At 39.4% G+C, this 121896-nt stretch overlaps 9 protein-coding genes across 9 annotated transcripts; 4 read left to right on the top strand and 5 right to left on the bottom strand.

Moving 5' to 3' along the window:
• The first annotated feature begins 7173 nt into the window (after positions 1-7173).
• LOC108135360 lies at positions 7174-7515 on the top strand. The gene is given in 4 exon segments (XM_017256051.1): positions 7174-7207; positions 7265-7342; positions 7405-7439; positions 7441-7515. Coding segments are annotated over 4 exon segments (222 nt in total).
• A 5505-nt stretch (positions 7516-13020) lies between these two features.
• On the bottom strand, positions 13021-13688 carry LOC108135371 (cuticle protein 16.5). The gene is made up of 2 exons (XM_017256060.2): positions 13598-13688; positions 13021-13393 (listed from the first exon to the last, which is right to left on the bottom strand). Exons 1-2 carry the CDS (start codon positions 13601-13603, stop codon positions 13106-13108), a joined length of 294 nt encoding a protein of 97 aa, XP_017111549.1. The 5' UTR covers positions 13604-13688; the 3' UTR covers positions 13021-13105.
• A 952-nt stretch (positions 13689-14640) lies between these two features.
• Positions 14641-18642, top strand: LOC108135361 (RNA polymerase-associated protein CTR9 homolog). Its single transcript, XM_017256052.2, has 5 exons — positions 14641-14771; positions 14820-16375; positions 16945-17161; positions 17225-17682; positions 17747-18642. Exons 1-5 carry the CDS (start codon positions 14658-14660, stop codon positions 18465-18467), a joined length of 3066 nt encoding a protein of 1021 aa, XP_017111541.1. The 5' UTR covers positions 14641-14657; the 3' UTR covers positions 18468-18642.
• A 1064-nt stretch (positions 18643-19706) lies between these two features.
• On the bottom strand, positions 19707-67357 carry LOC108135379. The gene is given in 15 exon segments (XM_041709828.1): positions 19707-21579; positions 21582-21729; positions 23264-23667; positions 24299-24598; positions 26299-27045; positions 27344-27497; positions 27627-27757; positions 27821-28028; positions 28093-28244; positions 29032-29104; positions 31483-31727; positions 31855-32063; positions 35725-35860; positions 53183-53661; positions 66896-67357. Coding segments are annotated over 14 exon segments (3552 nt in total). The 5' UTR covers positions 53298-53661; positions 66896-67357; the 3' UTR covers positions 19707-21049.
• Positions 45666-46781, top strand: LOC108135378. Its single transcript, XM_017256069.2, has one exon. The coding sequence runs from the start codon at positions 45793-45795 to the stop codon at positions 46582-46584; it is 792 nt and encodes a 263-aa protein (XP_017111558.1). The 5' UTR covers positions 45666-45792; the 3' UTR covers positions 46585-46781.
• An 8426-nt stretch (positions 67358-75783) lies between the features above and the next one.
• On the bottom strand, positions 75784-77244 carry LOC108135367 (splicing factor U2AF 50 kDa subunit). Its single transcript, XM_017256058.2, has one exon. It carries the CDS (start codon positions 77169-77171, stop codon positions 75858-75860), a length of 1314 nt encoding a protein of 437 aa, XP_017111547.1. The 5' UTR covers positions 77172-77244; the 3' UTR covers positions 75784-75857.
• Positions 77245-102613: 25369 nt separating this feature from the next.
• Positions 102614-103931, top strand: LOC108135368. The gene has a single exon (XM_017256059.2). It carries the CDS (start codon positions 102747-102749, stop codon positions 103779-103781), a length of 1035 nt encoding a protein of 344 aa, XP_017111548.2. The 5' UTR covers positions 102614-102746; the 3' UTR covers positions 103782-103931.
• Positions 103932-116931: 13000 nt separating this feature from the next.
• LOC108135373 (proteasome subunit beta type-7-A) lies at positions 116932-118873 on the bottom strand. The gene is made up of 4 exons (XM_017256063.2): positions 118781-118873; positions 118236-118310; positions 118067-118171; positions 116932-117461 (listed from the first exon to the last, which is right to left on the bottom strand). Exons 2-4 carry the CDS (start codon positions 118253-118255, stop codon positions 117035-117037), a joined length of 552 nt encoding a protein of 183 aa, XP_017111552.1. The 5' UTR covers positions 118256-118310; positions 118781-118873; the 3' UTR covers positions 116932-117034.
• A 1538-nt stretch (positions 118874-120411) lies between these two features.
• Positions 120412-121633, bottom strand: LOC108135365 (60S ribosomal protein L22). The gene is made up of 2 exons (XM_017256056.2): positions 121573-121633; positions 120412-121515 (listed from the first exon to the last, which is right to left on the bottom strand). The coding sequence occupies exon 2, from the start codon at positions 121511-121513 to the stop codon at positions 120629-120631; it is 885 nt and encodes a 294-aa protein (XP_017111545.1). The 5' UTR covers positions 121514-121515; positions 121573-121633; the 3' UTR covers positions 120412-120628.
• Between the last annotated feature and the right edge of the window lie 263 nt (positions 121634-121896).

Raw genomic sequence — 121896 nt, 5'->3', positions numbered from 1 at the left:
TTTTATACTTTTTCATTGATATGTATCAGCTTCTGGAGACAAATGTATCAATAAATAACTATTTTTTATTTTAGAAAATAAACCACTGGAAAGTTAAATCATGCTAAAGAAAATTTATGGAAGATTTTATTTGCTAATAACAATATCAATGAGTTTACACAAAGTTGGTTTTTGCAGGATAATTCATTTGATTAAAAGTGATGCTTTTTAGCAAAACTAAAATACTTTGCACCTCAGGAAACTGTAACAGAAAGGTAAACATTAATGCTGACACTTATATACACACAAACCCTAAGCACAAAAGACCTTGTTAAAACAATAATTAACCAAACTACTAAGAGCAACACCTGGAATCAAAATACGAACACCAACAACACACATCGCACTGCTCGAGCATCACACAACAACAAACAGCCCCCACGATTAAATAAAATTCACCTGATTGGACAAAAACACTATCTACACTTTTTTTGAGTTATAAAAATTTCCAATTTGGCTAGCACACACACACACCATTCACCATCGAACTCATCCAAACTTGAGTCCCGTCATAATTAAAAAAAAATCAGAGGTTCCAAACTTAAGCAACCCCCTTATACAAAAGACTGTAATAATAACCGATGAAAACACTTACTCCAAAAAAGATTGTCCTTTAATTAAGTAACATATCCATAATATACTCACAGTATTAATATCTAGATGAGCGATGGCCCTGATAGTTAGTACTTAATGATCATAGTAAATTCAAGATATTTAGTGTTTTTAAAGATAGAGTCATGCTTCTTAAGACATTGTTTTTAATAGATTAAAAACATTGTAAGAGTCATAGAGTGAAGGGATTTTAAAATGCAAACCAATTACATGGTCCAGTCGTCCCTTAACAATCGCTACGAATGCAACTGGCAATTCGTGTGGTGGGTCAACTAATATTTTTCGCATGCCACCTTCAGGCTAACCCTTTTGCCCCACCCCCTTTTTTTCTCACCCCCCGCGGCCTTTTAGCCATGTCTGATGTCTAATGTCTGGCCTGCCTGCCAGCGACATGTTGACCTTAAAAACTTGACGTGTTCAAATGTTGCAAAACAACTCGAGGGCTTTCGACTTGAGCACTTTTTCAGTTCTGTTCACTGTTCGGTGTTCACTATTTGGTTCGCTTTTGATGGTGGTGCAATGTGTGTGGACGTGTGAGTGTGTGTGTGTGTGTTGCTTTCTCCCTCTGGCTCGCACGGGTTTGTGCCATCTCGCTCCGACATTCTGTTTGACGCACATGAAGTGGCGCACTTGAAATATGCTTTTTTGCCTCTGGCCGAAAGGAAAAGCGGGGTAGGTGTGGAAAATGTGTTTTGACAAGTGACACTTATGCGTAGCTACTATGAAATATGCAAGCTCCCATACGCCATACCCCTCCCCCTTTCCCTCGCGCTGTAATTGCAATTGAGTCAAATGCAAAAGGGGGGCGGGCTAACGGGGCGGATGAGCTATATAGATGTCTGTGTGATCAATGCACTTATCGAGTGCTGACACACACCGACGCGGAAAGATGGTTGTGGGGGGGGAGAGACATGGAAAAAGGATGTAATTAATTTGCACCGAAGGGCTTTGGCAATGGCAATTTGAATGAACTATAAAATAAACACAGGAAAGTGGAATGGAATAGCATGGTTAGTACATATATGTTAGTTTCGAGGGCTTATGTAGCCAAAAGGAATGTTTCGCTTGTCATTTCTCCAAACAAAAACTTAAATGGCATTCCATGGATATCCCTTAAAGAGATTGGCATTTTCAGTCCGCCCCTTTTTGTTATTAATGATACTAACACTGATACTAAGAAACTAATGAAACTTTTAAAGATATCTTTAGTCACATACATTGGCTTAGACATTTTAAGAAATTGTTATTTTTCTTGCTAAATATTCCTCAAAATGCCCCCAACTTCGTTATAATAATTATCCTGAGAAACGAACGATAAGCGGTGGCTTAAAACCTTAGAGCATTAAAACCATATCTAATGGAGCTCAAGCTAAGATTACTGTGTAAGCACAGTGGTTACTTTATCGAGGAGGGCAAACACCTAATCTGCCCCCGCCACCTTTTATTAAATCCATCCGCAGCCAATTGAAATCGCTCCCCTGTTCTGTTCACTTTGGTTCGGTTTGGTTTCTCCCACGCAGCCCGGCACTCCACAAATTACCCAACCAAACCGAATCCCCCAATGGAACCAACAAGTTTAGAGCCATACAGCCATACAGTTCCCCAAAGGCAGACGGACAGATAACTCGCTGCTCAGACCGTGGCATTTAATATGCGAACCTTTTTCGTGCTTAAATTTCACAAATAGAGAGAGCGCGCACAAAAGCCATTTCGTCCTCCAGGGACTTTGCTATAAATATTAAAGCAAAGCAGTAGCAGCGCCGATTCCAGTGTAAGAGAATATTTAATATATATATTTTGATATGAATTTAAGACCGAAAATTCCCGGGGCAGGTCGGCACAGATCGCGGTCACTGGCGGCGTATACGTAATGCGCTTATTAACATTTGGGCCACGTTAAAGAGTTTGCTGGAAACTTTAAGGAAATGCGCCAAAGAGTTGTTCAGTTCAGACCGCCTTGCCGCAGCCCAGACGGGTAGTCATTTGTCAATGGGTTAAAGTTTTTCCCCAAACTGGAGCATTGCTCCGTTAATTAGCATTTTACCGCAATCAAACGGGGTCCGCTCGTCTTTCCCTCTCCTTTTAGCCACCGCTGGCAAATGGCAATTGGAATGTAAACTGCGATAAATGGTAGAGGTTTTGCCATTCTGTATCTTGGCCATCTCCAGAGGAATTAACTCGACTATGGTAATGTGAAATTCAATTGCCTTTAATCATGAAATATTCCTGACTCTCCTAAGGGATTGTGCTTATTATTTCTGTTTTCGAATGGAAAGAAATTAAGTGAAAATAAATGAGTGTTGTCGGAAATTGAGGGGGCTCTCAACTTTGTTATGGATATTTAAGCTTTATTTAAGAAATAAATGATTGGTTTATTTTGTGTTTGTAAAGCACCTGTCTAAATACATTAATTAGTAATTCTCGAGTTCCTCAGAAAAACTATATATGATAGCATTTGAAACAATCTCTCATCAAATTAAAAAATATTTAGAAGTGAAATTAATTTCATTTACTACAGAACAACTGAAAAAAATATATATAAAACTAATACTTTGTGTTCTAAGAATCAGCATGAACAAAATGTAATCGTGTAATGTGTTTTCTTACATTGTACTTACTTGTTTAACAAAGAAATTTATAGTATTCAAAATACATTTCTTATCTGCGTTTCCTTGCAATTAGCCCATTGTATGTTGCTATTTAAGAAGTAAATATATATCAAGACAATTTCTAATTTGCCATTTCCAACTGGTTCCGACAATTGCAGCAAGTGCTAAATATAATTCTTCCCTTTCAGGAATTAGCATAGCAAACACTTTGTAGTGTCCCCATCAAACCAATTTTCTGGCCCGCAATTTTCCTGCATAGTTTTTCACACCTATTTTCGCATTCAGACGGCTTTCCTTGTGCACAACGACATTCGGGTCAAATGCGTATAAATTTTAAGCCAAGCCAAAAACACAAAGGCACATTCCAGGATATGTGTGCAAAATGGCGAGAGGGGTGCTAACTGGTGAGTTTTTCCTTTTGGGGCAGCAAAATCAAAGGCAAACGCTGGAAATTGAGATCGAGAATGGCAAACGCTTAGGAGCAATTACAAATTCCGGCTCTGTCATCCTCGGCTCTGTCGAAGCGGAAGTCATTATCGTGGCAAACAAAACCCAATAGGAATGGGGGTGCCCTGCCCCTCAACCCAATGCGTACCCCTTAACCCTCCAGTGCCCCCTGGCTAACCGCAGGAACAACAACTGTAACACGCCATTACATACATTTGCGACAACTTGGGTGGGGTTTGGGTTTTCTGGGCTTGACTGTACGTGTGGCTACGGGTTTTGTCCTCATTATCGAGTTAATTATGTGTGTGTGACCGTCTTTATCAGTGTGCCAGTGTGCTAGTGTGCTTGTGTGCCTGTGTGTGTGTATGTGTGCGAAGGTAATTACAACGGGGCTTCATTGTTGGCCAAAATCTCACGGAACTTTGACTTTGGATTTTGGGGTTTCTTGGCTCTCAGCTTGTCCTCCATTGATACTCGTTGTGTGCCTTCCCACCCACCCATTTTCCCACCCAGCTGTGCCCCTGAGTTTTCCACCTTTCAATTCGATTGTAATTAATTTGCAAGGCGACTGCACTAATGATGTGGTTCGTGGTCTATTTAAAGTGATGAATGTCTTCGAGTAGCAACTAAATCTTGCTACCCCTTGTGTGTTTAGCGATATCAGGAAAATGGCGCAAATATGTTAACCCATCATTTACACCAAATAATCTGGCTTTTCGCATCTGTTGTCCTTTTTCTCTTTTAGTTGACAGACCCATCTCAGTGTTCGCGGTCCCAAAGGTTAATTACATTTATCCAAAACGCAACTGAACCCGCAGGACATTGACTTAATTTCCCTGGCGTTTGTTTTTCTCCTTTTAACGTTTTCACTGTATTTTGCCTTTTTCTGACTTTTCTTTCATTGCTTTTAATTTTTTTTAAACGCTTGGCAAGGGAAAAATGCTGAAAAAGTCGAGACCAAAGTGCTGCCAGCAATTTCCCCTATCTATTTATTTTTTTTGCCTGTCTGTAATGCTCGTTGAAGCGCCTAAATGGTAATTAAAAATTGTTGCATTGCCGCTCGAATGCGTTTGCTATTTATGTAGTATGGGGCATTACGTAATTTATCGCAGAGTTTCACAGAATTTAAGGTTCAGAGGAGTAGCATATTATAATAGCTCAGTTTTCTATTATTAATTCCTGTGAAGTTCATTGGTAAAATTATCATAGTGACTTGAAGGTTTTGCATGCCAATAGACTAAGTCAGATAATTATGTAATTCTTCAAGTTCTAAGTATAAACCTATTCTTAAACTTGCTAAATCACTTCATCTAAACTTCCCAAAACATTTGTAGCTCCACTAAAACACTCTTTACTTCGCAAACAAAAAAGTTTTTCCAGTTTCGACTTTTAGACGTGTTTGCGCCACCTCACACCAGAACACCTTGCAATGGTCTGCTGAAAAATGCCGAATCGAATGCATTGCCAAAATAAATTCTGATTTGACAGCCAATAATCGACAGTGGAAGTTGGCAACTTTTCCGAGGTGTCAGCACGTTCCGAAAGCCTTCGAAACAGGGAGAAAAAGCCAGTGTCTGGGGAAAAGTTGATTATGATGACGTTGGCAGCGTTTTGTAATGCCGCAGTAGTTGGCTTAATCCGCCGGTGGCAGCTGCAAATGTTGCAGTTGCACTTTTTATTGTCTGAAGTGGTGCGCATCCCTAATCCAAATCCTAATCCAAAGCCACGCAATTCAAAGGGACCAAAACCACAGCATGTTGTGAAACATAAGGCACAAAGTTATGGGTGCGCTTTGTGTGTCCTTTTTCCAGTACTTTTCCGCTTTTCCTCTCATTTTCCCCTAGCCCATTCAAGCATTGCGAGCTTAAATATTTAATTTCATTACGACTTCCACACACTCAAAGAAAATGTAAGAACGGAGACTGAGAGATATCAAGCATTCATCATTCATTGAAAAGAGAAAAAAAAATCGAGGGAGGGGAAAATGGTGAAGCTGGAAGAACTGTAGAAAGGAAACATTTATGTGGCTTTCTTTATACGGAACGGAAACCCACTTCTGCCCTCCTTTTACTTGCCTTTTGCATCGTGATTTGCTCCATTTCATTCTCCCCAGAGAGCTTGTTGGGAAACTGAAGAGGACGTATTCCCGAGGGAAAGATTCCTGAATACAATTACGAAATTGCTAATAATAAGTGAAATGATTCTTTGACATCATTCCCTTGATGTCCTCGACATGCCCATTGAAAGGAGTGTCACAAATTGGGGCTAATGTGTAACAACATAAGTAAGCATTTGTCTGAGCTTTTCAATGGTTGTTGTCCTTTGTTGAACTGGTCCAGTGCTCACCATTTTTGAAACATTTTAATATCATATGTGATAGGTATATTTTATTCACCAAAACACAAAGAAATCAAGTAGTCAAAGCTAATGCAACTTTTTTGAATTTTTATTCCAACATGCATTTATTATAAGTTTTCTTCTTGGTTCTATTTGTTTGGTTTCTTTTTCAAAATCTAGTTTTTGCCGCAACCGGAAACCAAAACTCGCATCCGCCGGATATTCCGGGCTTGTCAAGGGCGGAAATCCTAAAAAACATAGAGGTGTACTGCACAATAATGCGGATTTCATACGCCAAAGTGGCAGATATTGGCCAAAACCGATGGCGGCGGGATTCAAGGCAAGGATTGCACTTGATTTGCCATCAGACTGCCACCGTTTTACCCTAGAAAAACGTCACGAAGTGAACAACAAAAACGAACATTTTATATTCTTTGCATTTTGTTTTGGGCGCCGGCAATAATTTCGTCAATAATATTTGTTTGTTTTGGCCATAAATGCAAGTTTGGCTTTTATTAGTGGTTCTGCCAGTTTCCTTTGTTTCGGCGTGTCAAAGGCAGCGAAAGTTTTCTGAAAAGAGGGGTGGAATTGGGAAAAGGTGCTTCCCTGATATTGATATACTAGCTCAAGTCATGCAATGCGGCAAATGATAAAGAGCAACGCCTTCAATAACAGTTACAATTGTTGATGGCAGGGGCGGGTGTGAAGGGGAAGGGGAGGGGGAGGGAATTACGAGGTTAGGTGGTTGAATGAGGTAAGAGCCACTATAAATAGATGTATCAATGAAATTGTATCGATACATGCAATTGAAAGTGAAATGGAGACAAAGTTTGGCAAACAAAAAAAATATATGATAGCTTATCAAATTTTACTTAATCCAAAACCTTATCAGTATTCTAAGCCCTCATAAATGCCTATGAATCAATATGAAATAAAAATCATATGACTTCTAAATCGCCAAGTGGTTTTGTACTTTTCTCTGACCAATTCACATAAGTGATAAACGCTTAGCCAAAGATAGAAAAACAGCTTCTCCAGAGAACCCAGTTGAGCTGGCACAGTAAAGTAAAGTGAATGAGAGTCAGTACTAGACGAACTATACAGCGAAACAGTAAAGTTTTTATAGACAATGACCAGCTGTGAGAACTTTACAGCTCCGGGAGGTACGGACATTAACTCTTCAGCTCCATCTATATAAGTGATAAGTGATTCTCGTTTAGTGGCCCCGGAAGAACAAGCCCATAACAATCTGATGATGGTGATAGCCACCTTAACGTGGCTGATGCTCAGCTGTTTGAGTGAGCTATTCAATAAAAACGGGATGCATTTGACTAACAAAATACGTATTTTTACTGGCCAGCTCTCATCATTTACTGCTGCAATTACTGGCAAATTTTTGTGACCGCACTCGCACACAACCCGAGATGACGTCGAGCAGCAGCAAGGCAGTCTGCTATCAGTGTATGATTAGCCGGAAAATGCAGGAAAACTCCATCACAAAGGAGATGGCCAAAAGGAGAATGAAGGGGCGAACAGCTGTCGGCGAACATCCTTGAGCCTTGACACTGGCCATATGCCCCTGTGCAGCAGCTTTCATTTCCATTTTCCATTTCCGCTTCCGCTAAGTTAATTCCACACGACAACAGAAAAACAAAAATGAAACCCAACAAAAACGGAAAATTCCATGTGTTGCTATTTCCCTTTTTTTCGCGTGTCTCCCTCGTGCGCTTCTTGCCGTTTAGTTTACATTTTCTCCTGCTTTTTCCTTTGCCAAAAAAATATTTTATTTCCCTTGGCTGCCAGGCAACCAACACAACAAAAGCGAAGGCAACCGTCCTGAGATATTTGCAGGCTGAGCTCTCATTTCTTTGGCTGGCAAAGTGAAAAGCATCTTTTATGCAAATTTAGCAGGTGGGCAGAAAAGAGCGGGGGCGTTCTGTCAGACGGGCGTGGCAGGCCGGAGCTAACATGACTTCCGCTCCTTAACTGGCTTAATGTTGCTCGGGCAAAGAGAAAAAGAGTTTTACAAGGAGAAAGATCTGAAAGGAATCTCAAAAAATGCGAAATAATTATTAGATTAAAGCGGAGAAAGGTTAAAGGTGAAAAAGAACCTTTGAACTCAACTGAATCCTTAATCATGTTAATAATAAGCGTTTTTTTCAGTAAACAGGAGTCTATGTATAATTTTCAAGCTACCTGCTAGCATTCATTTATACATATTTCTATTACATTGAAAAAATTTAAAGGCATTACATTTTTCTTTTCCATTTATAAATAAACTACCATAAATTTGTAAACTTTAAACACCCTTATAGAGAACGAATTATAATAGTCCCCATTCGACCCATTTTCCCCAAGCAAACTGAAAACGTAAGCCGCAACAATTATCCGTAACCCATTTACGGTGGCACACATCATTAACATTCGCCACCGAAATCTCCCTCTTTCTCAATTCTCAACCTTTAAAATTTCGCCAGACCGAAATCGATTTGCCGAAGGCCTCGACAAAGCCCTTATCACATAACTCAGGCCAGAGCCAAACTAGAGTTGACTTCACAATCAGCTGTCGCAAGGGGAAATGCGGAAAAGTGTGGAAAATTGGGGAAAACCGGGGAATAACCGGGGCTGGGACAGAGGTAAACTCTTGAGAAAAGTTTTCGACGGCACCAAATCAAATGCCGATTATCGCCCAGTTAGTTGCACTCACAAAGGAACCCGGGAAATTCGTTCAATTGAGACTCGTAGACACAGTCGAAATGGTAGCTCCACTTCGTGGCCTGGCACCAAATGTGATACTCCTTCCTCGTCCTGGTTTTCAGATTCAGACCCTTTGCTTTCGGGGAAACCTACGACTGTTCACTCATTATCGGCGTGTTTGTTTTATGAAGGTCGTTTCCAACAGCCCGCACAAAAGGATTCGGGCACGCACGCACAGACATCGTCAGTGTCGTCACCCCATTCCCCAGCCCTCTTCTATATAGGGCTGTAGCCTCCCCCAATCTCCAGCACCTATAGAAATCTCTGAACAATTCTGTCAAAGCTCACTGGGAAAAAGGATTACACAATATGTTCCTGAAACTGAGAGAAAAATTCCTGAAACAAGCTGAATCTTCGATTTCAAATAACAATTAAATTGTAAACATGTCATTTGGCGTCTTTGTGAGCTTTGAATATAAAAACCTTTCTTTTTCATCTAACTCTTTAAGATTGTATTTTTAAAACCCATCAAAAGTGTAACTGCCTAATTTTTTAAGATTTCATTTGCTAATATTAAACTGGTTTAATTATTTTTTTAATTTGGCTTTTTATCTCGTTTCATTCGATTGAAATAAAATTACCCAATAAAAAATAACTGCCTGGACATTTTGAGGAGTAGCCAGATAAAAATTTAATCCAAATGAATTAATTAATGAATTGTTTTCTTATTTAACTTCATTATATTCAAAGCACTTTTAACGCTTAAGTTGGCACACTATTTTTTGCGGCAAAGTCTCAACCATTCAAAAAATATTACCATGTAAGTCATATAATATTTTGTATGTGGCGAAAAACTTATAGTTTTGGCGGTTTTCCTGACCCAATATTAAGATTGGTAGTACGCAATTCCGGAACAGTTTTCTCCCCAGTGTTGCTGTTGCCATTTTGGCCGTTGTTATCTGCCCGCTTTGCTTAAGCATCTTCATCTGCTTTTCCTCCGTCACTTTTCCCCGGTTTTCCGCCTCCTTTTCCGGCTTTGTTGTCTTCCCCTTGCCGCTTCTGTTGACACTTTGCGTTATTGTTGACTGGTCCATCTCGGTGATATCTTTGATAAATCTCGGCTTTCGCTTGTCCAAGTAACCAAAAATTTGTCCTGACTTCAGCAAGTGCTAATAGCAAACAGAGGGAGCAGAATGATGAGGAAAATGTGGGAAAATCGAGGGGAAAAAGAGGGAAAATCCAACTCAAGTTCATCATAATTGCTTATGACGATGAGTCGGGGGAAATCTGTTCCCCAGTTTTCCCTCCATCTGGTTGACTTGGATGCTGCGCATTAAATTATTTCCCATTATTGACAGTTTATCAAATTGATTTAACAAACCGCCCACCAAAACTTCTGCTCCTGTCTCGTCTTTCCCCGGTTTTCCTGCCTCTTCCCCTTTCAGCCAACTTAAGTGTTCGTGATAAATGTTATGGTTGTTTGCTAGCTTCTTTTCCTGGCCCCCTCCCCCCTTTTCTTCCTGCTATCTAAGCGTTAATGTGCTTTTGTTGCCTTTGCTTGTAGTGCGTTTGGTGCGTGTTGGTTAGTGGGTGACTGGTGGTGTGTGGAATTTATGTAATGCCCAAAGTTGAAGCGTACTTTTGGGCTGTTTGCTTAATGTTTCTGCCGCTGCTGCAGCCACTCTCAACATTTTTAGTTAATTTTAGTTTGTTTGCACAGCAAAGTGTACTTGTACTCAAACTGGCTAAATGTTTTATTAATTTAAACACAAAGCTGTCCGGAAAAGCAAAAGTTTTCATTTTATGGATTTTACCATGAAATAGTTATTCGGTTCCATTTGAGCATAAAGTCTGTGGGACTGAAGTCAGAGCAATATATATATTATGCATTGCATATTTAAGGTCTTTAGAACTAGGCAAAAAGTGTGCAAGCATGAAGTTTGTAGGCCAGATGAATAGGAATGATTTTTGACCCTTAACTTCGAGGTCTAAAGCAGCTGTATTTAATATGTATTGCATCGGTGATTAGGATTTTCATTTTCAGCTAATTAAACAATCTAGTTAACCTGAATTCATCATATTGTTATTTGATTTTAAACTAACATCTGATTGGAAAACTCAAAGGATAAAGGATAATTTCACCGCTGCCATGGCATTGGGTGTAATGTCCTAGCACAAAAGCGCCAAGAAATATGAAATAATAATGCAGCGGCGATGCATCCATCTACATTTCCGTCTCATTCCCTTGATTTCTGCTGGATTTTAAAGGATGCTTCAATTCAAATCGAAACGAACAATACGGGAAAAGCTGCTTTTACCAAGTAGACATAATCCGATATTCATTCCGTTCTTCCATCTGCAGGGTACCGTTTGCTATAAATTTTGTGTGCACACAATATTGTTGTATTGTTGTCCTTCCCATTGTAATTAAGCCCATGCCAGGATGGAGTGCATATCAAACACGTCCTGGGGCATTTGGCTGCGTCTCAAGTGGCAGGAAAATGGGGAATCTGGTGGGGAGAAACGCTCCTGGTTTCCTTTTGTCTTGCTTTGAAAATGCCATTGACAATGGTGACTTGTGCCAGTATTGTCACGTCCGTGTCTAAAATAAAAAATTTGAAAAAACACAGAAACAACAAGAGCCTGACGTCTGAAGTGCCGATGCACAATAGGACCGATATAAAATCTGTCTACTTTTACATCCGACTTATTCTAGCCAATTTGTTTGTTTGTTTTCCATAACAGTAACATAAATAATCTCTCGCTTTACTCGTTTGCACTGGTCAACTAATTGCCCAACAATACATCCCATCCATAATTTATGCAAAATTTCCTTCCTCTGCCACTCAACACCAAAAACAAATCTAAATCTCTAATTTGCCTGTTGACTTTTAAATAATTTATTTGTCAAGTCAATGACTGAGAGATAGTATTTAAGAGGTGACTGCTAAATTTGTATATTTTCCAGAATGTCATTGGCCAATGTTTAATTAAATATTTACCAGGACAAGCTCTAGTAATTTGTTGATTAATTATTTAGGGTTTTTAGCTGGGAGCCAGAGAACTCGTTGCTGAAATAGTATCTAGATTTCACAACTTTTGACTACTGCTTGTTGCTGTTTTGCCAAACTTTCTAAAGTTTTCCCACCCACACAGGCTTCTGATTTTTCGACATGCCAACACTTGTTTTTCCTCTGAGGTCTAAGTGATTTAGGCTAAACTTTTCCCCGGAAATGTAGCGGGGAAAACTTTTGTTGTTCTGCATAATCGTCTGTCGGAAGTGTATCGAAAAAGGGAGCACTTTTTCCCGGCATAAAAGGATTTAGCCGGGCTAAGTGCATTACGAAACAATCAATAAATTTACTTGGGCGCTCGGAACAGTGCTCAACTCCAGGAGTCTCAAAGCCCAAAGTCCTGCTTGTGGTCCATGTTTATGGGCCGCCCATATTGGGGATTATATGTTCCTGGCTGCGAGTGTGTGAGTGTATGAGTGTGTGCCAACCACGTGCCTGGGCACGACACAGTCCTAGCCCAGTCGAGTCGTAATTCATTTGCATAACATTAACGGGCGGGCGGATGCCATAACATGAGCCACATGCCAGGGTCTAAACTGAGCCAGCAACCAGGTTTAAATAAAATATGTGTGCCAGCGAATTAACCTTAAACACCTTGCAGGCTGTCAGGTGTGCGAGTGTTGAGCAGGACCAACGAATTCACAAGGTTCTGTCAACTTCATTGGCTCAGAATGGAATAAAAACAGGCTGTGCTGGCTTAACCCCTGGATGCTATCATATAAGAAATATAACACAATTTTGTAATTGAATGCATTATTATATGAGTTCTATTGAGCCAAAATGTTTTTAATTTTAATAAATTTCAAATATAAAAACACTTTATTCATCGCTGTTATTTAGTTACCTGATTGCTTGACCAAGAAGATTTTAAAATTTTTTATTTTTGTTTATTAGTTTTTATGAAAAATCAAAAAAACTCTTGAAGTAAAGAAGAGAGTTTCCCTGTCATGACATAAATGCATAACTTAAGTCCAAAACATGTCAGATACTGGTGTTCTATAAACAATTTATTGCTTTTGACTATTTTTTTCTCCTTAATAAATCTATTTATTTGCACCTAAGTGAAGTCTTTCATACTTAATTAACTAATTCTTGTCGCTTAAGTCCGTAATTTCATTGGAGTAGTGATGTCTATGAATGACAAGCTTATTAAAAAATTTTAATTTACCAATTGTAAAAGGTTTTAATCAATGAAATCCATTTAGTTTTTGAAAATTCACAGCTTTATTTCATGGAAAATCGTTTACAAAACTAGGGACGTACGGGAATTATGTGATCGATCGGCACACTTTACTTCTTGAGCAGAGTGGAGACGACGGCGGGGGCGGCGTAGGCGGAGTACACGGAGGGCGAGGCCACGTAGGAGGAGTAGACGGAGGGGGCGGAGTAGACGGAGGGGGCGGCGTAAACGGATGGAGCGGCGTAGGCGGAGTAGGCGCGGGGGATGGCGGCGGAATAGGTGGCCACAGGAGCGGCTGCGGCGTAAGTCAGGGCCGGAGCAGCGGCATAGGTGGCGACAGCGGGGGCCACAACATGAGCCTGGGCGGCGGCGATGAAGAGAGCCAAGCAGATGAGGAACTACAGGGAAAAAATAAAGATAATGGTAAAAAATATATTAAAAAAACAAAAAATTTTGTAACTTGAACATTTTTGTAATTAAATTTGGAAACACCATTTTTGAGTATAAGTTTTCTGTTCAATTGATAATTAGATTAGTTAATTAGATTAGATTATTTTGACTTTTAAGAGGCAAAAGGATATTTTTATACAAGCTTCACTTACTTTCATATTGATTGTTTTTTTTTTGCTTGTGTTCGACGAACGTTCTCAAGAATTGGAAGTGCGTTGACTGATGCTGTTCTCAAGTCGAAGCCAAGTATTTATACCCCCAGAGACCGGAGACCAAAAGAACAAGTTCCCTACTACACGCGGATGTGAAATTGGTAGCTAATCCGGGCAACCCATATCGAATGGATTAGTATTGTTCAACCGAATGTTTGTTTATTTTTACACTCCGCCAACAAAGCGACAATTGGCCCAAGGGGCAGGTGGGGCACATCGAGTGACGGACTGACAGCAATGGCAGCTTGATTGTTTGCGCCTTTGCACCTTTTGGGTCAAGTTTGGTGACAAGCAAAAAACGCCAGCAAAATGCTTTTATAATCGGGCTAAACGAAAATCGAGTCAAAGCGGAATCATGAAATAATTACGCTCAAACTGAAAGCGTAAGTGGGGATAGCAATCATTGTAACTTGCGTCATCAAAGTGATTTTCAATTGTAGCCCTGGCATTGACATTGAGCGGGCTATTGATCGAATTCTTGAGGGTAATAAAAGATTATTCTCAAAGTTTATTAGTTTATTTTTAAAATCTGTTTTAAGCATTGCATTTTTAACAAACATTAAATAAAACGAAGTTTTTAACAATAGTATAGGAAAATATAGGCTTGGCTATAAAGAAAATAGCGGTTATAATTACAAAATGGAGGACAATTAAGATAGTTTACCAACAGTGTTGGCAATTGTGCTATTTTTGGGACCTAGATAAGGTACATAGTATTAGAGAAAATAAAGGTAAGGTACAAAAAAGGTAGTTCATTTTCGTATATGTTGAAAAATCCAGTTTAAGTGCAATTCTGCTGTCTTTCAAAAGATAACTAAAAAATAAAAAAGTGTGAAAAAAGTGTTGTTAAATGTTATGCTACCCTTGAAACTTTCAGGCAAACCTTTTTTTAGTTTGAACAAATATCGTGTCATTTTAATATACCGATGTATGTATAGAGTTTGGTAACCCTAGGATTTGTCAGTGAAAACTAATTGTTCCTTCAAATCGTTTTTAGAAGATGGCTTTTAAAAAAACGGAAGTGCTGCAAGTGCCAATGGACAGTAATTCACCAGAAGTTTTAAATGCTTCTTCCATGGATGAAATGTTGCTGGGCACTTGCATTGATAAAGCTGTGAGTTCTTAAGCAACTTGTCAATTATATATCTAACATTTGTCCTAGCTCGCTAGCTACTCCAAACACCAGTGGGACAGTTTTGTGGGGATTCTAGAGACTGGCATCAAAAAATGCCAAACGCTGTACGCGGGCTATAAAGACGACCTGACCAGGGCTTATATTCTGCTCGCAGCCCACTTCACCAGGCAGGCCAACAAGGAGTTGGGCAACCGGCGAACGGTCTTGCAGGCCAAGGTAACGAATATTCTCAGCATGCTAGATGGGATGCAGCGACCTAACGATCGCAGCCTCCAAGTGGTTAAGGGATTCGCCCTGATGTTATCCGCTGGCAGAGCCCAAGACGCCGATGCGCAGTTTGTTTCCGTAATCAGAGAAAAATCGGACAACATTATGGCCCTGGCTGGACGCGCTTGTTTGGCCTTCAACCGTCAGGACTACATTCCGTCGCTGGGTTTCTTTAAAAGTATCTTAATGGCCCAGCCCCGAGGACCAGCGGACGTCCGCGTCGGTATAGGGCACTGTTTCCGCAACATGGGTGAACTGGATAAAGCCCGTCGATCGTTCGAACTGGCTCTGGTACACAATAGCCGATGTCAGAGTGCTCTGGTCGGCATGGCCCTACTAAAACTCAACCAGCTCGAGAAGGAGTCCACTCAAGAGGGCATAAATCTGTTGTGTGCGACCTTCGAAATGAACAACCGCCAAGCGGTGGTTATGAGTATCCTCGCCACGCATTTCTATTATGTCAGGGACTACGAAAAGGTCTTGGTTCTGGCCGGAAATGCCTACAAGCGCACCGACATTCCGCAGTTGCAGTCGCAGAACTGCTTCCAGATTGCCAGGACTTTCCATGCCACCAAGCAGTTCGATCAGGCCATGGAGTTCTACCAACTGTCCGTGAGACTAGCACCTGAGGGATATGTGCTGCCCCGCATGGGTCTGGCCCAAATGCTTTTAAGGGACGGGAAAATCGATAAGGCCAAGATCAACTTGGAAATATTCGTCGAATTCCAGCCCAATGAGAACAGGGCAATGCTGCTGCTGGCCAAAATCTATCTGCAGGAAACAACTCCAGGACAAATCGATAAAGCCCTTAATATGCTGTTCAAGGTGGTGAAGTCGGGCTCCGCTCGCCATGATATAGACAGCAGACTGACTCTGGCATTTGCATGTGAGCAAATGCAGCTCTGGGAGCAGGCCAGCACTGCCTACAGTCAGGCTATACAGATTAGCACCGAGTTGGGACAAGCAATCCAGATCGAGTGGCTCAATAACCTGGCAGCCACTCAGATGCAGGCCAAAATGCCACAGGTTGCTCTCAACACCCTCGACAAGGCCATTTTCCAGTGTGGCATCAAGGGTGGGGATCACATGGTCACCAATTTGCTCACCATGCGATTCAACCGTGCCCGGATTCTGGAAGAACTACACAAGTATGACCTGGCCGAGACTGCCTACAAGAACATAATCAATGACTATCCAAGCTATTACGACTGCTATTTGAGACTAGGTGTGATGGCGATGCAGCAGAATAAACTGACCGTAGCTAGCGAATACTTTAAGGATGTCCTTAACGCGGACAACGATAGTCTTGCAGCCAGGTGGGTCAAAAACTATTGATTTAAAAAAAAAAATAATCATCGTACAGAACAAACACTATTAATTTTAAAAAATGCCCTAACTATGTTCCTATTACTCGTAGAGTAAACACTAACATGAAGCGTTTTTGACTCTATAAAGTACATATATTCTTGCTCGGGAACAACAGGCGAGACGATCTAGCCATGTCCGTCAGTCCGTTCAGTCATGTCAGTTTAAGATCAATAAAATTACTCGTTAATTTTCCGGCAGTGGCCTTCTTATTTTAAAACTATGTTTTCGAGACCAAAAACAATATATGTAGTAATCTTTTATTTTGGAATTACGGTTAAAATTCGATCAAAATCGGACGATTTTATAATACAGCTCCCATGGAAACAATCGGAACATTACAAAAATAAGGGGGAAAAATTATAACTTCTCTAATATTTTATTATTTATTATTTTTCTGTTTTATTTATTTAAGAAAAGTTTTTTATTCATTGACTATGATTATTTTCACAGAACACAATATATTTTAAATTGTTTAAGTAAACTCATTAACAAATTATTTGAGTTCCAATTATTGTAGGATTTTTATGGCAGACTGCTATATGAAGTTGAATCTTAGCAAACATGCTATAGTAAATTACAATTCGATTTTGCGCAACTGCACGCAAGTCAAGGATACCTACGCCATGGTGGCTCTGGGAAATTTTTGTCTTAAAATGATTCACAGTGCCTTGACTAGAGGAGATTTGTCCTCAGCCAAGAGACAGCAGAAAAGAGCCTTAAGTTATTACGGGAAGGTAGGATTAGCTAACGAAAAACTGTTTTCATATGGTAATTACCAGCGAAATTTTAATTTCCAGGTTCTTAATCGCAGTCCGCGGAACTTGTGGGCAGCCAATGGCATTGGGGCCGCCCTAAGTAGTTGCAATAACCTGTCCGAAGGTGGGGCTATCTTCAGGCATATCATCGAGGCTGGGAATGAGTGTCCCCCCGCTATCCTAAACTCAGCTCACATTGCTTTGGAACTTGGTCAATTCAAGCTAGCCAGTCAGACTTACAAGCAATGCCTGCAGGACTGTCTGCCGGAAAACTGTGTGGAGGTAATGCACTATCTAGCCAGAGCCCTATATGGCGAGGGAAAAGCCCGCGAGGCTAAGATGTGGTTACTCAAAGCCCGACACTTGGCCCCACACGATCCTTCTTTAATGTTTAATCTGGCACTGATCATCAAAAAGGATGCAGACCAAGTCTTTATCCTTCCCCGACCCGGATCGAATGATCTCAAGAGGGCGGAACTCGAGCTCAAAGTAGCCCATAAGTAAGTACAAAGAACATTTTACATTGCAAATATATACAAATATCATAACAAATATATTTTTCAGGTATTTTTACCATCTATACCAAAACGCAACGGCCATTTCGGTGAGCGCTTGTGCCAAAGGGTGGCAAGATTGCGAGGATCTTTTAGCTGATTTACCCGAAGAGCTCCAGCGTGTGGGTAACTTAGAGTTGTCCAATGTGGACCGCATTCGTCTGCAGGAGCAGCGTTTCCTGGCCCACCAGCAGCAACTAGAGGAGCAGCGTATTCAGCGGCAGGAGGAGGAGCGCGTTCTCCGAGAGAATCAGATAGCCAAGCGCAAAGAAATCCTAGAACGAACCAAACAAATTATGAAAGCCCCTCTACAGTCTGAACTGGCCAAAAAGGAGTCGACGATGGGCAAAGGACGTGGCCAGAAAAATCGGAAGAATGTGGATGCAGACGGGGAGCAAAACTCTGACGATCAGTTCAAAAAGAAAACTGCCCAGAAATCCCGAAAGAGAACTACGATCAAAGAAAATAAGTCGGCCAAGAAGTGCAAGACAAAGGAGTTTATAGACACAGACGATGACGACAGTGAAGTGGAAGCTGGCCAAATTGTGAATTTGGAAAGCGGTAGAACTCTGGAGCAGAATCTTCAATCAGATTCTGAGATGGAATTAAATGATGATGGGGAACCCGAGGAGATCGAAAATATACAAGACCGCCTAAGGGAACACAGCGAAATGGAAAATTTCACAAACGCCCAAGAAAATGGTAGTCCCACTTACAGCGAATTTGAATGAATGGAGAATTTGGAGAAGAAAGTTCAGGCCAGTGCCAAATAAATCTAGACAAAGGAATTAAATATCAACAGAGTGTGGCTATCTTTAAGAACATTTTTAAGGGAATCCATATTCTATCCATATTTTATCACATATAATACAAAGCACATTAAAACAATAAAACACTCATCACGCACATCATAGTTTTCAATTCGACGGTGCTTTATTCTTACCCTTTTAAGTTGATTATCACCCAAAATGTTGCTAATGAATTTACACATTTACTTCGTGGATGTCTGACCGAGTTTTCCTGTGGCAAACACAAATGATTCATTCGATGTGTCAGTTTTCCTCGGGGAAGTGGAGCAAAAAATTTGCTTCCCACCCAAAAGAGCACACATGTTCATTTGAATGCCAACTCATGTCGGAGGAGCCGCAGGCCATTGGTGTCCTGCTCGAATTACCCATCTACTTGACTGCCACTTTGTAACTGTCAGGGAATCTAACGAACCGAGCCAAAACGAAGGCAGTCGAACTGTGCTGAAGCGAAAGTTAAATATTCGTTAGGCAAACGCGAAAAATGATCGGGAGACGGGGCGGCGGCGGCGGCTCATTAATATCAATTTATGAGCTGAGACACGAAATTAGTCTGTGACAAGTTTCGCCGCAGGATGTGGACAAACAACAAGCACCCAAATTCATCCATTCATCCATCCATCCATCCATCCATCCAGCCAGCCTTCCTGCGCCACTCCACAGCCACTCACACATGTCGTTGCTTTGTTTTCTTTTTGGTGTTCGGTCGATGGTTTGAGTGTGGGCTCTGGGTGGTTGAGTGGTTTTCGGGCTGCTTCTGGGGTTGCGTTAATTAATTCCAAAAGTGTATTGCGTGTCCTGCCAAAAGGACAAATATGCGTACACGACTCATGTCCTGTGGTGAAATGGGATTTTTACGGGTGGGTGTCTGTATACTTTGGCCACCCCCCCACTGCCACAAGTTATGAAAAATATTTCCAAATAAATCAGGGAAAACAAGCTGTCCGAGCTCACATGCTCGAAAACCTCACTGCCGAGGAAGCCAGAACGTTTTTTGGTCAAGGATTTTTAATTTTTGAGCAAGCACTTTCCGTTTTTCAGCTCACAGAATATTCAGTTTTGATTTTGCTGCAAATTTTTACCCACTCTTTGTTGTAATAATCACAAAAACTGTAGAGTTTTATACACATTTTCATTCTTTATTTTTTGTTCACTTATTTTCACTTGTTTTTGCTCATTTGCAATATTAAGTTTTCATTTGCTTTACAATAAAGATAACTAAACGAAAAGTAATAATGTTCGCATGGAAAATAAATATTCAATTCGCTTACAAACCAAAGATTAATTAAGAAAATATATATATATATATACCTATGTTTATATTTGTAGAGTCGAAAGTCCTTAGCTGCTAAGTCTAAACCAAAATTAAATTTCAATCTTAAGTTTTTCATTTTTCGTTTTTTTTTTTTTTCAATTTATAATTCGAGTCACAATTCAATTTGATTTTGTCATTAAAGAAGCACTTTGCATGTTGGGTTCTTTTTATGGTGGGCGGGGTGTGATCGTGATCGGAGAAAGAATCTTTAAACGGGAAAACTTTTAGTTCGGCCTTAGAGCAACTACGTTGAATTGGAAATGGAGCTTTTCCTTGGGCAGGTGGTGGCGGAGACACATTGAACTTTTGTTTTTATTTTGTTTTTTGCGCGCGATATAATCATGGATACATACAGATCTTTTAGATATTCGTATTATATAGATAAAGTTCTCGACAACAGATGCGTATAAAATTTCATTACACATTTAACAAAAAATATGATTCGATTCACATATACAAGTATAACTCATTTCATTCCACACCATATCGTATTGTATCGTATTGTGTCGTATCGTACGTATCATTTATAATATATATAGTTTGCGTCTATTTCAGATTCCTTTGTTGGTTGCTGCTGCTTTTTCGTGCTATATGTATTGTGTCGATATAGAGATATGCCATTAAATTCTGTAATTTTATCATAAATATGATCAGGGGGATAGTCTTTTCGTAGATTCGCAATGTGACTAACTAAGTTCAATTTAGTTTAGGCTACATTAAGTGGCTAAGTCGTTAAACTAGATTAAGTATTAGCTGACCTGATCCTAAATTAAGTTACATATATACACATCTATGGCTTAACTAGTTGCGATTCAGTAAATCTCTTAGTTTGAAGTTTAAACTAGTTTTTCGTTAATTTCACAAGCATAGCTCCTTTGTTCACTGAAGTATTCCACTCCCTATTCGTTTTTTTTTGCGCCCAAAGACAGATTCGTGTGGTACAGTAGTAAGCTAAATAAATGCTTTCCTTTGTGGTTTCAGTTTACACTTTAGTCGGGTTCAAAAACAATGCTAATCCAGTACACATAGGCTATATCTATACATCTGATTTTTAACTTAGTTTTCCATCTGCTCCTGCTGCTCTTTGTGTGTGGAAGTCTTGTCGCGTTTTTGATGCAGCTTAACTACTATAATACAGATTTTGGGATTCAGTTACCTCGTCGACTAATCTTCAGTCCATCGTCATAGTTCTTTAGACGATGGTGGTGCGTTCGGCGCCCAGAGATGTGGTGGTGCACGTACTGCTCCCACCAATGCACACGATCTGACACTTGATGTCCTCTTTGGCTAACTCTCAGGAGCTCACCGTCTCGTAGTTCCCGCCACCGCTCATCAGGAGCGGGGCCTGTACCCCGCCCACCCCCAGGGTGGTGCTGTAGGTGGCCGTCTGGGAGCGCGGCGAGGTCAGCAGCGACTGGGCCGCCCCGATGGTGATGTTGCCGCTGGTCACCGAGCTGGTCAGGGCCGCCGAAATGCCGCCCACGTGCAGACTTCCCGGATGGGGCAGGGTGTTGCACGCCCCTACGCCCCCCAGGGCCCCGCCCCCCAGCCCGCTGGCGTTGGTCTGCAGCGATCCGTTGGACTGGCCGCCCAGCAGGGGCATCGTGCAGGTGGTGGTGGATCCGTACGGGGAGGTGGGCGAGGTCCTGGTCTCGTACGCCGGCAGGTGATAGCCGCCGGTCCCGGCCGCCGCGACCGTTACTGCGCCCCCACCACCCCCCTACCCGGAATGCGGGTGTAGATGTTGGGGGGCGTCCTTGTGGACAGAAGGGGCGGCGGGGCGGTGTAAACGGGTCGCTGAACGGCAGGTGCCCGCTGGGGCGTGTTGTACAGGCTGAAGGCAGGGTTCGTGGTTAGCGAGAGTTCACCGTACTGCAGAAAAAGAGCACAACGAATATAGGTGATCAAATATTTAATAGTTTAATAAACTACCAATACAAAATGTATAAACGTGTTGAGAAATTAATCCTAAAACTGGTGTATTTTCAATAATTTAAATGTACTGATTATAATTATTATAACTTTCATAGGCAATAGTTATTTTCAGAATTTATTTTTAAAATTAATTAGTAGTAATACATAGTAGTAACTTGCAGTTAAAACATTGATTAAATAATACGAATTAACTTTAATATAAATGTCTACTCATTTGCAGTAGTTCACTGATTTCAATTTATTCAATCCACAAACTTAATAGTTAAAAACCACGTTAATAGTAATTTCAGCCTTAAACTTCCATACATTTAGCTTGCATAAGTACTGAAATTAAATAGCAGTAAAAAATATTTAAAAAAAATTTAATCACTTTTTCCCAACTTGATTTTCCTTGTAATTAGCTCTTTTTTTGTGATATGTAATATTTACTCTAAAACTTTGATGAAAATTTCCCTCAACATTTTTGATGCTACATTTATGACGAAAGCTGACAAAAACAATTTCTAATTTCTAATCGAAAAGTTCATAAACTGACCCACACAAACACCAAGAACTTCTAATGAGCTTGTTAGAAACTCTCGACTCAGAGTGACAGACCAACCGAAAATTACAAAAAGCCAAGCTGAACAAAAAGCCAAACATTTTTGAACTTTTGCTGACGACGACTGGCAGGCAAAGCATTTTCCTCATCAAAATTTGATGCCGCTCTCGTCCATCAGACCTCGAACAGCAAAAAAGAAAGCCAAACAATGATAAAAATTTAAGCAAAAGTGCACTGAATATGGACACTAAGGAAAAGTTTTCGGTGGGCCAACAACTTGTTGTTGGTGCGGAAAACAACGAAACTAATTTGTGTAATTTATTTACGGTTTCTGGCTAATTGGCGGCAAAGATAAAACAATGTTTTAGGTAACCTTGCCATACCCTCGTCGAAGAAATTATACAACATTTGTTTTTGTTTGCTTGTACATGCATAAATCGTAGGAATTTTCTGTACAAATTAAATGAGATATTGATATTACAATTAACAAATTTCAATTTGTCATGTATTTTTTTACATAACTAGTCCAAGGACTAATGTGTAAGCAAAATCATAACTAAACAGATTACTAACTAGTTACTGTTTTCGATAAAAACTCAATTTTCTGATGTGTAGCTCAAATGATCCTGCTAAAGACGTGTTTATATGTTCTCTCAAAGCATTTTAAGCATATGTTTAATAATAATTTTTGGTGACAAGTATTTTTTGTACCTTCCTTACAAATCACATTATGCGAATTAGCTAACAAATGTATATTTTCTTTCTAAAATTCCCATCTCATTTTGAGCCCCTAAAAGATGTCTATTATTTTGATAATCTTATAAAACAATAGCCAAAAAGTAGACACCACTTTTAAATAGCTTCTCAGAATAATAAACATTTAATCGGGGGAATCAGACGTCGTAACATCGAACAGACAATGATATTCACCTGTTTGCCAAATGTGGGCGACAGCGAGGGCGGTGGCGGGGAGGCGGTGTTAATCCGCGTCGGCGGGGTGTACAAAATCCGCTGCGATTCCATATTCAATCGGTCGAAGGCCTTCTCCTCCTGATGGAACTCGTCCTCGCTGTTGGCCTCCTGGGGCACCACATCCGGGTTTTTGTCCTCGAGGCTGGAGTGGCTGCCCATGTTGCGGGACAGGGGCTCCGCGCTGCCCTTGTCCGCCTCCGTGGTGGTCGCATCGGCCCCGTTCCCGTGGCGCCTGCCGCCCCGCTTGCTGCGGAATTTGATAACGATCACCACGCAAATGGCCACCAGTATGAGTGTGGCAATCACGCCCACCAGGGCGCCCAGCAGGGGCGTAAGTTGCACCAGCACCGCCGTTGACGAGGCTGTGGAAATTGCGAAAATGCGGGGAAAATGTGAAAATTTAAATGACAAACCGTGCACAACCGTAGAACAATGAAAATTGGCGAAAGTGTTGCGCTCGGTCGACAAGACCAATTAAATTGGTGGTTAAAAAAGTGGTTGATAAAATTTATATGCACATTTATGGAAAAATTACTAATATAGGGAGTGAAATATATTTATAATAATAATTGAGGTAAATCAAATATTCAAACTGTAACCTTCGATTACTCTAGTTAACAGAAAAACAAAAGATCCGTTTAAACAATTGTTTTGATTTATAATTTGGCGTCGCTTTGGAAGTTGACTAAATTTAGATTTTCGTTAATTTAATAAAATAAAAATAGGAATTTTTTTTTAATACTTGTAAATTATGATTTTCTTCCATATTAACCAATTATTTCAAAAACATAAGAAAAAAAGAAACCCAAGATTTCACGTATTCTTGATCTTATGATTTCTAAGGACATGTACCTAATTTAGTTTTAAGTTTATAATTGGATATAATTGGATTTACTTGGATTTAATTGGATTTAACAAACAATTCCCCACAAAAATGGCACTGAACTTCAAAAAATGGCTGAAATTACAACTCTTTCTGCCGTGTGCACTCACCTGTCCTCAACAACGGTGCCGAAAGTGTACGTCCTCGCAGGCGATATGCCACCTTGCTCGGCCCCTGCGCATTCACCGCCGTTATCCGGATGACGAACACGGAGTCGCTGGGCAGCCGCTTCACCGTGAACTCCGGGTACTTGTACGACGCATTATATAGGATCTGGCGGTTCAGTTCATCGTAAATCTGGGCGTGAAAGTGCTGCGGGATGCCACCGTCGTAGCCAGGGATGCACTGAATCTGCAGTGAGTTGGCCGTGGCATTGAAGGCCGTGCAGTTCTTCACCGGTTCGGGAAGGTCTAAAGTATGGTAAAATTGTGGATATTGGTTTTGTCACATTTTGTTTATATTCTGGTTAGAAAAAATAAGTCTTATGTGTTTTATCGGTCTATAAATTGAAGTTAGTGCACCTATTTAATTGACGCTACATTTCAATTCATTTTCAAAAATACTTATTTTTTAAATTTAATTTCCGTCATCGACCTTGTTAAGTGTTATAAAAGGTCTGGCAATTAAAAAAAAGTTTTAAACGCTTTAACGCTTTATTAGTCAAAAAATTTAAAAGTTCTCTATATATACTTCAATAAAACGGTGTTCGTTCAAAACAATTAGTTCAACCATTGTCCTAGATCCAGCAACACTCTAACTGAAGGCCTTTGAAGCTGTTGTACAGTGTCCACGCACCAAAATTGCCGCATGTTTTCGGGCCATGGCCAGCGGAGGCTTTATAAATAAATGATGTACCCTGGCAATTTATTGCATTTGATTATCAGATTATCGGGCCGCACACAGATTGCAGTAGTTGCAACAGTAGCGGCCACGGCGGCAGCATCAGGAAGGCAAACATGCAGATGGCGTTGGTAAACATGGCTTTTATTGCTGTCAGGGACGAAACCGGACGATTGCCGGACGGACAGGACAAGTGTATGCTGTAGCTGTCTTTGGGCCCCCCGTAAGCCCCTCCCCCCTTTTTACCCCTTGACAACCGTCGGACAGGCGGGGGGCAATGCGTGAAATTGCCGCCTGGCAGGCAACTTCACTCAGCTACCGGCCAAATGTAAATAACGTGCAGAGATTCACTCGCCGGTATCCGTGCGTACGTGCTGCGTGCCACAATTATCTACTGACCAGGCCAGCACCGAATCGAGTCAACATGTTTGCCGTTTATCGTTTGCCGTTCGCTGTTGCCCGCCGCCTCGATGTGAAATTAATTGAATTTTTTCCCATACCCTTTTGAAAGGAGGGAAGTCGAGGTCCGGCGAGACGCTTTACAACTTGTTGTTAGGGAAATGGTTTAATACAATTATCCATTACAACAACTTTGCATTTTTTATCACTTAAACGGATTTAATATAGCATCAATAGTGCGCTACTGATTTTTTAGAAAGCAATTTTTAATTTGTAATAACTTGATCAAAATTTTAGAAACAATTAATAAGCCAAACTTCCTCAGTTATGCTATCAACAGAATTGTACAAGGTGGTCGGACTAATATATATTTTTAGTTAAATAAGTAATAGGTTTGAGTGCGATTACTTTATTTAACTAAGAACAATGATATTATATGAATTAAAATCTTAATTTTTTAACGCTTTTGTTCTTTTAGATATCACATGAAGAGTTTTGTTTTATAATTTAACAAACGATTGTGTTATTCAGACTTTGAGTTTAATAAGTTATCGACTATAACAATACTATAATATGAGTAAAACTCTTAAAAACTCCTCACAATAAATTAATTTTTTTAAAGTTGTTTTAAGCAAATGTTATTTTATAATTTTATTAAATTGTTTTTCTTAGCTGTGTCCTTAAAACATGAAATACATAATTGTAGATTTTTTATTTATTTACTTTGATATTTTAGTTAGTTCATTGGCAAGTACGTAACCCCCAGATGAAGAAAGGGTATCGCCAGTTCCGCCCTTCTATCAGATTGCCCGCCTCCTTTCCCGATTTCTTTATCTCCCGACTGGGCTTGGCCCGTCGGGGAAGCACTCACCTGCCGGCTGGATGTGATACCAGCAGGGCGGACTGTGGCCCATCGGACTGCTGGCCACGCAGGAAATGGCGCCGAAGCTCTCGTAGCTCTCCACATGGTAACTGTACACGTTGTTCAGCGGCGGGGGCGAGGTGGTGGTCGGGGGCGTGACCACGCCTCCTCGGTGATGCTGCTTGTGCAGGGCGGCCAGGCGCTTGCGCTCCGCCAGCTGGAGGACTCCGCTGGAGGAGGATGAGGAGGAGGAGCTGTAGTGGCCGTCGCTGGGGGAGCCGCCGGATGACATTTGCTGCTGCTGCTGGGGCAGCTGCTTCCGTTGCGGCTGCTTGCTGTTCTCCACGTGGTTCTTGTGCACCATGTTGGAGTAGACCATCTGGGTGAAGGGTTGTCCCTGTCCCTGACCCTGTCCCTCCTCGCCGTACTCCTCGAACTCACCGTACTCGTCCTCGTCCTCGAAGCGCACGGCAGCCATGCGGCCATGTCTTCCGTGGAGCAGCCTCTGCTGCACTCCGTGCGAGTGCTTCCGCTTGCTCCGCTGATAATATCCGTTCAAATCCGACCCGGAGGCCAGCATCAGCGGAGCACCGCCTCCCAGTTGGGGCAGCTCGATGAGGCTCTCCAGCGAGTTGTTGAAGTGCCACTTGTAATTTAGATTATCGAGTGGATTCGCGTCCACCTCGCAGGTGATGTTGATTGTCTGCTTCAGTGCGGCACGTATAATCGTCGACTCCGACTTGCAAACGGGCGGATCTGAAGGGGGAGGGATGCACAGGAAGAAATTTTATAAATTTGATAATTACAAAATAGAAATAAATTATAATTTTAAAAGATAAGTTGTCAGGTCCTAAATTCTTTTAACAGTAAGATTAATATATTCTTGTCGTTATAGGTAAGTTTAAACCAACATATTTATAGGAAACGTGTTATTGCAAACGTGATATTTTGTTAAATTATGCTATAAGTATGAAATTATTTTGTACTCTGTGCCGAGTTTAAGTGGTGAAGTTAAGTGCGTGGGTTGGCTGTGTGGCTAAGAGGCGGCACTTACACTTCACATCCAAGTAGACCTCGTTGCTGGACACACTGCCCTGAAGGTTGGTGGCCCTGCAAAAGTACTGGCCGTGCGAGGACTTCGAAATGCCCTGCAGGACGAGGGTCTGGTTCGAGATGATGATGCCGCGGGAGGAGTGCAATTGCTTGTCCTGCAAAGAGAAGAAGGGAGAACAAATATTATTCAATTAGTGGTTATTGAGGTGCGTTGAGGTTTTGTGTTCCCAAGTGCAATTAAGAGAAATTCCAGGGGCTAAACATTTTTGCTAAAATATACTCACACTGTGATACCACTCCACACGTGTAATCGAGGGATTCGCCTTAACATCGCACTCTAAGTAGACATCGGTACCCTTGAGTAGGTTATTGGGATCGAGAGGAGCTCCCAGATTCAGGTTGACAATGGGTGCATCTGCCGAAGAAGGTCCGTTTAACTTAACCGTTCAAAGCTGTTGTTTTTTTGAGGCCCACTTACGTGTTACATTTAGCACCCTGGAATCTTTGAGGTACAGTCCAGTGTGTCCATTTCCCAGACTGGTCATTACGGTTGTGTGACCCTCGTGCAGTTGCTGGGAAGTAATCCCCGCATTTAGCGAAATGGAGCAGACCACCTGCCGTTCATTGTCCTCGGGAACGGGTATCAGCATCAGCTCCGATATGGTTGTATTTCCATCGGAGGAGGTCTACAGACATAATAACTCATTGCTCATTGTTATCGAATATTTCCCCTGGTTAGTTAGAACTTACCGATGCCGTGGCTCCTCTCACAATCTGACCCGCCTTGGACCAAATTATTTCCGGAGGAGGACGAGCTCCAATTGCCGTGCAAGTTACATGGGTGCGGGTTCCAGCTATTACGGCGTGATTAAGGCCTTGTAATAGCAAACTAAGCGGCGGAACTAGGAACGGGAAAAATAACAACAATTCAAGCTAGATTTATATCAACGGTAATAGTTTTCTATTTTTGTAATTTGTTAATAAACGATTTAGCCATACAACTTTTTCTGTCCCCATTAATCACTGATCTTATCTGCGCTCCTAACAAAATAATTAATAGATTGCTGACACGCAAATTGTTACTCGATTAAGTTTTAAATATTGAAAACAATAGTAAATCACAAATTAAAATATCAAGAGATCGACCACTTGATTAATTTTAAATATTATATACATTATATTCTGTCTAATTAAATATGTTCAGCTGAAACTTTTATTGTCCTTTACGGCCGGCTGATTAACATTATGAAATTCATTTATTACCACACAAGGACACCGCGCAAATTTCGCTTCCAAGGATGCCGCTCGGATATTACTGCTCATCTATAACCAACCTTTATGGAAATGTTCATTATTTATGACACATTTTATTATGCCCATCACTGGATGCCCGTCCCACTTGAGGGACCCACAATGCGATTAGCATAGCGAGCTGAACCACCCGCATAACCATAAATGCATGAATGTGGATGAATATGCGAGTGGTCGTGTGTCCTTGCGGCAAAATGACAAAACTTTAATTACATTAATTTCCATGAAAATGTCACGCCCACCAACTAAAACAAAAACAATAAGCCACAACCATCCGCAGAACTCTAAAGGCTGACCTTCAACTGTGTTGGCTGGCCGCAAAACATTAAACAAAATAGTTGAGCCTTTTATTAAAAACCATTTTAAAGAGGTACTTACGATTCATGTCGAGGATTACTTTCTTGGTCAACGCCGGAACCACATGGCCATTGGTCGCCTGGCAAGTGTACATCTGGAATTAAGGTATAAATAGACGGTAAAATATTAAAACCTGATGATTTATGCTCATTACACTAATTGCCTTTTACTAATAAGAACGAATTCCAGTAAAATACGCCCCTTTGGACAGGGCAAATATCGATGATAAATCAACCTGCTCAACATTTAATTTTAATTAAGGGCACTGTATATCGAGCACGCACCAATAACGAGAAAAACCGCCCATAAAGACTAATCAATTATGCTTTCAGTTGGAGACAGAAACTGAGACCAGCCGCAAAGAGTTCAAAAGGTTGGCGAATGCAAGTATCAATATCATAAATTCCCCTGCCTGGTAATGCGATACTTCTCGAGACCATACCATATACATTTCCGACATTTTATTGGGCCAAACGAAAACTGTAACGATGTCTGGCAATAAAAATATTTGCATAACTTTTGGGTTTGCCGCACCGCAAGTCTCGTTTCGATTGGAAAATTAGGTCATAAATTTCTATTCGGTTACACAAGAACATCTAGCGGAATATGTTGGGATACTTGGGTCTGTTTTTGGGGCAGGTAGGGGGTCTTCATGGAGTTTCCTCCTGAGCTTGGAAGTGTCATTGAGGTAGCGAGGTGTTTATTATGGCATCGAACGGTTTCCGAACTATTGAATTTAAATCGATTGCCAGAAGCGCCAACAATAGCCACAATTCACAGCCACATAAGCTTTAACTTGTTTTCCGATATTTAATCCGGCAGTTATCCTACTGCAATGTTTTTTCAGCTTTAAAAACTGTTAAGATAGATTAAAACGACTTTATTTGTCGATAGCATGTATATGCTTAACCGTTTGTTGTTTCGCTTTTCAAAAACAAGAAATGCTGCTTTTTGATGAGAAATATTCCCGCTCCATTAAATATTTAATTATTTTTATTTCTCTTGCGCTAAATGGGTTCAGTTTTTCATTATTGTTAATGGGTAAACAACCTGCTTGAAAGAGAAAAACCATATATTAATATCCAAATTCTTTCCTGATAATAAAATACAATATGTATAACCGAATTTTATTTTTACAATTTATACTTGTAGAAGTTCGAGTACAACAGTCATGTGTTGAGCACTCAAAATTTTTGTTTCGATATATTCCTAATTTGTCAAACTATCAAATCTAATGATAATTCAATAATTTATTAGCTCTATTTGACTGTAGAAAACCTTTTAGTCTAAGCTAATAATGTTCGGTATTACATGGGCCACACTCAAGTGATTCCACTCAAGCCATTCATTCATAACACAAAAGACCCAACCGGCGGCTCACAATTTGCTGGTGGACAGGGAGCTGGTTGAACGGAAACCGAGGCCTGAATGGCGGGATTAGCGCTGCCTAACAATAATGTTCATTACATGGACCAAAGAAAAATCCGGCTTAGAATCAACAGAACAGGGCTGCTCTGTTCTCGGATGAGAAGGGCCTCAAAAAGCGGATTCCCTGGGGGAGGAGGTGTTCTCAAAGGGGAGTGGATGCTCCATTGGGAAGAGGGTAAGCCGCACAAACCACCCAGGGAACAATTCCCAATGCAGTCGGTTGCATTTGATTTCTATTAGCCATTGTATGGCCACCGCTTGCCACACGGAGCGCTGTCATTAACGGAGGTCCATAGACCAAGCCGTCCATTGTGCCCAGCCGAAAATAAATGGCCAACTGGTAATCGAGGAGTGAGCAGCAGCAGTGCTGAGAACATGGCTATTTTATAGACAAATCGTTGGGGGTTTTACCTTATTCTGATTAAAGTTATTTTGCTTCAATTTCTTTACCTAGGTCTAGTATAATAAAAAGAATCACGTTCTGAAGTAGTTTTTTTAAATAAATAAATACAAATGTGTTTACATTTTTAGAAGTTTTCTTATTTTTTTTAACAGGAAAAAACCTTTAAAACTTCTTTTATCCTACCTTCCTAGTAGACAAGTATAAAAATATTAAGAGATTCTTATAAAAACACGAAAAAGAAACTTTAATTTTTTCAAGCATATCTCGACATCGCTTTTTAATCGTTGACTTTAAAATCTTAAAAATTTAAAATAGAGCAGTAAAGGAAGGACATAAGTAGAAGAAGAATTTATGCAGCCTTTAAATAGAAGATAAGGTAAATTATCCAACCCTTCAAAAATGTATGATTACATTTGGTTATTAAAAACTTGTTACCTTAAATGATTTATGGCTACTTTAACAATCAAAATGCTCTATAGAATTGTTTTTTAGCTGTTTAAAATTTAAGTGTCAACACTGATGAGCAGAAAACTGGGGACAGAGCATTGTACTCGAAGGTGCTTTGTGCGAAAGTCGTAAATAAGGCTTACGATATTTGGAGCAAGTACTCCAACCCCGCTCCCTTGAGGTTAATGGCTTACCGTTAGGAGATCCTTTCGCTGGATGTTCTTCAGACGCAGGACGTTGCGGACGGAGCCATCGGGAAGCACCTGGAAGGAGTCGTCGATCAGGGCGTGTTCACGCCACCAGGACACGCGCGGAGGAGGAACTCCACCGCTCGAAAGGCAAGTCAAGTCGATGTTGTCGCCCTCTAAGTAAGGTCCTGCTGATTGGTCGCGTAATTCGGCTCCATGATGGTCCAGAATGGTAAGCTGAGTGGGTGGAACTACAAGGTAAATATAATGAGAGATTAGAAGTTGGTAAATAAATTTGAAGAAGTTTTATATTGTTCTGCATTTAGTAATATATAACGTGTTGTATGTAAGTATATAAAATAAATGCACTAAACCCACCCAGCACAGTCACATTAATGCGCCAATTGCGCGTTGGGGACTTGTGAAAATCCACTCGGCACTTGTACAGTCCGGCATCTGAAGTTTGGATATTCTTAATCCGCAAGGCGGGAGGATTGGTATCATAGTGAAAGTGTGCTTTCTTATTGAAGACACTTTCATCTGCCCAAGGAATAGCCTGGTGTAAAGGACGTCCTCGTGCGTCAAAACTGTAATGACAGGAAAATATGTAAAAATAAGATAGGTAAAACAAAATATATTTGTGGTTATGACAATAACTATTACTATAAAAAGCCAAAAAGTATTGACAAAATATTTACTTACAAAAATATATTAATCATGAATGTTGCTAGGGTAAATTTGCCTAAATAGAATTAACGATCTTTAATAGAACTAATTGATGTCTCTTTAATACTTGTTACCATCCATAAAAATAGCTTAAAAGCCGAGCCATAAAAACCCTTACCTGGTAATAAATGAAACATAAAATTGGGTTCCTGATGAAAAGCCCCTTTGACTTGATTCACCAATACCCAACACCTTCAATTACCAGACCTAGATAATCTAAATTGAGTTAACCTGGTTCATTGATTTTATTGTCCGAGCAATTGAGACAACATCGGTCAGTAAAATGTGTGTCAAATCCAGAAAATCCACTAAAAGCTGAATACCTAATTAGCTTTCCGTTGGGTCAAACTATTTCCAGCCTTTCAATCCACGGATAGGGACGAAAATAGACATTGAGGGAGGGTGCAGTGCATGAATGGCCGAAAAAGAACTTCGTTTTTAGTGTTATTGCCAAACGTTTTTGTTTTATGGCTTTGTCCAATGCATTTTGACAAAGTGCCGCATTAAATGTCAACACAGCCCAAAGGCTTTGCTCTGCTCCCCACTCCGAAATCAACTCGCCCAGCCATCGTAAAATGCATTTACAGAACTTTTGATTTCCATTTGCTTTCGTTTTTTATCTCCACATTTTTTAGCATTTTTAAATGGTCACATTTAAATTGGTTTCAGTCTTTTAATTTGATTTTTCATTTCGTTTCTTTTTTCAGCATTTCGTTTGACCTTTTAAGTGGCATTTTGGGAGGGGAAACTGAATGGGGAACTGCAAAAAAGACAGAAACACATTTTTGCCATTTATGTTAATACGCTCAAACGCCCTCAAAGTGGCACGCCCCCTTGGCCCACAAAACCGTGTTTTCCCATTTTCATTTTTTTCCCATTTTCATTTTATAGTTCACTTCAATTAATTAATTGATCAATTTAGCGCTTGTTGTCCTTCCCTTTTGGCTTAAGCGGATTGCCAATTTATTTTTGTATTTTCCTAATTCCTTGAATTTTTATATCACTTTGTTTTCCAAAAGAATTAAATTATTTTGAGGTCTTTTACTTTTGGGTTTTTTTTTTTTTTTGTGGCACTTTTTAAGTATCTTTAAAGAGCCCACAAAGCATTTAAATTCACTGTGGAGAATTTTTTTTGCTTATGGGAGCACATGGAAACATTTTACGTTTTCCTTTTTTTGGCTGTGAGTTATGTAGGAAAATCTGTGTTGGTAGAGCTATCAATTTCAAAAGGGGAACCTCGTCTAAATTTAGATTAAGGATTCTGCTGATGGTGTCTTCGGTATATGCTCTTGTTGTTGAAAATAGGGCGTGTAATTTATTAAAGAAAATAGGTATGTAGCTTTAGTAAAAGGAAACCTCATCTTATAGTAAAGAATTTCCTTTTATAAATTAATATAATTTTTCATAATCAAATTTCTGACTTAATGAATCAAATACACATTGTTTAAATCAATTAAGCAAAACCTGAGGAAACTTAGAAAGCTTCTCTTAGCCGCAATTATCGACTTTCCCCCCCGGATTATCCCACATTTCAAATAGATCACAGAGCCCATTGTACACTTTAGATGATTTATTATTTAGGCAAGCTTCATACATACATTCAATTGATAAATGCACTCGGCATGAAGAAAACCCAACCCAGAAGAACAGGAGTAAGTGGCACAAGATGGATGGGATATTTGTTAATGGATTTTAAACATAATTAAATTATGTAGAGAAGTGAGTGGAGCTGGACACAGAAGTGGAGGAGTGATGGAGATGGGGAGGCACGAGGTTATCCATGGGTAATCCATGGCTATTGGAAAACAAATTTCTCATGCAATTAATCTCTCGACCTTTGCCAGCCTTTTGGCCGTATTGAAATTTCCAGCACACCAGAACGTTTGGGCAACAAAAACATGAAGGAAAATTTATGAAGTGTGGGAAACGCAAATTAAAATTGATGGAAAACAATAAAGAAATGCGGGCGAGAACGAAATGCTGAGGTGCTGGGGAAGAGATATCTGCATAAACCTCAACTTTATGCGCTCGTAAAAAGTGCTCCCCCACCCGCCGTCGTTCGGAAAATGGATATTGCAATCGAGGGCACACTGTACCGGAGACCGCAGGAGTGCACATTCTCCGACAGCGAACTTTGACACTTTGATTTGACTTCATCGATTTGTGTGCACCGAGAACAGAGAACGAATTTAATGGAAAATGAAATAAAATTCAATTTCTGGTCTATTGCGCATCTGTCTACTTGAGACTCCACTCGACTTCACCTGGCCGGGTTTCCCTTGTCCCCAGTATTTTCCATCTTGGATTTTCCTGGAAAATGGCAAGTAAAAGTAAAAAGTGAGTTGCCAACGAGAGACCATTGAGCCGAATTGCTGCTGCCAATCAGCCAGCTATACGTTTATATATGTGTATATATATATATGTTACTGTATGTATATATATATATATATATCTGACAAAAGCATCCCCTGCCATTACTTGCGACATTTCCTGGTACACCGCTTCGCAAAATGTGCTTTTTTTCCAACATAGCCCTTATGGGCTTGTAAAAAATTGCTAACGTGCCAGAGTTAGACACTCAGAAAAATATCTATTACTGAAATTAATAGTTATATAGTTTATATATACATATATTGTTATAGTTTTTTTTACAACATTTAAAGCTGATTAGCAGGAAGATGATTGTACAAAATATTTTAATGAAACGCAAATTACTTCTTTTTATGCGTATCTTTTTCCGAGTGCTTATATCGCGGGTAGATGGGGTGGGACTTTTTACCTTAACCCCAACCACAATCATTTTTCCCCACCCCCAAACGTAGGTTGTTCTGTGTAAGTAATGTTTATATCGTCAAATTCAACATAAATGCCTCGCGTTAATAGAATTTATAATGAGCTGGCGCCTACTTTGGGTGCCTCCGAATGGGAGTGTGTGTGTTACGCCCCCCGCCCATTAAACACTGGTAGCTTCTTAATAATTGGGTGCCTTCACCCACGGAATCTATACGAAACTCGTTTGGGGGCCTAGGGTAATTCCAGATGAAATATCAGCTCAACTCTGAGTAACCCCCTGCTAAAATCCCTAAGTGAAATTCATTTAGATGACACTTTAGCGGGGCGTTGACTGTGAAACAATCCCAGGAGATTGAGAAATGGAGATGGTTTTAATATACACGGGAAATGTGAGCCTTAAAATGGATGAGCCTGTAAAACTGGGTGATGAGATGAAGAAGGCTTTGAGGAGATTTATAAATGATTTATTAAGAAAATGGAATACGTTAAGAAGTCGAAAAAGATGAAGAATGAGGTTTAAATTGGTATAAAATATTGATAAAATTAGCTCTAGCATAGTACTTATATATTATGTTATGGGAAATAATTGTGTGGTTGATGACCATACTGTTGAATTAAACTTCTAAAGTTCTGCAAAGCATTTTGACTTATAATACAATATATTTAAGCTAAAAAGTGCTCATTACTTGTGTTTTTAATTTCTTCCTTATCTAGAATTTTTCAACTTACGTGTAAATAGGCTTGACATTTCCCTGGCGGTACCAGATGACCAGTTGCACCTTATCGGCGATCATTGTGCCCGGCAGAAGATCGCAGGGCAGCGCCACCTCGGAGCCAACCGCAGTTAAAACCTCTGAAAGGGGTCCTGAAAAAAGCAAACAAATTACATAATTAGTGGGTAAGGCTTGGATAGATTTATTTAGAGCTCTAGTATTCAGATAGTGTTCGATTCGGAAGTACGGCTACCAGTTGGTTTTATCGAAGCCACATTTGTGGTTTTCGTTAATTGAAATACGTGAACTCTGACCTGGCCCTATCGCCACATCGCGCCCAGTCCTTTGTGTGTGTGCGGCACAGCTATAAATTGACTGACAGCTTGATTTCCCTTTGATGATAAAGCCCGCTCGCTGAAAGGGTTCGGATTGAAGCGCCAAGCGGGCATATCCATTGTGCGGATTCCGACATGGAGACATCATCGGCGCAGCGAGTGGCGCCTCCGCAGCCACGTTTCACCACAGTTCCGAATAGTCCAGGTCGTTTGGGTGGGGTTCGAGCCATGGCGACACAAATATACATATAAACACGGTTTGCGTGCCGCCGCCCAGAGGGGGGTAACTTGGGGGGCGGGGCGGTCTTCAATTAGTTGTCGCCCTTTGGAGATGGCTGCGTGACACGGACAAGGCCGTTTAATTATACTGCCAAACTATTTATTTACAAATTATGATTTTCCAAATAAATTATTCAGAGCTGTCAAAGGTCTAGTTTTTTTTAAATGAAAAAAAAAATAATGCTGATAAATTAAATATGAAAATTATAAATAATATGAAAATTAATATGAAAATATTATTTCATCAAATATTTAACAATTTTGTGTATCAAGCTTAAAACTTAGCTATAGCATCGATAGAACCGTACTTTGACTCATCCCCAATTTAGGGTGTTGGCTTGGGGCCCCCCGCGAACAACTTTGACTTCATTTGTGCCTTCGCTGTTGGTGCTGTTGATTGGTATTTATATTTGGTATTATCAAAAGGCATTGTAATTATACAAATTATATTTTCCATATTTTGTGTTGCAACACCAACAAAAACAACGGCAGTGGTATTAAAGGGCGTGCCGTACGTGCCTATATGTGCCACCATATCCCATCACACAACTAGGTTAGCCCCCAAAGAGGAACCGATGAACGTTGAATGCCTTTCCAAATATTAATCAATACTTATCTAGATTAGCTATGTACCTCCCACTGCCGATTCGGCTGGCTCTTCCTGTTTATCTGAATTGAAATTCAATTATTTTAATGCGTTTGTACTCGATTAATGGCCATTTTATAACGATTGGAACACAGGCATATGAGAACGGGAATATTATATTATTGGCATATGCGGATTGGGAAATGGGGGTAACTAAGCGCAACACAATTATGAAATTTAAAAGGGTTTGAAATGGAGTGTAATTATAAAATTGGTAAACAATACGATAAATTCAAGAATTTACAAGATCAATGTTTATTGTGTAAACTATACTATTCATAGTTTACACAATGAACTATTCTAGAAAATATATAAATTCCTCTAATGAGGTCTTGCTGGCCTGCGTTCGAGGAATTTCCGAATACAGAATATCCGAAAAATTATTTCCCATTTCATTGCTTGATTTCATAGGCATTTCCGGATTTCCGAGCGCCATAAGTAACATTTGCCATTAGGCAATCGAACCGAAATCCTCTCCCGATATGCATAAACACACTCAAATAAATTAGGGACCACATGGGCTGGGGAGGGGGTGTAATATCGCGGAGTCAAGAGGGCGAGGCGCCACGAAAATAAAATAAAATTGAAGCAATTGGTAATCGGATGAATGATATAATTCATTGGGGCCAAATGCAATTTGTTATGGCTCCGAAATGGGATATGTATTTGGGTCAGCAGATCAAAGTGATTAGGCGAGGGCCGAAATGAGTAACAGAAGAGTTCAATTGCTAATTGCAGTCCGTGCAACAAATGTTCACACACTCGCAACTCGCAACTCGCAACGCTCTGAACTTTTGCAATCCCCGTCGATCTTTGTCCGACTTTGCCGCTCAACGGAAATTAGTTGTTGTGGGGCCTCTGAAAAGATTTATTGTCACTCGGCCTGCCTGATATTGATTGAACGATCGCCCAGTGCGACAGAAGTGTATTTCGGTGTTTCGTCTCTCCGATTTTCTATTTTTATTGGCGCGGCAATATTTTGACAAATTCAGTCGGATCTGTTGGCTGACTGTCGGACATTTGGCCGCTAATGGTGCGTGCAACAAATTTCCCGCATCATGTATTCTATAATTAAGCGGATCGCTACGAATTGAGGCGAGAGACCGCCCCAAGATGTTATGCGTTCCGCGTCCGATGTTGTCGCCTCATAATTGTGCCACTTTAAGTGGGCGTCAACATGATAGGGCCAAGTTGTTGCCTCTTCCCCATCGAAAACATTTCCGACTGATGGAGACCGTTGCGACGAAGAACTAATTCTGGTTTCCACAGCACTCAATTTGTGAAGTGGACTGGGAAGAAATTCATTCAGGTTCGTGGAATATGGAATTATGTGTCATATTCAATGTTTCTGTGTTTGGTGTCTGGTGTTCTTGGAAACGGATAATAAAATATTCAAACTGCGATGTAGCTGAGGGAATTACCCTCTTTCCATACATCGCATCAGTTCACAGTTCAAGTCGAAGAATAAAATTTATAGTTGTGTAGAAAACTCGAAGGAATAAAATCATTTTTGAAAAATAGAAGGGAGGTTTTGGAGCTACAGTTTATCTATAGTAATAAAGTAAATATTAAAACAAGGTTAAAATAAAATATATCTGCGCATGTTTGCGTTCAAAAAATAAGCATCAACCAATTTATTCCAACTCTCATTTAAGTCAATGTTCCTTGTTTTTTTAAGCCTTTAAAGAAAATTTTATATTTCTGAAAACAAGTTTAAATTATATGTTATTCATGAATTTTAGTTATTTTTTTTACAAAAAAGTGTCGGACTGAGCTGGGAAAAAAACTGAATAAAACAGGCAAAATTTTTTAAATCCATGGTGAGAGAGATGCATGAAAAATTGAAAGCATATAAATCATACAGGAAAAAAGCGTGCTAAATAGAAGCAAAGCATTTCTATTTGCAATGCATTTATTCTCTGCCCTCTGCCCATTTTCCCCACTCCATTGCATCCCCGCGGCGGAAAGCCATTAATGCAGCACCATTCGCTAAGCTCATTTAAAACTTTTATGAAAACAAACAAAAGGCCAACGAAAGTGGCCGGGCCATTACCCAGTCAATCAGTCATCCATTTAAATCGCAGCCATCGCATCCATCTCGTGTTCAGTTATCTATTTATTTATTTGTTCTGCCTGCAACTGTGAAAATATTTTGACAATCGCCTCAAGTGATCCCGATCTCTGGCTCCCTGTCGATGAGGTAATTATTCAGATCATTTGTATTGCCCAACGCTGCGGGGGCTCTCGGAAAGTTATAGGCGAAAGCCCTCGGAAAACTCAGCGTGAGATCTTTGAAGCTTTTGCTTGGCGCCAACGAGAAGCATAACAAATAGAAGCACCATACTGCAGGAAATAAATCAAATTAGATATGTTTACGTTGCTTTCTTTCGAGAGAAGGGTTCAAACAGCGGAGAATATCTATAAATGGAACTGTTGTGTGTAAGTCAATACCCCAAAATGGTCCTACCCAAAATGGAAAAGGAGAATCCAACACCTGGACGACAACCCAACAAACAATTGCTGACGACAAATTGCCAATGACTCAAACGACGCCATCAACAACAGCAGCAATTTGTACAGCAGCAACATACACAGCAGCAACATCAACGGCAACAACAGCAATTGTCGTAAAATGTTTCTTTGATTTTTTTTCCATTCTTTTTTGTTGCTTCTGTCTTGGCTCCCTTTATTTCTATATTTTCAAATAACAACGGCTACAAAGTGGGGTTCCCTTTCCCTTTCCCTTGTCCTCTCCCACTTCCCTTTTGCCTGCACGTGACCAATGACAATTTGCGATCCACTGTCCATTTATGACCCCCAAGTTTAGTATTTGTCGTCGATTTGAGCTTTAATATTTCCTGCAGGCGGCATTTGTCGAGTTTTAGGCGCCTCCATCAAAATGTCGTAGGCGGAAGTTGAAATTGCTTAGGGGGCGGGGCCGACTGGTCGGTCATAAAGCCAATAATGCGATTGCCAATTGCTTATGGCCCAAAGTGGAGATTTGGCCAGGGGAACGAGTGACAGAATCACCTAAATTAAGTCCGAAATTAGCAGGGCTTGCCAAGTTTAATTCTGAGCTCGCTCCTATGGGTTTCCCCCGTAATAAAGTTCCCTTGTTATTTCTTCTTCATGGGAAGTTATAAAATATGGAAAATACTCGTTAGACCTTCGTTTCCCTCCCGAAAGCTCTGAGTTATTTTATTTGATTTTCATTAGATTGACTTTGGGCTTTGGGCTTTGGCCCTTAGCAAATTATGGTTATGCATGGGGCAACAAAGAAGATACTATTGCCCACTCTCTCAGGGGTATTTTTCAATTGAAAAGGGGCAGGAGGGGTTTCTTTGAGAAATTGAGGTTCGATAAATGTTGTAAATGGGATTGGGGTAAGTGAGGTCAAGTTGGTCTTTTGAATTTCTGTGGGTCAAGGTTTATATTCTTGGAGAAATTTAAAGCTACTTGTTAAGCATCATATTTTTTTTTTATCAGTTAAAGTCGTAAGCACAAACATAATAAACCTTTTAAATGTATTCCTGATGAAATTATTGAAAAACTGATTAAAGCATTTATCTTATAATTTATGTAAAGCTTAAAACTAATTTTAAAACGCCAAAAATAGCAAAAGTCCTATAACCCTGCGCATTTTTAACTATGACACATTGTTTTAGTTCTGATATATTTTATTTTAAGAATTTGGCCGTAAAACCACAAGCTTGCGTTACTATCAGATTTCTGGTGGTGCTGCCATCAAATAGCGTGTCTGACCCACATCACCCGTCCAATTCATTCACATTCCCCATTCAACCGGCTGTCCACCGCCTCAGTTGGCATTGCCTACCCAGCGCATAACCCTGCAGGTAATTCCCCAAATTAATATTTGCTTAACCCACCGCCTACTTCTAGGTATACATTAGTATTATTTTGATATCACAAATGCAGCACTCTGCCTTTTTCACCGCTTGGCTTAACTATATCGTAATCTTGGTTGAAAAATCTAACGCTCGTAGCATTTGGGGCAGCAAAACTAATTTTATGATGGATTACTTTTCAGCTGAGAAGGGGGATCCTATATTACAGCCTTAAACCGCCCACCACCAACAACTTACACTGCGATAAACGCATTTCTGCAGTGAATCTAATTTTTATGGTCAAGAAAATGTTCGATTTACTTGTGATACATATGGAACATGATTCTAGTTTTAGGTAACATGATGATTATGATTTTGAAAATATTTATTTTAGTGTTGGCTGGAAAAGCGCTAGCGGTGTCGCCAGTGGAGAAGGTTCCACTTATCGTCTTTTCTGGCTGTTCATCAAATTCAACGCTCCTCTGCGCTTATCAACCCTCACCTGACCACTAATAGAACCTCGAAGTGCATTCGCCTTTGTTGACATTTGTAAAATGCAAACAGAACACGCAATGGCGATAGAAAGTCCGTCTGGAAACGGACGTATACAGATACAGATACCGGAGCGGCAAAAGATACGGATACCAGTAGACGAGGACCTAGACGGAGTCTCAAAGCACCAAGCCATCACTCAAAGTGATTAGATCGTCGAGCAGGGTAATCGAGTGTAGCGCTCAAGATACAGATACACAGACACATGGCCGGATGGATAGATAGACAGATAGATAGATAGATGAATGGATGGATACAGATTATGTGGGAGCTTCAATTGGGTTTTCGGTTTTATTGCCCTAATGGGGGAAGTTGGGAATGCCAAATAGAAATGGACATGAGGTCGGAGTTCTTTTCGAGTCGGAGAGTTGCCTGTATTTACGATATTGACACTAGAAATCGTGACTTTTCCATAATGAACGGGATTTACACGTGTTTATGGCAGGTCATAAATGGTTCGACACCTTAAGGAATTCCCTTTACAAAGTTTTCCCCACTTGGCCCTTTCTCCTGTCGGTAATTTCCTTTTGTAGTACCACACGGAGCAAAAGTCAATGCTTAAAATGAAAATATTACTTAAGTTTTTCCACCTCTTAGTGCACTATGAAAAAAGATTCAAAAGGTATTTGTCAGGTTCAGGTTTAAAATGATAAAGTTAAAGCGTTAGTATTTATGTTTTTACTTTAACCTCTAATGATTTTATTTATGTAACGCTTTGATTTTATTTATTACGATTTTCCATACACAACTATTTACTCAAAGGTAATTTTGATTAATTTTGTTTCGATTTTTATTACCAAACATTTCAATCACAGACTGAAAAGTATCTTTTGTTAATTACCTATGTTTAAGTTGCTTACTAGTTTTTTTGGACTGTTTTTAAACCAAGTTATTTACGTTAAAAGCGAATTTTAAATCAAACTTTTGGAGCTGCGTTCTCTGAAAGTTTCTTCTTATCAAATTATTATTTTTTGCTGAGTGCACTTCCTTTGCTGTTTTTCCTGTGTCTACAAAAAAGAGAAGCTTTCAGACTGCATTAAGCTGAATAACTGAGAAGTTCTTTTGGGTTTTTCACAACCCCTTTTCGTCCCGTCTAAAAAACACCTGCTATTTCACCTTTGACAAAGCTCAGACAATCAAAGTGCTTAAGTGCTGCTCCCCAAACAAATGAGACATCATTCCAAGCTTTGCCAAAAGTTTGCTTAAAGTTGCTCTGAAGGAATAATGCATCCACTTCAAAAAAAAAGGTAGATGGTGGAGGGCGGAAAACCCTAATCGTTGTGGGACATGAAATTCATGCCGCATCAAATTACCTATCCTAGAGACTCCGAGCCGGAGAAGAAGATATTATGCAAAATAATATATAATTTTGATAGCACCCAATTTGAGCCTGTCATAACAAGAACAGGCTCACCCCCGTCGACCTCATCCAACCAAAAATCGATATATGTAAAAAATGTTTGCATGACTTTAGGAAATTTAGCAAACTTTTTTCCTTTTCCTTTGTTTTCCTTTTTTGGTGGTTTAGCGTGCGGGTGTGGGTGTGTGTGCTCGTGTTTGTGTGTTTGAGTGCCCCAATATGAAACCTTCATTGATATAAGAAATATCTTTTAAATGCAATAAACCAACGAGAAAACGATAGCTATTGGGGTGGGGAAAAGGGGACAAGGAGTGTGCTCCAAAGGCGGTTTAGGAAAAACAAGACTCATAAAATTAATATGATATAATAAAGAAAAATTTGCAAGCTGCCAAAAGCATAACGATTGATTCTGAATTATAGCCCAAGGGGCAGAAAGAAAAAACCCAGGAAAAGCACCTTACAGCTGTGGTCGAAAAACTATAACCCAAAAGATTAGAAGTTATAAAGATTATTAATATGGTTGAACAACTAATTTTAAAAATAATCATTGTGCTAAAAGCTATATTCGCATTAATAAATTTCAGAAAAGGATTCTAAATAAATACTACTAGAAACATATTGTACATTGTTGTATGAAAATCTTTAATAAAGTTTATTGGGATCTTACTTTTTAAGGCGGCTTAGAATCTATAAAAGTTGGTAAAACAATTTTCTGAATGCAAATTTGTGGTACTTTAAAAATTTTGCACAAAATGTATAGAAAGCTTAAAAGTGAAATAAAAATATATAGATATACGCAAACACACTGTGATCTACCTCGTTGTTTAATACTTTTTCAGATATACGGAATTTGTTTAGTTTTATTAAAATCAGACGACAATATTATTAAGCTGAGACAGAAAATAAATACGAAATTATTTATAAAAAATCGACGTAGCTTCGCTGTTGCTTTAAATGAGTTTAAAGGTAAAACAATTTCATCTCTCATAAAACTGGTGCTATTGACTTGTCCGGAACTGCACTTTGAGGATTGAAGGGAACCTTTGGTTTTGCAATATGTTTGCAGAGGAGGAGATGGATGAACCGAAATCAAATCGAATAAATAACACGCAGAACAGAACCCCAAGAAAAAAGAAACAGCAGCAGCAACCCAAATATGTTCGGCAATCAATGGCAGCCGAAAAAGAAAAACTTTCGATGCCGCAAGGAATTTTCCGAGGGATTAGGGGAGCCATGCGAGGCAGGGGCTGCGGGGTAGGGGGTATGGGGGCGGTGCGGTTGGCCACTTGCTCCACATGCAGCGAAATTAATCATGGCATTGTTCGGCGCTTTTCAAAATAATAAATACTTCAGCGCGACTATAAAATAAATTACTCAAAATCATTTCAATTCACTAACGCAACAAGAGAACCCAGAGGGGAATGGGCCCGAAATGGGGAACGCCAACGCCAACGCCATGTGACTCTAAGCACTGGATCATGACAAAAAAAAAAAATAATTCAGGAGCGGAGCAGTGCGTTCCGCCAGACACGGTGGTGGATCGCGGAACAGTTTCAACTTTTCGGTTTCGGTTTCGGTTCGGAATTCCCCGCGCACGTGTCAACTTCAAAACGAACGAAATGTCAGGGGAATTTGTTGATCATTAATAACGTGGCACAAAAACATTTCGGCCACTTAGGAGCCATGAATGGGCGCAACGGAAATAAGAACAACGGTTCCCAGACAGTTGTCAGCGTCAAAGAAATAATAAAAGTGCCCCTGGCAAAAATTAATCACAGCTCCAAAATGCGAGACAGAAATTTACCGAAATTCTTTTGCTTTAAAAACTCTTTAAGGGATAAGTTTGGCTAACAATTTTTAGCAAATCACGTCATATTGTAGGTAATAAAATGTTAAACTAATAACGAGGATCTATTTAGAGGCAATCTGTTACCAATAAATTCCAAAAAACATTTTTGAATTATTAATTTAACTGACTTCTCTCTCTATTTAGAGTTTATTAAGCTCAGTTAAGTTATGTCAACTAGCGAATGAATTTATATTTTATGGTCACTAGGCAGTTTATAGCGATAAAATGAGTTTAAAAAGATTTGTCTTTACCTTTGCTATTTTGCTACCACATAGTTTATTTTTCTCCTAAAACTCTGTTCCTTCATTTAAAGCTTTTGCGGTTTATATGAAATTGAAACTAAATTCATGTGCATATTTTTGAGGATTTTCTTTCACTTTTTCATTTCTCTTCCTAAAAAAAAAGTGGAACAGCAATATTCGTTTTCCCATTTTTGGCTGATTTTATTATTTTTATTTTCATTGCATTTTTTCGTTTTCATTTTGTTTGTTTTTCGGCGTCGCAGCCACTTCCGCCCAAAACTTTTTGCTTTTGTTTCGTATTTTTCTACTTTTGTTTTTGGAATGGGCAATGGGAATATTTATACGTCAGCGCCTCCCTTTCCACGCTCTCCTCCTCCTTAAATATCACCCTCGTCTTTTGTGTGTGCTTTTTTTTTTAATTTGGAGCAAAATGTCAAAAAGCTACAGAAAATTAAGTAAACAAACTATAAAAGCAGATTATAAAGCTCCATAAACATAAACAACAAGAGCGGTGCCTCTCGAGATATGCAAATGAATTGGAAACTAAGGAAAAACTAACTTGAACCGTTGATAACTTCATTAACAAATTGGATCCGAGATGGGGAGAATTAAAAACAGGGGAGTGCAGCTAGCTTGTAAGTTATTCGTGAATATTCATGGATAGTTTTTCGGTCCGAAAACACTTTAAAAGGCGTCTCATAAATTTGTTCTCCATCCGACTGTTTTATTTAATATGTACCTTTTTTTGAGATTATTTATTCTCTGTTGGCTTGAATTTAGATATTGCGCAAGGGAAGTGAAGTCTGTTTTTTATTGGGAGGCAAATTTAAGAATTATAAATGCATTAAGTCCACTAGTGGCAACAAGGTAATTTAATAATATAACCAGAAAAGTGGCCTTTTGCTTTGTAAGCTTTGTGTCTTGAATGAATTAAAAATTATATGTAAAACACACCAAGATTCAAATCGTTAATAAAATGGCCGAGACTGATTCACAAAAATACGGTGGAGAGGAAGTATATCCGGACTTATTCTTCTCTTTACTATCGCGACATGTGCACAGATATCCCGATGATGGAACGCATATAACGTGGGTGCTCCCTCGACTCATGATTCTATTCGCCAGTGGGAATATGGATTTGGTTACAGACTTCATTACCAATGATATGGTGCACCCAATTGGAAGCGGACTGGTGGCAAGCGTTTTCGTTGAGGAATCAATAAGAGACGAAATGATAAAGAAAATTCGCGTCAACTTAAAACCGATGGATGTGCGCATTCAGCGCCATCCAAACTACCTACAATCGGTTAAGCTAATTGATCGCATGAACTGCTCAACAATCCACATCGAGGAATTCGAGGAATCGGACACGAAAAAGCGGTATGGTCACAGAATGAAAGGATCCCCCATAATAGTTTTGGATTTCCCGCAATACTACTTCGGTAACAAGCCATCGGCTGTGATAACTTTGAGTACTTTTCGAAGCCTCAATGAAGTGGTAAAACTGTATACACGAGAAGGCTTAAACTTCGATTCAGTTTCAGTGTGGACATCCAAATTAGCACAGTGCTTCGATTTGGTAACTAGAATTCCCCAAGCTGCGCAATGGACTTTCAACTGCACCAATGAATCCATTAAGGTCCCAGTATTGCCTGTTCCACCCATTTCTGGAGTTTCAGTCACAGCACACGTTCACTTTGAAGTGCACGTGATTGGTGACAAGGTCAAAACCATAGCGTTTCCAACCAAACAAGCTATTTCAAGCTAATAACTAATACCTTCTTTAAGAAAATGTATAAATTAAATTAAAAGAAGTCCCACAAGAATATCTCACTTGTCCCATCTTTCGCAAGTCCTCGTATTTATATTCCTCACAAAAGAAACCATAAGCCATATTGTAACACATAACTTATAAAAGATAAAACCATAATTTTTCAGAAAATTTACTGTAAAACATAAATCTGTCTGTGTACATAATTTAAAAAGTTATTTGTTTGTTTGTTGTAGCTGGGAAACAATAAATACTGTGGTCTGCAAATTCTTTAGAAGCCGTTAGATGTCCTTTTATAATTCACTTCTTCTGCGATGACTTGAATTTATTTATTATTTGAAAAAAATCTATCCCCTCTTCACCTGCTGACTTTTCTTGAGAAAATCCAGCCATCAATCGGCGGGGAAATATTTATGGGCCGAATGACTCTAATTTGTAAATCTCAAACCCATCGAACACACACACGCGGCAGATAATTTGTCAGATAATGGCTCATCTATCAGTTTTTGACAAGATTGATGGCTAGATAATGCGATTGATAAATCTCCATTATTTTTCAGCATCCTTTCTCTCCATTTTCCTCGAGTTAATTTGAAGCAGGAGAAATTTTCCTGCTCCGCTGAGACAATGATTTGATTTTGGCCATGTCACTTGCCATGTCATCATCACCCTGGAGAGGTGATTTTTCTCCTGATTTCCACACGCCCACCATTTGTCATGGGGAAAAAAGTACACAACAAAAAATGTTGTATTAAGTATTTGGGGCTGCCTAGTATTTGTCATATAGTGGGCATTTAATGTCAGAGACATATTTTAAATCCAAAGGCACTACTTAATAAAAAGCTTATCAAAGTAAATACAGTTAATGGTAATTTAAGCTATCTGGCTATTTCTTTCAGTGCACGGAACTACCATCAACTAAGTAAGTGACTCTCAAGCAATCAAGGCTTATACGGCAGGGGCTAAGAAAAATGTTGCCAGCAATAAAAGTGCCCATTGATTGGCATCATCCGTCGGATGGATTTCTAACCCAATCACACACACTAGCCCATTAATTCAAAGTCATTCACAGCTCACATTGTGATGGAGATGAGGTGACAGTTACTACCCATTCAAGGTGTGATCGTTAAATTGGCCACAAGCCAGGAAAAAAGGGTTCAACACGTCAGCTTTTAGCTTTAACCAATTGATTTCGGATCAAATTTTTGGAAACGTTTAGAATTTAACGAGCGGCACTAAAGGTATTGAATTTCGATAAATAGAAAAAGAAAATAGATATGGTTAGTTTTAAAGATAGTTAGATAGCTTAAGAAAGCATATATTATATGTATGTTAGATATGTCAAGAAGGCATATATTAGATGTTTGTTATAAATGTCAAGAAGGCATAGATGAAATTGTAATTAATAATTTAGGGAGACAAATAATGACACTTCTGATTGCAGGTTGTCAAGTACTTCCCTTTCTCATTTGAAGCGTCCACCCTAATTGCATTAAAAATTGATTTCAATGATCGGGGAGACCACACAAATACAACCAAATTAATTTCCCCACTTCCAAACCGGTTTTCCATGTCATATAATTTTGTCAAATTACTAATTCACTTTGGAACACCGAATCGATAAAGTGGATTACTATCGATTTCTGTGCGAGTGAGTAAAGTAAACACCGGCTATCGTGCATTTTGCTCTCTATTTTTGAGCAACTCCTGCTGTTATAAAAATAGTTGAAAGCATTTCCCGAAAAAGGAAGTCACAAACATAACAAAACACAACAATAACCAAAACAACATCAAAGCAAGGACCACACACACACACACACACTCGCAGCGGAAAATCGCTTATGCAGGAAGCACTTTTCTTGGTGGCTCCTTTGTGCTCAGATTTTCCAGATGCAGCAGAGGAAAGCGCGGAGCGGAGAAAAACTCTTCTCCTAACCCGCTCTCGTCGTTCCATTATTTTTTTGTGTGGGAACGTGATTTCAGCATAATTCCGTATATCAGGGCACAAATGGAGCATGCCACACGTTCGTCGACTGAAGGGGGAAGGGCTTTCGAAGCGAATCCACAGTCACGGCCACAGGCTCAAGGAAAGGACACCCCGCAAAAACACACACACCGAGATATAGAAACCAGACTGCACATTTTCCAGTTTATTGTGCCGCGATAGTCGAAGTCTGCCTTCGTCCTGCTTCCCCCACCAAAAGATCTGGTCAGGTCAAGTACATTATAAGCGACTGCCAGGAATTCTGCACAAAACCTCCACACAAATATAAGAGCAGTCGGCTCAAAACGTCAAGAGTGTTGAAAAAATAAAGTCGATGAACAGGCCGAAAAAACACTTTGACTGATTTGTTTGTGGAGCATATGTAGCATGTAGATGCTAGGGGGTAAAACGAGGAGTGCTAGAAGTTTAAGAACTGAAAAAGTTATCAGTAAATTTACTTTTTGATTCACTCAAGTCGAATATAGTTTATAAGCCAGATAACCAAATTAATTTAAATTCCTGATTAAATTCAATAATCAATATGGTTTATAAGCCAAAAAACCAATTAAATTTAAATTACTGGTTAAATTCAATAAATTTGAATTAGACACCCCAAATAATAATTAAATCTTTAATTTCAAATAGTAACCATGACTTATTTCACTTTTAACATTTAGTGAAAGCCGTCTTTATACCAAACTATGTGCTAAAAGTTACAGAATCAAAGCTAAACTATTTTAAAGACTGAAGAATTAAGTACTATTTTTATTTTCAAGTAACTTTAAATCTTTCTTGCATTTTTTACAACTCTTTAGGCGCCCCTCGTTGACCACTGCGGCCAGAACTAAAAATGAGGCAAAATCCATTGATTCATTGAGTGCCAATTTACAAATCGAAAAGGCAGCCGCCAATGCACAAACAGCAATCTCAAGCGGAATCAGAATCGGAATCGAAATCGGAGCACACACACGGAAATCGAGCAGGGAAGAAAAAAAGGATGGAAAGGCGGTATCGAGGGCTCTCCGCATACATGGAAAACATGAAAATCGAGTGTTTTAATATTTTGAGCCCATTGATTTTTGAGCCACCCGCTGGCCATCGAATATGGCCGTAACCGTACCCAACTACCATATCACCCGTACCCTCTGGCTTCCACATGCATGTGTGTGTTTGCACAAAATTTTTCCCTGGGATTTTCCACAAAATTTTCATTCATTCATTCCGTCTGCCGGCATTGGCTGGGATTTGGGATCTGCGTCGCCGTTGCGGGTGAGTAATTTTTCAAGTATTTTCCATGTTCCCGGCCATGTCTGTGTGCTTAGCTCCTGTTGTGGGTCGAGGGTCGACGGTTGTCCTGTCCTCCGCCAATATTCCCGAAAATCAAAGATTAAAATGAGCAACGAGCCCGATGGTCCCGGTGATAGGGGAAAAGGACCTCCGCCGCGTATTTACAGGAGCGCTTAGCACGGGCAGGGATCGGTTTTGATTTCGTCACCAGATGCTGCTCTTTAGCACCACCCCCACCCCCACCAGCATTTTTCCACAAATTATTGTACAAATATTTGACTTCCCAAGAGCGCAGCACGCGGATGGTGCCAACAAAAAAGCGTAAAAGACAAAAACTTGCTCTACACATTTATTGAATTAATGGATTATTTCTGCGTCAAAACAGCTGCGACCGCTTGCCGATTTGATTTTTTTTTACCTCCCCGGATTATTCAAAGCATTCCCGACCTTTTTTTTTTTATTTATATACTTTGAAACCAGAAACCCTCTTGATGAGAAGGTCTTTAAATGGAAATCAAAGCCAATGCATTTAATTAGATTGAAAATTAACATTTTAATCCATGAAATTGTATAGACATTGAATCGAATTTTCATTTGAGTAATCAGACACAGCAAATAACAATTGGACAGAAGCAACAGAAAAAATGTGGAAAATCGATTTCATTTTATTAAAAGGGAATGCCAGTTAACGTGATGAACTTTGATTGATCGCCCTTTTGACAGACAATCCGAATAAAATTGCTGGACCAAACTGAAAATTGTATGACGGTCTCTGTATTTTTTAATTGAGTAAGGAAAGTCTTAATTCTAATATGTTTAGTTCATGAACACGGCCATTGTGATATTCATTTTATTTTTAAATTTAAAATTTAAACCTAAATATTTGTTTTTTGGACATGCAGGTCAATTAAGCTTTTTCGGGAATTAAAAAAATTTGTTACTCACATTTCCTTCTTTAGCACACTGTAAACGACGCCCCTGACATTTTACTGCAGTTAAGCATACGGTTTGCATGTTCAAATTACATTAAAATCGGGGTAGCAGTGGAAATGGAAATGGAAAAAAGGGCCACAATCACAAAGCACAAAAACCATTTAACAATTTTCTGTTCCAATTGGCCAAAACACACACTTACTAACCCACACACAAAGTGAGAGTTTTGGCCATTTGTAGGCTCGTGTTTAGTCGGTTTTTTTATGGCCCACATGAATTTCAGTTGTGGCCACTCAAAACACAAAAACACACAGGGAAATACAAAACACACACACATGTGCCACAATTTGGCCAAAAAGCTGAACATTAAAATGCACTTGTTAACAAGTAATTTGTTGGGAATGGCAGATATTTGCTTATCGCAGCCATGAAATCAGTTTAGCCGACTAAAAAAAGGTTGAATATTTGATTAGATATAGCCTCGTTAGGGGCATGAACCCTTCGTTCAGAGTGGCAAAAAGGACATAAATGTGTGTGTTTGTGTGTGGGATAGTTGTGACCCTCTGCTCAACTAGGGGGTGAAAAACTATACTCTGTACATGTGAGCAAGTGCATCACTTACAATTAAGATCGTAATCACTTCGAATGGTGTTATAAATAAGTCGAAACCTATGGCCGAGGGGAGTATTACCGGATTACCATAACGAGGCAGCATCTGAAAGCACTTAGAGACCTCCCTCCTCCTCGTCTGTATCTCAATGAGCGGCCATTCGGCATGAATTTAATCTTTATTGGAGGAGTCAGGCAAAGTCAAGTGGGAGAGGAGAGTACTTGAAAATAATGTTTTATAAGGTCTGGTTCTGGAGTCTGTGGTCTGGAGTCTGGCATTCCGTTCCGAAAAATCCCCGCAGGCGAGACAAAATCAATTTCAATCAAACAAATGCAGCGAGTCGAATGAAGAGAAGGAAAGGGGAGTCTCCAGACCAAATCCACTCAAGTGAACCAATAAAAACATCAAGCACAAAAAAATAATTCGAGGCAGTAACAATTTTCAGGCTGCCAGAGTTAAGAGGGGTGGACTTTTTTTTTGACAGGGGGCTGAGTCGCTGGAAATGAAATGCATGTAACGAAATAATTGAGAATAATCGAATTTAAATCACATTTTTCGTTGACACTGATGACGATGACACAATGACGATCCCGATCACGAGGGGTTGGGAAAAAACCGAGGGTGACGAAGCGCCCAGGGGTGACAAGGGTGAAGAAACGTTCACTTGTGACATCCCACATGTCACAATTCAAGCGGAAAGACTGTCAAAAACAATTCAGTAAGTTACATTTTCTTAAGCATATTTCAGATACTTTAAGATAACCACTCAACAGTTTGCCATTTATATTCGCATTAGTTATTAAACCTTTTTTTTATATTTTTGTCTGTATGAATACCCAGAAAATACCAACCTTTAATTTGGTATTTTCACATATAAAAATGTTTAGCTTGATTAGTCTCCTTTAAAAATTAAAACAAAATCTTGACAATCACTATTTTATTTTGAATGTCACAGTTTTGTAATTACTGAAATTTACTGTCACAGCTGCAGTGAAAATTCAGTTATTCCCGCTGGGCTTTGGCATTGAAGCACGACATTTACTTTTCGGGCAGCGATCCCCGAGATCCGGAAAGTCAAAAATTAATTTTTCCTGTTTCCCGTTTCCCCGTGCAATTAACCCTCAACACCCTACTGTGTGTGTTTATTTCGGTTTTGCCTGCCAGATGTTTGGTCTGCTGGGTTACGCCTCCGTCTCTGTAATGGGAAAACTAAACGCAATCGTAGTCCGAGGTTTTGTGTTCGGGATATGCCCCATTTATATAAACAAACTCATTGACATGTTCTCTAATTTCATTTGAATGTCCGTGAAATGTCATTATGGAGGAACATAAGCGGATAGGGGGAAAAACGATTTCAAATGTTAAATTTTTTATGGAGTTTGTTCCGTGTTTGGCTTGAACACAAGAAAAACTCCATTTTAAAATTAAAAAAAACAATGTTCTATCTAAAACCGAAATGAATACAGTTTTTACTTCCAGCTTTAATTGAAATTTATAGCACTGCCCTCCGTAAAAAGTGTTAATGTCTAAATTGCTTTTGTTTTGTTTGGCTTTGTTGTTAGTGGTGTTTCGTTATTGCCACTGTTGTTGTGGAAACCCTACATTAAATTCAAAATAGTTTTAACTGGTTTTCTGCGGTTACGCTGTTTATATATCAATTGAGGTTTTCACGCAATTCAAATTGTGTTTGTTTGTCGTTTTTATGGTGCCTTTTATTTATTTATGCCGTGCCACTTCCTTGAATTTTGTATATCCGAAATTAGTATGGAAAAGGTACCTACCTTCATCGGCGGTTGCGGGGTGCTGTTCACCTCTGACCAGGAAAAAAGCCGTGGCCAGGACCAGAAGAAAAGCCACCAGCTGTCGGGGGAAAACCGCAGTGAAAAGTGTATCCATTTTTGTTGGGTAATTTTATGGGAATCCCCTTTCCTTTGGCGGAATTTTTTAAGTCTCGACTTTTTCTCAAGAGCTTTTATTATTTTTGCGTATTTTCCTGGGTTCTTGGCCCCGAATCCTCAGTAATTGTTGCTTTGCCTCTTCCCGACGATGTTTTTCTCTTTTGCTTGGTTCTTGCTTGGACTGTAGTGTTTTTCATAAGTTTCCCATTTGGTCTAGCCGCGGTTTCGTGTTTTTCTCGTTTTTTCCTGGAGCTGCTTGCATTTTCACTCGCATCTTTTCTATTCAATTTATTGCGCTCTCTGATTTGAGGTTCAATTTGATTTTTCCATCATCAGTCGCTCGCTGCTGCTGACACTCGCCACTAAAAATAGAAAATGCCAAACATTAAAACAATGGAAAAACATTTTCACGAATTAGTTTTCATTTATGCACAGTTTGGATTGGGGAACAGGAACAACAACAGAAAAAGAAAAGAGCAACAAATATTGAATTGCAAATTGAATCAGAGAAATGCATGCAGAGGTTGTAGCTCCGCCCCTCAGTTTTCTCCTCATCCAGTGATTTTATTTTTCGGTGAAAAGTGCATAATATGGAGCACTTTTGGGGGAATTCCAAGTTCAATCTGCATACCGCAGCGTGTTCGATCAAGCTTTCTTAATTAAAAAGTGGAACTTGGCCAGAATTGGAATTGTATGTGAATGCAAATCTCAAACCCCTTGTGATAGTTAAACTTTTCTATTTGATTTTTCCTTTTCCTAGTATAAACAAAGTATAACAAACAAAATTTTATGTAGGGTTTGGTTTTTGGTTTTTTTTTCTTCTAGTCAAATTTTTCGAAAATGCTTAAAGTCCAGTAATTAGACACCAAGTGGCCACCAACTTCCCAACTTGTAATTTAATTTTCCACCCGAGATCTGTCCAATTTTCACCTCCACCAATTGGATCAATACGTCGCCGCCTCTTCATTCGAATTCATGGGGAACAAACTTTACAGAAACGCCCACAGAACGCATAACATAAAAGGTACGAACCAGAACCACACAGCTATCCCTCGAGTTTTCCTCCCCACTCATTTCGAATGCAATTGCCCAGCCCGAAACCCAATGAGTTTAATGATGTTGCTCCCTTTTGGGGCATGAAAATGGCTTAAATATTTAAAATGCCGGCACAGACGGACTGGCAGACAGTCAGAATGGGCCAGAAAGCCTGGGAGCAATACCTCTGATAGATTACAGAGGAGCCTCGACGAGCGGACGAGCAGCAGACTGACCCACAACCTTGGCAGTTGTGACGAGGGCAGTGTAAATAATAAATAAATAAATATTGTTATATTTAACAACAATGTCGTGGTGGTGGCAGGAAAACATTCCACCCTGGACAAATAAACCGTTGGAATATGGAATATGAAAGTACATTTTTGTCAACCTTTTAGCATGCTAAAACAAATTGACCTCAATTTTTTATTACCCACTATCCAGCCAGATGGAAATGCACAGGAAAAGTGAATTTTTTCTGGGGTTGGGAGAAAAAGCAACGAAGTCTGTCAGTCACAGGTCCCCAATTCAGTTCTCGGCCAGGTGAAATATAACATGATGCGGGCCAAATGCTAAGATTTAAGTATCTGGCTCCTCTACCCCAATTTCCCAGGCACTTTCCCTTCGGCTTTTCCGGAGCCTTTCCCTCTCAGTCGTTGACGTGTGTGTTACTTATGTGCTCTACTTTATTTGCCTCTATTCTTCGCTTTCTTGAAGCAATTTAGCAGCATTTTGTTTAACCAAAAGGGGCTTACAACGATTTTTCTAATATAAACACTAACACAAGCACGCACGCAAGGACGAAAACACACACACCCATTGGGGGCTTACATTGACACTTTTACGGGTAACGAAAAAATCAGGAGCGGAATGAAACAATTAAAGGGTAGTAAAAAAAAAAATTATTTCAAATTTAAATAATATGCAAATATATTAAAAAACCAAAACATTTTAATAGAGTAGTTGAAAAATTTTTATATTTTTTTGTGTGTGTCAATAGGCATTTTAATAGGGTAATTAAGTTTGCATTTGTATTTCATAATTTGTTTATAATAATAATAATAACAAAATGTTTGTTCTATATAATTGTGGCCAACATTTCTTTTATTTAAAGTCTTTTGAAAGAATTCTTTGAATCCGCTCCTGTTTCTATCATATACAGTGAATTTCTCAGGTGAGAGTACGACCACAATTTTCCACGGAGCAGCAGCAATAGAAACTGAAACAGATGCTGAGACCAAGGAAAACTGGATACAATGCATGAGTTGCCATTCATAATATTAGCGTGACGGGGCGAGTCGAACAAAGGAGCCACTGCCACCCTTTTTGCACTCCCAAAACACGTGGAGAAGGAGCCACTGGAATTGCTGAATAAGGACAGAGGATCTGGCTGAGAAAGAGAAACTACACGTGTAGGCAAAGCAATCAACAAGCAGGATACGAGTCGAATGAGTAACATAAATAATAAAAAACCAGAGGGGGAGGGCGGATCAAGGGGAAGCTGAAGGCGCAGGAACAGCTCAGACATTTGTATGAATGATGTCTGAGACCTGGACGACGCATGAATGGCAAATGGCAAAATGGGTGAGTGACGAGTGGCAAGCTTCTGCCGTGCCACCACCCCACCTGCTCGGAAAAGCCTCCTTATTTATGCTGTGCCTATTGCTGCCACTCGAGACCCCAGAAGCCCCCAGTACATATATGGCATGCCATGCACCCCCTTTTTGAGCCAGCGAATGGAATATGACGGCAAATAGAAAATATTTATGTATTATGCAAAGCGAAAGCCCTCCTTCGAAAGCCTCCCTTCGGGGGCACCAATAATGGAAACCTGTTGTCCGGGAAATCTAATTTTCGACATTCCCACACAGAGAGGACCGAGGCCATAATTCACCCGGAGCAGCAGCACATGGTTATTTAATTTGGCCATTCTGCAGCCCCAACGGAATAATGGCCAGGTGAGAGGGCAGGATCAAGATATGGCTACCAGGTGGCAAGTGGGCCAGGAAACTCCCCGGCAGATAAGATATGATTTGATATCTGGAAAGGGTGTTAAATATGCCAGAGATTAACAGAGCAATTTTTGTGTTATTATCGGACGTTTATCTTTCTTGAGCAGCGGTTGTAAAATCCTTAAGATGACTTGTGTTTATCAAACTCTTACGAAATGTTTATACAACTCTTTAAATATATTTAAAGAAATTCAAATAAATGCAAGAGCTTTGCTTGCTCTTTTTAAATGCGTGTCTTTATAACCCATTTTTTGGATTCCTTCCTCAACATTTTCTCTTGGATTTTTGTTAAAATTTTATTTCACACAACTGAGTGAACAATGCGAGAAATTCTTAGCCAATTTGCATAAGTGATTTTCTCTTCCTTTTTATTCCCCACCACTCACTGAGCTTTATCGGGTGCCGCTTCCTGTGGCGCCCCAAAGGCCTTCAACCGTCCTTTGTCCGTCTGTCTATTTGGGGCACAGGTGAAAAACGAAGGCAGCATAAGAAGTGTGTGTGTGTGAAAGATGTGTGAGAGTGTCAGCAACGTGACGCTTATAAATTTATGAAGAAAACTTCTTGGGTGGGAAAAAATGGAAGGCAGACTGGACCATGTCGCATTGACAGCTTGAAGGCTTACACAATGGAAAATATGTTTCCGGTTTGTATAAGTCATTAATCGTTCTATTTTTAGGTTAAGGTTTGCTATTTTAATCTTTGCGTAGTTCTTAAAAAAACTTTGACTATTTATGGTAATCTATCGTTAATATTGATTAAATGTATACTTTGTTAAAAGTTTCTAGCACGTTAAATAACTCCAATTTATTAATTAGAAATACTGTTTTATTTCTTTCTCTGTGCTTCCGAAAAGGAACCGGATCCTGTGAGGGCAAGCAGACCGTAGGACTGAGGGACTGCAGTAAGTGAAATTAATTAAAAAGGACGAATAGCGTTAGTCAAGGATTGTTGCCCGATGGGGGAGTTTCGACCGGCAAAGAGATGGATGGACCGGAGACACACAATGAATGGGCAAAAAGATGTCAACACTTTGTTGGCGATGACGACGTCGTCACGTTGTTGTCCTTTCTGTGAGTCTGTCCCTCAGTCCTCCAGTCCTCCAGTCCTGCAGTCCTACAGTCCTGCAGCCCATCATCCTTTTGTTGCTTCCATTGTTTCATATTGCTCTTCTCATTCTTTGCTCTTGGCAGTCTACTGCTGTTTATGAAGTGGCAGGAACGAACGAGTGGCGTTGTTAATAATAGAATGTTACTTCTATTTTAGCCCGCTTCGCGTTACAATCTCCGTTCAGCCAAGAAGAAAATCTCGTTTCTCGGTTCCAGTTGCACGTTCCTAGGAGCTTTTTGTTTGTTGTTTTCCTTGCACTCGACAAAGAGTTTTCACTCCTACAAACTTTGCTAGCGTCCCTTGAAAAGATGCGCTGATGGGAGGTGGAAGGGACTTTTTCCCCGGCTGGTCATTTAAATAATAGAGTTTAATATTTTATTTGACTGACTTTTTAGCATCTGTGCAATTATTGCATTTCTTTCTTCTGCTTTTAATGAAATGTTTTGGGCAAGACAACAATCACTTAAATTTCTACCACTTGTAATCTGAGCTTTTATTTGTTTTCGACACTAATTGCACTTTCTGCAGCTTTCAACTTTTAACACCACTAATTGCACTGGGTGCAGTTTTAAACTTTTAATAAAACGCCTGTCGAAAGGCAAACAAAAATATTTATATTGGAAAAGAATATCTCGGTTGGATCTTACCATTGAGATAAGATTAAAAGACAAGTCAACATTGAAATGTTTTTATGTTGTCCGGAGTACTTAGACGAAATCAAATCAATTGCCATAAGTAAACATTTCAGGATTTTATGCATTTGCATGCCTAGTTGGTTCTACAAAAATTTTATTTTCATTTGCACACATATACCTACATATATTTTTAATTAAAGGTAAGAAGTCAACGCGTGTATACCGATTCCCCTGGGCAGGGACAATAGCATAGCAAAGCTCGTAAAATTTCAATGTCAACAATTTTCAACAAATACACGGTGGCTCTTAAAATATCCTGGATGTGCACCCGTATGTGCTTGCGTGTCTGGTTCTATACTTATGACAAAAAAAAAAAATGGTTTATTTTATGCAGGCAAAATCCTCAAGCCCCGCCCCTCCACTTTCAGCCTGTTTACATTTTACTCTTTTCAATGTACTAAAAATGGGGTTTTATAACAAACTAAAGGAAACAAGGAGAAAAGGAAGCGGTAAGAAATCTCTAGACTTATTTATACCTATTAAAGTGTTTTTAAAAATGAGGTGCGGCTTGTACTCTCGAACTTTACACATTGAACAACCATTTGCAACCAAGTTTGAGTTTGGAGACTTTGAAATTTATTTATATACTAAATACGACCAATGACTTATTAAAAGTATTAACAATTAATTCATTTAAATTAAAAAGCATATAAACCACATTTATTAAAAGTTTGCTGGGTCATTTCACTTTAAATGACTTTGGTAAACTATGAAACAAAGGGTTTGGCTGGCTCGAAGTCTGGCCCAAGGCAAATAATTTAATAAAAACAAAAACTGTATCTTTCCTTTACTTTATTCTAGCAATATATGGAATTGCCTGATAGACCCTTTGTTGTGGAAATGTATATAGGGTGCAATCAGTACAGGAGCCGATAAACTCGTGGGATTTTTCTGTGGAGCATAGAGCCGCGTAACGAGTCAAAAGGCACACACATGGATGCAATACAAACACACTAGGACCAACAAGCACAGACTCAAAGGAGGTCGTCGCGCATCCTTGGCACATTTCATATGGATAACAAATGCTTGGAAAATTATTTTCAAATGTGCCGCCGAAGCGAAAAAGGGGAAAGTGCGATGGCAGTATTTTTTTCTTTTTGCAGCACTTTTATTCATATATGGTTCATTTTATTATTTTTTATTAAAAAGCGTTTTCGTATTGGCTGCTTGGTTTTGTTAAAGTTTTTTTTTTTTTAATTAACTGTTCTCTTGATTGTTTTACACATTTTTATATATTTATTCTTATTTTCATTCACCTATAAATTGCGTAAAAATGGAAAATCCTTGACTTTTGAAAAGCTTCCCAATCGTTTGCATTGTGCGGTTTCCCTGCCTACGCACGTGCCTCTTCTTCTCCCCGATTTCAATCTCGCATCCGCTTTTCCTGCGAGTGTGTTAATTGGCAACCTAGGTGTGCGAGTGTATTTGCTCAGGTGAAAGGAGCAACAGGATTTATCCGCCTTCTTCCGCTTTTCCCCGATCCTTTGGCCTGTCAACTTAATTGGCTTCGGTGTGAAATTAATTGGATTTCTTTGCCTTCATATCTTTGCATTTTATGTTTTTTATCTTTGTTTTTATTATTTTTTAATTACCACACAAAGTGGCCGGGCAGTATTGGCCTGCAATCACAAGTTGCATAATTGGCAGAGATTTGATTTGACTTTTAATGTGATTTTCATGTAGGGGCTATATTTAACAGACAGGTGGGTTTTAAAAAGTTTTTTTTATCTAATACTAATACTAATAATGGTTAAATATAAATACCAAATGGCTTACCACCTTAAATTCAAATCAAGTAATGCTTTTACCCACTCCCAATGAAAATTACATGCCTCAGACATTGATTGCTCGGTAGTCGCAATAGCACTAGCATTAACAAATATAATATTTTTGTGATATATGAACTGTTATCTCCGACAGTCCGGTGAATTTTAATTTCTCCCCACTAATGCAAAGTTAGTTAAGCGGACAAAGCTCAGCACGCGATGTTAATTATGTAGGAGGGCAACACTCTCAAGGAGTGAGAATCGCATTGCGTAAGCCCCACTAACTGGAAAAAGGAAGTCGCAAAGGAAAGAGGCAGACGACGCCACCAGACGCAGACCACTTGGATCTTGGGTTTGGGCCGTGGCAGGCACTTTATGGCCATAACCGAAAGTGCCATTGACTGTAGCCCCCTTCCCTCGCTCAACGCTCCACGCTACACATCCCACTTACCCCTCGCTGCGATTACCTGCGGGCGACAACCCTAAAGCTGACGCCAGCCCCTGGCCACACCCACTCTCCTAATGGGGATTAACTTTAGCCCCGACGAACAAAACCGGTAAAAAAGGATAAAAGTGTGTGCTTCATGTTTTTTTTTGCCTTTGTAAAGGTTATTTTAATTTTGAATAATAATACGAAAGGGTAGAGAACTTAAGAGTATTTTAGTTTCGGCTCAGGGCTGCCACCCTTATTAATGTGTTATCTTTAAAGGTACAAACTGAATCTAAGAGACAATCTTTATGGATTTTTAACAGATAATCTGTACTTTTCTGCATTTATTATTTGCATAGTTAAGTTCCAGGTAACCTAAAGGTAATATTTTAATTTTAATTATCATATTGTAAATACTGCTATAAAACCTAATTTAATACAGCAGATATTGATGTTACCAAATATGCAGTAAAAATGTATCAGCTGCTGAAAGGGTATTTCATAATTCGGTTCTTAGAGCTAATCTGTAATTTTTGTGTGGTTTATTTTTTTTTTGCTGGTCCTAAGTGCGACTCTGACATATGCACAAAGGGCCACGCATGCAAAGAGGTGAGGAAGGGGTCAGGGTGGGGTGGAAAAGCGTGGGGAGGGCTGTGGAAAAGCGGAAAATGAGAGGCGAACGGGGGAAAACTCAGCAGGCGCCGCGACACGCACCAAGCAAACATTTTTCATCGTTAGCAGCCATAAAGAAGACAAGACCAGGCACCCCTTTTCCAGCGCATTTTCCTCTTTATCCTTTGTTCCCCGTCCCCGTCCCCTCCCCCCTTCTTATCCCCTCCCCGCATTTTCCACCAAGTGGCCAGCCGGAGACAGACCACAACTAATGTAAAAACAAACAAAACACCAGCGACCAAACCAAATTTGCACAATGCACAAGTGTGAGTGTGAGATAAATGGCAGGAAAGTAATGTGGGTGGGTGGGGAAATGGAAATGGAAAGAGGATACAACTAACACATGATAACAGTTTTCATCTCTTTTTTACTAGCAAGTGACACTTTTTTTAGTAGCTTCAATTTAACTTTTTTAAATGTGGAAAGTTTCCCAAAACTAAGAGCGAACTATCAACAGTGAGTAGAAGTTGTATTCCTTGGGAGATCTTATTTTAACCAGAAATATAAAAAAATGTATGGAAACTAATTAAATGAAAGAGTTCAAGAAGTTGTCTTTTTTCCAATGTTATATTTTTATTGTAATTGTGATTTTCTAAAAACATCCCATTTATCAAAGTCTTTGCAACCACAGTGCAGTCTGGTTCTGGGATCATATGTATATAGACAGTAACTCGACCTGTTCTCCCTTCGCATATTGGTTGTGCACACACATGTTTTGTTCTTTTTTTTACGAGAGCGTATTTGGCGCCAGCAGAACACCCACACGATTGCCCCTTCCCCACCCACTTATTTTCATCCTCAGCCTTTTTTCAAGGCGGCTAACGACAGGGCAATTCAACGGGGGAAATGGATGGGGGAAAAGCGGCGACTAGGCGTGAATTATGACCTATTGAAACCTCAAACAAGACCCAAGCTTACCAACAACAGCTCACTGACTCACTTTTCTACCTCCCTACCTCCCGCCCCCTCCCCGCATACACTCCTTTATTTTCCTGGGTCTCAGGACGCTCCTTTCCCGCCCATTTCCCCCCTCATGTCTGCCATTTTTACTTTATGACTTTATTCTGTCCTCGTTTTATGCATTTTTTATGCCGCTCCGTTGCGGTTTTCTCACTTTGTTGGCCGACAAATCCACTAACAGAGCCACCCCTTTGGCCCGGAACGGGTTAATATACCACAACGCCGCTCCCCTGATCCTGTTTCTGTTTGAGTTTGAGTTTGTTATCCCTGCTGCATTATTTATGCATTATTTAGTTGAAGCGACAATTATTGGCTGTCGGACAGCTTAATGGGTGTAGGTTAATGTGTTCCACATGTGAAAAATGGGGGTATTATGAAACGTTGGCACCCGTAGGGAAAGAGCATATAAAGTTTTACGCTGGCGAACTTATAAGTTTAAGGACCCAGGCTAATCTTTCTTTCTTTTATACATTTTAAAAGCTTCACTATCCCAGGAACTTTTTTTATTATTTTAAAACTGAAAAAATTAAAATTTACAGCCAAAAATGCAAATGTTCTATAAACGTACAAAAATTATGAACAGTGGCATGAACGTATTAAAATACCCCACCGTTTGAATTCAACACATAAAAGTTAGTACCAGATGGTATTTTAAGATATTTAAACCATTTACGAACCCCTTTGTTCCCGTTTTTTAATACACACTATAATTATTCATTTAACTATGTCCACCATTAAAAGACACCAGCAAAGCTATAATTAAAATGCATCTAAAAAAAATATACACGTATATGGTAAACTATCCACGTGTCGACATTTAGGTCCAATAAAAAATATGAAACGAAACCGCCTCGTGTCCCGATAAAATCTATAGTTAGAAACTGAAGCTACCAAATGTAAAAAGTAAACAAGTCGAGAATTTGCTGCCACCCAAAAATGATGAAACAGACACAGAAAATTGGAAGGGCAGTTTCATTGCCCCTAATGCAATTATATATCTCGAAAAAAGCGGAATGAGTGGGGGCTTGAAACGTCAGAGAAAGTGGGAAAAAGTTTAAGTGAGGAAATTGCGTGCAAAAGGGAAGAAAATTTATTGGAAAAACAGGACGAAAAACGAAATTAAACACGCGCAGTGAAGCCACTTCTCCGCCTCTTTCATTTTCGCCCCCTGCATAAAAGTCTGAATTATGTTCCATAATAAAAAGTTATGACTGTAAAATTTTTTAATTGCACATTCGGGAGTTTATTTTGTTTATTTAATTTGAAATTCGTTTTTGGCTCAGACACCGCAAGGAATTTTATTGGCCAACTCCATGTTGCCGTAGCTCTGCTCCATACAAATGTGTCAATAACTCGGCAAAACGACCAAGACAAAGTTTTGCCGTTGCGGTTAAGACCAAGTTAAGTTACTTTAAGCAACAGCCCCAGCAAAAAACAGCTGGAAAAATAAGTATCATTGTGTACTTGTACTGCCTATAATTTTATTCAGCCTTTGTTCTGACTTGAGAGGAGCAATTAAATGGCCGTCGGGCGAATGTGTTGCTCACTGAATTTTCCACAGAAGTGTTTTTCTCGAGTGTCTCGACATCGGCGGCAGGAAATTGAATTGTTATTGTGGGCAAACTTCGAGACTGCTCGACGAAAGATGAAGCCCGGAGTTCTTCTGAGGGTTTGGGGGCCGCCTTCCCGATATGTAAGCCGAGATTGACAGGGAAATTTGATAGACGCACAGTAACATAAAAGTAAATACAAATATAAATTTGAGACACTGTTTGTCTAGGGAACCCAGAGGCAGCCGTTCAGCTTGCTTCTGTTGATTCAACCACAGAGTGTAGTTGATTTGTTTCAGGCAAATTTAGTTTTCTACAAATTGAAAATTTTATTTGCATCACGCAAACAGACTATTTCATTAAATTAATTAAAATCTTAGGAATTGGTTTACCATTTTAAAAATTTCAACAGATCAATAATTGATTCTAAAATTTTTAAAACTCTCTTCCATGTTTTCCGAATTTATTTTACCAGAATTTATTAGTTTTCTATCTATATTCTAGCTAAACAAACTGTAATAGAGAACTTTATACAATGTGAATATTGGTTTGGGACAATTTAAATCGTTCCTTTGCCTAAAAGTTATCGTTGTTAGAAATTTAATTTATCATTTTCAGATTGACTTGCATTTGTGTCATATTATGCAATAACTTTTCTTTTACAGCTCTTTTTGGTCGTACCAAAAACAATTTTAGAATTTAAAGCCCTCTGAGATTAAACTTAACAACTAATCCTGTCCAATTCCAAAGTACTTAAATTCCAAACTCCTGGTCAGAAAACTTTTCACAAGGAATTTTGTTTATTTTTGTTGTTCTCCATGTCCCACTTTGGATTCTCCCTCCTCACCGCAGAATTTTCCCCCCACTTTTTCCCAAATGTCATCTGTCGTCCATCTGCATTGTTGTTGTCTCTGTCGCTGTCTCTGGCTAATTTGCTTCTCTTTTGCTTTAATCTGGTCGAGTAAATTTACAAATTAATTAAAACAACAAACAAACGAGCCAAAAAAAAAGTGGCAAAATGTTGGAGGGAGAGAGATCAAGTCAAGCAACAGTCGCGGGGCCAAAAGTCAAAAATATTTAAAAACAGGAGAGCATGGTCGAAAAAAAGCCTCAAAAGCACACAGACAAACAGACAAACAGCGAAATTAAGGCACTAAAATCAGAAGCAAACAACAACAACGAGTAGTTGAAAAGGCCAAAATAAGAGGGGGGGCTGAATTGGCAGCAGGTTTTGGGCCCTCCATGTTTGCCAGTGAATTCAAGGGACACCACAGTAACAACACGAAAAGGAAAACACAGCAAAGGCAACAATAACAGGAACAACAACGAGGGCAAAAAACAACATTCAGGCCCGACGGCGAATGTAAAAAAGTCAAAAGTGGCAAAAACGTTGGTAGATGGTAGATGGCGCAAAGGACCTTTTTGCTGTGGTTGGGCAGGGAAAAGCGCGTGGAAACGCACAGAAATAATAATAATAAAAGCGGGAGCTTTCGAGGAGAGGAGGAGGAGGTAGAAGGGGGAGGGGCTGGTAAGGGGGGAGGGGGTTTAGGGGGTGCTAGGCGATTTCAGTGAGCCGAGAGTAAATTATAAATTAACGCTGCAGGCGACACGAGGTCAACTTGGTAGCGTCCTTTGCTTTTTCACCTCCACTTTCTCCTCATCCTCCTTTTTTGCTTTCTGCTGTTTTTTGCCGCTGCTCCTTGACTCACACACATACGCATGGTCCGCGGATCCATGTCCCTTAAAAAAAAAAATACACTACATATCCACGACTACGAGATACCGGGTAATTGTTGGCTTTTGTATTTTTAAATATTTTTTAATTTATTTTTTTTAATATTATGGAGAATATTTGGTATATTCAGCTCAAGATAGCTAAACTCAAATTTGAAGTAAGCTGCAACACATTGAAGACCGCAGTATCGTTCATCTTAAATATTTCCTGTCTAACTTTTATAGGTCCCGAGATTCATGTCCTTCTTCAAGTTAAAAAAAAAAACTAGCTATAATAGGACATACCCCAAACTCCAACTACACTGGGTATACAACAAAAAAAGATGAAAACACGAAAAACACACATACAATGGAAACTCGGCACGCGGCCTCAACTGACCGCAAAAAACATGAAGAGAGGAAGGGAAAAGGGAAATAGGGTGGAAAAAGCGGGGTGGGGGTAAGGAAAAGCGGGAGGGGATGGGGTAAGTGGAGGTCAGAAAGCGTGGACAAGTGCTTCAATTGGCGTTGGTGGCGATAGTAAATTTTCTTCTGGTGCCTTTTTTTTGGCGAAGGGGATTTTCCGAATTACCAAACGTGGAGTTCAAGTGCAGCTGGTGGTAGGAAAGGGGATGAAAATCTGAAGGGAGAGTGGCTTGCTGCCAGATGACATGATAATTGAAAATAAGTTGAGATTTGGGCGAGAGCTTAAGGGCGGAACAAGCTAAAATCCCACTTGCTGGTTAATAAAGTTAACAAAGCAAAATAGCAGAAAAATGAGAAGGAGGATGAGTTTTATATAAAAAGATTTTTAAATTCGTAGGACCTTAAGTTTTCAGATTTCTAAACAAAAGAAGATATCTGGATTACATTATCAGTTCGAAATTAAAACGTTTAATGAACCAAATAACAGATTTCAGTTTGTTTCACTACCTAAATTTAATAAATCTTTTTTTATCAAACCCAATGTTCAATTCGGTTTAAAGGTTAATATTTTATTTATTACTTAGCAGAAAGCAAGAGAAATACTTTGTTCATAGTTTTCTATTAAATTCCTAATTAGCCCCTAAAGACATTCTTTCCATAAAATTATTTACAGGGAGCTTCCCCAATTTAGCTGAGAATTTGTTTAAATGTTGTGTATGCCAAAGTTTTTAATTTCTTTTACTCTCTGGGTCCACCCATAACTTTATTAAAAGTTTCGCTTTTTCCTTTTTCGCCCAAACAATTTCATATCCCAGCATACAGCTTAGTCTTGGTGAGTGGCAGAAGTTCTCCAAGTCTGTATGGCTTGGTGGTTGCACTTTTGTTCCTCCACCTGTGGGGATTCCCCTCCCTGTCAGGCATTCGTCCAAGCGATGACCATGACAAATATGCGGAAAACATGAACATAAGCCCAAGGAGGCGGGGCCACTGGGCACGAAACCCCCAATGAACAGGTGTAGGGATAGGGATGGGGGGAGGGGGGTTTCCAGGGGGGTGGTCGGTACACGCGTGCACAATTAAAATGCTCATTGACTCGCAACATGGACATGAACGGACATCCGCTGGCGCAGGATCCTTGGGGAGCAGGGGCTATTACTGTAATACTCGAGCATAAATTCGTGCCTAGTTCGCTGTCATGATTTTAATTTATTTTCCAGATATGCAAATTACTTTGTTATTTAATCCTTCTGTGTAATCCGCTTGGCATCATCCTGAAGTTAAGTTTCAGCGGCTTAAATTTCTCTATCACTGACACTGGGCCACACGAATCTGCGGCTGTTGCAGCAGCAACATCTCACGAGCTCGGCAGCAACACCAATTTTGGCATATATTATATTCGAACAATCAGGCTAGTATTATTATTGAATTTGGCTGTCTTGTGTTTCTCTCACGAAGTGGCCACAACTCGCGACGAACTGGCAACAACCGACTGGCGACACCGAACGAGCAACTCGAAGGATCAGTGAATTCGGCTGGGCATTGGTCACTTTTTGGCTTGGCTTCAGCCGATTTCTTAACTCGATATTAGCACTGCTTGCCACACCAACGACTATGATTTTTTGGTCAAACACAATCGAACGGAACGAACGCACAATGCCGCCCTCGCAGTTTCGAGTACCACAACGCTTGAATCTCTCGGCAACACTGAACGTGAACGCAATTTATGAATCGAGTCGGTGACTGCATCGCGAGTGGACCGCATTGGTCGCCTGTGGATGCTATGTTAAGAGTGCGCAGAGAGTGCGGAGTGCGCAGGCGCCGCCCCCATCACAGAAATATTGGGAGAGTAGCACGTTCCACTAAGTGTGGAAGCCATGTTATTATTTAATTCAATTGCCAAAGGCAGAAGTTCCTGATCTTGTTTACTACAAATACGACTTCTGTTTTAGCTAGTTATTAATGACTAAATACGTAAAATATATAATAAGTAATCAGAAATATGGAGAACAATTCGATTATAAGAAACTTCCTCTTTTAAATTAGGCATTATTTCTACATATATTGTGTCCTGACATTTTCAGTTGCTTTTTGTCCACAAAGGCCTAGTTTGAGTGCAGTGCCATATTTTTATCTATATTTTTTGGTATATTAGTTCTACGTAGAATATTAAAATAAATACGTTTTAATTAAAAATAATTAGTGGGTTTCTGATAAGAGATTAACATTTTCTGGTTACTGTAACATTGACCACAAAATGAGACACATCTTTAATGATTTCCACAAACAATTTCAGAGGCAAACAAAAACTCTCACAAAGTCCACATGAAATTTCGGAGAGAATAATATAAGGTCCGTTAAATACCTCATCATGGAAACAATTTAACTGTTAACAATTAACAGAAGAGTTTAAATATAATTCTTCCAAAAAATTAAATTGAAACTTATTAAATTATAACATTTTTAAATATTTGCATTGTCGCTTAAATAATCTTTTACTTAATAAAGAAATCTATTTAATAATAAACTCAGTCTGTTGGCTGTTAACATAAGGGGGAACATAATTTTTCGGAGTACTGCAATCCACAAGAAAACATATATAGTCTGTTAAAGGGGAAGTGGGATCTGTTCAAGAGTTTAGGAGTGCTGTTACTGTTAACCTCACATATCCAATTGGAACTGACCTACGTAAAATATTTTTGAACTTTTACTTTACCTAGGTAACAAAATATAGTATTTTTCCAAAACTAAAGGGCTTTAAAAAGCTATAAAGGACTTTCCAACTTTGAATAAATTTGTTCAGTTATCTTTTTCCGGCAATTTCCCTTACATCGCAGTTTAAACTTTAATAAAATTTTATTTGCAGCTTATTTATTTTTACATTTCGCTGCTAGGCAAAAAATGGCTTAATATGTTTTCAAATAAAGTGCAGTGGACTTAATTACGTGTAAGTGGCCACATTTAAATTTAATCCTGCAGAGAATACCCGTTTTTCCCGCAACTCACCAGCAAAAATTGCTCGTGGCATTAAGCCCGAGCGCCAAACAAAAGATTAAATTCAGGTAACAAAAATTAAATGATAAAAACAACACAAAAATACGGAAAAATTATACTGAATGCTGGGGGTTATATCGGACAGTTGGATCTAAAGGACGAGCCTTAATCGGAAGCACAACAGAAGCCTGTTTGTATTTCGAATTTAATCGCGTCCATCGGCGAGCGATGCAATCTGAAAATGCGCTTTGCCCAAAGTGGTCCAAATTTTCTCGGCTTACGACAGCCGATCTCCCTGTTTGCTTTAATGAAATTTGAATAAAAGGGAAGCCAGAAGACACCGCACCATTCTAGCCATTAAGCCAAACGAAACACAATGGTGGAAAAACAAAAAATAACGTCAATTTTAATACCAATTAGGATACTTTTTTCCTGCCCTCGCCTTTTTGTTCGAATGGAATGAATGAAGACTGCAGGGAAAAAGGAGGAGAGTGCGTTGAAGCCTGCAGAGCGCGACAAACAAAAGAAGGGAAACCTGTTCACCTGGACGGCAGGTACATATCACCGGCAAATCGGACAGAGAAAAAACGGCAGAGATGATTCTAAACTAAATACAGCGAGGCAACGAGAAAAGCAGGGCGCAGTTGAAAGATTAAAATCTGAATCAACGCAAGCAGCAGCAAAAGAAAATAATGCAAATTCAGATGAGTATCAAAAGTTGAAGTTGAATTGTGTGGATGCTGACAGGCGGAAAGGGGCGGCATGGCGGCCGGGGGGAGTGGCACTGCAGCAGCATCCAAACAAACGCCAGGACAAATGCTTGCCAGCAGAATGAAGATGACTCCCAGGGCAGCGGGCATTCATCAGTGGGCGGACCTCGAAGTTCACAGCGTTACACGGCAAAAAAAAAAAAATAGAAAATAAATAAACACAAAAAAAAAGTTAAAGGAACCCCTGAAAAGAAACGGCCAAAGGTCACTGAACCATTGCGTTAAGGCAGCCAACTGACAGGCACAGGTACATAGTATGTAGGTATGTAATCTGCACTCACATTCATAAATACACTCGAATATCAACGCATTTCAGAATTTGCAGGTCATCAAGGAAATGACAGGTCTATAAGAAAAGGAATGGGATACTTGACGAGAAAAATATACGTTTATATATTCGATACGTATAAGGTTTATTGGAAGGGAGTGTTGTGATAGGTCGATCAAAGGTAAGGTTAAAAAAAAAACCGAAGATATCAAACAACTCCTTTAAACGTGATTCTTACAAAACTGTTTAATTACTAGGACATAAAGTAAAAAAAATGTTTCTTTGTTTTAAAATTATATATTATAATTTATCACATTAGAAGTTAAATTGCAAAAAAAAAAAATTTTTTAATTTTTTTGACCTAATCTTCAGCCTACAGAAAATATTTGTCGCAGTGCCGACAGAAGCGGGCCAAAAACAGGACAGTTGAACAACAAAATTAAGTCGGACATTTAGTTTGGATTATGCCATGCCGAGTGAAGTGGCGGCCAGTCGAAAAAGTCGAGCATTTCGAGCATTTCGAGCATTTTGAGCAGCTTAAATTGTGTTTTCCCATTGTTTCGCTGGCTCCGCTCCCATTGTTGTTTCGCATCTGGTTCTTTTTTGTTTGGATTATGTGCTTCGGCTTTACTTGAGGTCAAAGTTGACACGCATTTGCATAGGAGAACGGTAAGAAAGAAATTCCGATTCAAAAAGGTTTGCGGCAAAATATCAAAGCAAATACTCGAAAAAAAATGTGTAAATGGTAGGAAATGGATTCATCCTCAAATCGTCAGCTTTGAGCCACTTAGAGATGTCCTTTTGGGCCACGGCTACCTATTCGCCCTTCGCCACATAATCTGCATTATAATTTCATTGCTGTCTCACCTGTTACACCTTCTCAGGTTGCTTCAGTTTCGGTTTATCTGTATGTCGGGTCCCTTTTTTCCCTCTCTGTGTGTCTGGACGTTGAGGCCTGGCGCTTGATTTTATGACCCTCATTAAATGCGCTCGGCTCGCAGGTTATTTCGCGTTGGTCCCTCCCTCGCAGCGCTGCTGAAAATGCTGGAAAACCTGGAAAACCCATTCGGATGCGCACCGCTTTTCCTTTTGTTTTTCTCTTTGGCGCCGTAGGGTGTCCACAAATGGGTTCTTCGAACTCGGAGTACGGATTCCGGGTTCGGGATTCGGTTCGAATTGTGTAAGAGTTTGGAAAGACAAATGGTGCTTAAGCCGCGTAATAGATCAGCGGAATAATCGTGTAACAATGTGCTCAAACGAGTTGAATAGCCAGCTAATGGGATAGTTTAATGGTGCTGGGGGAACTAGTTCAATATAACTTTTGGGAAGAGGCTGCAAGATTTATTTTCCTGCAGCCAAGGTAATATTATGCGGAATATTAAAAAAGCAATATGCTTTCTTTTAGAACAGGCTAAAAAAAATATAAGAAAAGGACATACATATTCAGGGTTATTGTATGTAGTTTGCGAGGCTATGATTTTATAAAAACACTTTTTTGCTATTCGATACTTAGAATAGAAACATTGGTCAATAAAAAACCCGAAATGTCTATTTCAAAAATTGTATTAATTTTTTTTTAGTCAGTAACCCGATTATAACTCCTAAGTAATGCCTAAAAATTAGCTTAACCAAGGAAACCTTTTAAATTTAGATGCCTGAAATGTTGCCCTTCCATGCTTCCGGTTCTATTGTAGCTCATTCAACAGTTTACGCAAATAAAACCCAAACAATTTTCGCCACCACAAAAAAAAAACTTCTGAAGCATTTAAAGAACACTTTTTTTTGGCATTTGCGTTCCTATTCCGCATTTATTATCTCCGGGTAAACAGTTCAAAGCGAAACAAAGCTCTCGAATGATGTCGTTTAATGAATTTTTATCTCCGAAAGAGACGGGTATACTGCGGCGGAGAAAGAGACGGGTAGAGCGGTGTGAAGCGGGCTCTTCGAGGTCATAAAAAGGGTTCACAGACGATTTGCTCGAATTAATTGCGCTGCCATTAACGAAGCGACGTGGAACCCTGGAACGGGAACGGGAATGGAAATGACAGCCCGAATGGGTGGGGAATACCGCCCAAATACCCCTCTTCCCCCTCCCCACGCCTCCCCCTCCCTTCCAGATACTACCCCAAGTGGAAATTTCGGTGAAATTATTCTCGCTGGTAATTTGTTTTTAGCCTTTGTTGTTGACTATGAAGGGGAAATTACGAATTCGCTTGAACTGCACAACAATATTTGTTTATTTGATTTTATTTCGCATGTTTTGTTCTGCTCTTCATGCCCTTAATTTCATTTTTTTCTTGGGCTCCGGAAATGTGAATTGAATTGTGGGTAAACAAAACAAAGCAACAGGTTCTGGTTAATTGAATTCGGGCTCCTGTTCTGAGGGTACAACTTCTCTCCCCTTTGAGAACCAAGAAAAAGTTTTCAGCATTGATTGCTTGATTTTTGAATATTTCCGAGATTAAATTCTGACCTTTCTGGGTTTTGCAGCCAAAGTCTAGTTCATTAAACCCGCTTTTGTCTCCAAAAATGGCCATGTATCTTAATTAAATCTGTACAAATTGAACACATGGGAGATGTCTATCGCGATCATTAGATGAACAAATTTTTATGGAACCTTTTATCTCTGGATCTTTGGCAAATTTATACGATGCTCGGCCAACTAAACTATCATTAGTGAAACAGAACAACGTCCTGCAGATCCAACTAATTAAGTTGGATAACTCGGGGAGATACACAAATCAAGTGATGGATACGATAAATTAGAGAACAAGCTTCTGATACCTTTCCCTGCCACCAAATGGAACAATCAAGGCATTTAACAATCGTTTTAAGCGGAAGGCGTTGCTCTGGCAGGAGCCCAATAATTATCTACTACATCATATTCAAATGAAATGATGAGAATGCAATTAAAAATGCATAGAAGCCATCGGTATGGGCGATTGAGGGTTCACTCAACTGTGGCTTTGATTGCTTAATTTCGATTACCTAACATCCCAAAACCCGATCCCGATTCCGACCCTAACCTCGGTCACAACCGAAGGGGAGAAGTTGCTTGACAAGATTAGAAGTCAATCCAGTTAATCCCCAAAGCGCAGCTGCCAGATCATAAAAATCAACGATGGAAAAACTACAAAATCAAAGAAACCCTTTTGACTTTGACTCCCTTTCTCCGCCTCCAATTCGTCTGGAATTTTTATTGTATCCGCATCTTTATGGGCGTTTATTAATTACCCATCGAGGCATTGATTTTCATGGGACAGCGGCAGCGGCTCCGAAAGAAGTTTTGTCTGTTTTTTTTTTTTTTTTGAAGCCCAGGGAATGAAAGGTTTGCCTTCAGATCGACTCCTCCGGTGAATGACAAAACTCCAAGGCGTTGAATTAATTTGTGTCAAGTTCTCCGTCTTTTCCTCTCCTGCCAGGCACAATCTCCACCTTTTCGATAAAGCGTTTAGTTGTGGTCGTCGTTGCCACTGATAAATCGTTCAGTCTGGAGTTGGGCTTTCAACGCACTTAAGGCAGCACTGGGAAAATAAATTGGCATGTTCCATTTAATATTATTTAACCAATTTTCAATTCAGTTGCCACACAAACTAGCTTAGCTTTTGAAAATGATGGAAATTGTTTAAAGAATCTACTGAGGAATACTATTATATATTTGGCATATTATTATGATGTTTAACGCAACCAACATAGTATTCTAATTTTTTTACGATATCCCCTTTTTTAAACGGTGAGGTAAACATTTTTTTTATGCCTTTGTTGTTTTCTTATAATCTAATCAACCTAAGGCAGATTAATAACATACTATTACTAAATTATCAATTAAGGCTGTTTACAGGGATGGTAACATATTTAAAATATGGGATGTGGCTGACAAAAATTAAAAGTCAGCCAAACTCTAATTACAAAATGTGCCAAGCTGGAAGCAGAGATCAACTAACTCTGTTTTCCAGTTCAATGTGATAATCTTTTTTTTGTAAAGCAAAAACTTATTAAAAGAAATTAAATTTAAATAAAAAATAATAATTTCTTTCCGTGTCTTAGCCATTTCATTACGCGTACGAGTATTGATGATCGGCTGTCGACCAAATGACCAAAGTTTGAGATAAGAACAGACCCCAAGGCGGATGCTCCGAGAGGCCGAAATGTGAGACCTGAGAAAATGCAACCGTTCGGGGAGATAAGCAGCCCAAGAAGCTTCTCCGTTGAAAGGGCATTAAAAAATTACCTGAGCTCCGGTAATATGCAGAAGGTAGGTGTGAATATGCCCGAGAAATGCCGACGATAAGGCGTAAAGTTTAAAATTTTAATTAAGCAAGGGCTTTGCCGGCAGGGGCATGTGGAAAATAACCACAACAAGGTCTGCAGAAGGAAGTGTCAGCTCTTGAGCAGCTTTAAGGATTGCAGCTTGAGTCGGTCTGCCTAATTGAATCCGAGGCATCCGCCCCCTTGGGGGGCGAGAGGCGTGTCCTGGCATCCCAGCCCCAGATATCTGAAAGCGATTTCTCTGGCATTAAGCAGATGATATCATCACAACAACGGAAAACAATAACGAGACGATGCCGTTTTTTTCGCAGAGGATTAAGTTCTTTATCGCAGTCTGGCCTTGGGCACATCAGTTAACCAATACAACAGCTGACAAGATGAAATGACTAGCCTCGATGTTCGAAGTCGCAGCTTAATTGTGTCAACAAGTTCATTTTATATTTGTACACGTAGTTTTTTAGATTAAATAGTAATAAGTATTAACTTTCAGTTGAGAATCGAATTAAGACCTTCCTTACCCTGTTGCATGACCATTTGGGGCAAAACCCAACCACTAATGGTGCAAAAGGTTGTTAAAAAATTAATTAAAAAAAAATTAATTAAAAAAAAAAAATAATTAAAAACAAGAAAGAAAGCAAACTTCGGCAAGCCGAAGTTCATATACCCTTGCAGCTATTGCAAGAATTAAACATTTTTGAAAACATTAAAATTATAATTTACTTGCGTATAAGTTTAAAAACATTGAAGCTATGATGATTTGCAGCTCAATTATTTGATAGTTATTTTATATATTTTTATTGTTCCTATGGGAGCTATATGATATAGTCGTCCGACTTTGATGAAATTTAAACCGTAAATCGAAAATATTTAACCATTACTAAATGTCGAAGAACTAAACAAAAAATTAAAAAACAGAAAAGTTATAATTTTTTTTCATTTATTTTTCCGATTGTTCCTATGGGAGCTATATGCTATAGTCGTCCGATTTTGATGAAATTTTTACCATAATTCTGAAATATTTAATCATTGCTTTATGTTGAAGAACAAAACAAAAAATTAAAAAACAGCAAAGTTATAATTTTTTTTCATTTATTTTTCCGATTGTTCCTATGGGAGCTATATGCTATAGTCGTCCGATCCGGCTCGTTCCGACTTATATACTACCTGCAATAGAAAGACAACTTTTGGGAAAGTTTCATGCAGATAGCTTTAAAACTGAGAGACTAGTTTGCATATAAACGGACGGACAGACGGACAGACGGACATGGCTAGATCGACTCGCCTAGTGATGCTGATCAAGAATATATATACTTTATAGGGTCGGAGATGTCTCCTTCACTGCGTTGCAAACTTCTGACTGAAATTATAATACCCTCTGCAAGGGTATAATTAATTATTGCTCTATGATACTTATTTATTTTATGTAGTCTAGTTTCAAATTATTTATTTTTAATCTATGAATCAACTGGTTGCAAGGGACTTAACCTTTACTTTATTTTTTCAACAAAAAAACACTAAAGCTTACTTAATTAGCATGAAGTTCAAAATCATACGTTTAACTTTAAAAGAAGTGCAATTGGCGGCTATACTATAAGGGTATTTATATATTATTTTTAAGAGCTTTGAAATTATGTTACTGGCAGTTCTGTCCACACTTTCCTTTAATTGATAATTATAAGTTCTATCGTTATAAATAAATTTGTATATAAATTAATAATTCCAGTTATCAACTCTCTTTAACGATCTAGTACAACAAAAGTTGCTTCTATACTAAATCGATGATAATAATCCCTTACAGTAAAACAAAACAATCCATCAAGTTTTTAGTACAAATAAGAACTAATTTTAGAATTTGGAAATACTGGTTTATGAAATCGCATGTATATTGAATAGATTATTGTAGATTACCAGCCAGGTACTTTTCGGGGTCGTAGAACGAGGTCATCACGATGCGCCCGCTGAACTTGCGGCCACTGAGCGCCGCCAAGGCCCTTTGGCAATCCTCGACGGACTCGAACTGGACGAAGACCTTGCCACAACCCCGTTGTGGAAACTGGCCGATGGGTCGAGGGATCTGGATGCTGCGGACGTCGCCGTATTTGGTGCACTCCTGCTTGATGTCCGAGCGGATGTCCTCGTACTCCTCGTCGTCCAGCAGCTCCTCCGGCAAAACCATGTTGAAGAGACACAGCACCTCGGTGGCTTCGCCAGCGGCCAGAATGGAAGATAGCCCCGGCACCTGCACGGCGGCCAGTGGTCCAGTGGTCGCGTTCTTTCCCCCGGCAATGGAGCGTTGAACCACCAGCTTGCGATCCCCCAGCTGCATGCCATTCAAGCCGGCAATCGCCTGATCCGTCAACGTGGGATCCAGGTACTCGAAGAAGGCGAAGCCCTTGCTCAGGCGCGTCGTGCTGTCCTTCACCAGGTTGAAGCCCCTCAGCTTGCCGAAGGACAGCAGGAGCTCCTTGATCTGGCCTTCGTCCAGGCACGTGGGCAGACCACCAACGAAGATCTTGTGCGGAGAATCGGGCACCAGGGAGGAGATCACATGGGGTCCAGTTGCGGCAGCGATCGGCGGCATCGTGAAGGTGGCTTGCGGCATCCTGAAATTGGCCGTGAAAATGTCCGACTCCGAGGTGCCAACGTTGGCCACCGGCTGGTAGTCGTGCGGTCTTCGGATCTTCAAGGTCTGGCCGCGAAAGGTAATCCCATCGAATTGTAGCGCCTGGGTGGCCTCGTCCATGGACCGGAACTCCAGGAAGGCGAAGTTCTTTTCCAGGTTGGTTTGGCACGACAGCACTGCCCTGCCGTCCGACTGCTGCGATCCAATGCCGCCCACGGACTGGATCTGCTGATTGAAGAAGTCCATCATGTCCTCCTCCGTGATGCCGAACGGAATGTTGCCCACATACAGACGGCGAGCCTGGCGCGTGACCATGGCAATGGAAGCGGATTCCCCCGTGGGCGGGGCATCCGGCACAATCCGCGAGGCTATTTGACCGCTAGCCTGCATGGCTTTGTACTGGACCGGGGTCAGGTGTTCATATCCCAGCGGCGGAACGTCCCAGGACGAGGGACCTCGGCCCGGACGTCGTTCCAATCGATATTTCTCTACATAAATCGTATCAGAGCGGGTAGGTCGGGAACGAGAATTGGAACGCGAACGCGAACGCCAAGGCTTGTCATTCTCAGTGCGACGACGACCCATGGTTTTGAAAAATATCCACTAAATAGAGATTCTTCCAACAAAAGGTATAAATGCTGTGAATGTTCTCAATCAACATTTGACAACTCAGAAAAGGTTGTCAAAAAGTAGAGTGGATAGCACGCAATGTGACCGTACTTAAGCAGACAATAGAAAGTACACATAGTACAAGATTAGTTTATTAGCTGCTTATATATTTCCTTCATATCTTTTAAGAGAATTATTAAGCGTGTAGTTCTCAAAAATATATTCATAAATAAAACTATTTCCAAAATGTTTTCTTTTTAGGCGGCTTTTCATGGTATTTTCATTGTCAAATAAATAGTTAAATCACTTAATTTCTCCGCGGAGCTTGATTTTAGATTCACTATACCAGTAGAGTGAAAGTTCGCAATGTGACCGTACTTAAGCAGAGAATAGAAAGTACAAATAGTAAAACTATAGTTTTTAAGCTGCTTACATGTTTCCTTCAAATCCTTTCATATCTTAATTAATGGATTTCACAAAAATATAATAATAATTAAAAGTTTTTCCAGAATGTTTTCTTTTAAGGCGGCATTTCATTTATTTTCATAGCCAAATAAATAGTTAAATCTTTAAAATCGTTTAGTTTCTCCGTACCAGTTTATTTCGAATATATAATAATTCTTCATTTAATTTGAAAATTATTTTTGGTTTCGTCTTCACTTATTTATAGTTTTGTAAACCTTAAACGCCATTTAAACCGGTTGAAGTATTGTCCCCGATCCAACAAATTTATCAACAAATTTAATAATTTAAATACCAACGGCTTGCTGAAAGGCACAATTAAGTCGTTTATCATGAAACCGAATAGTTTTCAGCTCTTATTGTGATTTGTATATGTGTTTCGACAGAAAAACGTATCTACGTATCTGCGGGTGCATTTCCACCGAATTATCGTAATCATCATAATTTTCGTTAATATCGCCAATCAATTATAATTAATTGGCAACGGCTCGCCCGCAGGCAGAATAAATAGAGAAGAAGCAATTTGTTAGGGAATGCTTTTTGGGTTCGTCAACAGAGCTGCGTGTGTCTCCATCGCAATGTGTGGTCTTTCCAGTTCATCTTCCCTCAGGGGTTCTCTCCAGGGATAGGAAGAGGTCGCAGGGAACTCATTCCCTGGAACGTCATTCCTTGGAAACGCGACAACGACTTCATTTGGAACCGAGGGGCGGCTCAATTAATTCAAAAAAGGCGACACAATAAAACTGTCAACCCAAATCGGACAAAAGAGGGACATCAAACTTAGGGTTAGGGTTCTAGTTCACGGAAAAAATTCTTATTTGAATAATTAAATATATATATTGCTCTAAAACTTTTAATTATTAATTTAAGTTATACATGTGCTTCATTATTTTTTAAACACTTACTTAGAATATTTTAAGATAAATTTAAATGCCCTTATTGCGACTGATCAGGATTAAATTATTTTACAATTGCACTTATTGTAATGCACATTTGTATTTAATAAAAATATTTTCTGCCTTGCGCATAAGTTTTTCCCTCAGTATAGCTCCGATTTCCCCACCTCCTTTCGAGTATATCCCCTATAAACAACTTTGTCAGACCCAAACGCAAGTGATAATTTATATCCTCGATCCTCGATCACCGACTGAGCCACACGATCTCCTGCGGTCTGTGATCCGCGATCCTTTGTGGAGATGCAGGCATTTTTATCCCATCAACCAGGATAATGGTCTACTGTTTAATGGCTATTTGATGGCCATACGATCGCGCACAGATAAAAAGATACAGTCCCAGTCATGATTCAATGCCAATTTGACACTTGAAAGGAGAGGAATGGGGGGCATAGTAAAATGCAATCTCTGTCAGGCATTAAGCCTAAATTAAATATATTTCATCCAGTGTCCAAAAACCAATTAATTCTTTGTTCGGGCGTTTGGGTTCGTTGTTGCTGTTGCTGGTGCTCCAATGGCCAGAACCTGTCCACAGGTCTGACAAACGCAATTAATTTGTCCATTTAAATTCTGGCAACGTGTCCCCGCCCGTTGCCTTCGGCTCCGACTTTCTGACACAGTGTTCAGATGATGACGAGCCCCTCCGTTTTTTCGATCCCAAATTTCGATTTTGGCCTTTTATTTGAACAGTATCGAAAATGCGATAAATTAATTTTTTCTTTAAAATACAAGCCACTCAATAAAAATTCATAACAGATTGTACCACGTTTGAGTTTTGGCCACATGCACGAAATTGTAATCAGTTAAGAGGCAAAAGCCGTGCACACAACAATATTAAATTTTGTTCTGATTGAAGTTGAAATTCTTTGGTTGTGTGGGAAAAAAATATCGGTAGCTACAGTGTTGAAGGGATACATACATATAATCGTTAACAAACCTATTTGTTTTTTGTTTTACAAGTGCAAAACAAAATTGATCATTTTTAGATCCCATTAGATATTTTTATTTTGAATAAAATAAACTACATCTCAATACACCTAAAACAGGAAAATGGTTCAATTAATTCTACTTTTATTTTATATGAAAAATGTTAGTTTCTGTGATAAATAAATGTATTACCCAGGAGCTACCTAATTGCATTGGTCGTGCGCGATATAAATAACATTTTCTAATAATTTCAATAGGTTTCAGTTTATTGTTTATTGGTACACATAATTTTAGCACAAATTTTGTATTTCCTATTTAGTTCTTTCACAATAGTTATTTTATTTACACATGTATTGTTACATAAACATGTTTCGCATTCGAACATATTTTTGTATTGTTAATTACGCTCTCTTCAAATTTTCTATAATTTTATTGTGGTGAGCCACTAGACTATTTGTTTAAATTGTAATATTTATTTTAAAACGTACAAAAACAATTTGCAATAGTTTGTTTTCAATGCTGTTTTGCTTTTATTTTGTTGGCTTTGTTTCTGTGACTTTTAAAAACAACACTGGCATATTATCGAGAAAAAAATGGGTACCGCACAAGTTGAAAGAATTTGTATTTGGTAGAGTTCGTGGGATAGATTGAGATTGATATTTATACGTTTTGAGTGACCCCGAGGCTAGAGGCAAATTCATGTGGGCGGAGGGAAGTCCTCTGTTGCGGTCAAAACTCTTTCCACGAATTTGGGACCCCAAATAAAAAGGAGGACAAATAATTTTATAATGAACTTTGGGTTAGGGCCGATTTCATTGATGGGTTCGTTTTCGGTGGCTCCAATTGATTTGTGGCCTTAAGCGTGTGAACGTGATTTTATTATCAAATATTGTCCATGTCGTGTTAGTTTTAGTAAATTAAATAAATCATCCAATGGCAAACAGCAAAAAGTTTTCTGTCCGAGTTCGGTTTTGTCAACAACAGCATTTCAATTTATTTTCTGATGAATCAACAGAAAAAAAAAAAGCCATCACGAAATATAAAACGGAATAATGAAAGCAGAAATAAAACAATTTTAGCATACAGCTTTTGCCCTTTGCCCAGATGTGGCTGTCTCTTTTTTATTACTCCTCCTCTCCCTCGCTCCATAAATATATATCTCGAGTGCATCCGCAACTACTTCAGATTACAGATTTCAGCATAACAATTTGTTTTTTCTCTCGTGTTATTTTGCTTTGCTTTTTTTGTAAAGTTTTATGCAATTTCTCGACAATTTGTCGGAGGCTGCTTCTCGTGCCATCGCTTCATTCTTCAGTTTGGATGAGGAATTTGCATCATAAATTGTCAGAAATGTCATACAAAATAAATATATTTGTACATACTGCTGTATATACAATCCTTTCTTTCTTTGTTTTTGGCATCGCAAAAGGAGGCGAAGCACACTTGTTTGAGGGTAGAGATTTTTTGGGAGGACATTGACATTCAGCTGGTTCTTCGTAATTTTATTTCACTTCACATCAGAGCGTTCTCTTTCCATTTTTTTCGGGGGTCACTCACAGTGTGATGCAACTGAATTAATTAAGCCCGAAGACACCGCTCCCTAACTCTGGTTTTGAGCGAGAAAAGGGAATTCCTAATGATATTGTGGCCCCAATTATCTGCTTAGAGTTGCCAAAAGGGATGTGTAATGCATTTGACTGAAATGCAATCACACCAGATCAGAAAAGGCGTGCCAGCTTTAATCAATTAGATTCTCGGGTTCAAAGTTTTTGGGTAAAAAGCTGTAAACGAATCATAACACATTTTCAAACAAGAATGAACGTTATAGTTAAGCTTTAGTTAAGCTTATAGTTAAGACCATGAAATATTAAACTCAATTCGCCACAAAAGTTTTGCCTGCACGTAGGCGTATATTGCATTGCCAGAATATAAGTAATTTTTTTTTTTTAATTTAATTTAAATTAGATTCAGATTACCAGACCAAAAATAAATATTTGGCTTGTAGACCCACACTTAGTACTTCGCAAAATTTACAAAGTGTCTTGAGAAAAACCCTGAAGTCTTCAATTGTTGTTCATGTTATATATCATGGGTACATTACATCATATCCCTTTCCATCTAATCTAAAAAGAAATAAATAAGTGGTTATCGCTTGAACGCAATCTAAAAACTTTCAATGATTTACTTATTCAGTTAGTGCTTCAACCCCCTTAAACAATGGCTGCTTAACAATTGATGTGGAAATTTTCATAACTATTCTACTTCGAACGAAGAGTGCTTAAGTTGATGGTTTCCATTTTCATTTTCCCTTCGATTCTGAAAGAAACTATGGCAAAGTCGTTGTGTTGTATCAACCCCAGCGACAAGCCACAAATGCCATTAAATGGAATGCCCCACCAGTTTGGCCATGCATCCCCGATTTGTGGGGTCTTCTCTGCCCCACGTCAGATCCCCTTGCTGCATTTACAAAATTTATATCCTCCCCTTTGGAATTTAACCCTTGAACGCTTCGCCTCTGAAATTGATTTCTATGCAATTGTTGTTTCGCTCAAAGACTTTGAAGGAATTTATGTTTATGTTTTTCCCTCGACCATTCTGCCCGACATCGTTATAATTCAATAACCGGATTCCTTCCCTTCTTGGGGGAGACCCTGCTCCAGTCGCTTCCCTTTGTCTCGGACAATGCGTTAAAATCAATTCAGAATTTATGCACTTTGGCTGGGTAATTTATTTTATGAATGTTTAATAATCTGTGCACTGAGTAAATTTATGACAATCGCATGTTAATTGCCTGCTTGGCGCCGATATGTCAGTCAACAAGAAGTACCAGGAAGGGGTTGCCTTGCCCGTGTTCGATTGCTGGGGTTATTGTCACCCGACAACTGAGCTTAGTCGAGTCGAGTGTAGTCGCTCATTTTGTTTACATTCAATTTCATAAGTGGCAGTCCAGGGGGAGATCCGTGGGTTGGGTTGGCTTGGTAAGTGCTCTATTGACCAGTGTTGACTCTGGCAGCCCCAACCACCCCCTGGAATCTTTGGGATGGGACACATAAGCACTTGGCTGACATGCTGAACACCTCATTAGAACGCCCTGCTGACGAATATCGATTGAAATTTCCATCAGTCATTTAGTGAGGGGGGAAATATGGGGATGGACGAGCCAAAATTTCTCAGTTAAATATATGGTCTAGAAATCAACAGAAATTTGTGGCTTACTTAAACAGAAAGTCCACATCGTTTAGTTTAAGCTTTCAATAAATAATGGCAACAAATTTAGATAGCAATTAATAAGCAAATGTCTGGTGCTCTTAAAACCAAATGGTGTGCATTATGGGATAAATAAATTTAGAAACTATCGAAAACATTGATATCAACAAATAGCTGACGCTAAAATTGTATACTTGCATCTATTTAAATTTGAAAAACAGAATACATTATTACTCGTAAGAAATACTGAGTAATTGAAAATGTTTAAATTGAACTCTTGCCACACTTAATATAATCAAATGCCTGCAAGTTCTATAATTTATTCAGATGATATAATTATAATAAGAGTAATGTATAATCATATTTGTCGATTAAAAAATATATATTATATAAGTATTTCTTAATTTAATATGATAAAAACTTACAGGTAAATTTAACAAATTATTAAGATATACAACTACTGTTCGTAAGTAATACAAATTATTAACGTATTTTAACATTAATGTTCCTTTCACTTTACGGAGTTTGGTAAAATATATATTGTGGCAAACCAAAAAGTCAAAAAGGACGTAATTTTTCCAAAAGAAAAGTTTCAATTTATAATTTTCGTTTAGGTTATTAAAGGCTAATATGTTCAAGAAGGTAGAAAATGTTTGAGAACAGGTATTTCTTTTCTAGTCTATTGCCGCTTTGAACAAACGGAATTTGTTAAGGGCACCCTAAATTCTTCTGTCATTTACCTAACCAACTTCTAAAATACAAACTGAAGCTCCTCTGACTAGTTGGTGACCCACTTGGAGCTCGTAAATCGCCGGAACTACTGCATTGCCAACCATCATAATCTTCAACTCGGAACCAAAAACGACACTTGTTTGTCTAAGCGCTGTCGCGTGGCAACCTCTGACCTCTGACCCCTGCCCTCTGTCTTCTGTCCTGCGTATTTTAGCCCTGTCTCTCGGTATTTTCTGCTTTTCCTCGTGATCTCTTGGCCGAGGCAAATTTGCGGCACTCGCAGTGGAAAGACCACCAGCAACTTTGAAGAGCATGATTTATGAAAGCTCTACACATCATAAGCGAATGCGTTTATCATTTTTTACACTCGAATCCGAAGCTGAGTCTGCAGCTTGGCTAAAATCTTGAAACTGGCGACGTTGACAAATGACAAAAAACAGGCGGCAAATCCCGAGCCCCCCAAAGCCTTGAAATCCGCCCAAAGCACTGGCGCTGCTCTTAATTTGATCTCTAGGTTCAGCTTCAGCACGTGCATCCGGATTCCGGACGGGAAAGATATTCCTCTAGTGCCGCCATTAAATATGCAATAGATTCCTCCGCTCCTTGCAACTTTGTTTTTGTTTCTTTTAAAGCATTTGGCCAGTCAGTGTCGCATAAATTATTCTGTTAACAAGTTGTGTCAACATCATCATTAACAACAACCACCACAACTACACTGCGGCGGCACATCTCATTGTCGGCCGGAGTCGGAGTCTGAAATGTGAGCAGACGACAAGGTCCGCATCGGGTGAAACTTTTTATATTTTTCCTCTTCTATTGGCTAATGGGAAACATGTGTTGCCGCAAAAAGTTGGACATGCGAGTTGGCCGGGGGATTCAAGTCAAGAACGGAGACATATCATTTGCAATGGAAATGGAAGTGAAGGTGAAATTACGAGCCTCCAAATAATCCACTTTCCAGTTGAGAAATATAAAACCAATGTAATTTATTTAGAAATATATATTTTTAAGCTCTGTCAATGATAACGATTTTGAGCTAACTTTAACGTTTGTCAGCTTACAAACAAATTGTTTGCAGTGTTCTTATTTTTAATGTGTTAAAAGCAATAAAACACCCAGAAGAAGTTGAGTTGGATTTTGCCAACTACATCTGAACTGTAATTTTGTTTTTAGTGTAGGAAATTGAATAAAGTTGACAACATCAATACCAGTTCTCTAGCCAAGTCATAAAAGCTTTTCCTGCTCTCCTCTTACCAAATAGCTTCTTTTTTTTTGAATTCCACGAATCTCAAATACATTAGGATTTTATGCAGCTCCCCCACAATTCCCAACGTAACCCATAACCAATTCGACACTTGACCATTCCACGCACAACCAGGCAAACTTCCTCCCACTTACTAGCGATAGTCCAAACCCAGAGGATGTCAACGAACGAGGGAAGTTCGTTCTTGGGCTCGGTTTACCCATTTGTGGATAGTTCAGGCATGACCAAAGACGCGAAATGACGCGAAAAGACGGTGCCTTGTTGGCTTCTAGGCAATTATCGGCAATCGAAGAGGAAGCGATCCCAAGAAACATAAGTCAAAATTCCCCGACTACAAAGTGAAATACAAAGCGAGGCGCCTGAGCAGTGGCGATTACCTTTTACGATTAGAGCGAAAAGTGTCAGGCAAATAAAGTGGGCAAATATGAATCATATTTTCCGATCGGGAAGCCGACTTCCTGGTCAACAAGCTCGCTGTTCAAGAGTCAGTCAATGGCTAATTGGATTTCCCGAATGGACTCCGCAACCGAGGATGAGGATTGGGCCAGCCATGCTCTAAACAATAAATGTGTGGCCGAGGAGATTCTGTTTTTCGCTGGCCATTGTCAAAGGGTCTCCTACTCGCTGGCCGGCTTTGTTACCCTCGGACACTCTGGCATAAAGTGAAATTGTGCGTAAAATTCGTTGGTCACGTTTCCACGTCTGTTGACAATTGTTTTTGCCCGGCTCTGTTGTGTTTTCTGCCATTAAACGCGTGCACATGTTGCCCCATCCCCTCCAGCCCTCCTCCATTCATCTATCCTTAGATGACTGCAGTTCGTGTCATTTCCAATGTGTGGTCCCAGCACTTTAAAAAAGACTTTACCAATTTAAGAAAACCTTTTAAATGTTGTGAATTTAAGATAACTTAAACGGAATTGTCAGCAAATTTATAAATAAATAATAAACAGAGAGCATTCAAACAGTAACCAAAGAGTTGCAAGACATTTTCTAATATTAAAAAGAAATATATTTGCAAAGACTTTCACTATCAGATAAATATCTTGAACAAAGTACAGCCATCATTTTTCTGAGTGCAGTTCCCTCTGGTGACTTGACTGCAGCTAATCTTTTGTTTAGATGTTACATGGCACAAAGGACGGGAAGAGCGAGGAGGGAAAAGGCACAGGAACCGGGCTAGCTCCCGCTGAGGCCTCAAATTAGGCACAAATTTCACTGGCCGAGTGTCAATTCTGATCATATCTGGGACGCACTCGGGCCAAATTGCACTGGCGACAGGGAACAGACAGAACATAGCCGGAACGAGACGGAAAAGAGGAATAGGGCGGGGAAAGAGGGACACACCTTTCTGCCGGATCTGGGTTTCAAACACATTACCAACATTTGGCTAACTAGAGGACAATAACAATGTGCTGTTTATTGGCACCGGAACTAATTGAGTTTAGTGCTTGTCTAAATTCTTCTATTTAATTAAATGTAAACTAGCTTGTTACATAAATCGTTAAATTAAGTGTATATATAATATATTTTAATAAGATTTGTTGACCTATTATCAATAAGAGTTGTAAAACAATCACAAAAAAAAGAAAAATAAAGGTATAGGAAGCGTTAAGGTCACAAAAGGTCACTTGAGGGAGGTTTTAGACCAGAACAAACAGCAAAGTTAAACGCAAAAGGAACAGGAACCAGAACAGCACTTGAAGAAATCCTGCAACACTGACCAACAAGCCGAGGAGCACTAAGGAAACTTGAAGTGAGTTAAAGGTTCGGTTCGCGCCGGTGGTTGGCGGAGTGAAGTGGCTTACGAAGGATTGCGTTGCCAGGAAGCAAGGTTTATTGTGCAACGCCGCAGCAGCAGAAGGAATCCCACTCAGTTCAGCCCATCCCATCCCAAGTCAAACCCAACCCAACCCAACCCAACCAAACCAAACCAAACCGTGTAAACCAAACGTAAAGCACACACATACTCTGACTCCGTTCCTCTTATGTCTGTCACTTGGTCACCTTTTCCTTTTCCTCCCACACTTCAGTTACTTACAACGCTATTTTTGGTGTATATTATGACCCGCCTTTAGTTAGTGCTGACCATTTTGATGTTTAATATAGCCAGATTTATTGATTATTGTATATTTGTCAACTTTTTTTCACTGACAGTCAAGTAAAGCAGCATTGTTTGAATCATGAAAATATATAAAAATTTAATTCAGTTACGCATAGAGCTGTTAAAAAATTCATTAATTTGTACAACTCAGAATTAATTAATCGTTATTAAAATAATGCAAATGTTTGATTTGCTTTTATGTATTGACATTTTGTTTTAAAACCTAAAACAAAAGTATTGAAGTTTATCATAAGGCGGATAAAAGACTGACCCTGTATTATTTATTCAGCCACTTTAATTAAGTACCAAAAACATAATTTTATTAAGAAATTAAATAAATAAACTTCGAAATGAACCCTTTTAAACCTATAGTAACAACTTCAAACACCATTTGCTTCAAAAAGAACCCGTTTCAGAATGCCAGCAAATGTGTTTTGAGTTATAATGAGTTAACTTAGGAAGTTAATTAAACTTTAAAAAATTTCATTTCTTTAAAGATTTTAATATTCATACGACTCTCATTTGTACTTGAAAAACATAATAATAGCTACTTTTTATAATACTAAAAGCACAACACTGTTTCAGCAATGATAAATGAGGGAAAATGTGAGAGGGATAAGAGGGATAAGGAGAAGGACAAGCCGTGAGCAGTTGGTCGAGTGAAATGCAAAAATTATTGCAAAATGTTTTTATGACGAATGAAATATTCGTTGACTCTGGCTCGGGCTTCTCGCCCACGTTAACTCGGCAGAATACCCCCAACCATCCAGTAACTTCCCGTTTTCTCCACCCTTTTTTATATTTGTTGTGTTATTTCCCCTCACGATTTTTTTCCCGGATCGAAGCATTTTTTTGCGAGATTGTAACGCGGTGACTGGTGTGGGTGTGTATCCGTACGACTTTGCTGTGATGTCCTGCGGAATCTGCAGCTGTGTGCCGATTTTTAAGCCTTTGGGCATTTTATTTATTTTAAATAAAGGCAACAAGAAGTAATGAAAAAGCAGGAATCAGAAATAAATTCTGTACATGGTAAGGAAATGTCCTCCGGAAACAAAAAAGTCACGCATTCGCTATGCTCTCTCTATGCTGTTCAGTTTATCATTAAATTTTTTTTTTCTTGTATATAAGTTTCATTAAAAAACATGACCTGATTTTGCCTTATTATCTTTTAGTTTATTATTATTATTATTGTATTTAGGAAAAATCAAACGTAACTGCATAATAGCGTAATCAAAATTTTACCTCTTTGGCATAGACATAGCAGGATAAAAAAATTCTGAGAATAAAGACTAAAAAAACAAAATTAAGAACACAAAATCAGAAATATGGTTTCCCATTAATTGGACTCCGGGATTCCCATAATCGCCTCAATAGTTTGCGGTAGATAAATTAACACCGCGGTTGAAGAAATCGATTTTTTTTAATTTTATCATTGGAAACTATTTTTACATTTTTCCATTAAAAGGGTTATAGAGCCTGAGTTTCAGTTAAAGTAACTTCTTGTAATAGGAAAAAACATTATTTTGTTTTTAATTTTCCCAATTTTTTAATTAATATTTTATTTATTATTTTTAATTTAACATTCTTTTTTAGTTTTTCATTTTCTTCATTTTGTGTTTTTATTTTTCGGCTTATTAAAATTTCGTTCTTAACATTTTGTTATATTAATAACGAACATGGTTATTTTCCTGTGGACGCAAACCATTTTCACTACCACATCCAGCAGGACCTTTTGTCTCTATGGCTGAGAATCAAACCGTCTTAAAAAAGTAACTTGGTTTTCAATGTGCTATTTAAAAGAAAAGCTGTTCTTCCAGCAGGTATATGTTGTCTTTGCAAGCCTCAGACTTAGCTCAAGGGATGTGGTCAGGACAAGGAGCCACGCCCACCCGCACCAACGGACTGAGCCACAGATACAAATACAGACACTGAGACCGAAGGACACTCGGGCCGCCAAACAATTGTCTCCCACAAGCAAAATATTTGTATTAAATAAAGCCAGGCCAGAGTTGAGAGTTGAAAGACGGGGGCCTGACTTTGCATACAACTTGCGGAATTTAATGTAGCCTGCGGACATGGCAATGCGACTCGAGGACACTGGCGAAAAAAATACAGTGAAATGAAATAAAATAAAACAAAACAAAACGGAGCGAAGTTCGGCCGATGTGAGGCGTAAAAAATACAATAAAATTCGAACATGAAAAGCCTATTTAAAATGCTGACATACGAAATGCGAAGGAACCGACACTTGAGGGCGCCACTGTGCAAGTGGTCGGTGCGGGCGGTGTGGGCGGAAAACGGGATGTGGGAAGTGGGAAATGTCAGAGGGGAAAAGGAAAGAAGGAATAAGGACCTCGGCGGCATTACCATAAAATGGAAACAAAAGGCGCAGGCACAACAAGATCCACTTGACTCCCTGCGCCATCGAAATCCCCACCGAGAATGCGAAAATATGAAAATTGAGTGAGAATATGTAAATGTAATGAAATATTGTTTTCACAGAGAGAAAGTGGCATAGTCGGAGGACTTCGCACATGACGTCCCCGGCTCAACTCCTCAATCCTTGCCCTCCAGTTTGGCCAAAAATTTATGCGTAACAAGTCGTTGCTCCATTTATCATTTCGCCCCGTGATTTACACTCTCGCTTTTGTTTTTTGTCTCGGCTTGCAGCACTCCTTCTGGCCAAAATAAACGAGAGGAGTGAGTAGTATCCTGACGGACTAGCTGGCTGAGTGACTGACTATCTGTCTGAGTATTGCAGCCGGTTGGGGGCGAAGGGCTGTTATTTAAATTATGAAAATTATTCAAACCGCAAATGGAATCATCATCATCAGTTATGAGCCCACAAACGGCAGTCCTGCCTCAAGGAGAGCGAGGTTTCTCAATCAGACCGAAAAGATAATCCGCAAATGGCAATCAGAAAAACGAGGCCCATTTATATAAAAAATGTGAACAGATTTCGGTTTATTTAGTTGGTGGTCCACAGTGAAATGGACTGAAACTTTGGTAACGAGGAGTTAACCCATCAAGCTGTGGATTATCAAAAGTTCTTGGGAAATTGATTTTGTTTAGCTTCTCAGAAGGCGTTTACCCATCATAAAGTAGGTGTCCAAGCAATGTTTATCTATCTGCCACTGAAAAGTGGGTTTCCTTGGATTAACATATCTTAACTTCGTTCAAATTGTTTCTGTGACAGCTGCAAAATGCGTCTGTCGCATCGCAACGAGCTATTAATTATATCCACTGGCAGGCAATTCACAAATAACCGAGAGATATTCAATCTACGCCAGGTTTATCAACTGTCACAATGCATAAAATGTGGTCATTTGGGGGAGGGGAGCTCAAATAAATTAAATGAATGTTAGCCCCAATTCGAAATGTCATTAATAAATCCCAGAGCATACCCATCCGAAATCAGATGTAAGCAATGTTTGTGCAAAATGACATTTGACCAAAATGTTTGGCACACACTCCGGCATAGACATACGAATGAAAAATGCTTGAATTATTTTGTTTGTCAGCTCGTAGGTAGACCCAAGACCTCAGCAGGAGTGGACGAAGTGCATAGATGGATATACAGATATTTACGTCTAATGAGTTAATTCAATTAAGAAGCCAAGCAGCAGCAGAAATGATGAGGAGAGGGAAGGCGGAAAGGCAGGTGGAGAGACTAGAGACCACCGCATTCGACTTGCAATTTGACAGTTTTCAATTAGTCAAAGTGTCATTGGGTCATGAAAAGTCAGAGAGGTCAGCCTCCGTCCGGATTTTCCAACCTGCCGCCCTCTCTGGCCTGTCTGACACAGTTGTACTTAACTTACCTGCTTTTCAGTCGACTTCGAATTCGGAATGCCCTTTTAGGGAACATCAAGGTAACATTAAGTGATAGATTTATCTAGGTTAAATGACACTAAGATCGAAGCACTTAAAAAGTAAAATAATTAATCATTTGCATTGTTGTCAACTTAATAACAAAACTAGGTAAAACACTCATTTTGCACAAAGTACCACATTGAAATAAAAAAAATAATTTCAATAGTGTGACCAACATCAAAGTTTTACGTACTAGTGTGACCAAGTGCACGCCTATCTGTTCCTTGTTCTTGCTGATTCTGATTCGTGCCCAGGGTCACTTCAATTAGCTGATCGACACAAATGTGAAATAAATAAAACTAGGAAGAGTGAGTGGACTTGGGAGTTTTGAAGGAGGTCAGGCTTAACCCAGTGCTGTGGAGTCAGATCAGACGGATAGACATACCCTCTGCCAACTCCGGGTGAATTATTCATGAATACACCTAGGCAAGCAAATGAATGGAAAGAAAAAAAGGTGAGGGGGTATTAAAATCGACATAGCTAATTTAATGAGTTTCCTTCTCGGTTTGCTTTCTCTCTCTTGCTTTCGGTAAGAGAAAAGAGGTCCCCGGAGGCAAAAATAAACACTCGAGCGTTAATGCACGAAATATTTAATTTATACTTACATCAACATTGGACAACCTTGGGTCCAAATGTTTTTATGACCAGCCGGACTGCAGATGACGATGATGAAGTGTGATGATGAGCGAATTGGAATGTGGCCGGATGATACGAATGGGTGGCGAAAAACGCCAAAGGCGTCAACTTCTGACACGGCCTCAGTGGAAGGCTAATAAAAATCAAATATGAAGGCATTCCTGAAGGGGAAAAGGCGTTAGTCCAGGTGGCAGGACATCATGAACATGCTGCTCACTTGGCCAAAAGCATTTTGAGTTATAAGCTGCCTCGAGGAGACAAGCTTTTGTACAGATGAAAAAATAAAACGGAACAAAGAGCTATAGCGGCGTTGACAAAATATGGTGCATATTTAATCGCGTGATAAAGTTTTTTTTTAAATAATACATTTTTAAATTTAAATGATTTAATAGACTTATTGTCCGATTGTATTAAATCTGTATAATTCGAATCAAAAAATCCAGTCAAAATGTATTGTTAAGGTGAATTATTTCTGTCCCAAGTAATATATTTTGGAATCTTAAAATATTAAAAAAAAACTTCCTAGAAGAATATCAGCCTTAATGTCCTATTTCAGCAGGTTGTTTTCTGTGGAACTTACCCCGACCCTGCGGCTTTAGGTCGCCATAACAGAGAGACGAGCAAAAAATCAACAATCAAGGGGGCGGAAGGTCGAAAAAGGGGGCGGGCCTCGGACCTAAACCTGAAGCACGTGGCGATAAAGAAGACATTCACGGCACTTTGTTCGAACATTAAGTGGATTTAATGTAAACTTTATGTTTTCCTTAGGTTACGTGGTCGATTTCCGTTTTATTGCCTTAATTAAAAGGTCTTCCTTTTCCCCAACCACCATGCCCCTGCCCCCTGCCCCTTCCCTCCTGCAATCAACAATATTTATGACTATTTGAAATATTTATTTGCCCTTATGCCATTTTATGGAGGTAGGGATACGTATCCCAATATCCATCCCAGGTGAGCTCCTCTTCCACATCCGCTACTCCCCCGACAGCCATCAATTGGAAAATACGCTGGGCACAAAAATTAAAATCTCATTAAATTTGATGTTGGGGAAATTGTTATGGGCTCGAGAAAACGTGGACTGAGATGGTTGGGTAATGCAAGACACTAGATAAGGGAAGTATTAGGGATTACCCTTGAGCATCGTCGTCTCCATAAAAATAAAATGAATTCAAATTAATTTTGGATATTAAAACCTTGGTCAGTCAAGTTAATAGTGTGGATTACATAATAATCACATCAACACCTTTGGCCAAGAATCACACCTGTCTATGGCAACTCTGGCACCGAGGTGGGTGTTTACAGCCGCGAGACTTATTTAGAGATCAGTCCATAAATCCACGCCATAAATCGACCACGCAATTCGCTGAGCTCGCTTACAGATTACGAGGCTTTCTCGAGCTCTGTGTAAAGGGCATCAAAAGCTTATCTCGAGCAGATAAAAATATAACAAATAAAGACCATTCAAAGAAAAATACACACTTTCATTTTCACCAGCGATAAGGAAGAAAGAGGCCGGTAAATAATTTCCATGAGCTTATAAGGCGGATTAACTTCCAGAATTCATCACACAAATAAGTTCAAGCCGAATAAAATGGGAAGAGAGATGAGCTTGAATAGCACATTTTTATATATCGGCTATAAAACACGAGATCAGGGCCATAAAAAGACATTAATACCTAATCCCAAGATTAAACCCGAAAGCAGCTAACAACTCTGATCTTCAGAATCTTCAGTTCAATAGTGTCGTTTCATACCAATTTCTTGCTGCAATTTGGTATTTAACTGTGTGAGCAGGGCAAAAATACATAAAAGCAGAGCGGAAAACAAAATGTTTATCTTGTGCAAGCATTTTGCTTTCCAAATCCACTTCCAGCTACGAAATTGTTGTATATTATTACTTGGGAAGCATTTTACAACTTCTCTTGACAACAACTTTGGTCTGCTTGACAACCCACTTGTGGAGCTACCTCTTGTTGTTGCTATATATTTTATTTTTTTTATTTTTAGATGATGTTGTTGTGTGGACCCCAAGCATTCGTCGTTGAGGTAAAATGCAAACATGAGGTTGTAAAAAGCGACGGAAACTAAGTTACCGAAAGCCTTTTTGGAAGCAGCAGCAGCAGAAGCAGTTGCTCAAGTGCTGAGAAGGCCAAGTGCTGGAAAGTGGCAAGGGCCTGGGGTAGGTGCACTTTAAAAAATGCATGCTTAGATATTTAAGTATTAAATCCGATTCATAAAAGTTAATCTAAAATTGTTTATTTACAAGACAAATACATTGAACTGTTAAACTGTAATTGTTTACTATTGGATATTCGGAACAATATAAATGAAATAAAATTTGAAATTAAACTGAAATTTTACAATTTTACCGAACGCGAAATTTAATGATGTTTAAATTAAATACTTAAAATAAAAAAAATACGTAATAAAATTATTATTTCTCTTTCTGTGTTTGCTCACTTAAGATTTTATTGGATTTTTTTCTTTAATTAAACTTACATTAAACACAAATGGCTGAGTTTATAGCTGATAGATCCCTTCAGTTAGTTCACTAGTTTTATTAATAATTTATTTTTGTTATATTTTTTTAATGTATTAAAAAGTAGGAAAAAAAACAATATGTATATTTTTTAATTTGCAAATTTTTACTGTATTGGATAATTATTATTATTTTATAATCCATTTCTTCAACATTAAAAACTAAATATCTTTATATTTAAGAATAAAACATTCTGGGGTTTTCATCTCTTAAAAAAAAGTTCTTTTAAGGTTTCCAAAATGTGTATTACTTGTTTCTTTCTGTGTGTTATAGGGCAGGCAGCTGCGGCCTTAATGCAAACAATGAACGTTTTACTTCCAGCCCCAAAAAGGGAGCGAGTGAGAGAGAGAGGAAGCTATCGGGACGGGCGCTCTGTCCCCTTCGCTCCCATTGGTGAGGTACGAGGGGGGGTGAAGAGATGGGTCTCCCCCTTATTCAGACTGCGCTTAATTGCGTAGGTTGGTAGCCGGCAGAGCAGCCTCTTCACTGGCCACTCGCCGCTTATCTTTGCCCCCCTGCCCCGCCCGCTGGAAAACACCCGCCTCCGCTGTTCACCTTTTGTGCCCCAACATCGTGCTCTCCTCTTCCCCGGGATGTGTACATTTTTACTAATTTACAACAATTTTCGTTGTACTTGAATACAAAGTGCAACCGTTGCTTTTCGCCCCCCCCCGCCCAACTCCGTGGCTAACACTCCACTGCCCCCTTAACCCACTGTGGCCCCCTTCTCCCGCCATCATCCACTTGCCCTGTGCTACTTTATGGTGAAGTGCGCGAGGCATTAAGAAAAATGTATGATGATGCACCTGAGAAAAGGGCTGGGGCGCGGAGAAAACACTGGATGTGCCCACCTTCGGTAGGGGAAGTCCCAAAAAAAAATAAGATGAAGCCAAGAAAGGAATGAATAACCAGAATAGATGCGAACAACAATGCCAGCTCAGAAAAATATTTAAATGAGGTTAAGTTACCGTAACTATTCTTCTTGTAAGCCCCAAAAACCCACCTGTCTAATTTTCCAGCTCCTCCGGTGCTCAAAACTTACCACCCCATTTTCCCCCTCATCCTCTTTTCTTTTGGGTAACAGCCCCATGTTTCTAAATTTTCCATGCGCACTAACAAGAAATTTATGAATATTATTTTGAAATTAAGTGATTTTCAATTAAGGTATGTTTTTTTTTTAAATTTTATTAATTACAAATTTAAAAAGAACAATTTTGAATTTGATGTCTAGAATTTTAATAGTGATGTTCAATATTTCTCAAGATAAATTTATTTTTTTGGCATAGCTTATAAACATAGTTTTGTTTTGTTTTTGGTTAGATGTTTATATTAAAATGCATGACTTAAGTAATCCTTCAATATATATCAGGAGCATCAGGTGAATTTCTCTTCGTGTAACCCAGAAAACTTTCCAAAATATTTATATAGCTTAAGGTGAAATTATATGAAAGTGAGGGTGTATATTTGCGTGTTCTGCTTGGCGAATCTCGGTGCTCTTGTCTGTGAGAGGGTTAAACTCCGGAATTCTTGCGCTAATTGGGTCAAGTGTGCGCCAAGTCTTGACAAAAGCGACCTGTTACTCTTACACCTGGTTGGAACACAATCAAGTGGGTGGAAAATGCAGAGGAATGCAAACACAATGGAGATTACTTCCTTTAAGTTGCCTGAATAGATAAAGCAATTAAATATTTAACCAGAACACACAAAACTTCCGCTGTGGAAGCGAACGTTCAATTATATAAATTTGAGATATCAGGGAGTTATGATACCGAGTCCCCAAAACGAATGGTATCCCACATGCAAGCATAATGGGTGGTTAAAAAATGTAATGAAATGTGGGCGGGCTTGGTGGGAATTGGGCGTTGAGTTGGCGAAGTTGTATTCCGTCTGCGTTGAGTGGCTGGGCTTATTATTCCTGCTGGAAAGTATTGCGCGGCACTTTAGCACTTAATGAAATTAAAATTGTTCATAACGCCGCCTCTCCTTCCGTGCTTTCTCCATTTCCCTTGTTCCGTTGAATGGAAGAGCACTTCTGTTTGAAGGAAAATTGCATAACGCAAATGAATTTCGAATCGAGCGTTGACAAAAGGGAAACTTAATACCAGCTCTTTTCTTCCATTGCCTCGGGCATTCTATATTCAATATATGAGCTTGCCCGTGTAAATAAGCAAATAAGCGAATATGTGTGGCTTTCATTATTAATAAACAAGTGGATGATGTATATCAGGCATATGAATCCACATATATTTGCAGCTGTATTTACAGCTGTTTGTGCAATAGCTCCATACCAAAAATAAATGCGCAAATAAACTGACAAAGTCTCCTGCGAAATCAACAAGCGTATATCCTGCGGATATTTTGTTCGACATTCTGTCAGCTCGTTCACTCCATATCCCTCTCTCTTTCTCGCATTGAACAGCGATGGGGAGAGTTGGTGGGAGTGAGATAACATGAGTACGCTTTGAATAATGAATTGCAATTAGCGCAATTACATCAGATTGTCACAACTATATAACACAGGTCAAGCTTCCAACAAAATAAAGAGTACTACACAGAAAAAAAAAATTAACTTAATAATGGGTTTTAATATTAGAAGGGTTCAAGGATTTAAAGAAGTCACGGGGGTTACAGTATTGTTTCTTATCCTTTTGTTAATACCATCCAATTGCAAAGACTTGGTTCGTTTTTTTTATATTAATTTTTTTTTTTAATGAATACATTTAAACAACACACTTTGGTTTTTACTAGAAGTATTATTCTCAATATTCTCAATTATTCAATAAACATTCAAATTAGTACATATAAATTTATTTTGTCGACAGGGAAAATTACGTTTTTTTAACAATAAACATTTTTAACACAAAATAATCCAAGTTTTTCTCCGCGTTATACCTCGCTCATACCCTCCCAACACACGTGTACATGTGGAAAGTAATGTAATTTTATTTCTCGCCAAGCAACGCGTGGCACAAAACATGACAAATTGAATAATTTAACAAGGATTTAGAAGGGGGTTGAGGGATCATCAGGAGCCTCAAAAGTCCACAGAGGAATACCCTCTTCGAAAATGGGTCACACACACTGGGGGTTCTGAGTTGTCCCCCCAAATAAACCACCACTTTGCACCCACTCTCATTGTTTATGCGCGTGTCGAATTTTGGGGTTTAGTCGCCAGGGACCACTAGGGAACATAAATATTTATCCAGCGATAAAAGAATTTTGGGAATTTTTCCTTGTTCTCCGAACGTTGTTGTTGTGGCAATGGGGCAGGGCAAATAAGTAGCACAATTTGACTTGGCTAACCCGAACGCCAGCTAAATGTTTGTGGTATGTGACGGGAGAATCCGCAAATGTCAAGGGACACACATAAGCAATTTCAGGTGGGTAGTTATTCGACCAAATAAGTGGATTAGATTATAGACTTTTTAGAAACTATAACTTTTAACATGGACTTATTCTATCTGTTCCACAGCAATTAAATTAAATTGTATATTCGAGGTTCAATCCTTAGTTGAACAAGGATAATGTGAACTTTAAAAAGGAATTTTAAGAAAATCTTGCTGGGAAAGCAAAAAAATTATGGTTACGTTTTGAATTTTTAAAAAAATAACGTGACATTTTGAAGTATAAAGATTTCTTAAAAAGCCTCAAAGCATTATTCTGGCATCATTTTAATTTTATACGGATTTTATGCGGCCTTTAGTTTTTTTAATCTCTAGAAGGACAAACTTCTTAGAGTATTAAACATGCCCAGTAAATTTGAAGATTTCTGAATGAAATTTAGAGGTTTACGTGCCCTTCGGCGCTTACTGCACAACAATGAAAATTACCTTGCTGATGGCGACAGAGATAATGGTTATGTGGTTGAGGATCCGGAGGTTGGTGATTCCTTCGGTCGGTTGAGGTGGGAGGAGGAGTAGTGTCACCTCTTCCCAGTTGTTTGCAGGTGAGCAAATGGGCAATCTCTCTTTTTGCCCCTCTACCTTTCCATTGCGAAGCTGTTGGAAAGTCAACAGAGCTTTCCACTGCTACCCCCGACTGCCACGCCCCCTTTTCAGCGCCCCTGTTGACTGTGTCAATATTGACGCAGACCGTATCTCTTTATGACATATTTTTTGGCTACTGTCAGCAGAGCGCTGTGGCATTTCTGGGCCTTGTTGACATCCTCCCGTGGTCTGCGCCTCGGTTTTATTTCCCAGCTCTTTGAGCTGATATATATATATTAGCGTACTCGTGTATGATTGTGCGACTTGTTTTCTGGGACCAGCAGACAAAAATATAACCTTAAATCCCCTGTTGTCTGAACTTTGCTTTATTTTAGATGTGCTTTTGATGTATCTGTAGAATTTCCCGGTCTTGCGTCTCCTCTATTTGGGTTAGTGGGTAATGCAGCTCAAATTCATTCGCTGGGTGAATTATGAGTGTGGGAGAATCCCACAGATAAATAGGAGACCTGGGCCCCAAATCGATCGCATTGGCATTATGTTCTCGTAGCTGCAGACCGCCCACAAATCAGGTAAGAACTTCACTATATGAAGAGGTGTATTAACTTACGTTAAATTCAAAGGCGGTTGTTAAACTACCTTAAGTAAATGGGATTAAGGATTTGAAGAATTTTAGACAACGCTTATCTTAAAGTCACTTGTTCACGAACAAAGTAATATTATATCTATTAATAACCTCATGCAACTTTAATTGAAAATTGATTTTAAAATATTTCTGTAATCTGTAGTTTGAATAATAAAATAAATAATTTAATGTTTTTAATATAAATTAATTAAATTGTTTTCACACTTAAAAAGTCAAAAGCTTTCACAAAAGTCTGTTAAATCATAAAGAGAGCATTTAACTTTCGTTGCTTCCTCTCTTAGTTTGGGATTTCCCCTATTTGTTTTGGGTGGCACTTGATGGCTGGCACGCAAACAGAATCGGAAAAGCGAACCAATCTAGGGCCATAAATAAATCGAATCGCCCAGTTTTCCAACGGATCGGTATTGGGTGGGGATCTCTGGCGGGGTGCAAAGTCCGCAGACAGTTCTTGGAAGACGGCGACAGCTCCATCACATCGGACCCACATATCAGGCCAGGCGACAAGTGAGGTGTCAGCCATTGACAGGTTGTCCCTCCCCGAAGATCGCCTCCATAAACTGCAATTTAAGTGGCCATAAGGCAGGCAGATCACGTGATTGGTCACAGGGTGTCGCCCCGGCACATTAGAAGAGCAGGAGGATTTTAAATGACTCACTGCACAAAGGATCTCCTCAAATACGTGAAAGTATTCGGTTACCGATTGATTGAGAAAAGGGAAAGGAAAAGACCTGACCTCAACCTGATCGACATGCGGATTGAATTCTCTGTTTCCGCATTCTCAGCAGTGGCGATCGATTTGCCAGACAAATTGCACCAACTACCTCGAAATGTGCGAATCCAGTAGAGAAGAACCCACCGCAGAGTGACAGCTTGGAAACCCTAGCAGTGTACATGGAAATCATGGGCAATTCCTCACGATCTCTTTAGTTGGAGGTCTCGTATCGCATTTCAATGACGCGACCACATTCCGCGCACTTTGCAAGGTTTCAAAGCATATACATTTCTATTCCTGCACAAAGAGAAAATGGGTAATAATGCTTAAAATTTATAGGCTATTCAACTTTTCAGAGCGTTATCATTTAAAAACCTTATGGTATCACTACATGTTTAAAGATTTTTAGATGCAAGTTTTATCAGTATCCGTTAAGGGTGAATAACTGCAAAATAATTGTTGCTAAAATTATTAGAAATTGACATATTGTGTAACCATTAAAAATACAATATATATTAAATTATTAAGCAACAATCATTTTACTTAAACTGCAAACTAGTTTCAGTTTAAACATATAATGTTTTAGTGGTGTTTTTATAAGTAACCATACAATAATCTGTATAACAGGCAAATCCTGTTTAAACATTGTTTTTGTTATAAATCTCCAATTGTTTGCAGTGCTTTCCACTCAATTCCCCACTAAATTCAATCTATCTGGACTTGGCATTGTTCCAATGGCACGCTCTGAGTCTTGATTTCTGCTGGATTTTGTGTGTTTCTTGTGCGGTCAAGTTGCCTAAACGGGCGCCCAGTGTGAAATTCAATACGATTTTCGGGGTACGAACTCTATTAATTTAGAGTAGGGACCGCATATTGACATAATTGAGGCGGCAGTGGGGGCGGAAACATTTCCGCTGTGGTGCCGAATGCCGAGTGCCGACAAAGCTGCAGCCACGTTCCAATCTTGTCAATAAATCTCAATATCAAAATATGCTAAATGACCACCCGTATGTGAAATATATGCCCAGCCAATAGTTAGAGCCACATGGCCACAGAGAAAAAATGCAAATAACTGCACGAACTATCTGTGAGATACGCGCATAAATTTACAATCTATGTATGCCTGCGGATGAAATGGGTATCGATAGGATAGCACATAGTGCGCTATAATGCGGGATGGGGGGAGGAGGGGGTTGGGGTTGGTCGACATGGAGTTCGATTTCGATTTGGAGTTCAGTCTTTTTCATTAAATGCCGCTCTGAAGCAAACAATGAACCGTGTTGACAGGTCTCCGTTCCGAAGTCTTTGTGTATGATTGATTTAACCTGAATGGACTGACAGGTACGACGACAGGCGAACCGAACCGAACCGAACCGAAAGATATGGAAATCCACGAAAGATACTTGCGCTTATGCTAACGATATATGGGGGTCTTTGTGAGAGCTCAACAACTTCCATTTGGAGCGAAATTTAAAACGCTGTCGATCGTCGACAGCGACTTACATACGTATGTGGAATGTAGCTGGAAGATACTCGCTCGAATGCATATTCAGGAGTCCGCTTGGCATTCGGAAAATGAGTGCAGCTCTGTGACAGTAAGTTATCCAAGCAATCAATCATGGATTGAATTGTAAAACTTCTAATGGGCCAACAAAGAACGCCAGTTCGAAAACTCATTACTGATGGCAGTACAATTATCCAAGAGGCTGCGGTTGGCTGACCACCTCAGATGTGCAACGCAGGGAAAAAACAAAGGCAGGAATTCTTTTTCGGACGCAAGACAACCGCAGCGAAATTGATTGACAGCTGAATGATTTAATGAGCAACAAGATAAACGACGCCCTCTCGCTCTTTCCGCCGAACTGAAAACCGCAGCGAAATGAATTACTTATTTTCATTTGAATTTGAATTTAAATTCCCCCGCAGTATCTTTTTATCTTTTGTTGCTGCTGCTGCTGCTGCTGCTGCAGTTGCAATGCGGCGGTCCATAAAAGATACTTATCTCGCTCACTCCTTCCCATTCGCTCTCTTTCTGTCCGCCTCTCGCCATCTCTCTCCACCTGGGGAACTTTTCCCCGTGCTTTTCCTGCGATGTCATGCCAACGATTGACGATGACGCTGCCCGATGACGATGACGACCACGCATTTTGTGTCAACTTAGGAGGAGTATCTCGGAGTATCTCCCCTCAACCGCCACTTGGGATATCGAATTGATAAACCGAAAACGTTAGACAACTTGGGGAGTTGGGGGGGTTTGAGGTGGACGGAGAGATGGTTACTTTGTATGCATTCAAGTCTGGCCGGTAACATTTTTCTATGCGAAAGGCATACATGAGAAGCCATTGACCAGCAATAAAATGTTCGTATAAGTTGTACGTTTTAAATTCAATTAGTTAAGTTTCAATTGATTATACTAGCCGTTTAGCTTTTAAGCGAGCTATTCTCAATGACTTAAGAAGTAAATTTACTTAAGAATATCAGTTATATAAAACTGGGGTTTGCTCTACCTTAAACAGCCATATATTTCAATATATGACCTTAAAAATTACTAAAAGCTCATTTATATAGTTTATAACTTTGTTTTTTATGTTCCACAATTTACTACCCAACGTATACTGCCTACTACCAACTTTTTTTCTCAGCCGTTCGCCGACTGCGCCTTTATGTGATTTAACTTCTGTTTAATTTTCCATTAAATAAGTTTACACATAATTAAATTCGCCGCGCCATTTAAATACGCATCTTCCAACCGAGCGCAACAATTGCATTGAGCGCTTTTCATTTCTTTCCCATTTTTATTGTTAATTTTTATGTCGTTTGCGTGAGACCTCAGGGGCATGAGGTCTCCCCTCCCTCAGTCACCAAAATCCCTGACCAAGGGCCACTTGTCGCTGGAGAAAAACGATGAGAAGAAGCCCACGCAGCTAATAATGCTTTACGATCTCGGCATGTCATTTGGACTCGGGAGCTACCTGGCATCCAAAGTTTGTGTGGGATGGTTCGTCTTGGAAGAGATTTCAAATTGAACCGCATCCGAATTTATTTGAGTGAAATATTTGAAAGTAATTATTTGCCATGTTAAACAGAGAACTCTGTTTTAAAAATATTATTTTAAATGAAAAACATTGGTGATGGTTAAAGCGATGGTCACATTGAGTATGCTTTTTAATCATGTTTTAATTAGACAAACAAGAGTTTTTCAACACGACAAGCTATTTTCATGCTCCATTCATTTTCAGAATCTTTTTATAAAAATCACATCCAAATTATTTAGATTTCTAACAGAAAGAACAATTAAATAGTCGGTAAAACTAATTATGTGCAATGTTTAAATAGTTCTTCAAAATATAAATTTTTTTATACATTTTCAACCTATATATATATTTTACTCGTAATTTCCCATCAATGTTGATGTCAACTGTATAGGTCTGTCAAAATTCGAAGCAGTGTTTTGCTCAAAATTGGGAGGCACACGAAAACACAACTACTTTTCTCCGGGGCACAATCAACGAGGTTGGAGACAAACATGCAAAGTGCCCCACTCTAAGAGTCGCGATGCTATTAAAAATTCTACGTAAATATGGCACATTGAACCACTTGGTCGGCAACCACCATCACCATCACCATCCCCATAACAACCATTCCCGAAATCCGCGTTGCGGATGCGGATGTGGAGTCTTTCCCGGAAGTTGTCGTGAGTTACACGACTGGGATCGGCAGAGCGCGGCGAACGACCAGCGTCGGAAGACCATCCCAAAGCTGGTCTACCTGCACAATCCGTGGAAATATCTGGTGACCAAGATCAATCTGTGGAAGCTGAAGTGGCTGTGGGATCGGGACTTCAGTGAGCCGGACTTCTTGGAGGGCGCCAAGCAGGCGGCGATCGTGATGACGGACATCATCCGGCAGCAGAGTGCGGACAAGATCAGCGAGTATACGACTCCGGTGGGGTTCCAGCAGATCACCCGGGACATGCTGCTCTCGCGGAACGACACCCGCCTCCAGCTGGTGAGATTCGAAAGGGAACACCTACGGCGGGCGATTCCCATGAAGGTGGCCACGCGGCAGAACTTCGGCAGGAAATACGCCTTCATAGACATGCTCTTTGTGGGCCTACGGAACACCAAAGACTTCAACACGGCCAGCGAAGTGGTGGAGGTCAGCGAGATCATCCGCCGGATGGACAACGAACTTAAGACCCCGCCGGAAGTGGTGGCAGTTCCGCATCGGATTGTGTTCGCTGAGATCTTCATTCGTTTCAGGAGAGACTACACGGCTGACGCAAGACGAGCTGTTAAGGCAAATGGTCCACAAGCCCACAATTTCCCCTTCAATTCACAGTTCAATGCACCTACAACTCCAACGAGTATGGCCAATACTAAGCCACCCCAAGAACACTTCATACAATCAGCACTGGATCCCATGAGATCCACCCAGAATCCGTCCATGACGGCTCTTCCACCTAACACAAGAATCCTACCGCGCATGGACGATGTGGGCTGGTCGGTGTCCTTCTACAAGATCCTGACCTTCGACGTCCTCAACTACGATCCGCAGTCCAGCAGAAACCAGCAACACCAAACCCACTAAAAGCCTTAGTGTTAGGGTAATCATTGATCAAAAATACCCCGAAATTCAAACCCGTTAGTGGAGTGGAAACAATAATGATCGGCTACTTTTATGTACAATTTGGTTTCAACTTACAATAAATACATTTAGGATTTGTCGTTTTCTCGAAAACAAAAAGAGTTATTTTATAAACCTGGCGGGGGTATTATTATTTCAGTCAGAAGTTTGCTACGCAGCAGAGGAAATATTTCCGATCCTATATATATTCTTGATCAGCATATAGCTTCCATTGGAACAATAGGAAATAAAAAGGGAATATATTACAACTGCTGTGTTTTCATTTTTATTTTATTTTACTTATATAAATAAATATTACTATACAAAGAAATGTTGAGGGTTATGCAATCCCTGAAGAGAAAATCACGAATTTACATATGGATTATAATCAAATTCATCCGATGACTGGTTCTCATGCAGTCATTTAAAACTATTTTTGCTGAATATCGTTTATAATCTGATTCATACAATGACTAGTTCCCATAACTAATGAAACCATTTGAAAACATTTTCGCATGAATATCGTTTAAAATAAAATTCATCTAATGACATGTTCCCATAACCACCATTTGAACACCTTTTTCGCGTGAGTCTTTCAAAGCTCACTGCAACCCACAGGTTCACACCTTTTTTTTTTGGGCCACACACAAAATATGTGTACAAAACGATGTTGTAATGAGGCACATTACACGATTTGATCTTGTTAGCTGATGTTGTGATGTTATTTTTGTCGTTATTGTTGTTTCGGCTCTAATTGGTTTTCCAACATGAGCATTTGGGCTTGGAGTTTTTGGCTGCGGGGCTTGGCCTTGGCGTGACCCAATCAATTTAAATATTCCAAATGATTGAAGGAAATAACATAAATAAATTGACAAATGTATGTACGACAAGCTCGTGTCATTTGATGTTTTTACATCGTGCCTAACACATTTTTGCATAATTCGAACATGTTAAATGGTTTTCGGAAATTTACTTTGGAGGTGGTCCCCTTGGGTCACCAAATCGAAACACAATTAAAAGAGTATGAGGCCCAAAATTGGCTTGACAAATGATGCTGGTTAGGGAAAGTTAAGAGCGGTACACCGAAATTCCATATCGATGATGGACCGTTGACTTAATTAAAGTATGAAGTAATCATGAGCCACATAAAAACTTTACAGGTAATACCTTAAACATTAAATCCATGATCTATTTTAAGCTTTCTTCGATTCTGCAGACATTCATTTAATAGGTAAATACTAGGTCCTTGTGTCCGCCAATTGAATCAAGTTGCTTTGACTGCAGTTGTAAAGGATAATGCTCAAAGTGACAGACCAAGTTCGCTTCCCTTTCATCTCTCCCAATTCCAATTAGTTCCCCTCGGGAAAAGCTATTTGCTCGAGTTAAATAAGACCCAGGTCCCAGATCCAATAATCCCGACAGCCTGCACTGGAACAGGACCCAAAAGGAGCGAATGGGAATAACAAGGACTGTCAAAAGGAAAGAAATAATTTAAATAAGAAAACACAAACAGCTGTTGCAGTTCTGAGCCAAAGATGGAAATGTGCCACTCCCCCCGGGAGGCGGAAGCTCCTGAGCCAGCGACACTGTACAAGCAAAAGGGATAATCTCATTATAATGAAACGCAAGTTATGCACGCCCAGCCGGCAGCCGCTAGATGGCGCCAGTCAAGGCGTCACTCAAGTGTCGCACGCGCCCTCGGCTTAGGCGTCGAAAAAAAAAGATTTAAAAAACATCTTAAAAAAAAAAAAAGAAAGATAAACAATCTGATGAGAAAGGAAGCCGAAGACACAGCTGGTATTCTGGTAGTACCGACTCCAAGACTCGGCTTATTCTGCTCTCGAATTGGCCTGGCTGGAGCTGACATGCAGAAGCGGCCATCAAAAAAAAAAAAAAAAAGAAAGGCAAAATTACAAAAATTTATGTGCCATTCAATCTCTGCGGCAGCCAGCTTCTGTCAGTCTGTCCTCTGGATTTGTTGGCCATTTCCAAGGATGTCAGCCTGGCAAATGCCTCCAGTCTGGTCATAAATAACAAATGGGATAGAACTCTCTTTTTATGAAGGCCGAATTCGGGATACTCTCAGGGATATTTGTTAAAATCACAAATAATAAGAAACAAATCATCTAGGAATTTAAAAGTTAACAAAAGTTAAATAACTTTACTTTAGTCTTGGTCACAAAAAACTTTACGTTTCCTTCCTAAATTAGTCAAATTCAGTCCATTGGACTCTTATTCCATTCTTTTAATGATTTACTTTAATTTTTATAGCATTCTTAACCAATATATTTTGGGTACTTAATTATTAACCAAATCCATTCTCATCTTAGACTGCTATTTCTAAGGTTACTTTAAATTCGACCATTTTTAAAAACTACCATCAGAAAAAAGGGAAAAATTAATTAGACAGTTTGAACGCAGAGAAGATTCGCCGAAAATCAGTTAACCGGCTTAATTTCAAACTCATTTGCAAATATTTACCGAGCCCAACAAATCACAGACATCCATCCTAAACCTTTTCGGCGGACCCCAAAACCGGATCGAGATCCCCGCTAGAAAAAAAAAGATAAGTGTAACAGGTGTACACAAAGCACAACGCGCGCCATGGGCTCAAAAGTTTCCATCGTTTTCCTTGCCGTTTTTTTCCATTTAATTTTCCAAAGATTAATTACAAGTCTGGCGTAATGAGAGGATTTCCGGTGCAGGATTTGCTACGTCCTCTTTTTTCCAGCCTTCTATGCGAACTTCGTTCCCCGCTTAACGTTCGTGCCCCTACTACAGAAGCTCATATTTCTTGTGTTTAATAAAAATTGAATGAAATTTATGAAATATTCGCGCGATGTGCATAGAAATGCGCTCGTTCAGGGGGAGGCAGTGGGAAAGTGGCCACCCACCCACCTGCACTCTGAATCTCAGTCTCGACTCGTTGATCTTCATTAGCGGCGCCGCCGTCGCCGCCGTCGCCGCTGCCGGTAAATGTCTTTATAGACATTCCCGGAGACGCCTTGGCAAAGCTTTAAATTTATGGCAACGCATTTGCGGTGCGCGCGCTCTTACGGCCATAATGTGAGGAAGAAAAGCAAGAAAGTCTGGCTAATAAAGCGTCGGCGTTGGCCCCCGCCCATATAGGCGTGTGCCCCCCTCGGCCTATCTGTCCTTTATTAGTTCATTGCTTGGCTGACTCCCCGCCCGGCTCCCTTTGGGCCATATCCATTTACACTTGATTATTTATCGCCGCTCTTGGCCAAGTTAAAAGGAGAGGTGGAGACCTCCCTGGGCGCAGCGGATAGAGCCAACTCCAGACCCCGACCCAGTATAGAGTTGTCACATAATTCTCGACGCTAACAAGCTAAACGCGCTATTTAGCACAACATTTGTAGAATGCCGCCAGATCGGATTGAATGGAAGTGGTCACCTTGGCTACATTGCATAAGAGGTACAAATGCCGAGTGGGAGATTCCAGACTTAAATCATTGGCAAACGGATCGTTATTACAAGCTCGGAGAAATGATCTAAGAGGCCTAAAAATTTACTTTTAAAACAAATAAGTACATGTTCTTTAAAATTGCATAGCCTTGAAGATTTTATGTGAGTTGTAAACTGATTCATCTTATTATTAACTTATTTGTTTTACTGTCTTAAGCTGAAATCAGAAGGTCAAGGTATTAAACACATTCAAAGATGACCCTAGATATTATTTTCATTTTTCTAATTTGAAAATGACTTTTTAAGATTATACTTGTAAAAAATATATGGTCATTTTCATTTATTGGAATTTTTTTTGTTAATTTTGGTTTTCTGACTGGAAGCAAAATACATACATATATGAATTTCTTAAATCTTATAGGAAATAAAATGAGACAGCTAGTCTGATGAGGCAAGTCAGAAGACAAGGATAGCTACTTGACCCCTGAAATCTGCCTGTCTCACTTGCTCTTTTTCAATAATGTGAGTAAGCAAGCTGCACAAATATTTTTTCGCGCCTTTTAAAACTCCGCCAAAAAGTTGAATTCCTGGAAGAACAGGAAAAGAAAACAATGACAAACGGAAACCTTTTAGCGGTAAAAACGAATTGACTGCCAGCGGCACTGATTTAAACGGACTAAAACCACACATGTTTTAAATTTTAAACTTTAAAGCTTGAAGAACTGGGCCACATTTCGATTGCCCCAAAAATTGCCACTTGGCGCCAAATATTTATTATACTCGGCCTGTCTGGCTTGCTGTCAGCATTTAAGAGAATCTGCATAAATCGAAAAATTGAACAAAAGTTGTGTCTTTAATTTAAAACACATTTTGCATGCCCATTGGGGGTGCGGATTCAAAACACTGAAAGAAAATGAGGAAATTAAATATACATATAATGAGAAATCATAAAGATTTATGTATGTATATGTAGTTTTTTTTTTAAATTTACAACACAAGAATATGAAAATATGTATATATTTTATGAAACCAAATAATTTCAAACATTTCTTTTAAATATAAAACCAAATTTATTAAATACATGTTCTTTGTGTTATTTTAAAGGTTTTAGATTTTTATCGCTGTGCACTTTGCACAGCCATAAGGGGAAACAATAAAAACAACGTAGCGCTAAACTGAAACATAAATAAATCTTAAATTTTAAGCACTTAAAACCTGGCAAAACACACACACACACACACACAATGCTGTTTGCGACTCGACAACTTTTGTTTTTCAAAGTTCTTTGACGACGTTGTTTTCTTTCCGTTCCGTTCGCTGTCAAACATGCAATTTCTTTTGGTTTTGCAACGTTCGATTGCTGCGGTAAGGAGGAAGGCGGAACGGGCGGTCGGTGGAGGGGGGAGGGGGCGTGGCAGGGTAAAAGTCTGGGCAGCAGCAACAGCTGCAACAACATCGAAAAGCGAAAACAGCGGCGACAAGGACAAAAGCCAACAATGGATTATTAGTGGCACTTAAGCAAACACGCGGGCAAAAGGGCTGACCAGGGGGGCGTGGCGGGGTCAGGGGTCGAGTGCCACAAGGATATCATTGTGAACGTGAACCATGTGTGTGTGAGCGGTCTCTGCGGTTGTTGTTGCTGCTGCCGACGTCTGATTTATCGCCGAGATGTGGGCGTTTTTAATTAATTTCACTGCAGCACCGCTCAGCACAGATTTCCTGCTCATAAAGAACGAATTTTAACACAATATTTAAGCAGGAGGAAAAATACCAGAACTGTGGTATTTAGTTAAGAGAACCTGGAGAGGCGGCCAGTCCTTCAGGAGTGTTTCAAGTGTCGTTAAGTGGTGCAACAGCATTGTGGTTATTTTGCTCAAGTGTGAATAAAATTTATTTACCAACCCAAACGGGTTTGCGGTTCTGAACAGCAAGCCAAACAGTAGAAATCATCAAAAAATTTTAAAAACTACACAGAAAACCATAGCAAAATTTAAGATTCTGTATATTTTATCATCTTAAAACTTTTTACCAGTATAAAAGTTATTATAAAAGAGAACACAAACAATTTAAGAATTGGTATTTGAAGATATTAAATTAAAAAACATATTCAAACGTTTTTACATAAAATATTTAAATTATTTAAAACTTGTATTTTGAATCTTAAAACATTATTAACATGTGATGGTGCTATTTAATATTTATCTTATTGGAACTAAAGTTGTTCAGCTTAACCTAAATATCCCTGAAAATCCGCACAAGAAATGCACTCAAAAACAAACACTCATCACTCAGCAACTCTGAAATAATTACATTTTCTAGAGCTAATTTGGTGTTTCCTTTTCTGCTTGGGTAAACTTTTAGCTCGAGCTTTTAATTCTAATTTTAACGCGAGCTCTTCGCTAATTTACTTTCAACTTAAATTTCGGGGGAATTTAGCAGAGTGTCCTCTGCTTAACTTCCAAGCAAAGAGGACTCCAACTTCGTGGGAGTTGCCAAGATAATCTCGACGAGAGTGTCACTTTGCTGATGTGTCTTGCACTTGAAGTTTTTGGCCAAATGGGGATTCCTCCGACAAAAGAAAGCTAAAATTTCTCCAAACACTTACCAGGAACTTTAAAGAGAATGAAAACTAAATCCGCTGGTTACTACTCCTTGGGCCTCAATAAATTCATTAGTGGGCTCTAGTTGGATATGAAAATTGCGCGGAAGGAACTAATTATGCTGGGAATACTGTTGCACTATTAAATTTCACTTTGTAGCATGCATAAAGTTCATTATGCGCCCGTTTCACTTAATGAGAATTCTGCAGCAGAAGTATAGAGGTCCCGGAATTCTTCCAGGGCTGCTTAAATAAATCGATAAATTCCCTAAAAAAAATACTGAATCGTACCAGAGACAGCGCGCTGCAGTTTAAATTTTAAACCTATTTGAATTCGGTTTAGTTGAAGCCAACAATGCAACATGTTTGTATAAATTAAAAAATGGGTAAGAGGACAACAAATAGTAAATAAACGGACAGCAACGAAATGGAAACCAATTAAAAGCAAACACCGAGTTTGTTATGTTGGCCAATGTCGTGTATGTAAATATTTTCCCATCCAGGCGATGTGCGAAAAGTGATTTAAAAGTTTAATTCATGGTCAACAAGGAGACCAATAAAAAGGCTTGTATTTTAATGGATTGAACAATGACACAAATAAAAAAAAGAATGCAAGGGCGTATAATTATTTCTATATAAGCATATTTAACAAAGGAATACAGATTTTTTCTTTTTAGATTACAAAAAAACTTTTTTAGCCTTGTTTTTAACAGCAATATTCTATTGGTCTTTCGCCTTTTTTTCTGCTTTGTCATTTAAATTTGTGTTTATTTTTCCTATGCTAATTAAAGGGCATAAATAAGACAATATCTGCGAGTTTTCAGCTGTCTTCATAAGAGCAAAGTGCCAGAAAGAGCCAGTTAATTGATTTACGACCTTCAATAAAATCGTAGAAGGCAACTTATCATTACCACCACCCCGTTTCAATGGCGGCTAAGCTAAAACAAACTAATTTCAGGCTAGAACCCGAGCCAAGGCAATAAAGTAAGTTAACGATCCAGCGAAAAAAGGGAGAGAAAACTGGAAGCATCCGTGACATTGAAGGGCTCCAACCGAAGAATTCTTCAATTAGTGTAAACACAAACGATGACACTCTCCGCGGACCAAAGACCAAAGACCAAAGAACCCGGGAACAGAGCCAATTTTCCAGTGCCAATCCAGGGTCTCTCCTCTCCAGATCTCCAGACACTTTAATATTTAACGCCCCTGGGAGCCGGCAGACAGCGGAGCTGGCGACAATGAGCCAGCCAAACCAACGCCATCGAGTATTCCACGAATATGTTCGTGATCATAAAATTATAATTTATGAACAAAAAGCAGCGGACCGGCGGTGGAGGAGTAGCAGCTCGGGTCGGGGTACCACTGCAAGCTTATCTCATCTCGGGCATCTCTAAGTGCGCACATATGGAGGACGCGAGATGCAGATGCCGAGATGCAGATGCAACAACCACCGACCCAACAACGCAACAACGCAACAACCCGACAACGATGACAACGTTTGGAGCGATTTTGGAGCGCGGCTCGCGTCAATTTCTGGAGTGAGTAAAGCAGGGAACGTGAGGGCTCTGGACACAAGAACTGAAAAAAACCAGCGACTTAAATCTTAAAGAAAACGAAATTACACTACTTAATATAAAAACTTAATTTCCAATACTTTCTTAATATGCTGCGGTGATGAAAAACTAGTTTTGAAGCAACTTTTGAAATTTTTTTATATGTTTTCGTGAAGCTAATACAATAAAACAAAATGGGGCAAACATAAGTTTCCAGATTTATCATTGGTATAATTTTTTAACATTTTGTATTTCAATACAAAGTGAAGATGAAGTATTTAAAAAAATAAACTTTTAACAATTCAAAAAGTTTTAATTTTCCTCAAAAAACTAAACAATATTAACCGTTTTTTAACCTTATTTTATTCATTGGTAACTAAACATTTGGATAAATTAACACAAAGGTTGTCATTTGTCGTAAAGGTGTATTGTCAAGCACTTTACATTAGGTAGGTAATCCAAGCTTGAGATATATAATGCTAACCAGTTCAAAAAGAACAACCCACAAACCTATTCTAATCTATGTCATTCTTTTACAAACTGAACGGATTTTTAAAAAAATTCATTTTCACATATTTCATTTGCTTAAAATGTTTTGCAGAGAAATTATACAACCAATAGTTTAAAGAAATATAAAATAAATAAATTATTAGTTGTCTAAATACAAAAATATTATTTAAATTTCAAGTTACAATACCATATAATTTTTAATACTATTTTTAAGGGTTTACCTCATTTTTTCTCAGTGCCCCGTGCCCCAGTCCATTTTTCAGGGCCCTCTGTTTAGGGGGGTGATTGTTGTTATTGTTATTCCGGTTGCTCTTTCTGTTTCCAGGAAAGACGCCTTGGGCCCTGGTTGCTGGATACTTGAACAATATTTTCATATTTATTCAGGCGCGGACTTGGCTTGACATTGGTAGCCGGATCCCGAGGAGAACCCCTTCAAAGCGAAACTAATTTGCGGTTCGGCTGCCCAGCGAGTCATCTGCAATTTCCTTTGCGATGCGAGAGGGTCTGTGTTATTGCGCCACGCCCACTTGCAAGGAGGCTTAATAAGTTGGCTTTTTGCGAGTTTGGGGAATGGAAACCTTTTGGGGTCAACTTCCCGGGGGCTTCGGCACACGCATCGCGTGGTATCTGTGTCTGGACCTCTCACTTTTCCCTCCGTCTGCTCGATATTGTGGAACATTTTGGTTTGGCTTCTGCAGCTTAATTAAATTCTTTTCACTTGTTCAGCTCTGTGGCTCTGATTGAGTCTGCGCAACAACAAACAAATTAGTTTAGTGGAAAAGTTTATCAATTAAGTGGCCTGGATTCTCTAGGCCAAATGCATTTGATTGGGTTCTCGCTCTGATGGTCGGGAAATTGGTTTGCAAGTACATTGAAATAAATTCTAGCAAACGAATAAGAAGATGTATATTGAAGTAAAGTAAATATCAGCACTCATTTCATCACACAAGAAGTAACCATTTCGTTGATTTGCAATTATTCCGTCTTCGGGTACGATTGCTTCATTTAGGAGATTTATTCTTTTTATCCTAACAAAAGATATAAATAAGTTTGGAAAAGGCTACCGACATATCAAATAATATTTTAACCGAGGCTGAAACAAACATTAGTTTAAACCAAACGGATTTGATCATTAAAATAAAATAATAAATTAAAAACTATGAAAAAAATAAAATGAAATAATTTCTTCAAAATATGCAGCAATCTCTATAAAGTATTTTTATTAACCCTTTTTTTAAACGATATTTTTTAAATTAATGTGGCATTTAAAAATTCGCTTTATGCGTATCTAGCCTTCTCCTTTTAATATAATTTTCTGAAAATTATTCACTCACCATTGTCAGTTTCTGGGCCTTTGTTGAGTGCGAAATTAAAAATGATCGTCGTCGGCTTGAAGGCTCGCCGTTTATTGTTATGGGGCTCTGCGGGTCTTGCGGTCTCCCCGTCCGGATCATAATTCACAGCCACATCGGAGGATATGGGACAGGGAGTCCTCCTTCCTTCCTGCACTGCATGCAATATCCTGGCCGAAGCTGGGGGCAATAATTTAAATGCGCTCTATTATTTATTTGAGCATATGTCAATGGAACCTATTTATTTATTCACGCCAGCGACAATAAACAAAAAGTTTCGTATAGAGATGCAAAATGCGAATAAAATCGCTTGTGGACTCAGCACTGGCGGCTGTTAATGAGCAGAGGGAAAATCAAGGGAAAAGGGCGGAAAATTGCATGGAAAGGGGGGCGGGAGCGGTGAAGGGTTTATGCCGCAGCGATGGCAACGCGTTGCTGACGTTAATTGACCGCAACAATTTTTTCGCCGCTGCAGTGTGCAGTAAATTTTAATGAAATTGCTGCCATTGCACACGCCCTCCGATATAAGGGGGCGTGGCCAATCGCCTCCCGGATTCCCTGCGCCCAACGTGCTGTTGACATGCTGTCAGCGACACTTCGTGCCGCTTGTTGCATGCCGCAAATGCAACAGCAACAGCAGCAAAAATAAAACTGAAATTAACACAAACAAAATAAAAATCTATAAGGGAATGCGAGAATAAAAATTATTTACGACTGGGGCTTAATTCCAGTCTCCTCCAGCCTCGGCTCCTGTTCGTTTCGGCTGCCATTTTTGATGTTGCTGCATTTATAAATTAATTAAAAGCAAATTACTTTATGTTGCATGTCCAATTTCATTAAAGTTGCCAATGCAGCAGCAGCCATAAAAAATAAATTATTATGCAGAGATAGTCGGCAAGAAAGTGTTATAAAAAGTTGAACTTACAAAGTTGTTTTTATAGTTTTTATAGCATATAGTGAAAATGTTTAATATCCTGGATACCGTTTCTATTGGCAATTAATACTCTAGCAACCGAGAAATCATGTAAACAAGTAACGAATGTAAGAAAATTATTTTTTTATACCTTTTAAGGATTAGTAACTCCCACATTATTTATATATCCTCTCAGAGGGAATTATAATTTCAGTTAGAAGTTTGCAACACAGTGAAGGAGAAATATCCGACTCTATGAAGTATATATCTTCTTGACCCGCATCACTAGGAGAGTCGAACTAGCCATGTCCGTCTGTCCGCCCGTATCTAGGCAAACTTGTCTCTCAGTTTCAAAGCTATCTGCAAGAAAGTTGTTTTTTTATTGCAGGTCGGAAAGAGTCGGATCGGTCGTCTATAGCATTAAGCTTCCATAGGAATAGTTCGAAAATAAAAAAACAAAATTATAACTTTGCTGTTTTTTATGTTTTTTGTAGTTCTTCGAGATATACTAATGGTTTAATATTTTTTAATTCATTTTTAAATTTCATCAAAATCGGACGACTATATTATGAAGCTCCCATAGAAACAATCGGAATATTACAAAAAAATTTTTTAAACAAATTAAATTTATCTATTTTTGAATTTATTTTTAAATCTATCGGAAATAGTAATAAGTTGATAGTTTAGATGTACGATTTTAATTTAATTCAAATCGGAAAACGATATCTTATAGTTGCCATAGAAACTATCGAATGTTTGATCTGAAAATCATCATAGCTCAATGTTTTAAAACATATACGAATATACATCGAAATTAAAGTGTTTTCAAGAATATTTAATTTTTGCAATAGCGCTGCAAGGGTATATAAACTTCGGCTTGCCGAAGTTTGCTTCCTTTCTTGTTAAACATGATATTATTTTTGAAGTCCACATATAGGTTAAGTTTCTGGGATTTATTCACACTTATGTGTACTACACCTGTAATGCATTTATCTGCCCAGAGCAACAGGTGACTATTCCATAGATAATCCCTTCCGCCCAACACGTTCGTGTACATTATGCACCTCATATTTGCCTGGGCCAAACACACAGATTCCGCCGAGTTAATGTCGCATTAAGATGGCAATCCCCAACTCGGATCCCATATAAATCCACTGGCGGTAGCCCGCTCATATGCATTCTGCCCCTGAAGTGTGGGTTGCGGGAGGAGGTCAGGAGATGAAGGTGCTGCAGAGATGGTGCAGATAAATTTTCTTGTTGTCACACCTTGCAAGTTGCATGCCACATAAATATATTTCCACCTCGAGCCGCTGAAAGGTGACACTGTCTGCATTGCTGTGCACCTCTCTGTATTTTTTCGGGCTGGTGTGGGGTAAATAAAGATATCAAAAGGTAGCACAACTCGATTTCGTATTCAGATGGTCCCCCCTCCCAACGAAACCCCTGGGCCAGCTTCTTCGCACCTTTTTGCAGATTGAAAGTGAAATATTATTGAATGCCGGCTGAAAGAGGATGGGTCCTTCTCGGAACTCACCGCATTTAATTTATTGGGAATATTTGATGTTTGATTTTTTTCACCTCGTCCTTCTTGTCTTATCGCCCTGGCATTGACATTTTATTTTCGTCAGAGATTGCACTTTCAGATTGGATGAAACGCGAAAAAAAAGAATAATATGAATAAAAGAGGGAGAGTGAAATGCCATCCAAATATTTGCTTATCAACAGAAAAGGGTTTGAGGTCGAGTGAGCCAAAATATTGGGATTCATGGTTAAATCGCTGAGAAGACAGATGAAATATAAGGCAAATTTCGCTGAGCTGGTTAAATTATGCAATAAAACCAGAGAAAGTTAAGTAAAACCACTTTCCAACGACAAATATTATCAAAACCTCTTAAATGTAAAATATAAAATCGATTTACGCCAATTTAAGAAATTATTTATTGGAAGCATTGCAGTTGATCACTTCACATAATTGTCTTATTAAACGTTTATATTAAAATTTGTATTATTAGCTCAGACTTTACAAATTAAATCTTCTTGTTAATTGTCAGACCGTTTGTTTTTACCATATAAATGATACTAAAGAAATTTAATCTTAGCTTGAAAAATAGATAAAATACCGTAAACTAACAATTTGCTGATTTTAGACTCACGCAGTTCAGATACTTAATCATATCCTTTTGAGATCCACTTAACCCGCCGCGCAGCCGATTAACAAGAAGTCCAATCTACGTAGAAATCAATTAGCAACTGTCTGGAGTGCTGGCCAGAAAAGTGAAAATCCGGAGCAGATAGCATAATGCCACCCAAGAGCTGTCAATGGAAGGAGACCACACAACTGGCTGGAGGAGTAGAAAATGAAGCCTGGTCACGCACTGAAAATGAAGAAAAAAAGCAACGAGGGGGTGTGGAAGATAGAGATCCCGATTCCCAGCTCGAATATGAAATTATTCAAATGCAGGCAGAACATATAAATTCAAGTTAATCCGCACAGCTGGATGCCAGTCCCCCGGAGGCGAACGAGCGGATCTGGTTAGTGGGGATCTATATAGAGCTATATATAACGCGTGTAAGGACTCAAAGCTGCCTGCCCGTTGATGGGCGCCAGCCTTTAATCATTATTAATTATCCAAGTCGGGGTGCAGTATAAATCACTTGTGCTTGCGCGCCCCCTTTTCGGTGGGAGGAGGGCCTAATCTATTCCTTGCCAACTTGCAAAACGCTGAGAAATGCGGCTAATTACCGGGGAGGCAGTCTAGCATTAACAATTCATTTATTTCAACGTGAAAAGGGAATGATGCGATTAACTACTACATAGAAGGTAAATGAAGGATCTACCAATTGCTGGTCTGCGATCTGCCAGACTAGTTATCCTCATCGGAAGCTGGTTCCTCTGTTTGTTCAGCCCTATTGATGACGCATATCTCCACGTAGTCATTGTCCTCCAATTTGAGTGATTCCCGAGCCAACTGCTCAGCTTCGTCCAGTGACAAGGACTCCTTCCAGTGCTCCGCCAAATAAGCCACTGCGTCATCAGATTCTTTGCCTTTTGCTGCATATATCACCCGCCTGGATCCTCCATTTGCTTTCAAACTGTAGATATGGAGGCCCAAATCATCCTGGCCGCCCAGCAGGACATCCACGGACTCGTCGTATTCGAACTTCTGGCACAACAAGTCCCGCACCAGGGCCACCGTCATCTTTTGTCCCAACTCACGGGTTAGGTAGTCCACCTTCACGCCCACATCCAGAATTTTTTTGCGTTCAATTCCAGAACGAGGGGCACAGCAGCTGTAGATAACAAATTACAAGGGCATTCATGTGCTTTTAACCATATTATTAATTATTATTATCTTAGACAAGATAATTAAAAACTGATAAATTTTGAGAATTAATAATTTCTTAATTTTTATCAAAAAACTTACAAACAGGTCTCATAAATTTTTTTTTTAATTGTTTGTAAAACTGGTAACTTTTATTGAAAATCTCTTGCAAAAACTATTTAAAAGGAGAATTTCAAGTTTTTATTAAGAAGTTATTCAATTTTTTACTTTGGATAATACTTTTCCAACAGAAAGAAAATTCATATTCAAAATTCGAAGTACTTATGTTAACCTTGCAGTAACAAAATAATAAAATTATCGGTATGAATGTTAGAGTATACCTTTATAGTACTTATATTTGTTAATTTAATATCAAATAATCCAAAAAAAATTGGTAACAGCTAACTTTTAAAGGTTTGCCATATTTTTTTTTACTAAACTTTAAAATGTAACGATCCGAATTGAATGTTCTACTGATTTTAATATGAGAAAAATACCATATCTATAAATTAAAAAACCCTCTTTCAGAAAACTTGAGCAAAGAATACGAAAACAAAATTTGAATGCCCTTACTAAATGCGTTCTTCCAGGAGGTAAAAAAGATGGTCCCTCGAACTGGTGGCCATAATCACTCCGTCGTCACAGATTAAACCCACCATGCTGCCTTCCTTAAGAGTCCTGTGGGAATAAACATATTAAAAGTAACACAATACATTTTTAAATTCGATTCCAATCGACTCACCTTTCGCCATTATCTGACATTTTGGAATATAGTCACCGAAAAGCGATCAAGTTGAAAAAGGGTCGGTTTAATGATCTGAAATTAAATTTAAAGAGCCGAAACGCGTTAGCAGAGAAAGATAATAATTTGCTCAAGTGGATGAGGGCGAAAAAAGTGTCAATGCCGGCGGAACAAAAGAGAGAATAACTTGTGTGGCCCAGAAGTGTGGATATCATGGCCCATCCATTGTCTGGAAGTAAGCGATATTGGCAGTCCGAGGCTATCCGTCACCTACACTTGATGGCGATCCACAGATGGTGGTGACGGCGATGATGCGCCAACTGGTTCGCGAATGTGATCATCTATGGACCACAAGTGCACCTGCTGCTCGAGGGCCATGGCCCTAAAAATAGACGCAACCAGTTGGCGCAGTCAAGACCAGAAGGCCTCGCAATCACGGACAAGGGAGATATTTTAACGAGCGCCATCAATTTTAAGCGACACTGTCCGCGCAACGTTGTAATCGATGTGTTAATTAGCTTAGCCAGGGACAGGGATTAACTAACCTCGAGTCCGAATGGATTACAGTCTTTGAGATTCTGGATCTGTAATTAAAACCCAACTGGGATGAGATTAAAAACAGTAGAGCTGGGCTAAGCACTCGCGATAGTATAGGTATATCGAATATTTGGGTTTGTATTAAATAGCATTTTCACACTGCCTCTAGTTTTCTATCGAGTTGGCTTTCGGTTGCTTAACTTTACTTTTGTGACCATACTGGGGTAACTCCAAACCTCTGGTTACCCCTTCCTTGTAATGTAATTAGGTAATATATTTTTATAAAATAATTTTTTTGATTTTAATAATAAGCTATGAAACGTAGTCATATAACGTATAAGGGTCATTTGTAAAATTGTAGACACAATTAAGATGTAGCTATTTTAAGCTTAATTTAAACAATGCTTTTTAAATTTAAAATACAATAACAATTTTTTTTTTATATATTCCATACTATTGACACAATGTTTCCCAACTCTAAAAACAGTGATTGCAATCGATTTAATTTGGAACTAATAAAGTGACAGTCGCGTTAATATTATTTTTCCATTAAATGATTCGTAAAACGAAAGCAAGCTGTCATCATTACTCATCGTTCAAATGTTTGTTATAAATAAAAGGTAAACTTTGTTAGTTACTAACAAATGATAAACATGTTTATTAATAGGACAAAATTGTAAATGTCAGGAGTCTGATAAGCAACACCCATGAGTGTTAGTTCATTCAATTTGAGTCACTGTTGGCTGTCAGATTTTTTGCCAGTTAAGTCTACTGTCAGATGCTGTTCCTTCTGTTTGGACATGATATCGTTTTCCCATTTGACAAAATAATAATCGCGTGTGTGCCTCTCTCGACTTCCCATCTGCTGAAGCCCCTTTAACATTCTTATTATCATTATTGGTACTCGTCTGCATGTCTGGAATTTAATTTTTTCTGGCATTTACAAAACACTTCAACCCGTTTTGACAAGAGCCGGCGATGACAGCAATTACCATACGATTTGCATGACGTTTATGTTTATTTTCGCTTTGTATTCGTATTCTCCTCCCCGGCTGTCGTGAATATTTCGCTTCAGACATTGGGTTCTTTTTGGCCCCCCAGACAAAGCGAACGGGCCCGCAAGTGCTCAGGTTGATTTCGATTTTGACAGCTGCCTGACTCACTCGGTTGGTCGCATTTTCGTTGGATTCGCATTTCATTAGCTTGTTATGGACCACCTACGGCCAACGCTGACAGACCTCTGCCCCCCGTCCCATGGTTTTGGCCATTTGACAGACCCACAGCGAAGCAATTAAGCCGCCTGGCATCGAACACACAATCCCAACCAATGGGGCAATTTAAGGTATTTACAAAAGCGTAAAAAAGGTAAAGAAAACAAGACTGGCTCCTCCTTCTCCCAATCAAAACAAGACGAAAACCACTCGAGGCCCTCTCCGAAATGTCAATCGTCCAAGTTAAAAGTTAAGACTGGATGCGAAAAAGGCAGCCTAAACGAAGAAACAATCCTTCCTACCTGCTTTTAAGATATATACACTTGCTAGTTTTTCAAGGAGACTACAAAACAAATGGAATTTTTAAAAGGCAATGGCTTCAAAGCAAAATTACTTAGTTGAGTAATTAAAATACTGTTACGTAAAAATGTTTTAAAATACATCTTTTTCAATTTATTCTGAATGGGATGGGTTAATGTAAAGTTGTTGAGGAATAATTTTTTTTTTATATTTATGCGCCAATTTAAAAGTCATACTTAAAAAACCCAAAGCATTTTAAAGTACAGATGAATTAGCGAAAAATATTTTTCTTTTAAAAGTGGCCCATTTTAAAATTGTTGGGAGTGACAGGAAGCTGAAAAGTTCCTAGTCCGAATCATCCCCTTCGTCGTCGTCCTGGCCCTGCATCTGGAAGTAGCGCATGGCGAACGTGTCCTTGCCGGTGGACACAACGCGCACCCAGTCGCGCAGGCTGTGCTTCTTCAGATAGCGCTTGGCCAGGTACTTGAAGTAGCGCTTCGAGAAGTGCACCGCACTGTGCACGATCAGCGAGTCGTTCTTGGGACGCTCGAAGTACACCAGGTCGCCCAGCTGGTTGACCTTATTCTTGACCTTGATGTGCGTCTTCAGGTACTTCTCAAGATCGGAGACGTCCAGGAGCAAATCCTCGGCCACGCATGCGCAGTCGATGACGAAGCGTTGCCAGACCTTCTTTTTGGAGACCTTTTTTCCGCGCAGAAGATTCTTCGGGGGCTTGGCCTTCGGCTTTGGTTTGGTTTTGGGTTTGGCCGGAGCAGCAGCCTTCATTTCGGTGGCTATCGGAGCGACTTCTGCCTTGGATGCTTTTTCCTTTTTTTCGGGCTTTGGAGTTGCCGGAGTTTTTGACTTGGTAGTTTGTTGCGGAGTCACCTTTTTGGCAGCTGGAGCATCCGATTTGGTTGTGGTCTCACGTTTCGGGGCTGCAGATTTGCGTTTCTTAGCAATCAAAGTGGCCGAAGAACCGGAGGATGAGTCCACCTCCTTCCCAGCAGTTTCGACGGTTTTGATACTTAACCCTTTCAGGGCGGTACCCAGATTCTTTAGAGCCACTGCCGGAGCTTTTGCTACTTTCTTAGAAGACACAGTGGGGGCAGAAGATTTTGCAGGAGCTGCGGTTTCTGCGGCGGCCACCTTAGATTGGGTATTCTTAGGCGGCACTGTGGCCTTCGGTTTGGCCTTGGATGCCTTCTTTTTCGGAGATTGGGGCTTCATTTCTGAGAGAAATAATTTTGAAAATTATATAAATACAAAATGTTTTACAATTTTCTTACTATAAAGCTTGCAAATCGAGGAGCACGTGACTTGCTTAGCCGAAAATTGAGCACGAAAAGGATTAAAGTGACCAGGTTAAGTAAAGGCAAAAAGCTGGCTGCGCTTTTCGACCAGTGTTGCCCTTCCCTTAATCGATTGTTGTTTGTGTAAAATGTGAATTGCTATTATTCGATTCTTCTTTGGCGAATTTTGTAAAAAACAGGAAAAAACTAAAAAAGAAGCAGATCGTGAAGCAGGGCGGCAATGTTGACGCTCTGATTTAACGCTGATTAATTGACACGAAGTTATTATTACCGCTTGTCGGTCAGGCATCAATTTGCCCT

The sequence above is a fragment of the Drosophila elegans genome, unplaced genomic scaffold (assembly GCF_018152505.1).
Source record: "Drosophila elegans isolate 14027-0461.03 unplaced genomic scaffold, ASM1815250v1 contig_520, whole genome shotgun sequence".
Lineage (NCBI taxonomy): Eukaryota > Metazoa > Arthropoda > Insecta > Diptera > Drosophilidae > Drosophila > Drosophila elegans.
This window is presented reverse-complemented; position numbering and strand designations above follow the sequence as displayed.

Coding starts and splice junctions, on each gene's coding strand:
- LOC108135368 (XM_017256059.2), top strand. CDS start 102,747: ATGCTATTAAAAATTCTACGTAAATATGGCACATTGAACCACTTGGTC.
- LOC108135367 (XM_017256058.2), bottom strand. CDS start 77,171: ATGGGTCGTCGTCGCACTGAGAATGACAAGCCTTGGCGTTCGCGTTCG.
- LOC108135378 (XM_017256069.2), top strand. CDS start 45,793: ATGGCCGAGACTGATTCACAAAAATACGGTGGAGAGGAAGTATATCCG.
- LOC108135365 (XM_017256056.2), bottom strand. CDS start 121,513: ATGAAGCCCCAATCTCCGAAAAAGAAGGCATCCAAGGCCAAACCGAAG.
- LOC108135373 (XM_017256063.2), bottom strand. CDS start 118,255: ATGTCAGATAATGGCGAAAG. Junction 118,172..118,235: donor ATGTCAGATAATGGCGAAAG/GTGAGTCGATTG, acceptor TTATTCCCACAG/GACTCTTAAGGAAGGCAGCA. Junction 117,462..118,066: donor CTCCTGGAAGAACGCATTTA/GTAAGGGCATTC, acceptor TGTTATCTACAG/CTGCTGTGCCCCTCGTTCTG.
- LOC108135361 (XM_017256052.2), top strand. CDS start 14,658: ATGGCTTTTAAAAAAACGGAAGTGCTGCAAGTGCCAATGGACAGTAAT. Junction 16,376..16,944: donor AACGATAGTCTTGCAGCCAG/GTGGGTCAAAAA, acceptor CAATTATTGTAG/GATTTTTATGGCAGACTGCT. Junction 17,162..17,224: donor CCTTAAGTTATTACGGGAAG/GTAGGATTAGCT, acceptor TTTAATTTCCAG/GTTCTTAATCGCAGTCCGCG.